Here is a 118,326-nt window from a genome sequence, read left to right as displayed (position 1 = left end):
AGGGTGACCTAGAAAGCCGTGGCCCACTGCCACCTCCCTGACCTCAGCTTCCACCACATTCCCTCTCACCCACTCTGCTCAAGCCTTCCTGGTATCGTTGATGCTGCTCAGAGAAGCCAAGCACGATCTCCTTTAGGATCTTCAGTCTTTTCCTTTGCCTGTGTACGTGGAGAAGGCAGCCAGTCCCCACCTCTTACCATCTTGCTTCCTCACGTCATGTATCTTGGTTCAAACGTCATCTCATCCAAGGTCTTCCTTGATTGCTTATAGAAAAGTATTACCATACTCTGTGCTACCTGTGGTGCTGGAGAAGACTCCTGAGAGTCCCTTGCACAGATCAAACCAGTCAATCCTAATGAAAATCAACCCTGAGTAATCATTGGAAGGACTGATACAAAAACTGAAGCTCCAATCCTTTGTCCACATAATGCAAAGAGACGACTCACTGGAAAAGACTCTGAGGCTGGGAAAGATTGAGGGTAGAAGGAAAAGGGGGTGACAGAGGATGAGATGGTTGGATGGCATCACCGACTCAATGGACATGAGTCTGAGCAAGTTCTGGGAGATAGTGAAGGATGGAGGAGACTGGCGTGCTGCAGTCCATGGGGCTGCAAAGTGTTGGACACAACTTAGTGACTGAATGCCAACCATACTATGATCACCTCATTTATCTCATCACCTTTTTTCCTATAGTACTCATCATGTCATAAAATTTGTCCATTGACTATTCTCACAGGAAAATACATTCCATAAAAGCAAAACTTTTTTTTCCCCTGCTGCAGGCACACACTGTTTATTTGAATGACAGGCAGGAAGTGGTGGCAAGCGGGGGCTGGGCAGGTCAGCACTGCTCCCCACGATCCTGCTTTGATGGCCACCCAAGCTGTTGGTATCTGGGTCAGAAATTCTTTCCCTCCTCTCCCAAATTAAATAAAGAGCATTCTTCTCCCTATGAGACCTGGGGAGACTTGTGTGCTGAGCTGGGTGCCCCATCACAGCCCACAAACCCCCGAGTTTCTCACACTTCAAACTACATGCTCATAGAAGGCACTCAAGTGTCAAGTGCCTGAACAAAGAAAACCTTCATCTTAAAAGAAGACTCTTCCTCAGCCTGTACGCCCTCTGTTATACTATCCTTGGCCTCTTTTAGTTGGTAACTGAACTTCTTGGTACCTCTACACTTTCCCCATCTCCTCAGTTCCACACATTCTGGCTTCTGTCCCTGCCAAAGCCTGGGTGTAGCTAGGGTAATGTTTATATTCCTACCTGCTCAGTCCAGTGGGCAGGGTTGAGCTTTTCACTTGAGTGGATCATTCTTGACTTCTTCAGCTATATTCTTGACGTCTCTTCCCTGGTTACTCTCAGTTCAGTTCAGTTCAGTTGCTCAGTCGTGTCCGATTCTTTGCGACCCCATGAATCGCAGCACGCCAGGCCTCCCTGTCCATCACCAACTCGCAGAATTCACTCAGACTCGTGTCCATCGAGTCAGTGATGCCATCCAGCCATCTCATCCTCGGTCGTCCCCTTCTCCTCCTGCCCCCAGCCCCTCCCAGCATCAGAGTCTTTTCCAATGAGTCAACTCTTCGCATGAGGTGGCCAAAGTACTGGAGCTTCAGCTTTAGCATCATTCCTTCCAAAGAAACCCCAGGGTTGATCTCCTTCAGAATGGACTGGTTGGATCTCCTTGCAGTCCAAGGGACTCTCAAGAGTCTTCTCCAACACCACAGTTCAAAAGCATCAGTTCTTCAGTGCTCAGCCTTCTTCACAGTCCAACTCTCACATCCATACATCACCACTGGAAAAACCATAGCCTTGACTAGACGGACCTTAGTCGGCAAAGTAATGTCTCTGCTTTCAATATGCTATCTAGGTTGGTCATAACTTTTCTTCCAAGGAGTAAGCATCTTTTAATTTCATGGCTGCAATCACCATCTGCAGTGATTTTGGAGACCAAAAAAATGAAGTCTGACACTGTTTCCACTGTTTCTCCATCTATTTCCCATGGAGTGATGGGACCGGATGCCATGATCTTCGTTTTCTGAATGTTGAGCTTTAAGCCAACTTTTTCACTCCCCTCTTTCACTTTCATCAAGAGGCTTTTTATTTCCTCTTCACTTTCTGCCATAAGGGTGGTGTCATTTGCATATCTGAGATTATTGATATTTCTCCCTGCAATCTTGATTCCAGCTTGTGTTTCTTCCAGTCCAGCATTTCTCATGATGTACTCTGCATATAAGTTAAATAAGCAGGGTGACAATATACAGCCTTGACGTACTCCTTTTCCTATTTGGAACCAGTCTGTTGTTCCATGTCCAGTTCTAACTGTTGCTTCCTGGCCTGCATACAGATGCACTGGTCATAGCAAACACCCTCTTCCAACAACACAAAAGACTCTACACATGGACATCACCAGATGGTCAACACCGAAAAATCAGATTGATTATATTCTCTGCAGCAAAAGATGGAGAAGCTCTATACAGTCAACAAAAACAAGACCAGGAGCTGACTGTGGCTCAGATCATGAACTCCTTATTACCAAGTTCAGACTTAAATTGAAGAAAGCAGGGAAAACCACTAGACCATTCAGGTATGACCTAAATCAAATGCCTTATGATTATACAGTGGAAGTAAGAAATAGATTTAAGGGCCTAGATCTGATAGATAGAGTGCCTGATGAACTATGGAATGAGGTTTGTGACACTGTACAGGAAACAGGGATCAAGACTACCCCCATGGAAAAGAAATGCAAAAAAGCAAAATGGCTGTCTGGGGAGGCCTTACAAATAGCTGTGAAAAGAAGAGAAGTGAAAAGCAAAGGAGAAAAGGAAAGATATAAGCATCTGAATGCAGATTTCCAAAGAATAGCAAGAAGAGATAAGAAAACCTTCTTCAGCAATCAATGCAAAGAAATAGAAGAATGGGAAAGACTAGAGATCTCTTCAAGAAAATTAGAGATATCAAGGGAACATTTCATGCAAAGATGGGCTTGATAAAGGACAGAAATGGTATGGACCTAACAGAAGCAGAAGATATTAAGAAGAGATGGCAAGAATACACAGAAGAACTGTACAAAAAGGATCTTCACGACCCGGGTAATCACGATGGTGTGATCACTCATCTAGAGCCAGACATCTTGGAATGTGAAGTCAAGTGGGCCTTAGAAAGGATCATTATGAACAAAGCCAGTAGAGGTGATGGAATTCCAGTTGAGCTATTTCAAATCCTGAAAGATGATGCTGTGAAAGTGCTGCACTCAATATGGCAGCAAATTTGGAAAACTCAGCAGTGGCCACAGGGCTGGAAAAGGTCAGTTTTCATTCCAATCCCAAAGAAAGGCAATGCCAAAGAATGCTCAAACTACCATACAATTGCACTCATCTCACACGCTAGTGAAGTAATGCTCAAAATTCTCCAGCCAGGTTTCAGCAATATGTGAACGGTGAACTTCCAGATGTTCAAGCTGGTTTTAGAAAAGGCAGAGGAATCAGAGATCAAATTGCCAACATCCACTGGATCATGGAAAAAGCGAGAGTTCCAGAAAAACATCTATTTCTGCTTTATTGACTATGCCAAAGCTTTTGACTGTGTGGATCACAATAAACTGTGGAAAAATTCAAGAGATGGGAATACCAGACCACCTAACCTGCCTCTTGAGAAATCTGTATGCAGGCCAGGTTACTCTCTAGTTGACTGGTTTTTCCTGGTCTCCATGAACTCTTTACTAACCTCTAATGGAAATACTGTTCAGGACTTGTCACTGACTTTATTCTTACTTCACACAGTTGTTCCTTTGGTAATCTCGATCACTGTGTTCATTTGCATAAAGTATGTTCCACTCTGGGTTAATTTCTTTAGATGTCCAGAAGAGGCCTAACAGGGCAAAGGATACAAATACTTTAATGGCTTTCTGAAAGGGCTGCCTAATTTAGAAAGCCCCTAAAAATGATCATAGTTGCTAGTTTTTCCTCTCAGGAGTGACAGAATTTGAACAGTCAAAATAGGTTAACCATATAAACGCAAAGGGGCAGAAAGCTCAAGTTCTATTCAGTGGAAAATCCTGAGAGGAAACATCAAGAATGGAAGTGTGAGAAAGGTGGAAACTGACGTAGACTTTGAAAGCTTGGTGAGCAGTGAGCCACACAGGCAGACTGAAGGATTCCAGCGGTTAACGTGCAGGATTGACGGGGAGAGGCTGGAGCCAACCGGACAGATGAATCCAGCACGTACTGGGTAAACTCCACCCATCTCTGGAAGCTACACATGGAGGAGAAAATTGTCAAGCGTGGAAACTTTATGAAACATGTACACTAAGGCTTGCAATCGAGAGACTATGCCTGAGAAGCTACTTGTTAAGTGTGAAACTAAAAACGCCTTGTGGGCCCTCTAGTTGCCCCTAACATAGCACAAGTTTCCTGGGCGGGGGGGGGGTCCCCACTTATCTTCTAAATTTCTCATGAAAGTAGAATCCATGCTGATGAACGGAAGCCCCTCTTCTCTACTGGGTGATGGGTAAGGAATCTTGTTCTCCTAAGTATATCAGACCAGTATTCCTCCTGTCTTCAATGGAGACACCTTCTCTCCGCCTTGTTTTCAGCAGTCCAACCCTCCCCTGAGGGTTGAAACCATCTCTTACCTTTGGTTGGCGGGCCTCGGAATTGGCAGAGCTTAGTGGTGTACAGTGGCTTCTAATCTGGAACAGTAACAGTTAAGGTCTGTGTCTCTAATTGTCCACTGTCTGCTGATGTGAACCATGAGACTCAGGTTGCTGTGTCTTGCAGGAACCGTCTGGGGTGGTGGGGTGGCTTCAGGGAGGAACACAATTCATTAATCTGACCTCTTAGTCTGTGATATGGACAATTCCTATTTTTAAACTTATGTGCTACACAACAGTTGGGCACTTCCCAGATGGTGCTAGTGGTAAAGAACCCACCTGCCAATGCAGGAGACTTCAGAGACAAGGGTTCAATCCCTGGATTGGGAAGATCCCTTGGAGAAGGGAATGGCAACCCACTCCAGTATTCTTGCCTGGAGAATGCCATGGAGAGTCTGGTGGGCTACAGTCCATGGAGTCACAGAGTTGGACACGACTGAAGCGACTTAGCACACACCCAAAACTGAAGTCACCCCACTAAAATCCCACCCCCAAATGATTTACCCAGATATATTTTCTGAAAGTATAATTACTTGGGGGAGGGTAAGATCTTAAGTGTTGACAACTTATCACCAATTAAAAAAAAAAAGGCTGTACTGGTTTACACATACTCACGTCAGCTTTAGATTAGCCATCAAACTCTGTCCTCTTGCCCATGGTGTTACACAGACGCAGTCTGATAGGCAGGCATCTATGGACAGGTCCACTATGGCAGTATACTGTAGTATATGGGACGGTGGTTACGACAGCCCTGGAGCCAGATCCTACAGGCCTGGGACTGTGCCCAACCCCCGCGGTGTTACTGATCACACAGCAACTTACCCCCCAGGCCTGTACGTATCTGTAAAACAGGTGTGACAATGACTTCCCTCTTCACAGACTTGATTAGATGAACAATATATACACACACATTCAGAACAGCTTTACACTTGGAAAACTGCTGTTTTCACTTGCATTTTTCAGTTACTACTAAATAGTTTCAGTTTTTCATTGGTCATTAGCATTTTATCTTTGGTGAACTGTTGATCATATCCTTCCCTTCTTCTACTTGACTGAGGTAAGTCACCATACCTCCTTACATTTCTACTTTTTAACTCATTTGGGATTTACGTTGGTACTAGGTTGGAGGCAATTCCACCCTCCTTACCCAAATAGATACGTGCTAGTAAAACTGACTTATACACTCCTTTGAAATGCTCTCTCTCAATCACATAAACACCTTGGTTATTAGGCATATTATTTGTATAAGAAAAACTCCTGTGTCTCCTTTACTCTCTCACAGTATGACACCAGATGTACAGGTTTTCCACACCAGTGAGACACTGGCCAGAGCTACGATTCTCACACTAACTACGGTCAGCATAGACACCATGGGTTACAGGCTCAGTCCTGCAAGACTGCCTCTCCCTACCTTAGCTCAGAGGCCAATTATAAGTCCAGGTAGTCACCTGTACTTCCGACAAGCTATAAGTCAGGGCTTCTGTGACCCTCTTTGTGGTCCTGCCAATTTGTTAGAACAGCTCACAAAATGCAAGGAAACACTTACATTTTACCAATTTATTATATTAAAAGGATACAATAAAGGATACAGAAGAGACAGATGAGGACTTACATAGGGCAGAGTCTTCTGGATGAGTCCCAAGTGCAAGGAGCTTGTCTCCTGGCTTGTGCGCCAGCTTCCTGGCACATGGATGTGTGTTTACAACCTGGAAGCTCTAAACTCCTTCATATTAGCATTTCTATGGAAGCTTCATGACATGGACAAGATTGATCCTTTAGTCTCTAGCCCCTCCCCTCCCCTCTCCTGGAGGATGAGGTTGGGGCTGAAATTTCCAAACTTCTAAACATGGCTTTGTCTTTCTGATGACTGGCTCCATCTTGAAATTATTTGGGAATCTACCAAGAGTTGCCCCATTAGAACAGAAGGCACTCCCACCACCCAAGAAATGCCAAGGGATTTATAAACTTTGAGTCAGGAACTAGGCCAAAGACCAACTATTAGAACAAAAGATGCTCTCTCTTAGTGCTCTCCTATCACCTGGGAAATAACAAGAGGTCTTAGAAGCTCTGTGCCAGGAACCAGGGAGAGAGACTATTATTGCTGCACGTATTTTCTGTCATTTCACATTATCCTATTTGGTTTGGCTTGCTTTTAAGGCAATACGACACTAATCTGCGTTACCGCTTTCAGATGAGCCCGTCATTCCTCGCTTTGCACTTTGGACCCACTGCTGTAAGTTCTGTCCATCGTGAATTCCAAGTTCTACATACAGTATAGCTGTCAGAAGACTGGCTCCTCCCAAGAGCTGCTATGAGCACCAGTGGTGCGGCCATTCCTCCCCTGTGGTTGGGCTCCGGGGGGAATCTCTCACTGAGTCTTATCCCTCCTACTGCGGTGCTTCTGCCTCTGGGTACTTCAAGTCTGCCACTGATGAGTAATTACATGGGAGTAGAGCTTTTCAGTTCCTACCCTACGTTAAGACAAAACACACGTACACCCATGGTTGATTCATGTCAATGTATGGCAAAAACTACAATATTGTAAAGTAATTAGCCTCCAATTAAATAAATTTATATTAAAAAAATTAGCCTCCAATTAAAATAAATAATTTAAAATAAAAAAAAATGATGAGAAATGCAGATTTCACCATGCCTTTTAAGATGGCCACTAGGCTAGGTGACAGTGTCAGAGCAGCGAGCCTGACGCTTCCATTTAAAGTGTTCTTGAAATGTCAAGAACACTAACTGCAAGCTCTGCACACCAGTGCAGACCCTGGAGTCCGTGTGTGTGAAGGAGAGAGGGGGCTGCTTCCTTCCCTTTGGGCATCTCTTCGCCTACAGTCCCAGCCGCAGCACAATAGCCTGGTGCTCACTCATGGAAAGTGTACAAGACAGCTGCCAAGTGCCGGTAACCACGGCAGGCAGACAGGCGCCCGACTGAAGGAGCTCAGACAGGGTGACGTTTAGCTCCCCAGTGACTCTCATGCAGAGATTTCCATTTCAAAACCAACTCTGAAACCAGCTTTTATAGTAAAGGAAAAGGTCTTCTGAATGAGAACTTATCAGGAAGTGAAGTTTCCATAAAACATTCTTTTTGCTCCTTCTAGCTGAATGCCTACAACCAGCCTAGCCTACTCTGCCACAAAACCATCACATCTGCCCCAAAAATAACCACAGAAAGACCTTAACTTTTGACAAAGTGGGGAGTTCCGTGCAGCATAAAAATGACACCTGCCTGCTACATCAGTAACAAATGGGGCATTTCTAAGTGCTTTTAGCAAAACTAGACCAAAATACTAGCTAGAGACTTAGAAAACATCTCTGATTAGTGACACACTAAACAGAATGCCAGTGCTTAGTAAAAGCAAGGAGTAAGCTTGAGGTCTTCTGAGAGAGACTGCATGTCAGATAACACAGCAGCCTTTCCACTCAGTCTATTCAGACTGCAGAATTCTAGGTCTAGTCAGATCCATGCGAGGTAGCAAATGTGGCAGAACAAAAGATGGAAGACAGATGCAAAGTACTCATGGAAGATGTGCAGTCATCTCTTCTCAAGGAAGATTCTTCACCTGGATGGCTGCTGGGGGCCTCTCCACAGACTGCGAGCCACCCACTGCTGCACACAGGAAGCACCCTCACCTTGACAAGACATTCTGGTTTCCTCCATGCAGCGCTGGAGAACAGGCTGCTGCTAAGTCACTTCAGTCGTGTCCGACTCTGTGCGACCCCACAGATGGCAGCCCACCAGGCTCCCCCATCCCTGGGATTCTCTAGGTAAGAATACTGGAGTGGGCTGCCATTTCCTTCTCCATGACATCAGTAATCTGAATTCTTAAGAATTTGGAAACATGCTTATTAGTGACGGTAAGCAAGAGAAAGTGGGGGGAAAAAAGTGAAAGTCATTGAGTCATGTCTGACTCTTTGCAACCCCATGAACTGTAGCCTGCCATGCTCCTCTGTCCATGGAATTCTTCAAGCAAAAATACTGCAGTGGGTAGCCAATCCCTTCTCCAGGGGATCTTCCCAACCCATGGATCGAACCCAGGTCTCCAGCACTGCAGGCTGATTCTTTACCATCTAAACAACAGAAGATGCAATTATTGCAATTATTGCAATTATTTTAGTCCAAGGAGAAATTTATCCCATAAAGTCCTATATTCTAGGAGTAACATTTTATCGGCTTGTGGAGAAGTAAACAATCCCTGCTCCAACATAATGCCTCTCCCTAAATATGGACTCTCATCGTCACTTATTAAGAAAAATATATCTTAAGGAAATACAATGAACAGTAATAACGAGATGTTAAAAGCATAAAGTTTTGAAAATGATTTGGGATGGGCTAGCTTCCCTCTGCTAACAATCTCTGCAGCCACTACCAACTTGCTACCTAGACAGTAAGATGGTGTGGGCATATACAGGTTTATAACCTGATTCAGTTTTGTTTTTACATATTCAACAGCTGATTTACCTCACTTGTTACATTCTGATTATAAAGCTAACATGGTTGTGTGGTTTGTGTTTTTCCTGGTCAATAACGTCTAGACATCAGAGCAGGAGGTGGGAAATGTGCTCCATCTGAGAATAAACAGCGGTCATCAGGCTAGACCACAGAAGGAAAACAATTCCCTTCTCAGTTCATGCAAGGCCTGACTCCAAGGTCTATTAGCTAATCGACCTGGGCAAGACCCTAATTCCAATCTGTGAACTGGGTATAATGGAGGTAATACCAACCCAATAAGCCCCAAAGTTTGAACCATAAGATGGAAATGTTTATGAAGCATTTCACAAGCTTGAATATGGTGAGGAAAAAAAAAACACAAAACACTACAGTATAAAAGGAATAAGCCATAGACCTCAACCACCAGGAGAGACAAATCAAAATTCATCATAATGGTAAGGAAGTTAACTTACAAAAGTACATTTTCCAGTTTGTATGAAAATGGTTTAATAACAGTGAAACTTTAAAAAGTGGTAATATTCACAAAGTGTATTGGTTAAAGACTATTTTTTCCAACCATGGCAAATAGTATGCAGACACATTTATCAATGCAAAGCTTTTGGTTCCTCTACCATGTACTATGAATCCTACTTACTATTCACTATGAAACACGATACAGTCAGAGGCTTTTTTGGCAGACATATCACATGCATCAATACATCAAATTCACAGCATTTTCTCCCTTAAACTTACCTGACTGAAGGCATCTGATCAAAATGCAAAAATGAACAATTTTAATAAATAGTTCAGCGTATCAATGTCTAGAAGGTAACAAAAGTACAAAGATAAAGCTTTCTGGAAATTAAAACAGAAATAAATTTTACATTTTATTAAATCATCAAATATAATCACTGGGGTATACTTTTATTAGCAAAAAATAATAATACCAATGATAAAGAAAAACGGAAAAAAGAAAATGCGCCTCAGACCAGAATACCATAACAAAAGTTTTGTGGAAGCTGCATTTTATTTGAAAATCCACCCATTTTTGCTAACATACATTTTAATATTGTAAACAAAAATAGAATCTGCAGAGACAATGCAACAAGTATGCTTAAACTCATGTACAGAATTGCTTTCCTACAACAAACTGTCCTTCTTAAGGCCCCTCTCAACCCAAATGTTAAGATGTATTTACACAAAGCACCGATCAACAGTGCAGTTTAATTCTTCGTTAACTAAACTCTTGGCTAGACATTAATTTTAAAGATACTATTTCCCCTTATTTAAAAGGTACATGGTCATAACATGGCATGAGCCAAATAAAAGGTTCAAGGATTTTGTCCCCTCCCCTCCCCCCATAACCCTCCTAGAGTTTTACTGAAAAGAAGGAAAGTCTTGAAGTGAAAGCAATTCCTCACATTCATTTTGGAAAGGCCCTAATGTCGAATGGAAAATAATGACATGCCAAGCACAAAGCAGTAGAGTTCCTTCCCAATGCACTAATGCTGAATTTAAAACGTAGTGCTTTTCCTAGTTCAGTGAACTGTTCCCTTGCAAAATCCTAGGCACAGAATTGACTATAAGGATTAATGCATTTATAATGCTTCCCTAAATCCCATAGAGACTGAGAATTCTTAAGCGATTCAGACCTATGGACTTGCCTTAAAATATTTAGTGCTCTGTATGTCAGCTGAGAAGCATTCTGAATCAGATTCATTCTTATGGATAACAATCACACATACCGTGTACATCCATACTCATTTTCATAAGGAGGTTTGATACAATATTAATGTTACGTAAATTGATAATCATAAATAAATACAAATACTTAAGGAATGTCTACTGCAAACTGAATATATAATTTTTTTTAAAAAAGAAAAGTTAATTTTAGTTACTGTTTCTGTATCTGTGAGGACTGGAGAAAAGAAAGATACTGCATAATGAAGAATTATGATTTGATCCCCCCAAAAGAGTCCTGGTGCATTAGCGTAAAGGACACAGCTCTTCTCTCCAGGCAGCTTTTCCAAATACAAATTTCCCACTTTCCAAATAAGGGCTTTTCTTGGTAGATTACTGATTATGGGTATTAATAGAAGTTGAAAGAACTGAAGGGTTAGTCACCAAAAAGACAGCTCTTAGTCTGAAATCATGGCAATTCTTGGTTTTATAAACTGTATTGATAACGTTCTCCTATAGACTAGTCCCAGTTTCCTTCATGGGCCTTTACTGGGTTACTGTAGCATTCTAATGGAAGAAGAGAGTTTAAGAGACAGCAGTTTGGATTTTGCTGGAAGTAAGTATTTGCCGCTTGAGCACTTGTCTTTTTGGAATAATTCCATTCTCTTCCATCTAGTTACATAAACTGTATCTGGAAAAAAAAAAGAGTGTGCATTAATTCACTGCATTAAGAGATACCTTCTCATAAGTGAAAATGCTTTGTGCCTTTTACCATTCAACTTGCCTGGAAGTGTTCATAGCATGCTTATCACAAACCCTGATTACAAAACAAAGTCAGTGTTATCAGCTTATCATGAACCAGAACTCAGTATTTGAAGCAAAATTATAGGGCCTTCCAAGTTTCTAACTACTAAAAACCAAGGGGTAATGGGAAGAAAGAAGATGAATGAACAGTTTTTCCATGACAAGTTCAGAAAATCTCTCCATGAACACAAATATTTCACATAAAAACCTCATTCAGGCAACAAGCAAAATTTGAAATTTTACTTCTAAATATTATACCAAAATTAGAGATAATTAAGGGAACAGTATGATGTTTGCTAAAAATTTCTTTACTAATATAAATCAAAATCTGAAAGATCTACTTTCTATTCACTCAGGTTCTTCACTCATAATATCCTTTAAACTGCTCAGCCAAAGAAATTCCAGGAATAGATATGCTGGTGAACTGTTCTCAGATCAGAAGAGTACAAACTCGCAAAGATCCACAAGGTGTATCTACACTGGGGGCTCCAGCAGCAAGAAGAAAAATGCCACTGCTTTCCAGGAAAAGAGGTGGCATGGATTAAAAGCAGAATCTTTCTATCAAAAAGGGTATTATGTATTCACTTACCCTTACCTTAGAAAAATAATAATAAGCTGGTTTGGGGGGAGGGGGGAAATATTACCATTTTAAAGTGAATAGGCATATATAAAAAAAATAACCCTTTAAAGAAATTGTTAAAAATGAATTCTTCACAACGAATCCTGGCCATTACATTAAAACTACAGATGCTCCTTATTAAGCTTGAATCCAACGTATAAAACTGCTGTTGTTCTCTATAAATCTTTTAGACTGAATACAAACACCCAGTTTTCATGGGTGGTGTTTGATCTCATCCATCTGCTGTGAGCAGTGGATGCTTATATGTACACATGTGAGACGGTCTTTTGGTTTCACACCTTCGAACAATGTTAAAGACATTTTCCAAAAGCAGTTTGTCCTCTTGCCCTATTTGGATCTATTACTCTTCACCGCAAGAACAGAGGAGGAGGAAGAGGGGGAACCTAGAGTCCTTTAGAAACAAAAGAGAAGAGCCATTCGTGCTTAATGTTTGGTAATTTTTAAGTTATTTCAGTCCCCGTCTCCCCCAACAAGCAGCAATACCTAAAGTGATTTATAAGAAATCCTCCAAAGAGAGCTCTGCAAAAGGGTCCTTTCCTGAAGCTCTGTGAGGACTGTGACTGGAGGGGCTGGAGGCTGCCGACAGCTGGGGGAAAGAGACAGAGAGAGGGAAAGAAAAAAGATCTCAGAACGACAGAACATGAAGGCAGAAAATGTAATGAAAGAGGAGGTGGTTTTTGTTTGTCATCTTTAATAAATATATAATGGCAGCCTGTGCAGAAAGCAGAATCATTAAAACAAAAGTTTCCGTCACATGTCAAGTTAAAGCGTATCCAATGGCATGTGCTTTTCAGAAAACAAATTCTTGTTTCTGAATTCCAAAGGAATAAAGTCTTTTACCCAAAAAGGTCGAAATGAGCTGACCCATGGTTAAGACTTTTATTATATGTGTGAGTGGGAGTGGGGAAGAAGGGAGCCACAGCACAGTTGTGAGCTGCAGATGGCGGCTTCTGGGGTGGAGGCTGTCTGTCAGATGGTGTGGAAGATCTGACCTCTGTCCAGACCCAACACATCTAGCTGCAATACTCTTTCCTTCCTCATCAGAGGTGCAAAGTCCTGTCCTCGCTGTTCACACTTTGGACAAGGAGTTGTCTCCTGCCTGTTTATATGGAGAAGCTGCAGCTGATGCTTTTATACTCCGGAGGGAGAGATGAGCTCAGAGGTTATCTACCATAGTTGAACTACCCATATACTGCCCTGAATACAGGGAATACTTAAGATCCTTGATTCAGCTTCCTGTTAGAATACATTTACTTGATTCTTGGAATTTGCTCTTATTGTTTAAACATACAGTAAGGCAAATAGACTGCTGAAATCAATAAAATATTTTTAGTATTTCCTCAAGTAAAGACAACTCCTCAAGTACCATCCGTATCTCCTTCATCAAGTCTACTTGAAGAGTACTTTAAACCAAATATGAAGCTATTCTTTTCTCTCTTTTTAATCCCTAAGTCATGTCCTACTCTTGTGACCCCATGGACTGTAGTCTGCCAGGCTCCTCTGTCCATGGGATTCTCCAGGCAAGAATATTTTGGAACAAACTTTTAATTTTTTTCCTCCACCTGCATTAGATTGCAGAGGCACACAGCACAGGAATGTTCAACTGAGCATTAAATCAGAGCTAAATAGAAACAGTTTCAATTCATACCTCAACATTCGAATTCATGTAAAGGATTTCAAGGCTCAAAATCTGTCTTTGCTGGCTCAAAGTGATCCCATTTCTGCCTTTTTTTTTTTTTTTAAGCACTACAGAGCATGAATAACCAGTGAATTTTCAACAAATATTAATATTACACCTCAGGCATATGAAATTTGTTGTTTTGGGTGCCAAGATTAACTTACAGGTTTAGAAATCATTCTCAGTTATATTAGTGAAAGAAAGTGAAGTCGCTCAGTCATGTCTGACTCTTTCAGATCCCATGGACTGCAGTCTACCAGGCTTCTCTGTCCAAGGGATTTTCCAGGCAAGAGTACTGGAGTAGGTTGCCATTTCCTTCTCCAGGGGATCTTCCTGACCCAGGGATCGAACCCAGGTCTCCTGCATTGCAGGCAGATGTTTTACCCTCTAAGCCACCAGGGAAGCCCAGTTATATTGGTGATTGAGTCATTTTCTTAATCCAGATCTTGTTCTCAGAAATAAATGTTCAAAGACAATGGGAAGAGACAATGGAAAAGTTGATGGAATTTACACAAGCAGCTATGGACAGCAAGACAGGACAGTAGGTCTGGGTTTGGAGAGTCAAGTATCATCCAAGCAGAGAAGCTTAATTGGAAAGACGCTTCTCCTCCACCTTTCATACCAGCCAGGATGACCATTCAGAAGCAAAATGATTTTAAGTAATCACTGAGTTGGGAGTTAAAGATTAACTGGGTTTTTCTCCAAAACACGTTTTCTTTTTCATCTGATGTTAAAAGTCCCTGCTTACTGCAGAATGCCAATCACCCAAAATCTACAGTCCTGTATGAGAGCCTCTCACTAAAACATCTTCTTGTATTGCATTTTCATAAGGGCAGCAGTCTGAGAGGAAAATGCACTCTGAAGAATATGGGAAAATGGAACACCAGAACTCTTTTTTCCATATGTGAGCACACTGCTAGAGAAAAGTCCTAGAGGCTTAATAATAACGTTGAAGAGCATCAATTTTCCTTGGGGGAGAAACTGCTAGTTTCTAACACTTCTACTATTTGTTAAATTGGCAAAATAAACGCATACATAAGTCTTCAACACCTATTTAAAAAACATGTAGCTACATTAAAACGTGAGAAAATAAGACTCAGTTAGCCCTGCGGTTAAGCTGCATATCAGCAACACCCATCTCAAGCAGACGGAACCTCGGCCCAGACTGGACAGGCTGCCTGCACAGGGTGCCAAGGGCTGAGCTGCGCAGCAGTCCTTCACCGCCTGTCCCTCCCTTCCAGCACCCATACCAAAGGACACGCACATCATGCACTGCTGAGAAAGTAGTCAGTTCAGAGAGCAAGTAAGGCAACTGAAGGAAAGGAAATACGCTGCAAGAGCCCAGTCAGTGCTCAAGGAAAGAAGGAAGAACGGAGTGCACCAAAGGGCAACAGGATCCTGGTGGCTGAGAACCAGCAGGATTTAAGGAGCCTGAGAAAGTCACCCCAAACTAAAAGGGTTAGGTCTCCTTTACTTATCATTCTTGAGAGTATGTTAAAGAATATGTAGGGCTGCTACGTACTGGACAGGGTTCAGGATGGGGAACACATGTACACCCATGGCGGATTCATGTCAATATATGGCAAAACCAATACAATATTGTAAAGTAATTAGCCTCCAAAAAATAAATTTTTTAAAAAAATTAAAAAAAGAGAAAAATCCAATGATCTTCGTTAACTGCAAAATCACTATTTTACAAGGCAGCAATAAGACAAATTGTAACTGACCACTTCAGTCATAATCTACTACAAATATGGCAACCCACACACATCCAAACAAAACAAAGACTTTCACTTATTTATTTCAGTAACATTCTCTATAGCACACAGAACTAAAAAAAATTAGTACAGCCACCAGTTTATTCAAATTAAATTGACCTATCCCGCAACTAAACATGCCATTTAAACAAACGGTCAGTCTCACTAGTCTAAAACAGACGTACTTAAGTTTTTTCTCATTTTATATGAAAATGAAATACTGAGCAATGAAAGAAGAGCTGAATATAAATAAAAACACTAAAATGTACAGGTAATTGATGATGGCAACTCAGCTGACACTCCTTCACCCCCTTTCTCCACCTGAATCAACCTTTATAAAAATGCTGCAATTAAGTAGATTTTTTTTTTCCCTTTTTGGCTGTAGTGTGTGTTTAGCATAGTAAAGACAATAGTATAGAAATCGTAAGGTAACTTCAAGAAAAAGCAAATATTCCAATAAAGGAATTTTTAAAAATAGAGTTCTATCAATATATTAAAGACCGTAAAATAAAAATGGTTACTACTCCTTCATTTTACAACATTCAATACCAAAGAAAGAAAATTTCATGTTAGAACAAGAAAATAGCATCAGTCTCAGAAAGTGAGCCTAGTGCAACTGAAAGCTTCTAGGAGAATAAAGGACTGGGAATTTTAGGACAAACTTCTTGAAATACATACTGGCTGTGTTTAAAATTCTTAGAGAAGGAGCAACTCTGCCACATCTTTACATCTGACTTTGAATCCAAAAGCCTGGATATCAAATAGCAACACTGTAAAGACTCATTTTGTCTTTGCTCAAGAGGCAAGTTAGGAGAAAAATGGGTGTACTTCTTTTGCCAAGAATGAGAGGACAGTTTTATGAAAAGATGGAGATGAATCTAATCCTGGCTCTTTCGTAAAACGGGGTTAAGAAAGACCCAATACCCAGACCTCCCTTAACAGCTGCCTTGAGGACTGAAATATACAAAAAGCACCCAGCTCGTTGAGTGGCATATATTAGTCTCTCAAATATTAGTTCAACCTTCCTTACCCTCTACAATCAAATGCTCATCTAATTTTATATAATAGGATCAGCTTGAATCTCACTGAATCGGCATTGCTCTTTTAAGAGTTTTTATCTTACCATCAACCAGTCACTTGTGCTTCCATATTACACTCACCTTCAGGCTCCTCAAACGTACAGAAACATTAAGAATAAGAAATATATTTTGTCTCTTGTTCAGCAACTAGCAGTGACTTACACACAGTAAACACATTCTATAACATGTTAAGTTAAAAATGCAAAACTTACATTTTAAAGTAAAACTAAGTAAAATTTACACATTCTATAATAACATGCTAAGTTAAAATGATTTTTGGTGATAAAACAAGCTCTGTATAAAAATGATCACCGAAGTGGGATATTAGAAGAAAATATTAGAACTTCCCTTTTTTTACCCTCTTAAAATGTCTATTTCTCCATGTTTTTAATGTACATAACATTGCTATAAGAATAAAGAAGTATAAATACACTGAGGGTACATGCTTAAAGACTACTTTCCTGATACTGCTGTGTAATCAAAACATTTTAGAAACCTCAGCCCTACTTAATATGATTTCACCGAGACATTACCTACAAAACTAAGCCACAGAAAGATATGCTGATTTTGTATGCCACTGAATCCAGATGAATAAGACATAAACATACAGTACTGCACTGCAATATTTTATACTAAAGACAATGCTATTCTCAGCTGCCTCTGAGAAGTATGGCTACAAAGAGAAGACTTTTCTATTGCATAAGGTAAAGGGTCTGTCCTGGAGGTTGAGTCAAATACCTCTGATAACTGTTTCCTGGGTTTATGTTTAACACAACCCCATCATGGGCTTCTGCCCATCAGTAACACCAAAAAGTAATGCCAACATTACTCCTGTCACCTTCAAAGCAGCCCCTTGTTTTTAGGGGCACAAAACAGTGACCTAAGAGGATTTCTCTTTAAATGTATGTTGTTTCTAAACCTCTTTACATAGGAGAAATGTTATTGCATCTGAGATGCATCTGTGATGGCATCTGAGACATCTTAAAATCATGGCAACATAAATTGACAAAAAATTAAAGAAAACCAAACTGCAGAGGGAAATGGATCGCAAGACTTCTTAAACTCATGGAAGGAAATATTAACTGCTAAAGCTAAAAATAAACATTTCCATATATAAGAAGTGTTTCCAGGGTAAGAGAAGTCTGTTTAAAGTTCAATTTGATGGATGGAAATCCTGAAAGCTGGCTCAGCTTATGTGAATAAAATGTTCACGGCGCATTCTATAAGACTTTAACTTCTTATCCCCTGAAAACCAAAGAAAATGAAAAGCTTAGGTTTCTGTTAACTGGTATATAAGGAGACAAAATAGTAATTATACCTAAAATGCACCACTTATTTGCTATTTATTGAAAATATGGCACTTTTCTTCTGTCAAAAAAACTTTCAAACTGTGTTCCATATATAAGCTTGAGGCTATTACCTGATTTATCTACTACCTGATTTATGCTTTTATCTGATTTATCTACTAGGCTTCAATTTAAAATATCTAAGGAGAGAGCTCCTTAGACTTGGACATTTTCACAAAAGGTTTGCTACCCCCACCAAAAAAGGTGGGGAAGGGGGCTTATAAACTATACTAAATTGGACCAAATCAAAATTTTAATATAAAAACAAGTTTGGTAGTTTATGGTAACACTAGTTCCACAAATGCTAAAATACATAAGGTAAAATCATCATTTTATAGATAAAGAAACTGAGGCTCATCAAATTTCCAAGGGCGACTTTCTCTGAAACAGCTGGTTAGTGGGGAGTCAAGCTGACGAATCTGTTGAACTATCCTCCCAAAAGGTATCAGTATGTTGAAGTCCTGACCCCTATGAATGAATCTATGAAAGTGACCTATTTGGAAATAGGGTCTCTGCAGATATAATCAAGTAACAATGGGGTCATTAGGGTAGGTCCTAATCCAATGACTGATTCTTTCTACGAGGGAAATGCCACCTGAAGACAGAGACACAAGGAGAGCGCCATATGCGAGAGGCAGAGGATGACTTGGGCTGCTAAAAGCTGCAAGAGGCAAGGGAGGGTCCTCCTCTAGAGAATTTGGGAGAAGCATGACCTGCTGACACCCTATTACTGGACTGTAAGCCTCCAGGACTGCGAGAGATGAAATTCCTGTTGTTTGAAGCCATCAACTTTGTGGTTCACTTTGTTATGGCAGCCCTAAGACACCAACAACAGACTTGAAGCAGTCCCAGTTCCCAAAGCAGTCTGACTGCTTCCTCTCTAAAAGTTGCTATCTCTATTAATCTCCACTCAGCTAGAATTTATGGCTATATTTAATATACAGGAAAAAGTTTAAGATTAGAAAGATATTTTTAAAAAGGATTTCTCTAGTCTATGTCAGTCAATACACATGGTGCGCCTTCTAAATTCACAGTGCTGTACAGTCACTGATGTTCATCATGAAGACTTTGTAGAACCTCACAGTCACCCAAGATTTTATGACTATGTTCCAGTTTTGTTGAAAACAAGAATTAGATTTCCACCTTTTAGGGAAAAAAAATGTCCTCAGCAAAAATCCAGTGAGAAGGCCTGGTTCTACATATAGTCTTATTAACGATAATGGTCAGCAGACAGGACTCCTCCAATTTTTGTTTTGACTGATTCAGGTAGGCCCAGAAACAGTCTCACCAATTTCCAAAGTAAACCCCAACCATGGGATCTTCTACTAAGCAAGGATCAATGACCACAACACACTGCTGACGAGGCAAAAGGCTCCACAGAAATGCAGCTGGACAGATCAGCTGACAAGAGAGGCACTGCCAACACCCACAATTAACACACCAAGAAAGTTAAAAAAAAAAAAAAACACAAACAAAAAACGTAAAGCCTAAAAGCAAAGAGAGCTATTAGTTCTCACACACAAGAAAGTCATTAAAAAGGCCATTTTTTTTTTTTTGGTGAGACTTAAATTATTCCAATAGCCAAAGCTAACAGTACTCCCAAATTATTCCAATAGCCAAAGCTAACAGTACTCCCATTTAGACCGGTAAAAGGCACTCACAACTAGCCACTGTGTCCTTGCAGACACTCAATTGATGTCATACTTTCTTAGATCTGGCAGATACAGACAAAAACACAGCAGCCATTTTACATCTTATCCATATCCTCTACTAAAAAAACCCTCAAAGCCGCCCAATACCAATCAGGAAAACAATAAAACTTTTAATGTGCTTATTTTAAAAATTAGATCCGCAAATGTAACACTCTATGGTTCTCATATTGCTTTTTGGAAAACAGATTGTTAAGGGAATCAGTATGAGATTCTCATATAAAAAAGTGGTAAGAACATAAACACAACACACCCCTCACCAAATCTTTAACAGCTCAACTGTTTTATGAACATTCATTAAGAGATTGTTACTTCACATCACTAGTCACTAGTGAAGTCACTCAGTCGTGTCCAACTCTTTGCGACCCCATGGACTGTAGCCTACCAAGCTCCTCTGTCCATGGGATTTTCCAGGCAATAGTACTGGAGTGGGTTGCCATTTCCTTCTCCAGGGGATCTTCCTGACCCAGGGATTGAACCTGGGTCTCTTGCATTGTAGACAGATGCTTTACCATCCGAGCCACCAGGGAACTTAAAAAAAAAAGAAGAAAGCAAAACTGGGCTAACTGTCTTCATGTTTAGTAACATAACTGCTACATTACTGCAATGTAGAACCAGTTTACAAACTATTAACTGGTAATGTACATTTCAATTTATATACCAGGATGTACCAGTGTTTATATAAAGCACAAGCAAGAGAGGGCAGTAAGAGTCCCCATTCTCCCCAAGTTAATAAACACACTAGTAACTGGTAACAGGAAATAAAATAGTGTGAGGAAGCATGGAAGAGAAGAAAAAAAAGCATTAGCCATACGGTTCTAGTATTCTCCATACAGTCAAACATACAGAAATATGCACTCAGGTAGAGCATTAAAAAAAAAAAAAAAAAGCTACATTAGTCATGAAACAGAACATCTTTAAGCTGTGTGATAATTTTTTAAAAATACAGAATTAGCACAAAATGTGAACAGAGCAGAGTAAGTGTATAGGTCTATAGGAACATTAGAGTATAGTAAGTAAGAGACCAGGAGCTATAAGCTACATCTTTAGTAAGTAATGGCTCTCAAAAGAAATACTTCAAGAAACAGGAAGACTTCTGACAACAGGAGGAGAACTGGGATTTGATTAAAAGATTCTATTTTGATGGGATTTCGCTTGTATTTATAAACTATTATTTATTTTATACTGTATAGACATCTTTGCCTCAAAGAATTTTTATTGAAACAAAGAAAGCATAGCAATGAGAGAACAACTAAAAGGTTTAAATTAAACATTAAGAAAAATTATTTTGTTTACTGCTACCACTGAACGGCCAAAGTTAATAAAAGAAACTAGCTTTGTTGTTCAGTTGCTCAGTCACGTCCAACTCTTTGCAACCCCATAGACTGCAGCACACCAGGCTTTCCTGTCCTTTACTATCTCCTGGAGCTTGCTCAAACTCACATCCATCGAGTCAGTGATGCCATCCAACCATCTTGTCCTCTGCCATCCCCTTTTCCTCCTGCCTTCTCTCTTTCCCAACATCAAGGTCTTTTCCAATGAGTTGGGCCTTCCCATCAGGGGGCCGAAGTATCGGAGTTTCAACTTCAGCATCAGTCCTTCCAATGACTATTTAGGACTGATTTCCTTTAGGATGGACTGGTTTGATCTCCATGCAGTTCAGGGGACTCTCAAGAGTCTTCTCCAACAACACAGTTCACAAGCATCAATCCTTTAGCACTCAGCTTTATGGTCTAGCTCTCACATCCATACATGACCAGTGGAAAACCCATAGCTTTGACTAGATGAACCTTTGTTGGCAAAGTAATGTCTCTGCTTCTTTAATATGCTGTCTAGGTTGGTCATAGCTTTTCTTTCAAGGAACAAGCGGCTTTTAATTTCATGGCTGCAGTCACCATCCACAGTGATTTTAGAGCCCAAGAAAATAAAAATCTGTCACTGTTTCCATTGTCTCCCCATCTATTTGCTCCGAAGTGATGGGAGCAGAAGAAACTAGCCAAGAATTATTAAAAACTAAAGCTTGAGAAAATCTTTCCTACTCCAAAATAGTTTAATTCTTAAATGATTAAAAACATTCAATCATGAAATTAAAGGCATTTTCATTCCTCAAGTTAGTCACCTAACATTTTAGCTTACAGTCTTTAGCGAAGAATTTAAACCAATTTTGAATACTGCTCTAAATTACTACAATGTTTATAAGTAAGTAAAAAGATATATCAGTGAGAAATAGAGTAAGTGACACAATGGAAAAGTAAGTTTTCAACCAAATTCCCTTGTTTGACAAATAACGTTCAAAACCTGTTATGAGTCAGGCACCATTTTAGGAACCATGAACATAAAAGTTATACAAGCTTGCCTCTGTGAGGGTTACAGTCTAATACAGGCAACTCTCACTAGCTAAAATGGATGGATGGAGCGATGAATGGACAAATGGACGAACTGACAGATGCTAAGTAGTGACAAATTCTATAAAGAAAAAGAATGCAGAATAGGTAAAAGAACTTCAAATCTCAGGAGAATGGAAAAGGGATGAGAGATAACCGAGAAGGAGTAAAGAGCAAATCCACTTTATGACAGACAAAGTTCTTCTAGAAAAGACAAACAGCACAAGAACACTGGATCATTACTGAGAACTGTGAATGCATGGAGCTGGAAGGACATGAATGTTCTACTTACTCATTATTATTTCAAAGAGGGAAATTCTGTGAGGTGGTTTTTAAGACAAAAGAAAAGCTGAGGGTATATCTTACATGTTCAGCTATATTAGATTCATCTCCTTAGATTTTTGAGTCTGGAGATAAGATGCTACAAATACTGCCTACGGAAGTTTACTCCAGTATCTACACATGGATTAAACTAGTAAGGCAAGAAAGGTTCCAATCTGGGTCAAGGATTATAGACTGCAAAAAGAGAAGGGGCTAAGAATAGCAGAGGAATGATCAGTGGGATACTGTCACAAGATATATGGAAAACAAAGCGGGGAAAGGAATCAAAAGCAACATTATAACATTTAAGATTCTGACTTTCACCTGGTTCAAATAACTCTGTAAGGAGAAGTCCAAAGCCTCTTTGAACTACTTCACTGCCACCCAAGCTTCTTTTCCTCATCATCAATTTGCCTTCATTTGCTTTTCTCAACCAGTAATATTTTAAATTACCTACTGACTTCACATTTGATTTTTCAACTAGAAGCTTGTTCCCAAATGTTCTCATTCTCTTCTGGGAGAAAGTAATTAGAAAAGGGCAGTTCTATCACTATTTCATTTATATACTTGGAAATTCTTGCACTGTTTTGGTGTTTTGGTGACAGTTAACATGGATTTCAAAAGGAAACAAGATATAAAATCTGTGTTAAGAACTGATGCCAGGGGGCTAGCAATTTTTTTTAAGGTAGATTCTCTTTTACTAAGATTTGTTTTAAACTATATTAAAAACACACACAACAAAAACCCTCATGGCACAATGTTTCAAGGTTAAAAGTATTATCCAAAACTGCATAGGATGCTCTTGACAACTACAGCAGTTATATCTTAGATACATAAATATAGTTTATAATCCAACAGGAAACCCAGGAATTAGCAGAGTGGTTCACCACGGGCACAGGAAGACAGTAGTGGCACTGTGGCCACACAGGCTGAGGAGCAGCAGTAGAGAGGTAACGTGGCACAAATGAGCACTGGACCGGGAAGGAGCTAAGTAGCATTGCACCACTTGTTTAGTTTAGTTGAAGAACCTTTCCAAATCTCAACTCTTTAAAAATAAAGAATGGTGACACTAGTGATAGGAGGCCCATCTACCTTAAACATAAAGTTTAAGAATGAGGTAATGCATGTGAAAGTGTTTGCAAACTGTCAGGTAGCACCCAAGCTTAGTAACAGTATATTCTGTTTCTGAGATAGGAGCTTGCAAGACAAGACCCACACTAGGTGCAGGGTTTTAGCTATGCATCAGAGAAAATTAGGTGGTTAGTAGTTACCAGTAAATTTACAGCCCCAAAATATAGTTGTTTTTTTTTTCCTCTAAATACATTTAACTTCTTTATCACTTGGTCTTGTAACAGTAAAAACCCAAGGCAATTTTTAAAAATAAACTACGTGTACCTGAAGTTAAAAATGTGGGTAAAAAAGAAAAAACTAAAAAAACAATAGGAAGACATATAAACTAAAGAAAGGATCTACATCAAAAGTTAAGGAAATCATCAACACAATGTTATCAAAATCTATACATTTCTTTAAAGTATTCAGCCAAATTCAGAACTGCTGCTGGTAAAAGATGGAAAAGAAAGAAAATATAAATGCCCATAATCTAATTTATAAAAACAAATGCATAAGAAAGATAACTGCATCAATTACCTCATCTGCCAACTAACTTCATTATAAATACTTAACTGTTTGAGGAGCAGGAAGAAAAGGTCACTTTAACATGGACAAATGGGAATAAAAGAGGCATCTGGGGAAATACATGAAATTCAAAGAACATAGATTTTACCACTCAATCAGAATTAAATTCACTATCCACTCCCAGTCACTGGCACTGCCCAAGACATCAATTTATTAAATGAGTTCAGTACTCAAAAAGGCTGAAAAATGAAATGGTGTCTTCTGCTTCATTGGTCTATGAGATACATATAGACTAACTTAACTGGATCAATACAAACTAATTTTTGCAGTGTAACACTGTATACACTGGCAAGTGTAAAACTATCTGCATTCAAGTGGAGAAGGAATAACAAGTCCATCAACAAACAGGCTCGTGAATGCTTTCAAATAGCATTAAACACATGAAAGAACCAATCGGTTGGCACTGGAAGCCACGAAAGGGGGTGACTTTTACAATCACATGTCAGTACTTCCCAACTGTTAAACAATATGAGCAGGGTCACAGAGAGGGATAAGCCAACCTATCTCTTTATAAAGGTCTCATCCCACAGGATGTCATCAGAGAGGTAAACAACAAAGAAACTTATCTCCTCTCCTAACCATAATGAGAGAAGCGTTTTTCAAAAAAAAAAATCCAGATTTCCCTGATGCTAACAACAGTGAGATGAAAAAGAAAGAGTGAATATCCAGGTGAATTTTCATGAACTGAAGAAGGCCTTAGAAACATCTGAAGAGAAAAGTCCTTCCTGTGAAGAAAGGGTGGCATTTCAAGCTATTTTGCTCTTTTGTGGGGAGAGGGGTATCTGTTTTTAAATATGATCTTCAACAGGAGAAAGTTATCTAATGAAAAAATAGCATTCACAACTTTTGAAGACTTGTCAAGTTTCACAGACATCTCAAAGGCAACACTCCACTGTGGCATTCAAGCCAAGAACTGAGTTCTGAGCTCAAGGTTTCTAAGGCCAACACAGGAAAGAGCACATCAGAATTGTTATCAGAAAGGTTTCTTAACTGGCCGCACCAACTATAAGTTATCAAGACTTTTCCATCTTTACCTATTTGTAATCTGCTTATCCTTTCTTTCCAAATAGTCAACATACCTAAAAGCTCTAACATGAGAAAGATACACGAAGAAAGTATCATCCTCCATGAAGGGAAAAAATGCAACAACTTGTTTTTTTTGAGCTGCATAAAAGGATTTTTTGGTATTATATTTCTTCCACATCAAGCACAGTATAAGTTACGGGCAGCATGTTAATTAGTACCTGTGCTCCTGATACAGGGCCAAAAGGGTTTGGTGGTCTCATGACAGGTTGGCTGTATATTAAGCTTGGTTGTGTCATTACAGGTACACTTCCCATTTGAGGAGGCTAAAAAAACAAAAAACAAAAATTCTCAAGTTAAAGGATGCTGAGTCACATTTTCCTTATTATGAGTAAGTAAACAAGAAGGATGATAATGATGTATTAGTACTAGTACAGCTGAACTAACTCAAAGGGGAAATGTCTATAAATGCAAATAAGACTGATAGCTAAACATTTTAAGAGAATTTTTTTTGTATGGAAAATATTACATGTGCTTATTTTATAAAGTTTACCAAAAAACTCAACTTTTTCTATATGAATTGCAAAATTCAAACTATAATAAACAGACAAAATAATTTAGACCAAGAAAAATTTCCAAATTTGCCATCTTTATAGACATAGGGAAACTTAAAACTATAAAATGGCTAAGACATTTCAAAGTAAATTGCCTTTGTTCATCAAATCCAGTTCTTATACCATAATGCAAGTAAGCACAAGGGAAAATAGTTGATTCTTTGAAGAAGTTTACCTTCAATAGTTCTTTTATTTTATTTTACACATTTTTAGAGAAAACCAAGAAGAGGCTTAAATTACACACACAGATGTTAGCTCATTCTTAAATAATTGAAAATAAATCTCAAACAACCATCTTTTTAAAAATTACCACTCCACATTATAAAATTAACATAAGTGACAGAACAGAGTACACACAGACCATCATATTATTTTGGTTAAAATGCAATGTTCTAAAATCTTATCTTTCTGCAAGTTCTATTTAACTTTTTAAGATGACTCCTATTTTCAGTGATTCACTTTATGAGTTTTCTGTGTAGACACCCTTTTTATGTAATGACTACTAATCCAAAAGCTTTTATGAAACTTTTTCATATGCAGGGAAAGAGCTACTTTCACTAAGACGTAAAGAAAGAAGTAGCAGAAGTAGCCTCAGCAGCAATACTGATGGATGAACACTGCCTCCCACCAGCAGGGTTCCCAGAATATGTGCCGGGCTGAAACTACTACACCATCATCTCTTATTTGAGTCTGTATATTGAGAAAGCTGGGAGAGTAAGAGCAGTTTATAATGTGGGTTGGGGGCAGCTTAAAAGTTTAAACACTGTTTCTGCACTATACCAATCATGTCATAGGAAGATTTCTCTGGCCTTCACTAAACTAAATTGACTCCCTACACAATGCAAGAAATATCAACTCCCCACATCCATTATAGTAGTATTAAGGTTATAAGACCTCACTGGTATTAATATAAGGTCAAAGCAACAGAGACTTGGAGTTAACATTAATGTTTAAATGAGTTCACAATGAAGTATAGATGACTAACAAAACTTATGAGAGGAAAAATAAGCCAAGTAATACAGTAAACATTAATAAATGATATTTGTTGTATAATAACTGTTCTAGAAATACTTATGAAACCTATGCTGTGGCGCAAGGTTCTATGCTAGTTACTAAGGGTATATGTGGCACTAACTCTTTTTTCAGTTAAACTTAGAAATAAATACATGTTAAATGCAGGTCAACCGATTTTCAAAAAGCTGTGTTGGGAAAAATACTTACGATTCCATATCCTATCATGCCTGTTGGTGTAGTAGCAGGATAGGCCATTACAGGGGGGGCCTGACACGGTGAGAGAAAAGACAAACACGCAAGTGTAACTCACATGTGTCAATGGAGTCCAGGTAATTAATAGCTAAAAAGAATTGCTAAGACAGCTGTGATTAAAGGTGATATTTGTGTTCGTTAATAACTGTGTCAAGCTCAATGACAAAAGTTGTCTTAAAATTAGCAGAAAAGCAGATTAGAAAGAAAAAATACCATTTAAACTTAGATGCAACAGTGATCTAAGATTTCAATGTGCTTTTACAGCATTAAAAATATTCAGATTTTTAGAAATACTCAAATCCTGCAACGTAACGTCTGTCTCTCCCATAAAGATGTCTGCCCAGAAAAAGCAGCACAGTGAATGTTCCTAGGTGCTTCACTTCTGCAGCAAAGACAAAGCTTAAAGATTTCAAATCAATGAACAATCTGATCTTCCAAAAGACTAGTTTCTAAGGACCTCATTCACTTCTTTCAAATAAGCCCAAAGATTTCAAGCCACTGTGGAGTATGACTCAAGTCTGTATGTAGAGTGTACATATTAGTATTCCAATTTATTCTGTAAATTATTTAAAATATCTTCTGCAAAGCACCAATTCAGAGTAATACATTTTCAAGTCTGTTTATGCTTAAATGTCTAAAAGAACAATCTACCATAAGATGTTTAAGGTCCTTCCTCTTTCCACTTCAATTCATGCTTTGAAATATACGACCTCAGCAAAAGTCATTTTAGATATATTTGCTGTCTTAACATTCCCTATGTGTTATCTTTTAATAAAAACTTAAGATGAATACAGGTGAAAGACCAATAACACTGCTAAAACATAAAGAATAAATTATATGGCAATTTGAACATACACATGGAGAAGTTCAATGAAGCATAGCTAAAGTGGATAGTTAAAAGTTTAGTATTTGAGTGAGCATGTAGAACTTATTGGTCTCTCCCTACTTAAGAACCAAGAGCTGCAAGAGCAGTAGACAAACTGCCAAGTACAGCAGAAGCCTGTAAGAGTTCATGCAACTGTGATTTCCAACATTACCACAATCACCATTTCCCTTCATTCAGAAGTCATCAAGTGCATAGTGGAAGCACAGATACAAACACAGACGCCCAGCCATCTGGCAGCAAATGGCAGAATATTAAGCAAGAAAAAAAATTTATATTTCCCATGCTACCATCATCAGAATCAATTCTACAACAAACCCATGAAATCAGTAGATGCTAGGAAGAATTTCTGGCACATTGAAAATTTGAATGTGAAAACAAGTAATAGCTGGAAGGTTATGAGATTCTGCTACAGCAGTGGTTAATAGCATGCCAATTTATTGCAAAAAAGGCTAGTTTTTGGTCACTTACGTATTGTGGAAAATGCATGCCATTCTGTTTTTCCCAGGGAGAACAATTACATAATGCAATAACACTGGATTAGAACAAGTACTTACACAACAGAAAATACATAGAGAGCATTTTAGTTCACATGTACATTCATTAACTACCTAGAACTCCTTGTATTTCCAGTATCTAATGGAAGAACATCTATACTAAAACACTATCAAGGTTGACAAGGGAAATTTAGTCTTTGGTATCATCACCTTACTTACGTAAGAGTTTACTGATTACAAGTGTCATTAAAATATAAAACCTATCGGTAGTATGAATAGTGTAAAGTTCAGTGCACACCATAACCAGGGATGCACTGTATAATGAATACCACAGGAAAAGCAGCAAGCAGTTAAAAGAGTTGGTAGTGTGACATCATTATATATTTTAATAAAATATCAATACATTTGTTTTAAATTTTTAAAAGTTTAAAAACCTTGACAGTGTTTAAAGATTAATAAAAAGTTAGAAATGTAAAGAAATGTCATAAGCAGCAGTTTATCTAAGTAGTGAATCACATCACCAGCCCTAAATGTTAGTCATTAAAAAGAACCTCTATAAAATACATACATACAAATATTTTAACAAAGTCCTCAAGAGATGACGCACCTTACCATATACAACACAGCACCATAGATACGGTTTCTTATCAGCACATTCTAGATGGTTAGATGCCTATTACATTCTAACAGTCCATCTAAGGTCAAGTGCTATTTGCAAATTTCTACTATTTCATATAAATACTAATTTGAAATAAGAAACTAGTCATTGTATTTCTGTATCAGCATTCAGATTTATATCATGGTTCATATGTTATATCAATGTATGATTCACACCTAGAGGTGTGTTACAGTAGGAAAAACATTGGATTAAGAGTCAGAAGGGATGGATTTCAATTTAAATCTGCTTCTGAGCTGTTTTCCACTTGAGGGGAAAAAAAAAAACCACTTTACCCCTACAGTTGGGACAACAGCTGCTCCCAAGAGTGCACTAATTATAGTCAGGATAGTTTGTGTGTAAAATGTAAACTATTTAAAATTTAAGGTTTTATTATTGGTGATGGTAGTGACCACTACCAGGAAAAAAGTTGTTGTTTAGTCACTAAGTCATGTCCAACTCTTGAGAGCCCATCAGGTTTCTCTGTCCATGGGATGGATTTCCCAGACATAAGTGGGTTGCCATTTCCTTCTCCAGGGGAATCTTCCTGACCCAGGGATCAAACCCATTCTCTCCTGCATTGGCAGGTAGATTCTTACTGCTGAGCCATCAGGGAAACCCTGCGAAAAAGTACTGTTTTTAAAAGGTGGCTAAATTTTAGTATTATTTTCCACTAATGAAGACTGAGATTAATAAAACTCTCTAGATAATGTCATGGAAAACTTTAATAGCACACTATTTTTAGCTCAGCTCTATATTCAATTTTTACAATTAACCCAAGGAAAACAGCAAAACAGCACAATGCTCTGGAAGAGATTTAATAACAGAAGTGGCTATAACAAGGGTATGAAGGTCTCTAACAACAGGAAGGACATAACATGCAAAATGCTGCTTATTAGCCCAAGTTTGCAAGAAAGCATGTTTCAAATTTTTCTACAAAAAGAAATTGGTTTTCTCTGACTCAAGAAGACATATTGGATTGGTAAAACAGTAGCTGACCAAGGGTAGTGGTACAGCCACAAAACTACTCAGGGACAACCATACCTTATGGTAATTAAAACCATTAGAACTTCTTTAGTATTAGATGCTAACTCACTGGTCCTCCCTGGAGGCTCAGACAGTAAAGAATCTGCCTGCAATGCAGGAGACCCAAGTTCGATCTTTGGGTTGCGAAGATCCCCTGGAGAAGGAAATGGCAACCCTCTCTAGGATTCTTGCCTGGAGAATCTCTTGGACATTAATTATCATGCAACTAATTTTTATTATTCATAGATTCTATATTTGCAAATTTGCTACAAACTAAAATTTGTAATCCCCAAATCAATACTTGTGAAGCTTTTGAAATCTTTCATATACATGTGCAAAGCCATGAAAAATCTGTACCCGATACATCCAGATCTGACAAGAAGATAACCAGAGGATGGAGAACTAGGGAACAATGAGGAATACTTGAAGAAGCTCTGGCTCTGGGGCCAGTTGGGTAGGTCTTGAGTTTCAACTTAGGTACCAATTAGCGGGGTGGTCAACTTAACACCTCTGAAACTCCTTTTCTCTTTTGTAAAATAAAATATCATCTACTAGAATAAATTTATTTAGGATTTAAGATTATAATCTATGTGAGATGTGTGAGTGTGTATACATACACAGCTGAAACTAGCTTTGTTAATACCGTCACCTAATTTTTTTAGCCAATTCTCCTTATTTGCTGCACTTAAGGTTCAAAAGATCCTGATGCTGGGGAAGACTGAAGGGAGGAGAAGAAGGGGACGACAGAGGATGAGATGGTTGGATGGCATCACCGACTCAATGGACATGAGTTTGAGTAAACTCCAGGAGTTGGTGATGGACAGGGAGGCCTGGCATGCTGCAGTCCGTGGGGTCGCAAAGAGTCGGACACAACTGAGTGACTGAACTGAACTGAACTGAAGGTCCTTAAAGTCACCAGAACACTGAATTAGTGAACACTGAGCCATTTTTAGGGGAAACACTGTGTGTGTGAAATTAGCAACTGATTCAGTGTTAGACAAATAAATAACAGATTTGAAACCAGCAATAGAGAATAATGATTAAGAGCATAGCCTCTGAGGTAACGCTGCCTGAGCTCTAAAAACCCACCCCATCTCTTTTATTTGGGCTTATTACTTAATAATCCTATGTTTCCATTTCCTTATCTGTAAAATGGGATAATAATAGTTACTACCATATAAGGTTAATTTGAGGATTATATAAAACAAAACCACATATTATGTTAGAATGATGCCTGGCACAAAATAACTCTTAAGTAAACATTAGCTACAAAAATGTACCTGGCAAATAGTGTCAACCCAGCTTCCTTTAGAAGCTGAATGAAAGAAATAGAAAGTACTTTTATTTCTTAACGACCTTTGCACTTATGCTTTATTGCTGCTTTAAACACATTTTCACGGTACATATTCACCCAAATTATTCATGTTAGTATATCATGAGATTTTCCAACTCACCATTGTTGCAGCATTCCACGCAGTTGTTGGTGCAACCTTTGGTTGCCAGTTAGATCCTCCAGTTAGCTTCTTTTCACCTGGCTGAGTCCAATTTACATCACTTTAAATAAACACAAGTAAGATATAAATGTCTGTAATTAGGAAGTTTTTTTACTAAAATTTAGATTGAACAGAGCATTTAAGATGCAGATGACACTTATACACATACTTTCTTGAGATAAAAGCCAAACCAATCTCTAGATGGCACATGAGGGAAAAAATGCAAATTTAACACTCACTTCTTAGTGGTTCCATTTCCAATGCCAAGATCTAGGACAGGAGAAAAAGAAAGCATTTAAAAACTAGACTCATTTTTATAAAACAACTTATTGTAAAGAAGATTCAAGAATTCAAAAAATACTTACTGCCCACAAGGTTGGCTAAGGATGAATCCAAGTCATCAGATACTAACTTGTTAGGTGGGAGTTTGGCAACGGGAAGACTCTGGTTCTGAGAGGCCACTGTTGGTTTGAGAAGTCCACCTAGTTCATCAAAGCCTTAAAGTTACAAACAGATGAAATAGGATTTTGTAAGGAACTTTACAGAGCTACAGCTTTCTAAAGGAGGTCTCTGCCTTTTCTTCTTGTTTAATGGAAAAATCCTCTAAGAAAATGGGCACTAATAAATGCCCTTAAGTGGAAAAAGGAGAAATCCACCATTTCAAAGTAAATCGATTGAGACGGCTGTATGTACTTTGGCAGAATTCATTTGTCTCACGTCATAACAAAATTACATTAAAGTTAAAGAGAATGAAGAAAGAAGCATTCAAGTAAACTACTCTTATTCCAAAACTGGGATGAGAAGGATGGAATTAATCCTCCCCCTCAGCTGACAAAGTCTTCTGAAGACTCACTCACACTTGAAGAAATATACGTAAAAAATACATCTCTGAAAAAACATTTCTTTTAAGAAACTGTATTTTATAGACTTTTTAATACTCTTCAAAGTGAAGAATGGAAGGTATATGTAAAACAGTATATTAGAACCAAGTGAAAATAAACCACTAGCTTCTCTCTTTTCTTCTGTCTAAGAACAGCCTAAATTAAACCTAAGAAATAGCTAAACTACACTCTAATTGCACAATCATGTAGTAAACTAGGACATTGCTGAAAAATAAAATCCCTTAAGGTTCTCTCCTGAAGGGTAAAAGGTAAAACAAATCCAATCAACCAAGCCACCAAATGACTCAATAGCATAACCTAGGAATACTAGAGAATTTGAAAAAGAAAGTCACCAAAAATGGGGGCTTATAAAATATGAACTGGTTTCTATATCCTTTATCCTTCCTCCCAGTAAGACAAACTCAAGAAGAGAAAGTTAAATACATCAAAAATCATTGTAAACCTACCAGTGCACAGAAAAACATGAATTCCTAGTGCATACATACTCTTTATAAGCTTGCTTCTTACTTTTGTATAAACACTTATGATAACTATTAATAACTGTAATTATGAAATTAAGAGTATCTCAATGTTTAAATGGTCTGAATTTAATTACTACACTTACCACTCTACGATTAAGAACATAATTTAGTGTCAACTTTATAGGAATTCAATTTTTACAAACTTCAAATTAATAAGATACTAAGTGGAAACCTAGCTCTATAGGTCTATAAAGCTGTCTTAAGACAAATGAACAAGCATACTACAAAACGATTAAAAAAAAAAAAAAAAAAAAGGCCCTGCACCCATAGCTCTGGTATTTAATTATTTCAGCCATTCACTACACAGACTATTTCAATACGTCAAGGTACCACAGGTAATACTTTCCTAGTTTTCAAAAAAGCCAATTTTATTTCAGTAAAAGTAAAAATTATACTGAATAAAAAAACAGAGCATTCTACACATGGTCACTAGTAATTGAGAACCCTAATCTAAGGAAAATCTCTTTTTTCTCTCTCTTAACACCTCTGGGAGAAACAGAATCTTCTCAGATTCAAAACTGCCACTAAGAAAAGAATAAAGGCTAATAGTCACTTGAAATTTTCTTCCAGTCACTGGGGGAGGAGGACCCACTTCTTTGGCTATCCTAACTCCATCTACTTACACATGGTAAAAGTATCATTATCTGTCCTTACACAGACTCTAAACTAGAACACTAGAGTAAAGGTAATAAAGTAATTTTTTCTTACCCCCAGAATCTACAGTAATGTTGGTAGATTTATTTCCAAACACAGATTCAAAGTCAACATTAAGGCCAGCTGAAGGATGTGGCTGTGCAACTGGAGAAGGAGTGAACCCTAAGAGAAACCAAAATGGAAGCAGCTCAATCTTTAATAACTCTACATTTACAGATATCTAAGAATGATGAAAACAATGGAAAAAGCCCTGAATTCCCACAACAAAAAACAAAGCCAACCCTTCAAGCAAAATGTTTCCTAGACTACCACATCTCCTTGTAGTGATTACATTTTCTAAAACAAAATCACCCCACTGACTAAGAAAATAAAAAAGTAAGTAAAGTTGAATTACTAGTTTGTTTCATTACAAAATAACATTTTTGCTTATTTTTTACCTTAAATTTTTATGCTAATGATCTTTAAAAAAAAACCCAACACATCTAAAATTCTAGGATCTTGTACGAAACCAAAATTTAAAGGATCATCTGGGAATAAGAATTTTGTGGTGTTTAAAAAAAATAACTTAGTATCCCGAAAAGTCTTTCTCCCTCTACCTACTCACCTTCCATATTTCTCACCTTCCTTCCTTCAATGGTTAATCAAAAGCTATACGGTTTAAGTTCACTTGTGAAGTAACAGGATTCTTAAAAGTTATAACCCACTAATCCTTATGAATCCCTTGTATCCAGATGTTTTTTGAATATTAAAAAAAAAAAAAGGACTATTTTCAACCATCTTCTAAGTTCAACTTAACTACTTCCCAAAGTGGGGCTGCCACATATGTAATCAAATATACTGATTTAACTATCTACGGTGAAACACAAGAACATAAAGGGAAAATTTATTCTCTCCTGTCAATGTTATGCTGATGCTACTGGCATTCAGCCAAGACATCCAGTTTATATAGAAACCAGGTAATGCTGAGGTCAATAGAAGATTTTCAATTGTGTGAAGTTTTATTTTTGTGAAGTGAGGTTCTGAATTTCTATAGGCTAACTAGAAGAATTAAAACCATCTAGACCAATTAGGGCTGTCACATGACTTGAGGAGCTTTCAATCACTGAGTCTATATTCAAGTAGAGAACAGCCTAGCAAGGATCACAAAGAAGGAATTCTTTCACTTGTGGAAGGCTGGAATAAATGGCTATAATAAATTCCTTCCTTGTGGAAGGAATTCTCTTCCATCTCTAAATTTTATAAACTCATAATGTTAAAAAGTTTTAAATATCTGGTATTAGAAGATTAATAACTATATTTGAGAGAAATTAAACTTTTGAGCCCTAAACATAGACCCTTTCTTCCTGTCCCATCTTTCTGCTAAAGGCAATTTCAATCTGTAAGAATCTCACACTGAACTCTTAATGTACATGACCAAGATTTAAGGAAGTATAATAATGCTGTACTAAAAAGACTGATCTTAAAGAAAAAGGTAAAAATTAGGACAAGATTTGGTGAGAAGTTCAAGAAGGTCCTCAAAGTCAGAGAAGCCAGTAAGGACTTTTTATTAACAGTGACTCACACAAGCTGGTATACATCAATGATACTACTGTAAAAGTAGCATTTTACATATGAGTATCAATATTCTGTAGAGGCAAAGATTTTTAAATGTACAAGTTTGATTTTACCCCATAGTCATTTAGCCCTTAAAATACTCTTAACTCAGACACTGACCATACAATGAGAATACAACATCAAAATATAATTACATATACTGATTTAACAGTTCTCTGAAGTATACAAACTGTTTAAGAAATATACCACAGGCTTGCGAGTTCTTCTCAGAGCTCCTTACAAAAGGAACAGATGTATCTACTCAAGAAAGACAAAAATCTATCGTACTTTATAATTACATCCCCATGCTACACCATTACAGTGTAAGAAGCTTACAGTGTTTAAATCCTGGAAACAATATCTGAGCTATGCTATCATTTAATAAGAAAACAAAGGGAAAAATAATTTGTAACTAGGACAGTATATCAAATTTCTATTTTCCTCTGATATCCTGTCTCAAATTCTTTTTAGAATTTTACTGATATCAGAGATGAGCCTATCCTTCATAATAATACAAAAACAACTTCATTACTTTCTGTAAAGAGGGGAGCCGTCTCCTGAGGTCCTGAGGGGCACCAATCTGTGAAATTATGACGTTACTGCCTGGGTAGAACAGCATTTAACACTCTGAACTCCCAATGCAGGGGGCCAGGGTTTGATCCCTGGTCAGGAAACTAAATCCTACATGCTGCAATTAATTTTTTTTAATGAAAATAAAATGCATTTCTTGTAAATAAATAAATAAGAGTTGAAAAGATACAAAGTAATCCAGAGCTAGTACCTCAAATTTTAACAGCTTTGACTAGCAGAGGAAAAAAGTAAAAGGGAAATTCTTAATAAATTATAATAGCTGATTAGACTGTCAACCTTTAATTTTTAAGAGTGACTTAAAGCAAAGTTATAAAATATCACCATTTCAAAAGAGAAGATTTAGGGATTCCCAATAAAAGATGAATAGGCTCGCCAAGTTAAGGTTAACTTAATGAAAACTGAATTTGCCTCTCTCTTTCATTTCACAAAACCCGGTGAAAAGTCTGTCACTGGCCACTTCACAGATTAACACTTATTAATACTGCACTGTAGGAACAATCTCAAGAGGAAAATAATAAGCTAACTGAAAGGTACAAGATAAACAAGTGTTGGTGACAGAAAGGCATTCCAAACACCTCTGAGAAAAATTAGCTGGGTTGTTAAAGATTTTGGTGATAGTTTGGTAATAAATAGGCCTCATACTTTTTTGAGAAAATAACTCTACTATTTATTAAACCAAGTGTTTTTTCTTCTTACCAACTCATTTTAAGGAAAACAACAAAATGAAATACCTCTTGCATGAACAAACTAATAAATTGTAGAGATTATTGTTACCTACCTCCAAATAAACCAGCTACAGTAGAAGGCTCATGGCACATAAAGGTAGTATTACGATAAGCTTGAGTGCCACAAAAAGTATCTGACAAGGCATATGAGGGAGAAAAGAAAGGACAGGAAAAAGAGAGAAAAGTGAGAGAGTGAGGAGGAACAGCCAAGAGTGGAATGGAGTAATTAAAGCAAAAACAGGAACAAAACCAAAAGAGAAAACAGAGGAGTTCAAGCCCTTGGTGTTCTTTAATTTACAACTACTAAAAATAAGCACTTAAGGCTCCATTATGAGTACTATATTTAAAACATATATATAAATAATATTCACAACAAATCTTAAAAAATAACCAACACTGCATATCTTTAGATGAAAAAATATAAACCAACTGGCTTGTTGGCCAATACTAACATGTCTTCTAATGTCTTCTTCTGCAGATGAGGAAGGAGGCCTCGACAAAGTCACAAACCTGGCATGGCTAGGACCACGACCCACTCACCTGACTTTCACATCCCAGTATCCTTAGGGCTGTAATGAGGGCAAGCTACAAACTACACTGAGAACTATATCAAATCAAGGTCCTCCTCTGAAAGATCTGGAAGGTAGCTACATATCTAGCTCTCTGATATTTCCTGGTCATGCTCAACTCTATAGAGCAGGAGTTAGCAAACTACAGCCTGTGGCCTATTTTTATATGGCATGAGAGCTAAAAATGGTTTTTACATGTTGAAAGGGTTTAAAAAAAAAAAAACAAAGAAAAGATGATGACTCAGAGATTTTATGCATCATATAAAAGCCTACAGTATTTATTACCTGGCTCTTTACACTGTTTCCTGATCACTATTCTAGAGCAGCATGATCCAACAGAGCTTCCTAGTAACAGAAATGCTTTATAAATCTGCACACTATGCAGATATGTGCATACAGTACATTATGGTAGCCACTGTGCCACTCAAGAGTGGCACTGTGGCTAGTACAAGTGAGAAAGAAAAATGTGAATTGTTATTTAACACTTAATTTTAATAAATCAAGCCTTAAAGGATGCCATGTGGCCAGTGGCTGCGGTATAAGGAATGACATACCTTGGGTGGTCCTTTCATGCTCTTACTACCGGAATTTTTATTACACAACTGTACTTCTTAGGAACTTTCAACTTCCACTGAAAGACTTACTAGAAGGCCTCTTCTATGACAGACATCAACAAACTATAGCTGCTTGTCTTTGTAAATAAAGTTTTATTGGAACACAGCCAAGCTCATGTGTTTATGTCTCGTCTATAGCTGTTTTCATGCTATGTCAAGGTTCAGTAGCTGTGAAAAAGACTGTGTGGCTCACAAGCCGAAAATATTTACAATCTAACAACCTCTTAAGAGAAAGTTTGCTGACCCCTACTCTAGATTATTGCCTAATTGGTTGATATCAGTGGTTTTTAATTTCCTCTTCTGCACTTTCATTAAAGAAAGTATTTAACAATAAGTTTTAGAAAGAAAGAGTATTTAATATTTATCTACTCTGTAACAATACAAAGATAAAGTGTTTAACAGTAAGTTAAGTCCCCTGTGTCTTCAGGGGACACAGATGTGACATCTTGAAGCCAATGCACTGCTCTGACTTAAAAGATGGAAATATACAGCCCAAATCAAAGTCATATCTGCTTCATATTCTCAAACTAAGGGAACAGACTAAAAAAGATACAGTCATATTTACTAAATACATACCATGCATAGTCAGTAAATATGAAGAAAAGATACAACCTGTAAAAGACTATCAACAGAACACTCCGAAGATAACTCTTGCTACCCCTTATTTCCAAGCAAAAAGGTACACCATCTGACATATTTCTAAGAGTAACAAAATATATAATTTAGTTTCAATTGCTTTTAATCTAATTTTTAAATGTATTACAATATAATAAAGGAATTACAGCCACCAAATATTACACTTTAGAACGATTAGACTAATTATGTAATTAGAGCGCCTGCCTTGAAACTTTCTCAAATCTCCAACTACTGCTTTCCAGTCACTTTCCCTTCTTCTCTCTCAGACATAGCTAACACAATATTCAGAATGTGGCCACCTGCTCTATCTAGGGAACACAGATGACTTTATGCATGATGCTGCAATCAAAGACTTATTTGTGTCACCTTATGCTGGCTGTACCTCTGAATTGAATAAAAGCATGTTCATCATCTTTTAAGGGGTGTTAGCACCATTTTAGCAGGATTCAAAAACATTTATTTCAGTTTAGTATATATTTAAAAACGTATTCTTCCTAGTATAACTTTGGAATGAAATTTTGCTTTCTTCAAAAGATTTTTACATCACAATTAAAGCTATTCAGTCAAGTTGCTTTTCATTTTCTATTTTTCATTTACCTCCAGGCTAACAATGAAGTGAGACCGTTAAGATTAGACAGAGGGTATGTATAGGTTTTAGACAATATAAAATTATACCATTATTTGAAATTAAAAAGGGGAAAAAAGATTAAGCTACTAAGGGTGATAATCACCCTCTCTCTCAAACAGAAAGGGAAAAATATAAGCACACATAAACACGTAAGTAAGTTCAAGAAATGTCACTCTCCAAACAACTCTAATAGCCAACTCTGTGAACTAATGAGCAGGATGTAGCATGTGATGCTGCAATATGACGGAGAGGAAAACCAAACTCAGTTTCAAAGGAAATTTTCCTTCCTAAAAACTTGCATCAAATAAAATCAGGGATACTCGTGTAAAAAAACCTCACTACACTATTGCTAGTTTATTTTAAAGTTTGTTATTAAAATCCAAAGTAATTATTGCAGTGCTTTAAAAATAATGGATACGTTAAAAAAAAATACTTAGGCAGTATAAACATTAATTGGAAAGAAAGGTTAAATGGTACTTTACCAACAAACATTTCATGAGTAGGTGTCCTAGTAGTAAAAGTGGATACATCTGAAGAGATAGGAAGGTGAACATCACCACTACTTTTTGTGAGGAAAGGATTTAAGCTTGGAATGGCATCATCAACAGCATCTACAGTAGCAGAGAAAGGATCTGTGCAGTCCAAGTGCATTACAGCAAAATGAAGAAAGGAAGTAAATTAATTAGTATTGTAATTAGTCAAAAGAGGCAAAGTGAAAAGTAGTAGCTATTATCATTATTAATCCAAATGCAAATGATCAAATCTAATCACCAAGATGGAAGAAATGCATTTAACATATTTTAAAATGAACCCTCAGAAAAAAAATACTTTTGTGTCCGTAACAGCAGCAGCATACTAAGGATGGATCTGCTCTACAACATCAGAAAGACAACAGTCAGGTAGTTTAAAAAGAGAATAGCAACAAAATGTTTCTATAGATGAGCCATCTCACCTGAACTGTGTTCCCCACCCAAGATGGGAGTGTATTGGCTCTGGTGGCATAGCTATGCATACTTAAATAACTGATATGAATATGGAATAAGTAGTATTTCAAAAAGCCAAAAGGGTTAGGAGTTTCTAACATGTCCATATAACTCTTGTACAGCTTCAGATGTAGGAAACAAAATAATAAAGATGAAGCAAATGTCTAATGATGGAAAAAGAAATTTTGGAAAAATTAAGAACAGAGACAGAAGACTGGCCATGTAGCAGACTGGGATTAGCTTTGAAGGCCTGGCTGTAAGTTTTAGAGCCTAAATGATTTGGCAGGAATAACAAATGTACTATTCCCTAGTAGAATGTATCAAATACATACTATCATCAAATCCTACAATTGAAGTTATTTTAGAATCATATTTACTGTATCTATTCCTCATTCAAGATAACTAACATTGTAATGACTGAAAGCCATTCATCATTCCTTAAGTATGGGGAGAAGCAAAAATAAACTCTCATAATTTTCTAGCACAACTAAAAATGAAAGGTACTCCCGTAGTCCAACCAGTAGCCTATTTCTGTGTATTCTAGTCTGTGGTCCTAACTTAAGAATACAGTATTCAGCACTATTAATCTACTCTAAGGTTGTAAGGGAGAACAATAAGGAGGCAATGGCCAAAGAAACAGCTTCTGCATTTCAACACAGGCACATTTTATCCTTAAAGTCAATAAACTGAAAGTTAGTGTTCTGCAAATCCTGCAACTGTAACTTCAAAAAGAAAAACATCAAAATAAAATTGAGGTCACTGTATTAAGTCTTACAAACATACCAAAACTCACTGATACACTATTCTAACTCAAATGATCATGAACATCTTTCCCATCCCTCCAACTCCTCAATAAATGGAAAATGGCGGGAAAGAATCAGAAAAAAATAATTCAGAAACAAAAAGTAGAAAAGAGTCAGAAATAAGATTCACTTTTTGTACTAAAATACAAATGTGATGATGACCACTCTAACTCCACAAAGGAGCTGCATTAAGTTTAGAGTTGATCAGTTCGGTTGAAAGTATTAATACTACTCTGAAATATCTGATAGTGGCATAGAGCTTTTAAAGTACATTATACTTTGTTGGACAAGTAAGTAACACAAAAACTCTCTCCAGTTATCCATGCAGAAGCAACCACGAGAGAAGTCACTCAAAAAGAGTATACACATTGCTACAACAGATTCATTAGGTTTTTGAGAAAAGACATGTTTGGAAAAAGTTACTCATCTGCTACTCTGTTGACTGATACTTTTTACCTAAGCACTTAATATCAATCATTTCCTATTATATGAAACATCCTAAAGAGTATGCAGAAAAATGTAAGTGCATCTGTATATTTAGATCAATCAGACAATAAGAAAAACCAGCTTTTAATCTACCTTGACAAAACATTTCTACTATGGTATAGTGGATATCATCATTTAGATTTAATTATACTATAAAAATGAATTCAAATTCATTAAAGATAAAAAAAATAGTAATAATATTCCAGTTATTCCAACTTAAACTTTATCAGCCTGGCAACTCTAAAATTCTGTATATTTAATTAAATACTTTTTTCTATTACTTTTATCATTATTCACTTGAAAGTTTAATTTTATGTAGAAAAATAATCCAAAAAGTTAAAGATTAAAATAGTACCAGTCATTTTTTTAGTCTTGAGATAAATATCTGATATCTACACATTTGCACACAGAAAATTGAGTGTTTTCATGATGTATTTTTAATGAGTGTTTTCATAATGTGTGTTTTATGCCAGCTGAGAAAGAAATTAAACTTAAGAATGGGTCATTCTTTTCTGAAATCTTGCTTAAAATATACAACAGCGTACTAAGCTGAAAATAATGTGTATCTCTAGATTTGCTGTAACTCAAAGTTTTTAAGGTGGTAAAAACTGAAATCTCAGCTATTAGTATTCAATAGCAATTGCGTGTTCGACTCCAGACCATTTCTTGAAAAATCAAAGGCTCGTTAATAATGGAATGAAAGAAACAAGCAAGCTTGTATTCTCTTCAATGTTCATTTAAAGGTACAATCTTACTTACATACCTCTCATATAAACAGGCAAATCTTACTTCCTCTTAACTGTTTATCACTAACCTAGCTGTGATTGAAAATACACATCATTTCTGTGGTGCTTATGATAAGAACTAAATTAAATACCAATCTGTTGCTGATATTCATTTTCAGCAAATGAGAACAATAAAAGCATTAAATAATATTTTAGAATTATAAAAAAAAAATCCAATCTTTGTTTTGTCACATGCTATAAAAGCATGATACAAAATGCTACATATTTCAAATGTTCAGGTAAATGGTTAACTTCAAAAAGTACGTTCTGGAATTTACTGTTATGATCAAAGCTTTATATAAAAGACTTATTATCTTAGTAACTTATTTTAAAAATAAAGGAAAATATCTTAATCTGAATGTCATGGTTATGAACAATACAATGATTAAGTATTAAGAGTTCTTGGCTTAAAATACTCTTAGGCTATCTCTTTACGCATAAGTCAAAACTTTGCAGTTATTACCAACTCAGAAGCCAAATATAAGGCAAAGTTTCATTTTTCTTAAATTGAGGGGCTTATAGTAAGATTACCATGCTTTCCTATATAACTGTAAGCTTTTGGAAAAACAGTAGTCAATTGCTACTGCCTCTGCTCCCAACTATACCTTATAGTATAAGGTATAGTAATACTTTTTTTTTCAAAACAATTTTTACAGTGCCACATTTAGATAGCAAGCCTAATGTTAAAATATGGGGGAAATTTTGACAAAAACAGTACATAAACCAAAATAACCTAAAATAGAAAAGTACAACATAATTAAATGTACTCCAACATTCTATTCATAAACTGCTATCAGATAATTCTTCTAACAGACTATAAAACAATTTTTACATACTGAAATTACTTAAAATTATTTTCCCACAGTAATAGTCTATCTGCTTTCATATGTGAGCTCAATGATTCCAAACAGAAACTTTGATTTGTCATTGTTACAACTGTATATGGTATCCAGATAAAACTAACACCCAGTTCAGTTTCACTAAAATGTTATATTAGTTCTACTAAGTCTTCTGTAAAAGTTTTCATCTCTTCAGTAATACAACTTTTCAGCCTTAATTTTAGAAAACTATAGTTTCTTTAAAGGTAAGCAAACTAAAACCGCTTGAATGGTCCTGTTAATCCTATTAATAAGCAATTCACAATAAGCAGGAAATAAGCATACAAATTTTGCCAGATTAAAAATCCTAAAATTTTAATTATCATTAGGCTATTAAGAAATTCCTTTCTCTTAACCCTAATATGCTGTCTACAGATCATTTAAAAATTCTGAAAAATTCACTGACTTTGAACTAGCTTACTACTTTTAGAAATTACTCCTAGATCTTAAGATTTAGCTCAGTTTTTAAAATAAAGTGATAGCTCACAAAATCTGTCTAAAAACCTAGTACTTTAGTGTTTTACTATTCCTTTCCCCTGTCCTGTCTTGAACCAGAAATAATCTGCCCCTAAAAGGAAAACATCTACCGACTCAAAGAACATTTACAAAGTACCTGCTATATACCAAGAAATGTTCAATCCATCGGGGATATATCACTCAACAAAATATTTTAGAGCTCCTATTCACATAGTTTATGTTCCATTATATAAACTATTCACAGAGTTTATGTCCCATTATAAAAAATTGGGTCTTAAGAAATAACTATTAAAAAAACCCCAAAAGTTATTAACTCAAATTATTAAAATAAAGGAAAAAAGTCTAATATATCATAAAACCCCACTAGAACAATGAATCCCTGCTCTGAGAGGTAAGCCACTCAAGTTAGATTTTACATGTGAGCCAGCAAGAAGTTTAAGGTAGTCTGCCATTCTCTAACAGTTTTCTAGACAATGTCCTTTCTCAGAATGTCTTCCCCTATCATAAAATTTTTTGAGTGTTTGTAAAATAATATTTATATAAATACAAACAGAAGTACCAAAACCAAAGGAAATGATCTGAAAACATACTAAATGTCTAACTTAAAAACTGACGTGGCTCGCTCTTCAACAATGCTGGGTCATGAACATAATATGTTTACCTTAAGGTCGAAGAACTACTCAAGGGCAGCAAACTTTCCTGTTGGTACTAGGGGAAAATTCTTTGAATACCAAAATCTGAATTAAATGAACATTTTAAATATAAGTAGCAAAAGTTTGTCATGACAAGATAGTGCACTTCCTGAACTTAATTAGAACTTTAATAGATGAGTTTTCCCCTCTGCAAGTAAGTTTTTTTTTTCTATACCAAAAGTAAAATACCCATTATGTATTTCTGGGTAACAGAACAGAAATTCAACATTGAAAGAATAATTTCACACTTAAACATATTTGGTCCTTCTTCATCTGCATTAAATCTCATTTCATAATTTAACTGAACATATATTCCAAAATTGTATTTATTAATAAATGAAAATGTCTTCAAGGGGCAAAACAACTTCACTGTCATATTAATATTTTTCAAGTTCTCACGTGTCAAGTGAAAGCAAGTAAATCCCACAAAATGGGGAAGGGAGATGCCTATACAACATACAATGTAGACTCATTAATGCTTACCTCCCCATGTACTTGCTACCTGAGAAGCAGTTGACATTGAAAGTACAGATGGGTGAAAAGTTGGCTGCTGCAAATCAAGCAGATCATTTGGTAGCTTTGATGTGCTAGAAAGATATTTTGAAAATATGATTTATTTATTAGACTTTGCTGGATTAGTCACTCCTCGCACCCATTCCAGTAAATAAAAACATTTTTTTAAAAATGAGAAAAAAGTCCCAATAATATAAATCTCAAAAGGAAGAACAGTTTTAGCAAGAAAGAGTTGCACGTCCCTTGTATAACAGCATATTTCCAAGGAGACCTAGAAAATGATTCAAGTACCATATCTTAAGTTTAGAGAGGATTCAAGTAATAATAGCCATTTTGGAAAGAATCAAGGTCTTGCTCAGGAAAAAACTAGTCTCTTTATTGAAAAGAACCTAGTACCTAAACAACATTAATTCCAAATTACGAAATACATGACAAATTAGTTTTTCTAAGAAATGTGATTGTTAATATTTAAAACTCCAATTACATTTTTAATACCAAAACTCCCACAAAATAAAATACCTATTAATATTACCTCTATTGTTTCAAATATCAAGCATATCAGTAATACAGGGAAAAAATTAAACATGCATATACGATATAAACTTGTAACAGAGCCACCCCATTACACAATACAACTTACATATATCTTACCATGAGACTTTTACATGATTAAGAAACAAATAAGATTCCAGTTTCTAAGAATTGAGGCATTATTTGTACCTCAGCATAGTTTAACTTACACTTATTCATAGTTTAACTTACACTTATTCAAAAATAAAAAGTTTTGAATATGTATCTTTTAGATGTAAAATATAGTGTTATAAGTAAATAAAAATACAAATGTATTTAGTGCTTTGGGGAAAAATATAGAGTATGCAGTAAGTGTTACGTAATAGGCTGTAAGATTTGTCCTTAATTACTATTAAAAAGGTGAAAATGTTGAATGTATTACGTGAAATAAAAATATTAGATCTTTATCAATTGATTTGTTTTATCCTCAAATATTTAACATTCTTTTCTATTTACCCGCATCCTCTTACCCTGCTTAGACAGGCTTCTTTTTAAGATCCCTAAGACAAAAACTTAACACTTAATGGGTCTGATGCTATTGGGGATTAAGGAGAATATTATACAAAAATCAAAACAAACAAAAAGACAAAACTGAAAGAAAGAAAAACACGTAACTAAATACAACATCTACTAAGACTTTTGGGAGCAGGCAGCAGTTAAGTTACACTGAACTCTGACAGGAGTAGGTAAGTTGAAGGGAAGATCGTTTAAGGATAAGTTAAACAGCAACAACAAAATCAAAGAAAAACAAGCAAGCATCACTCTCCATGTGGCATTTACCATGCAATAAGCACCGTGTCCACAGTATTAAACCAGTCAATCCTAACTAAAGAAAATCAACCCTTAATATTCATTCAAAGGACTGATGCTGAAACTCCCAATACTTTGTCCACCTGATGCGAAGAGCCTAATGTTGGGAAAGACTGAAGGCAGGAAGAGAAGAGGACAACAGAGGATGAGATGGTTGGATGGCATCGCTGACTCAATGGACATGAGTCTGAACAAATTTCAGGTGATAGCAAAGGAAAGGGAAGCCTGGTATACTATAGTACACGTGGTTGCAAAGAGTTGGATATGACTCAGCAAATGAACAAGCAGCACCATGTAAAACCCTGTATTAGTGATCCTACAACCCTGACAGATATGAAAATTCTTGGTCCTTACCCTACAGCTACTGAACCAGAAACTCTAGAGGTGGGGCTCATAAATCTGTGATTTGGATGGTGGCTAAGACTGAGAACCATGATCTGTACATTATCTTGTCTGGAAACTGAGATTTAAAAAATAAAACAAACCAGGATTCTTATACTCTAAGTCACTTTAAGGTAAAACACAGGAGGGATTTTTAAAAAGCCAGTTATTCTAACTTGCTTGGAATTAAAGTATTTGTATTGTTAAGTAGCTTAAACTAGGCAACAGGATTACTGAAGTTGGGTTGATAGGGTTCAATTACCACAGAAATCTGGCAACTAACTCTTACTGTGTTTCAAGTTACCTAAGGGACTAGAAGCGAAAAACTTTATAAGTATCTAATGAAAGGATATTCTGAAATTACATATCATACACACATATCCAAGAGTTGTACACAAGGTCTTGAACCATTAGAAACTTCACAAATGTGTATAACTAACAGTTAATTTTTATATTTTTACAATGAAACATTTGCCCAGAGAAAAACCACCACCCTTTAACTGGTATAAATTTATCATTTAGCCATCTTCCATTTTTTAAATATTCAAAATATAAACTCTTATCACTTTGTATTTAGCTATTATTCACTACCACCGTTTACTACTACCTTCTTTGTGTGAATTCATGATTATGAAAATCTGGTATCAAATTAAACCTGAAAAGCTCTGCACAACTGATGTATCTTTAAACCTAGGCATTCAAAGGTAAGCGCTAACCACTCCACCTACCTGTTAGAAGAACTGGGGGTAGAAAAAATGTCAATGGCTGGTGCAGTCATCACACTCCCTGCTGAGGTGGACACAGGAGAGGCTGCAGTTGTTAAAGAGGTATGAGGTTTCTTTGCAAGTTCTTTTAGGCGCTGTTCCTGTTGAGAAAGGGTACTACCATAAGGAACCTAGAAACCAGATTGATTTGTAAGGCGTTTGAAAGAAAGTGTTTTCTAATTTTGTTTTGATAGCAGAAAGGTATTCTCTGTATTGTCAATTGTTCAATGTCAGGATGAAAAATTAAGACTACTAAATTTCATCTTGTTTGTACAAATATTTATTAAATACTGTTAGTCTGTATGGAGGTCCCAATTACTTTATGAGCACTTATACTTGCTTTTCCAAATAATTTAAGAGAACGCATACACCTACCTTTAAAGCTTTTAAACGAGCCTGTTCTTCCTCTAATGCTGCCTGCTTTTCCCTTTCATCCACTTTGGTAAGAGACAGGCCAGTGCTTGCCAGGGAAGAGACTGCGTTGGAAAGTGTTGTTGCCCTAGGATAATCAGGCGAAAGTAATTAATTCAGTTTTTGGCCAAACGTTTCACATTACATCCTGGTTACAGAATGGTTTAGCAGGGTAGCCATGGATAGATACTATAATTATGAACTAAACCTGTGGAGTCAACATCAGTACTTCAGAAGAAATATTCTACCCACTCATCTAGAGGATTATTAAGAAATTAGCTGATTTACACATACATTCATTTATTATTAATATTTTAAACTAAATGTTAGACTTTGGAAAGGATTTGGAAAGGATTCAAAATAAAGGTGAAGGACATTGCCTCTTCCAAGCCCAAGGGAGGGATCCAATGCAACTGGAAAAAAGTTCACATACTTCAGGGAAAACCCTGACGGGTAAAACATATTGAATTTCTCATTAAGAAGTGACCTGCTAATTTACAACCTGGGTTTTGGCAGTACTACTACAGAACACGAAAATACAAGAACCAGCAATAAATAATGCGTATGTAGATATGCTTCTCTTATAATAACCCCCAAAGATGTCATTCCCAGAAGGCCCATAGGTTCTCCCAATGGAAGACTAATGTCATCCCAGTCACCAGTCCATTTGGCACCTCCTTTCTATCTGCTACCCTTTTGCCAAGCTGGAATTTTCTTTTCACACATACTATATTTGCACATGTATATGTAATTCCTCATTCCTCACTGGTGGATTCACAGCAAGCCATCTCCTTTCCCTTAGATCAAAAACTTACCAAGATCATAAACCCCAACATTTAATTTCCATATGTTAATTCTAGGCAAAATAAACATGTTTGGTAAAGAATTCTCTCCTGAAACTACTCCTCAGGGACTGCTATTAATTTTCCTTTATCACACACCAAACACCATTAATTTCTACTTTAAGTAAACAAATAGAAAAACTATTTAAGTTTTATATAAAAATCAATTTTATAAATGAGCCAATATAAAGATAAAACTCTGAAGACAAAGGAAGAGTAATACTGTTCTAAAGAAATTAGAAAATATTAGAGATTAAAAAAACATATAAGGTACATCAGTATACCTGAAGCTACTTGGCTATGTTTTGCGTTACTTTCTCAAATAATTGGGCCTTACATTTCTAAAAACCTATTAGAAAAATCACATCAAAAAGAAGGAAAGTTCTAAGCATAATTTATACAAAAGCTTTTCTTCTACTAACCAACACAATAACAACATTACAAGGTCAATAAGAGATGATCTATATTATTTTTGATTTGCTAGGTTCATTGGTCTTAGTCTTGGAAATCAGCTAAAAGTCTAACAGAATGATGAAAATACGTCACCGATCACCCCCAAGAACTGGCATTAGAGAAAAGATGATGAAATCTTATGTTGGACATCCTAGTTCTGAGTCCCTGAATTACTACTGCATACTTCACAGGGCTATTTGTGAGGGTGAATCAAATTTGTAAAAAGGAGCCTTATAATTATAATATACCATATGAACCCATGCATTTCATCTTTAAGAGAAATACTAACACTATGAACACCATTCTAAACCACACAGTTACTGTCATCATCTTAACAAATGCTAACATTTACTGAAAAATAGAAACTGCCACAAAAACTTACATGTATTAATCTTTAAGAGCAACTCTCTGAGGTTGATACTATTAATAAACGACTTATAAATGGTGAAATCAAGATAAAGAAAAACTAAATAACTTGGAACTTCAGCTAGACTCATCTACTACTTTCTCAGAAACAGCACTACCTCTCTTTGCCCCACAAAGAATAATGTACCTGCTTGCAGCTGTAGAATCTTTGATTTTCTTTCCTTCCAAGGAAGCTAAATGTTGTTCCAAAGCATCAAGAAGACTACTGGGGGCCTAAAATTGTACAAATATTAAGACTTTCATGATAATCACACCATTACTCAAAATAAATCAAGAATCATCTAATACAAGAAAGAAAAATAAATAGGTATATTCCCCATGAACGAATTAACAGTAGCATTTTAGCTATCTAAGAATGACACTATTATTTTTATTATATAAGCATCATCTGGTAAGAGTATTAACAAACAATCAAAGCTATAAAAACTAAGTCTATGTGAACATAAAACATTAAGATGATCCTGCAATTTTTTAATATTTAACTTATTTAAATTTTAAATAAAAACAATCCTAAAAGCTGGACATAGCGCTGAGTGAGCTCCTGCTGCTGCTGCTGCTAAGTCGCTACAATGCTGGTGGGAATACGCCTACCTTGAAAAAAGACATGGATTTTTTTTTTTTTAAAGAAAGCTAAATATACACCTACCTTAATTACCCAATTCCATTTCTAACTGTTTATTTAAGAGAAGCTTATCTCCACAAGAAAAGACTTGTTGTAAGCACCTTTATTTGGTGGTTTAGTAGCTAAGTTGTGTCTGACTTTTGCGACCCAATGGACTATAGCCTGCCAGGCTCCTATGTCCATGGGATTTCCCAGGCAAGAATACTGGAGTGGGCTGCCATTTTCCTTCTCCAAGGGATCTTCCCAATCCAGAAAACAAACCCAAGTCTCTTGTATCTCCTGTACTGCAGGTGGATTCTTTACTGCTGAGATACCAGGGAAGCCCCAGCTTTATCTACAACAGTTAAAAAACTGTAAATAATCCAAAAATTTCCAAATTTTCTAATTTAGAAAAGAGACAAAATGGTCAATTCACATGATGGAATACTATTCAGCAATTAGAAAGAATTAATTAATGGTATATCTAACATATAGACAGCTCTCAAAACATTATGATGAGCAAAAGAAGCCAGACATAAAAATAGTCACATGATCCCATTTATGTTAAATTCAAAAACTGATAAAAATTACTCTATTAGAATTCAAAATAGTGATTTGTGTGGAGTGGACTAGGGGTGACTGGAGGGGGACAGAGGCTGATGGAAACAATTTGATTATTGTTTATATTATTATTGTTAATATTGATTATATGAGTGCTTACAGTTATCAACCCTCATTCAAACAGATATTTACCTCAGTTTTTTTTTAAAGACTAGCTTGAAACCCTCAGTCTATGTGTCAAATCTCAACTGAATATGAACAGTTAATTACTTATTTTCTAAAGGGAACCTTTTCAGTGAGCTGAAAAGGAACTGTTCACTACTTTTAAGTGAAGCAAATACATCACTGGCAAATATTCTTTAGGATTTGATATAAAGTTTCTGAATTACAGGTATCCAAAAGCAGTTGGAAGAGACAGTACTAGCTAATTTCTCTGTCAACTATGACCTGAACAACTCCCTTCATCTTGTATTTTCTCTATATCAAGGCTGTAGCACAAGACAGACATGGTAGGAAACAAGAACTTCTGTGCTGATCTGAGGACACACGTGCAATCCCTCAACTCCAACAAATCAGCAGCCAACCACCATCTGGGCTACGCCAGAGACGATGAGGAGAGCGTGACAGCCATTAACACTTTAAAAGCTCCTGTAACACAACAGGCACTGTGCAAGCTACCCTGTATGCCATCACCGAATCTGTGAGAAAGACACGACTACCATATCCACTGTACAAGTAAACAACTGGAGACAGAACATGAACTTGGCCCAGATCACATATCTGATACATAGCAGGAGCCAACACAGTGTGTAAGCTATGTCCCGCCTTAAAGCCCAGATACTAACTACCATGCTGCAGAATCTTAAATTAAAACTGAGGTCATTTAAACTATGTATTTTTTTCTGAAACATTTAAGTTGTGCTTACAAATACTTACACTACCTAGGTATGATAATTAATAACTATATCTTAAATCCCTTTTAAATATATCTATTTTTTCAAAGTCAAATCCACATTACAAAAAATGAAGGAAATGTGATGTTTCACATCCTAAAAAGAACAATTTATAACAAACAAACAAAGAGTAAATAATCTCAAATTTCTACTTGTGTATAACTACCATCTTTCCTAAAGTACAATACCATGAATACTAAAGTACAGACACATATGATAGTATGGCCTGAGGCTGATCTTTTTACTTTTAAATCTATTTATTTTAAACTTTTATTTATACTGGCATATAGCCCATTAACAATGCTGTGATAGTTTCAGGTGGACAGCAAAGGGACTCAGCCATATTATATACATGTATCCATTCTCCCCCAAACTCCCTTCCCATGTGAAACTGTCAAATCAGTTTATACTGTTCAAACAATGACTCTTATCACACTTAGCCTATAGCAATAATGTGCTCAATCTTAATCAGGTCAATTATTTCATGTGGGCATATACAAAAATTTTTATTTGCATACAATTCATAACTAGATCTAGTATATACCCTTAGCCTGGAGATCAAAGAGATGAATCAGAACAAGTGAGTACAGAGAAAAACAGTAAGAACCATTAATAAGCCAAGTATTTAAAAGAATACCAGAAGGACTGAAAATAAGGTAAAAGAGATAACTACTGAGGAGAGAGTTGATATAAAAGGATAGTTTATGCCAGGTCCTTTCATTGTTAATACTCAGTAAACAAACACCAGAAGAGGCCAGAAAAAACTGCAGGTTTAAAGTTTCCTTCCTAAAATCTTTTTAAGATAATGGTATTTTTTAGCTAACAGTGCTTAATGTGCTAAATGTTTTTTAGGTATTAACTGTTAATCCCCCCAACTGAGGTGGGTGGGTATTGTAATATCTACATTTTAGAAATAATGAAACTGAAGCACAGAGAGTAACTTCCCCAGACCACAGGGCCAGCTAGTGCCACAGCCAGGACTCAAATTTAAGAGCAATGTTTTGAGGTTTATATTGATGCTTTTGAACTGTGGTGTTGGAGAAGATTCTTGAGAGTCCCTTGGACTGCAAGGAGATCAAACCAGTCCATTCTAAAGGAGATCAGTCCTGGGTGTTCATTGGAAGGACTGATGCTGAAGCTGAAACTCCAATACTTTGGCCACCTCATGTGAAGAGCTGACTCACTGGAAAAGACTCTGATGCTGGGAGGGATTGGAGGCAGGAGGAGAAGGGGACAACAGAGGATGAGATGGCTGGATGGCATCACCGACTCGACAGATATGAGTTTGGGTGAACTCCGGGAGTTGGTGATGGACAAGGAGGCCTGGCGTGCTGCGATTCATGGGGTCGCAAAGAGTCGGACACGACTGAGAGACTGAATTGAACTGAATGTATCTACCTGAGTCAAAGAGCCAAAGTGGAAGGTTTAAAACCAGAAAAACAAATCCTGTGTAAGATAATTCTCTACCAATAGTATAGTGAAGATTTTGTTTTTAAAACACCATTCTCTAAGTTCAGTTCTTTCTTTTTTGCGGGGGTGGGGGGTGGTGTAATGATGATGAGAAACAGAGACTAAAAGGGAATAAACTAAAAGAACAGCAGAGTACCGGCTGGCTCCACCAAGAAGAAATGAGTAGCCTTCTATATGGTTATAATGATAGAACAATCATCAGCAATACATCAAACATTAAAAATCAAGAAAAATTCACTGATCTTGACAGCAAGAGCTGCATATTATTCATCTTTGTACCCTTCAGACCTAGTAGAACACAGCAGACAGAGACTGGCATTACAACAATACTTACCTGTGAAAGATCTGGTATATCACCTCTGTCAATTCCAACTTGCTGTAAGAAGAAGCAGCATCGTATTTAATAGACAAAATTACAATAAGGAGTTTTATAAGTAAAATTTAGAAAATAACATTTGTGACTAGTACTATAAGCAATATTTTAGGAAGAATTCTTTAATCGCCATAGATATCATTCAATACCTCCAAAGACTTAGATATTATCTGATGGTTCTAAAAGTTCTAACAGGAGGGGAAGGAGAGTTAGAAATTCAACCAGGCTATTAAGTTACCGTCTGCACATCCTCAAAACACCTAAAGAAGCTACCTTGTCACAATCTGAAAAATTCATCACTTCTGTGACAAAAACACTACACCAAGAATTAGAAAGGCTGATCATGAACAAGCCTGTTGGAGCATAAGAAGAAGTTAAGGAACAAACCTAACAACAATGACTCACTCTTTCACTATAAAGTACACTTTCCCTGGCAGTCACCACAGATTTCAAACCTACATTCACTCAAGAAGGCCAGGTTTTATACAAATACCAAGTGATATTTAACCAGGATATAACTGTCCCCACAAGGCAATCCCAACACACTTTCATGATGCTCAGGTACTAGGCAAATTCCAGCAAAGAAGATAAAAACCGTTCTTATTTATTCCAACATCCTAATTTAAAAATTCTTTTCCCTCCAGTGACTATATGATTATTCATACTATATGACTATTTCACTTTCTAATCACTCCCTCTTCCTTTTCTCAACCTTTTAAGGGCCAATTCCAGAATGGTATCAGTAGAAAATTTGATAAAATAATTCATACTAAGATCTTCAAAACTAATCACTGAATGATATATTTGTCATCTTCAAACACATTTGAAAAGGTTACTTGAGTCTTCACTCCAAGAACTTAGGTCTCATAATGAAATTGCGAGCCCAAAGACCACTTCATCAAAGAATATTCTTAAGGTAGGAGAGTATTCCTATGGAGTGGATGGTCCAGCAGGGTAAGACCAGCAGATCTGGAGGCGAATAAGGGCTTAAAACTTAAGTCAGTATATACAACTTATCAAATGCAAAGAACAAAAGAAGCCAAAGGGAAAGGTCAACAAAGTAAATGTAAAGAATTTACTAGAATCATCATAAATACTACTTCTTTCTGGTTTTAGCATGTGACTGACCCTAAAGATATTCAGAGATACTTTAAATCCAAATAAATTCCAGTATACTTCATAAAATAGTTTAACACTACAAAGCTATTTTCTTCAAAGGTCTCACAATCTTTTTATATCTTACTCCACCTGCTACAGAATAAAACATCACTACGATAATAGAGGCAGAACCACCAACTTGCTAGTTTCAGATGTACTTTGATACAACTGATCAATAATATAATATATTCATCTTTTAGAATTACCCTAACAAAACACCTCGGTAATAATAGGTAGATGGAAGAGAAAGGGAAAACAAGCAAGATGATGTCTATAAGTGAAGTGAAGTCGCTCAGTCGTGTCCGACTCTTTGCGATCCCATGGACTGCAGCCCACCAGGCTCCTCCGTCCATGGGATTCTCCAGGCAAGAATACTGGAGTGGGCTGCCATTTCAAGATGATGTCTATAAAGCATTACCACAACTACCTTCTGTGACTCTCAGAAACTCATTTTTCAAAAAGAGTTACAAAATTAATTATCCTATAACCTACATTCATAGCCTTCATAAACAATGACAAACAATAAAGGCATTAAGTTCACTTCTGAAGGGAAGAAAACATTCTGAACCATACGGCTCTGGCTGCAAGTCTTACTGAAGGAAGGAGATCTGCACTAACAAGAATGTTCTTTACCATTTTTCATAGAATAAATCTCCTATGACACACAGCCAATTCCAAACATAAAAGTCACTGCCATCTACTTGATTTTACAGAGAAAGAATTTAAAAATTAGACTACTTTTTAGTATTCAATACTAGATTAAATACACAGGGTAATAGTCAATGTTATATCGTATTCATACTACAGCACAGAATGCGATATAGTATAGTGTTATAATTAAATAGATACCTTACTATATTTAAGACACTTCTTTCACTTGGGTAAAGACTGATTTCTTTGAAATGTACACTTAAAGACAAAGAAACCAAGTTAAGAGATACAGTCATTTAAACACAGTTTACCTCTGCAACTTTGAGAAACTCTGAGATTCTAGTCATCCTAGTCAGGAACTTCTTATAGATGTCAAGACCTTCTTTGCACTGGTTCTTTTTCATATCAAAATATTTTTCTGCCAAAAACAGATATAAACATACTTTTATTCACATCAAAATATAATACTCAAAGAGAAAAAGATTTAAAACAGCCCAAGTTATACTATGTCTCAGAAAACACACTCACCAAGTGTTAAATTAGCTTAGGTATTCAAAGCAAGTTAAAATAGAGATGCTGCTATATTAAAAATTAAGAAATTACGATTTTACTCCTATTACCAGTTTCTCCTACAATATTTCTTCCCTAACAATTCCGTAAGTATAATTTGCATGTTAATATAGATCACATTTGACTCCATTTAAAACAGTGCTAAATGTCTATTTCCAAATATTCTAAATAATATTAAGAAAGATGGCAACTTTTCTAAGTCCAGATGACACTTGGAAAACTCATTTAATTTACATAAATAGCAGTAAAGAGCTTAATTTATACCAAGGTGGGAGGCTATACTTTCTAAAACTTTGTAAAAAAACTTTCCATTTTTCACTTGTGGGGAAAAAAAAAAAGGTTTCCCTATCTCCATGGATTAAAGCATCCCTAAATGAGTTTGTATTACCCCTGCCTATGAAAATCAAATTTAAATAAATTCTTTTAAAAAAATTACTGAAAAGGGAGCACAAATATATTGGAGTAAATATATCTGACATCTTGACACTTGATACTTTGACACTCTTTGCAGACTGTTACTTTTCTACTCCATTCAAACTCCATTGAAAAAAATTAGCATCTCTAGGCAAAACTAACTGAATGCCATATATACCTAATACACAACAAAGCACCATATACTCCAAAAATGCCTCAAATGTAAAAAGAAATCCTTTAAAAAAGTATTTATTTTAAAATAATTATCAATCTAAAAATTAAGTTTAGAAAAAAGTACCAATTTTACAGTTAAAAAGTTCATTTTGGAATAAACTGAGGAAATTATTTTCCTGAGACAGAAAATTCCAACTTAATTTTTAAGAAATTTTTCTATTTCTAAAAATAAAACTGATAGAAAAAAATACAGATATATCTAAAAAGTGCATAGTTCATCTGGCTGAACATTCTAATTGTACAATTATTTAATCACTTAGCATTATACTCAGGTATGAAATTCTTTTCTCCAAATTGTTCAATGAATAACTATATCTCAATGAATTTTAAGGCAGCTTTAAGTAATAACTAAGACAATATTATTTATCAATGACACAAGATAAGAGATAAAATGTTATTAAATGATAGAAATATTTACCCAACAGGTTAATAATTCCTTCATTGTATGCTGCAAACAGTCTAATGGCGTCTTTGAACAGGAGCATGAAGGCAGCATTTATAACCCCATTTGTAAGTTCATTGCTATTAACCTGGAAAAAAAAAAATAGAAAGAGTAGCTAATGTTCTGTTCTAAAATGACAATGACTTCCTTCAAAGTAAAATACAATGAATTCAAATACTTAAGTGTAGGATAAAAAAAGACATTTATCTCTAGCAATCAGAGTCACAGCCATACAGTGCAACAATACTGATCGAAGAGTTCAGATTTATTTAAAAGCCACAACACAAACCCTATAACATTGACTTTAGTTCAGAAATAAGTCAGTGAGAACAAAAGTACCCTTCAACTCTTGAAATTCTTAGGCTACATCTCAAAAGTATTTTAAGTTCATTTCAACATTGAATACTTCTAATTACAAAATAAAGCCCATTTCTAAGTTCACTTTCAGTCATGAAGAATTTACTGAATGTTTCTAAATAAAAAAAAATATTTATTAAATGGCTACTATAATCGCCAAAGAACTGAGTTAAGCTAGGTAGAAAATTTTTTTTTTTAAAGAAATAATTTCCCCAATATTACGAACAAACTCACCTTCAAAATGGTTATACTATTTCTACCTCATATGGTTACAGGAGAATTAACTGATATACTCATGTAAAGAGTTTGATGCAGTATTTTACACATAAAGGATCAATATTTATTTTTTCTTAAACTTTTTATTTCGTATTGGGCTATAGCTGATTAACAATGTTGTGTGTGTTTCAAATGAAAAGAGAAGAGACTCACCCATTTATATACATGTATCAATTGATCAATATTATTATTATTAGTGACTCATGTTTTACTTTAAAAAAAGGCAGTTGTCTACCAAGATATATGATACTTGATACTTTGATACTTGATCTTTAGCTTAACAAGAAAATAATCAAAAGGATAAAACAAGTCAATCCTAAGTTCCTTTTTAGGTAACTGTGGTGGTGGTGGTTCAGTTGCTAAGTTGTGTTCAGCTCTTTTGACCCCACAGACTCTAGCCTGTCAGGCTCCTCAGTCCATAGGATTTCCCAGGCAAAAATACTAGACTGGGTTGCCATCTAGATAACTAAGTACATGATAATTAACTTGTTAGGTACAGAAAAATATAAGCTGAATGGTAAACAACAAACTGCTAAATATTTTCAGAATATCTAACAAGATCAATCTGCATTATAGACAGAATTTTATAAGACAATTCACAAAATTAAAAATACATATAGCTAAGAATGTGAAAAGAAGTTCAACTTCACCAATACGCAAATTAAAAGAATCAAATTAAATTACTGAACTATCCTCTCTTGAGTATCAGACTAGTTGTATCAAGAGAGTCAAAACCAAGGTATTATTCTACACCAAAAAGAACAAAGGAAAAAAAAAAAGAACAAAGGAAAACAGGCGCCTACTGACTAGTGGCTGGCTCAACCCTTCTGGAGCATAATTTGGCAATATTTATTTAAAAAATACATTTATGGCTTTTGACCATCTAATTCTTTGTCTAGGGCATTAATTCCATATAAATAGGCTTATAACTGTATAGATACACTATTATCTAATGCACATATGGAGTATCTAGTATCCCTCCCTTCTGTTTTTTTTTTCCCCCTTTTCTGAATTAAAAAACCAAATGCCCTAAACATTTATCAACAAGTAAAGTGTTAGTCGCTCAGCTGTGTCCAACTCTTTGCAACCCCATGGACTGTAGCCTGCCACACTCCTCTGTCCATGGGATTTTCCAGCAAGAATACTGGAGTGGACTGCCATTTCCTTCTCCAGCGGATTTTCCGAGCCCAGGGATTGAAGCCAGGTCTCCTGCATTGCAGGCAGGTTCTTAACCATCTGAGCCATCTGGGAAGCAATAAATTATTACAACAAAGTATAACAGACATTGAAAAGAACATGCAATGTTTTAAAGATACCCACAATAAATTAAGTGGAAAAAAAAAATCATGGTTGGACGTTTTCTCTATAAAAATCAAAATAAAGTTCAGCAGTTACATTAATCCCCTGTCTTCTGGACTAGGAGCCAGCCAACTAGGGACATGACTCAGTATTTCAGACTGTGTAGGCCATATGATCTGTCACAACTACTTGGCCCCATTATTACACCAAAAAAAGCAGCCATGTAACCAATGAGCCTGTTCTAAAAACAGTATTGTGGACACTGAAATATAAATTTCATATACTTTTCACCTGTTAAAAAATTCTTTTATTACTAGCAACCATTCAAAAATGTAAAAATATTCCCTTTTTTAATTATTTGCAACCATTTAAAAATGTTCTCAGTTCACAAGCCACATTAAAAAAACAGTAGCTTGAGAACCTGCTCTAGTCTCTAAAGTACCTACGGGATGCATTTACTCAATGTTTGTTGAACACTATCTATGTGGCACACAGTACTGACAACAGGGACACAGCAGGGAAAAGCAAAGCTGGTCCCTGGCCTCCGGAAGTGAAAGATGACCAAGTGACAACACAGCATTAAAGGAAAATCCATTTCAGCATAAAGCTGTCACAGTTTCGATCACTAACTTACACTTACAAGGTCTCAAAGAAAATATCTTTAAGCTAGATGCACCAAAAAAGAAGACTTGAAAATGCTAACACCCAACATACTACAAACAAATAACAAAGCTGGAACCTCGGTTCAAGTAGCGGTCATTAAAACAAAAATCCCAGGGAACACAGAGTCCTTGGGCAATAGATATACAGTACACTGTTATTAGAACTTCCCTTTATTTCTTAATAACTGTCATGCTTTGAGCTCTGCAAAGTAGACAAAAAGTGAAATCTTAAGACAGCTAGTCCTAAGGAAAATTTTTGTACATTTTTAACATCTAAAAACCATTATCAAAAAAAGCAGATTTTCACATCAATCTCTTCAATTCTCCATCACTTTCTTCAGCTTGTATACCCTATAATACAGCGGGGATTCTGGAAGCACCACCAAAGAAATCAGAGTAAATCTTAAGCAGTTATTCAAATAGAAAGTAATCTGATTTGGGGACACATTTATAGAAAATCCTTAGCCAAATAGGGTAATAATGTGAAAAAATTAGTCTATCACAACTTGAGATTTAAAAATCTAATTAAAATAATGCAATTTTAAAAATATCAAATTACAAAAGCGTTTATGTAATCAACTTACATTAAAATCAAGAAGGGCATCCATTTGATTCTGAATAATTGGTACCGTTTTTAGGAGTTTTTCTGTGTTCATGGTTCTCATAACTCCATCAGCCCTGTTTAAAGAAAAGAACAATTGAGTTTGTTATTAAATTTATGTTTCAAACTCCCATCTGGTTCTCTATTTAAACAGAGAACAAGCTGTTACCAAACATCACACGTTTTTATGTCATTATTGAACCTGAAACCTCAAGTAGAAATCGTAAAGAAAAACAAAACCAGAAAATAGCACATGTCCAATATCAAGGTGCTCATTTCAATCTAAGAAGATGTAAAACATGAGATATAAAAATAAAAGCTTACAATATATAACCAGGTTTATACTATACTTTTCACATGAGGAAATCAACTGATGCTCACACTGCTCATTCGTCTAAAGGGCATTTCTCTCAAATCACTAAACAGGACACGATGGAGTCTGCAGTTGAATACAAGTCTTGGTAAGTACCATTTTATTTAAAGTAGTTTATTTGTGACTCAAATCAAAATTATTTCAGGGATTCTTTGGTGGTCCAGTAGGTAAGAATCCTCCTTGTAATGCAGGGAACGCTGATTGGTACCCTGGTCTGGGAAGATCCCACATGCCACTGGGCAACTAAGCCCCTGTGCCAAAACTGCTGAGTGTATACCCTGGAGCCTGCGCGCTGCAACTACTGAGCCCAAGTGCAACAACTGCTAAGGCCTCAGGGCCTAGAGCCAGTGCTCCTCAACAAGAGAGATCACAGAAAAGAGAAGCCCGTGCCCCACAACACAGAGTAGCCTCTGCTCTCCACAACTAGAGAAACCCGTGCACAGCAACAAAGGCCCAGCATTGCCATAAATAATACTCAAATATACACAATTTAAAAACACTTTATTACAATATAAAGGACAGTTTTACCAAGTCATTCTAATCAGGCCATTAAAATACGTGATGCTTAAGAGAAATTGTTTTCAATAAAATATTCTGTTAAATATTTCCAAAAAGACTTAAGTATTTCTTTAGATATTTCTAAAGAAAGATAAATATCAGCAGTACCAAATAAATTAGAATTTTACAAAACTGACACCAAAAACACTAGATAAGAGGTAATAGAGTTAACACACACAACTAACACCAATATGTTTATTATAGACCAGGCTTCTGTCATATGGGCTTGGTGTATGTTTTTCAAATTCTCCGAAAAATCCTGCAGGTGGTCTTGTCCCATCTTATAGACAATTAAATTCTAGGTTCATTGAGGTTATGAGAGTATCTACGGTCAGAAAATGAATTGACTTTAGGGTCACTGTGTAAACCCAAGTGTGTAAGACTCTAGAGCAGAGCTTTTCATAAACTTCTGGTAGAGGAACAAGGCCCTTTCAAAAAAATGTATAGATGTTCCCTAACTTACAAATGATCCATACTTAGAAATAGCTGTTCTACCCTAAGCTATCCCTTAAAACACAACTCCAGATACCAGAAAAACAAGCTATGAAAAGCAAAAACAGTTCTTTGCAGGACAACAATTTAAAGAACAAACGCTGGCCTGCCTTATGTAGGCAGCTGTTGACCGGTTTTACTCTAACAACCCTCCCAAATAAGACGTGTTAACTCACACATACCCATATCCTCACTGACTGGTACCAGCTTCAGGAGTTTGGGATGAGGACCTCAACCCCTCTTTGCAGCCCTTTCTTTATCCCCACACATATCAAACTCCTGTTTCTTCAGTCACTGCTGGTCCCTTCAGTTCTCCCTCCCTCTCCTTGCTAAGTGATTTTTTGACCTTCTGGTCACTTCCCCTGTATCGCAAAAGACTTCAACCTTGGCTCACTTTTTCTCAGTTAATTTCAACATCTTACATGCACAATCAATCCAACATCTTGAGCTCAAAGTCCCTTAACCACATCCCCTATTCTCACAGTCATATCCTGACCTTACTGCCTGCCAAGAAACCACATTATCCCTAGCCCCAACTACCACACCCTTACCCTCAATGTAAGAAAAGGCCAAGATTCAGGCACCTCATCCTGACAATCACCTTTTAACTTTCTAGCTACCTTGGTCAAGTGTCCCATGACAAAAACTATTTGACTTCATCATAAACTTCAATGTTATCAACCCTACCACTACCCATACTGATCCCTTCTAGTTTTTCCTTCTTTCATCTAGCTCATAATCCCAAAGATAAGTATTATCCTATCATGCGCTTGCAAATACCCTTAACTCTCTTGCACCTATCATTCCCATGCAGTCACCTGGCAAATCCACAATTTTCATTCATTATTCAACTTACTCCGTTTTTACCTCTATGTTGCCTCTCCAGTGGATACTAGTCCAGCATTACCTGACTAGACTTCTCAGCAGCATTCAAACTTTTTCCTCCTCCTTGTAACTCTATTCTCTTAGCATCCCTGATACCGTCACTCCTTGTTTTCTTCCTACCGCATCACTACTTTTTCAGTCTCTTTCCTTGTCTGCTCATCCTCTACTCATTCTCTAACATAAATGCTGTGTATCTCAAGATGTTTCTGGGCCCTCCCCTCTCACTCTACACTTATTCCCTAGGATACTGTCATTCCCTAGGCAGAAATTACCAAACTGCCACTTATACAGCCAGACCAGAACGCTCAAAGGTCCTAGTTAGTACTGTCAAATTGCCTACTTGATAACTTAGAAAAATCAAAGACATCTAAAAACTAATATTTCCAAAATTAATTTCTTAATTTTTAACCACTACCCTATGTTGCTTCCAAAAACCTTCCCAGGAAAAGGTGCCATCTCCCCAGTGGTTTAGGCCAGAAACAATGGGAACATTTTTTATTCTTCTCTCTCTCACTAGCCTCCACATAATTTCTTCCCAGAGAACTTTAAATTTCTCAATTAAGAAAAATCCAAACAGTTATCACATGTTTACGTCAGCAATTGACTTCAAAAAACTCAATTCACAAACCCAAATGCTTAAATATGATTCAAACCAAATGCATGACAATTCATAGTCCATGCAGGACACAAGTATTTATTACTTCTGTAATCAAGTGTAATTAAATTCAGATACTTGCTTCCCAAATATAAGAGCAATGAATTAAAGGCTGATCATCCATACTCTTACTCACAGACAATACCTGGATTATTCTTTCTTTTGCTAGTTACTAACAATGTCTTACCACTTCAAATTGTACCAATTTAGAATTCAAGGTAATTCTACACAGCAAGTTAACACTATCAAAATAAACAAAAAGAAAATGAAGGGACCAATGTTTAACACAACCAACCTAAAAAGATATATCACAGGCAATTTACTGGATCCATTTTTCATAGAACCATTTAATGTACTATTTAGAAACTCATCTAATCATCTTTTCGAAAACTATTAAGCATCTACCATGTTTAGAAACTGTGGAAAGTCCTGAAAATAAGAATCTGAGACTGTAATATCTTCATGGATGAGACAGTGTCATAAAAAATCTAACAGAAAAAAAAGGCTTCCTCAAAAAAATATTTGAGTGAAATCTTGAAGAATGACTAAGAATTTGCCAGAATAACAAAAAAGGGGCTAGATAAAGTAAGTGTATTTAAGTGAAGAGTCATTTAACCAAGTGCATGCTTCAGTACATGCTGAAGCAGTTAAGTCACTTCAGTAGTGTCCAACTCTGGGAACCCTGTGGGTTATGGCACGCCAGGCTCCTCTGTTCACGGGGTACACCAGTCAAGAATACTGGAGTGGACTGCCGTGTCCTTCTCCAGGGGATCTTCCTGAGCCAGGGACTGAACCCACATCTCTTATGTCTCTTGCATTGGCAGGTGGGTTCTTTATCACTAGTGCCACTTGGGAAGCCTATTTAACCATACAGGGTAATGATTCATTTTAATGTTTGAATATCCCATATTTCTATTAAAAATTGTAGTTAATCTCCATCTCATTTTTTTAATATCAAGATATATTCTAAATGAATCTAAGATTTAGATAAAAATACTGAATCCATAAAAATATCCAATGAAAACATAGTTAATTGATCACTTTGGGGTAGAAAGCCCCACTCCAGTTTGCTTAAAAGACAGTAGCCATAAAAATAAAGATAACAATTTTTATCACATAGATTTTTTTTAAAAAGTTTAAAAAATTGCAAAAAGGGGGGGGGCAGTATTTATAACCTGTGACAATTTATTTTCCCAATAAATCCAAAAGCTTGTCAGTTTATCATGTGCTAATAAGCATTATATACAATAACTCATTAAATTCGCACAAAAATCCTAATAGATAAATGCTATTAACATCACCATTCTACAGATGAAACAATATTTACAGAACTTCGCAGTGGCACAGGGGACATGGGTTCAATCCCTGGTCCGGGAAGACCCCACATGCTATGGAGCTACGAAGCCCGCGCGCCACAACTACCGAGCCCACGTGCTGCGACTAACGCAGCCCATGCACCCCAGGGCCTGAGAGCCACATCCACTGAGTACATGTGCTCAACCACCAAAGCCTGCACTCCTAGAGCTGTGCTCCACAGCAAGAGACGCCCCTGCAATGAGAGGCCGTGCACTGCAACAAAGGGTAGCCCCACTCACTGCAAGGAGAGAATGCCACGCACAGCAACGAAGACCCAGTGCAACCAAAAATAAAAATAAATAAATGTTTTAAAAATTCACAGATGAAATAACCTGAAGCTTAAGTCAACGCTCTCTAACTGTGCCACACCATACTGCTATGGTACAGATGGGCTCTACGTATGCTGACACGTTAATCCCAAACCCTTCAGTCTCATGTAGTCCTTTCAATGTAACACACTGTCCTGTAAAAATAGCATTAGTTTGTGTGGCATGATGTGGAAAAAGTTAGCCAATTGATGGATTTGTAATAAAAGATATTTTTTCTTAGGAAATAGGCATTGAAATGTTAAGAGCTATGAACTATAAAAAGGTATGAGGTACATATAATCCATTCTCAAATGGATCAAACAAAAAAGTGAAAAACACACAAAAACAAAGAATAATTAAATGTTAAAAACTGATGAATCTGAGTGAAGTGAGTAGGAGTTATCTGTATTGTTCCTGCAGCATTTCAGGAAGTGAATTATTTCAAATAAAATTATTTTTTAAAAGTTAGCAAGCTGCCTGAAGTATCTTACTAAAATCCCTCATCTAATTGGAGTGAAGCTAGAAATCCAACCTAAATTTATCTGACTAAACTGCCAGTAAGCTTTTAAGACAGAATTTTTAAAGTCCAATGGAGAAATGGGCAAAACATACTAAAAAGCAATTAACAAAGCAAGAGTGGTATTTTCACAGAGAGAAAGAGGCTCAATATCACCATTTAAAAGTTAGTCAATCAACTAACAAAATAAATATCTAATGAGATACATTTTCATGATGATGGAAGAATACAGCAAAAGAGGTATTTATAACTGTATTTAACTCAATAATTTGGTACCACTTTTATGCAGGGCAATTTGGTGTTTTCTATTAAAATGGTACATGTATATATATATTATTTGACTTGTCACTTCTAAGAAGGAAACTTCACTTTCAAATGCAACCATAGGGACCTCCACGATGATTCAGTGGTTAAGACTCTGTGCTTCAACTGTAGGGTGCACAGGTTCAACCTTGGTTGGGGAACTAAGATCCCACATGCCAAGTAGTGTGATCAAAAATAAATTAAAAAAAAAAAAAGAATGCAAGCATATGTAAAAGAATATTCAATGCATTTCTTTTATAAGATTAAAAAAACAAAATAAATCAAAGGTACATCTAGAACATAATTCTAAAGCCATTCAAAAGAACGAGTTGGCTATCTAAAATACCTATTAGGGGAGGGAAGCAGTCTTCAAATAGTGTGATCCAAATATGGGATTTTCTGTGTGTCTTCATACACCTACTTTTATTTCTATTTTCACACAGAAAACAGATTAGATACACCAAAATATTAACAGTTTAAGTCAGATTTCTATGTTGCCTGAATTTTTAAAAAATAGTTTATTACTTTTATAAACCTAAAAACATTCAGAACAGACAAATCCATAGAGATAACAAAGTAGATTTGTGACTGCCAAGGTCCAGAGGAAAAGAAAACATGTTTTAGAATTAGACAGCAGTGATGTTGCACAACTTTGTAAATATACTAAAAACCACTTATTGTATACTTTAAAAGGGTGAATTTTATGTTGTGTGAATTGTCTCAATAAAGCTGTTGGAAAATTTAATAAGAACTTCAAAAATCCTAGTGCAAAAATATCTGATATACTTCTTAAAAAAACATGAAGTTCATCTTTAAGACTGGCTTGAAATTCTGTAATTCATAATCAATAATGCCTATTGTTGTTGTTTAGTCGCTCAGCCATGTCTGACTCTTTGTGACCTCATGGACTGTGGCACGCCAGGCTTCCCTGTCCTTCACCATCTCCTGGAGTTTGCTCAAATAATGCCTACAGTTAACATTTTAAAATATTCAAATTCATTAGATGTCAAAAAGAAAAAGAATGAAAGAAAGAAAGCTTAACTCACCCTCGTTTCACTTTTGTGAAATCAAATGCAACTTGTCTGTATGAAACTGCTTTTTCATTTAGATACCTACTATACCTCCTAATAAATGTAGACATGTCATATCCTGTAAGGAAAAAACATAAAAGGATTTCATAAAATATTAAAAACCCAATTAGCTTAGAAAACCAACTCATTTTACCCATTGGCCACAATGTCTTGATATTACACCTTCAATTTAGTGATATGAATTAAGTGACATTAACATCTATAATAGTTTACGTTTTTAAAGTTAGGTATGTCATATGTGGCTTAGAAAAATCTTCCCCCTTAGAATTTCACTAAAATAATAATTCTGCTTTATTCTGACCAACATTCCTTTTATTTACTGGGAATTGAAAAACTTGCTTTCTTACACTACTTGGTAACCCCATAACTCAAATTTAACATCCTGCAGAACCAAAACCCCTCTCCTCAAAATCATTAATCAATTTAATATTTTTCATACTTTTCCATTTTTAGTTGCATATGATTTAGAACAACTTACGAGTGCCAACCTTATAAGTAGCAGAGAAAATTACTGCATTGTACAATGAAATAAGTGGCAATACGAAAATTTAAGGCCTAACAAAAAAATAATTCTATGACAGTTTTCAATGAAACTTTCTAAGTGAATAGCTAAATCATTCTAAGATTTTGCTTCAACATAATCATGAGATTTGAAGACTTCAGCACCATAAAATCTAATCAATACTATTAAAAACAAACAAATGAACTTGTATTTTAGCTTACTGCCTGACTCAAGGAAGTCTACAAATTTTTGTTCTTTCCCTTGTGGCTCAGTTGGTAAAGAACCTGCCTGCAATGCCAGAGACCTGGGTTCGATCCCTGGGTTGGGAAGATCTCCTGGAGAAGGGAAAGGCTGCTCACTCCAGTATTCTGGCCTGGAGAATCCCATGGACTGTATAGTTCATGGGGTCGCAAAGAGTCGGACACGACTGAGCGACTTTCACTTTCACTGTAAAAGCAGATCCATTCTACTTTAGTTCATCTTCATCTAACAAATCTAATTTTAGTTGATGGTCTCTGCTACTTTAAAAAAATATAACACCAAAACAAGTGCGCACACACACACACAAAGTACAGTGACTGGATTTAACATAATCACCAATTCATTTATTCAGCAAATATTTCTTAGTAGCTACTAACTTGCTACTGGAGAAAAATCAGTGAACAGAAAGAAATCACTGCCCTCAGATATTCTCATAGCTATTAGTGTATTGTATAAGGTGTTACATACTCACATTTTTCAGCTCTTCAGTTAATACTGTTCCCTCTAATACACTCTATTAGATCCTCACTAAGGGGAGAAACATCTCTCATCCTTCAAGGCTCGGTCTCTCAAACTTTCCCTGAACTCTTTGTGTACCCATATTCTTACTTCAAGTACAGCTATTAGATGTACACAGTTATCTCACGCACTGTAAGTTTAATTATAATATATACAACCAGTATAACAGCCAATATATACTGAATAAAATATACCAGACTCCACCCAACAAAATACATCAGCAATCAAAATTACAAAAACATCACTGAATTGTAACTTTTATCATTTCAGTCTAACCTTTATAATATCTTTGCATATAAGCTTTAAATAAAAGGCCTAAAAACTGTTCTCTACATAAAAGGAATGAAAGCCTTAAAACCTTGTCACTAGAAGTGCTTACATTTCCCTCTCAAGAAAGCAGAAAATCAGCAGTTAATGAGACACAAAAAACCCACTTGAAACAATGCACATATTCTGCTCTAGAGTAGTGATCTGCATATTGTTTTCCAGACTCTTCAAGTTCAAATGAACTAAATAAGGCTGAAAGCAGAAATAAAAAGATGAGGTAGTTTTATCCATGTTCCAGAAAACAAAACAGCTCCAGTTTCACCTGTTATATATACAGATAGCTTCTATTGAAGATTTTACTTGAAAAAGGGATTCCATGGCTTCATTTTTTCCCTCTTAATTATTTAAGGCATGATACCTCTCATTAAAGGAAAATCAACCTTGTAACAGCTGGTTCTACGTACAGATCACTGATCTTCCAGAATCTCTGAAAGATTGAGTATTCAATTCTAATTAGTACTTTCAACTGCCAAAAGTAAAGAAGTATTGAACAGTTCATAAACATATACACAGCTACTCACTAAATTCTACTGATTTTCATCTCCACAGAAGCCACAATTCAGGTCCTCATTAACTCTCTACTAGATGATCAAAATAATGACCAGAGCAATCTTAAGGTCCTCAAGATGTTACTCACTCAGATACCTCAAGCTAGCATGGTTTTTTTTAATAATACACATTCCTTCTCTCCTCCTCCCTCAACTCAAAAAACTTTGATGGTTTCTCACTGCATTATAAAATCCCACATGTATCAAAATCCTTTGTGCATGATTTTGGCCCCAAACAGCTTCCCAAGGGTTATCTGCCATTACATATTCTCCAACATCTCATCTTACATTCTATTCATATTCATTTGCCCTATAAAGAAACATCCATGCTCTTTACCATCCACATACATCTGTGTACCTTTGCTTAAGTCAACTCACGTCCTCATCCATCTTTCAAAGCACAGCACAAATATTACCTTTTCTAAAGGTATTTCCCAGCTGAAACTTACTGCTGGGTACTCCTTTAGTATGGTCTCAGTGTGTCCTTTATGAGGCTCCTCCTAGAGTTATTCTATAATGCTAACAGTCTAGCTCTGGCTAAGTGTAACAGATCCCATTAAGACAGTACATACATGGAGGACTACAGTACTAGATTACAGCAATTTCAAGTTATTGAATTAAAGTAAAATAAATAAAATACCTAGTAAGTATTAATAATTCATCTGAAAAACATACTTACCTTTGCTACTAAAATGTATGATATTCTCAACATTTCTTAGAATAAAGTATAAAATAATAACAACAGAACAACAATGAAAGCAGATACAGTAAGAGTTACATTCTACATTTACAGATATGTAAAGTTACGCTCTAACTTTACATTTTTAAAGTCAGGTATGTCATATGTGGCTTAGAAAAATCTTCCCCTTAGAAGCTCACTAAATAATTCTGTTTTATTCGACCAACATTCCTTTTATTTACTGGGAATTAAAAAACTTGTTTTCTTATACTACTTGATAACCCTAAACTCAAATTTAACATCCTATGGAACTAAAATGCCACTCCTCAAATCATTAATCAATTTAATATTTTTCATACTTATCAATCTTTAGTTGTATATGATTTAGAACAACTATAACAGAATGTAATTAGAGTTTCCTATGTGCCAGGCATCACTCTAGGCACCTTACAGGTATAACTAGGTTACACCTCCTGATAATCCTACAGGTGGGTGCTTCTCATTACTCCTGATTTTACAGATGCAGAGAGCTAAAGTAACTTGCTCAAGTTTATGCAGTTGGTGTTAGAGATGGGATTCAATCCAGGCAGTCCACTTTCAGAACCCATGCTCTTAAACTGCTACTTTATACTGCTTCTCAAAGAGCTCTGGGTGGCAAGAAGTGAAGTCAATCAATCTTCTTATGAAAAAATACTTTCTTTTCTACAACCTTCACTAAAACATGAGGCTCCTCCACAGCATATGTTCTAAAGAACAGAGTTCAACTTTACAGTAATCCTCAAATGGGGTCACTCTTGATTTTTCTGTAGTGAATAAGGTGTCTTTACCTTGCAATCCACTTTTATCCAAAAAATTGCTTAAGTTAAACAACGTGTTTCTTGAAGCCAAATACTGAATGAAACGCTGGGGGGAAAAAAGACAACAAATAATTATGTCAAATAGTACTGCCATCTAAGAAACTTTAACTTGAGAATTAGGGGGAAAGTGGTGGTTAACACATTAATCTCATCTAGTTTAAATTTATCATCTTCAGTCCTCCCAAAAACATAAAACATATTTTTCACTAGCATGCAGGAATTGATTAAAGTCTAATGCCCACAGCTATGGTATTAAAGTTAAAAGGAAACAGGCACTTTTAACTAGAAGCGCTTTACTATAGCATATTATGGCTGCAGCTAATCATACTCAGATGGCGCCTTTATTTTAAAACAGGTATCTAGTGATCCAAATTTTTATTATTTCTCTTTAAAAACAGAGTATTAGTAATCATATTGGAGTATAACAGAACAGACATCCTCTTACCCACAGTGCAGATTACATCATCACTTTAGATCCCCTTACAGAATCCAATTACACACTACTAAAGACACACGCCTTCAATACCATTCCCTTCTCTTCATCCCTCTGCAAAGGCAATCACTTTTCTGAAGTAGGTTTTTATCATCCTCATGAATGTTTTTTAATCTTGTACTACATATATAAGGATCTAAAAACAGTATATAATTTTGGTTTCTATTTTAAATTTACAGAAATTCTATACTGTACTCATTCTTTTCCAATGTGTTTTTAATAACTTCTTCCCAAGAACTATCCATTTACTATATGTATATCTAGCTCACTCATCTTCAACCATGTCTGAGTATTTCAGCAAGCCACTGCATCCATTATATACCCATTCTACACAGATATTTAAGTTCTCTCCAGCTTTACGATTATTAACCATGTTTCACTGACGCCTTTGTACTGGTCTCCACCTACAGGCATGCAAAGGTTTCTCATGATATATACTTAGGGTTGAACTGTTGGCTCAGGAGGTGTATAAAAATTCATCTTCCCAAAATGCTGTCAAGCCCCTCTCCAAAATGCTTACCAGAGAACACTGCCTTAATTTCCTTTCACACACAACCTCTAAAACAACTAAAGAAACTCTTTTCAACTTTGTAGGACAAATTTTAAAAGGATTACTTTTGTAAATGTATGCAGAGGATTACTATCAATTTTATGTACATGATCACTTCTCTGACTCAATAGTTCATCAGAGATCACCACAAACAAACCACAATTTTGAAAAGCAACTTGAAAATCAAAGACTCCTGTTTCATCACTTATCCTAAAACAACTTGTTTCAAAATGCATTCGAATATCCTAAGACAACAACAACAAAATCCTAAGACAATGTAACACTCTATGATTTTCATAAGTTTTGATGATTCTTTTTTGTGAGGGGCTGTCCTGTGCACTTGTAAGATGTTCAGCATGCTAGCAGCCTCTACCTACTACATGCCAGTAGCATCCCCTCCAGTTATGCCAATGTGCCTTGAGGGTGAAAATCACTTGCCTGCCTTGCCCTATTTCAGAACTACTGTTCTAGAGAATCTCCATCACCACAGCATAGTGAAACTCTATGCATACTCTCACAGACCAGTAACGCCTGCCAATGCAAAAACGTGAGGATTGTACAAACTAGCACACGAAAAAGAGCAGAGTGCCAAATTTCCCTCCGCTACTGAAGGGCAATAGTTTATCTGAAAACCACTACTGAAATGCTACCTTTCTGTGTCAGTTAGTTTTAAGGAGTGACAGTCAACTTTCTATTTCTTTGCCTTCTAAAAAGGTTTTGCTTCTGGTGTTATCACCGCTGGCGCTTCCCAGGTAGCTCAGTGATGAAGAACTCGCCTGCCAACGCAGGAGGCTCAAGAGACGTGGGTTCAATCCCTGGGCCAGAAAGATCTCCTTGTAGCAGGAAATGGCAACCTACTCTAGTATTCTTTCCTGGAAAATTCCATGGATAGAGGAGACTGGCAAGGCTACAAGTCCATGGGGTCACAAAGTTGCACAAGACTGAGCACTGGGCAAATTATTACCTTATTCACCTCTGAAGGTCACCACTGAATGAACTAGCATTGCAGTTGGTTGTATTTGTGGCTTTTTCTTCCTAAAGAATAAACTACATAGTTTATTCTTTAAGGTAAAAATATATACAAGCCTGAAATTCTTCTGAACAGATGATCATGATCTTGGGTAAACACATTCCTAATAAAAATAGAAACTATTATTCTAGTTAAGATGAAAATGTTTTCGGTTACACTGAAGCTAGTATATTCAAATTTTTCTACTGACTCTGTATACTGCTCAATGATTAGAAAGCAACTGAGTAACATGTCCTAAAAATGGGTCACATGTGTTACCTAAGTAATCATACTTCAGGTAGCACTCCTGAAAATAATTTTTAAAACTTAAAAACTGCAAATATAATCAAAAAAGTTCCTCCTCATCTCAGTAGGAACTATCTCCTAGCAATCAGTGATCTGCATTTTTCTAAGGCACATACCAAGGTCCTAGATTTATCTAATTCCATTCAAACTTTCTTTAAACACAGTTTTAAGTACTCCTTTTGACACAATTTTACAAGCAAGCATACTAGGCTGAGAAAATCAAGAACTCAAAAATTAGCTACTGGGCTATCATGGAAAATACGATGATTCTCTCCAGACCTTAAATTGCAAAGGTTTGCCCACTCCAGTGGTGTTGCCTGGAGAATCCCAGGGACGGCGGAGCCTGGTGGGCTGCCGTCTATGGCGTCGCAGAGTTGGACAAGACTGAAGCGACTTAGCAGCAGCATGCATCTTATTCATTACCCTTTCTGGGTAACGAAGACTTTAGACACAACTCTGCTGAAGAAGGTATTCTTCAATCAGTCCCTCTCAGCAAAATGCCATCTTAGTCCTTAATATCACAACCTTGAACTAGGCAAAGGGCTTCTACATACAACTACATGAAATCAGACAGAAATCTGACTGGGCTGTAATGAAAAACTAAGTGAATAGAGACAAACATATAACCTATACACAAAGGCCTGCAAAAACCAGAGCTGCTTATAGAACCCATCTCCGGGCATTAATCTTTGCTTCTCGATCCCATTACTGAAAGTCCCCTGTGCTCTGACCCACTTTCTGCTTTCTGAGTTAAAAGGCAGAAAAAAAAGTGTAGGGGCTACAATTCTATTTCTGCATAAGCACCTTGCCCTTTTGACCTATATTATTCAGTTGCTATAGGCATTTCTGAGGTGTCAGTGGGAGAAGCAACCTGAACCAGTCAACACCCCAGGACACTTGTTAACCAAAAATACTGCTTACCTCATTTCCATACACCATCAAATGATGAGTTGTAATGAGAGATTTGAAGACCACCACCCAACTACTGTTAGTAGTTCTTTCAAATAAACTGTCTGCTAACTGCGGGATGTTCACATTCATCTCATTTGTGCACTGAATTAAGTCTGCAATTAAAAAAAAAAAAGATTAATTTACTCTGCTTTACTTTTAACGGTAGGTCTGCATACTAATAGAGTAAAGGTTTAACAAGAGTGGAACAAAAATGGATAGTTTGGAAAAGTTGTTAAAAAATCCTCTCAAGAGAACAACTGAGACAGAAATTCTACCTGAGAAGTAAACAGGGCATTGATTAACATCACATAATTAATCAATAATACCAGAAAGTAAATCAAACTTCCTTTACCCTGAAGTGCATTTTATTTATCTCAAAAGGAACTGTTTCAAGGCCTTGAGTTCTCTTACTTCTCATAAAAATTCAGAATTACAATACTAATAATATTCATCCCTACACTTAAGTCATACATATAGAAACAGATGCAAGCTGAACGTCGAACACCTTTATTAAAATCCTCCCTAGAATGCTGTGCTTGTACTAATAGAGCAGATATTTGGTCTGTGAGTGGACAGGACTCTCAGTTTGTTTATATAAAACAATTCTAATTCTTTTCTCCCTTCAGTTCTGAGTTAGCTCAGTTTTCACTTGATAGCAACTAGCTAATATTGACAAAACTGAAAATGGGCTAATAGCTTCTCAGTGCAATGAATTTCCAAAGAACTGATTCAGGAACTCTACACAATTATTACTCTGAAAACAAGTAAAACAATGTAAGTTCTAACTGTATATTTTAAAATATAAATAATTGGAAAACATTACCATAAAATAGCCTAATCTACAGTTGTTCTAGCACCAAAACTAAAGTTGATATACCTCTCAGAATTTCACCTCATATCTGCTTCACAGATATTATTGGCAAATTCAATGAAGAAAATACAAAATATGATCCAATTTAGACATGTAATGAAGATGATCAAGAAATGAGTTGTTTTAAAAGTATGCATAAAACAGAATGTATAACTATCTCAGTTATAAGTACCATTAAAGGGGAAAATAGTAGTTATTTGTGACTCATTAAAAGTTTGTCCACTTTTCACCTTTAGTACTTAATGATTCAATATGAACTCAAGTGATCTAACTTGGCTGTGATTGCTAAGAAGAAACAATGCAACTATGACCATTTATCTGCTTGTAATCTTTCAAAAATGTTTGTTTAATAGGGCCAATTTCTGTACAAAGTAACATTTGATAAACAAATGCATTTTAGATAAGCAGTTACCCTGGCCAACAATGCCTGAAGAACAAAGCACAAAACAGTCAAAGAGAATGCCCAGGGAACACAAGGCTTTCACAATTGAGACTACTTGCAACAAAAATTAAATAGTTCATTTACTTGGCTCAGCTTCTGATATTTTACTTCTACTATTTTAAATTTGATCTCTGCCTTCCTGAATAGTACTTTATATCTGCCCTAAGGCACTGAATATATTGTACTTGCCTTATTCCAAAGATAACCTTTCTGTCTCTCTCAAAATATAATTTACTGGGAGCAAGGCCTATCTATGTTCTGCTCATTTTGAACCCGTTAAAACGTCAAGCACAGTGATCAAGTTTTGATTTTAATTACATGAAGTTATATTCCTAACTTCCTGTTTTCCCATGGATTTAGTCTTACGTATCTGTATTTTTCTTTATCCTTCCAGAAATTATCTTTCTAAGTTATTCATTTCTTTTAACAGTTATTTCTCACAATGATGTCAATAATCATTTTACTCCTCAGAATCTTACTTTCCAAAACTGAACCTGTCACAAAATTTGTTGTCACAATACTTGCCCAAGGGCACTTCTACATGTGTGTACGTGTTCGCACACCCACATGTGTTTGTGAACACTCCCTAGAGCCCATCAAGAACCAAGTCTCTTAAACGTCTAGATATCCCACCTTCTCCTCTCCACCCCACTATCACTGACAGAGCCAGAGTGAAGATCCTGTTTCCCTAACTAGAAGTCAGCCAGTCCTGGGAGTATTTAGAACCAAGTTAGGGGGAGGAATTATCATGCCCTCTGAAGGGCTGTACTGGCATATGAGGACAAAGATGAGGGAGACTGTCACGCAATGCGCAACTGACACTCCGCAATTAAAAGCTGCCCCACCCCGCTCAGTGGGAAAGACTCCACCTGCAGGAGACAAGGGTTCAACCCCTATCAGGAAAACTCCCCACACAGGGCAACAAGGCTCTGTGCGCCACACCTACTGGGCCTGTGCTCTACAGCCCGGAGCCACAACCACCGAGGCCCGCACACCTAGAGCCCGCGCTCCACAGCAAGAGAAGCCAGCGCGGTGAGAAGCTCATGCGCCTCAACTAGAGAGCAGCCCCCACGTCAACAAAGACCTAGCACCGCCAAAAATAAACATTAAAAAAAGAAAAAAAGCCGCTCCACCCAAAACCGTCCCCACTAAGGAAATGCTGGACCTACTGGCCTCTTCACTTCTAATGAGATCTCATTTGGGGTCTCACCCACCCCACATGCCCAAATAAAAACTGGCCATGACACTGACTAACCTCAATGATCTCCCAACTGCACACAGGATTAGCACACATTTCGTCTCTGTCAATATCCTCCTTGTTGAACCTTAACTTCCAAGACGGGTTTCCCTGGTGACTCAGATGGTAAAGAATCTGCCTGCAATGTAGGTGGCCTGAGTTTAATCCTTGGGTCCTGCAGAACCCCTGGAGAAGGGAATGGCTACCCACTCCATTATTCTTCCCCGGAGAATCCAATGGACAGAGGAGTCTAGAGGGCTACAGTCCATAGGGTCACAAAGAGTCGGACACGATTTGACTCTCTCTCTCTCACACACACATACACACATTGCTGCTTCACACCCAAATTCTTCCATTCTTGCTCATTCCTCAAAATGAATAATGTTTTTCCTTTGTGAAATTCTCCTCTCCACAAACTAAGGTACCCACCACACAGACACTAAAGCTGGTACACAATTCTATACTTTTATTATTTACTTCCCCATCACTCTCATCTAGAATCAGAGATTTTAAAAGGAATCTGCAAATACTTTTGTTGGTAATTTTCCATATTCTTCATCAGGGAGGTAAGTAAATCGCTGGATTAGTCAGAGACAGCCTGATTCTAAATGAAGCCAAAAGTGTAGGTTTCAGTTTCAATGAGCATGTTACACATTAGATTATGCATACTGTATCTATGGTATACTCCCTTCGTGATCGCTCTCCTCATCACTTTGCTTCAGTTACACTAATGCCTCCTTTGCAACACCTCCCACGAGCCAAGCACTCTTAACCTCAGGTGTTCAGTATTTTGTTCCTTCTGCCTAGAATATTATTCTCCCAGATATCCACACTTCTCTTACTTTTGTTCAAATGTCACCTATTAGATGAACATCTCTAAATATTTATAAAAAGTAACAAAGCCTTAAGGCAATCCTCTACTTCCAAACCCTCACTACACCCTCTTATTCTGCTTTATTTCTCTCCAAAGCACTTATCACCTAACTCATTTTAACTTGTTTAATGTCTTTCTCTCCCAATTAAAGTATAAGTTCCACGTAGGGAGGGCTCTATTATGTTCTCTGCTGGATTTCCTAAGAATAGTGCAATGCATATGATGGTCACTCACACTTTTTGAATAAATAACATTTACTTGAGTATGCACTTGAGCAGCCCTAACAAGACCATTCAAAATGTATTTTTTACACAAATTACACCAACGATCTACAACTCTTTGCACAACCTGCAATCCCCAAAGGTTAAAAGGTCTGTACCTGAGCCCATCACATGTGAAAATTCTCAACTTCAAAGTTAAAGGGGATCCAACAAGTAATGGTTTATTGTAATGTTATGAAAACTGTATTTCATAGCATTTAGAAATGACCACATAAAAATGGAAGGAAAATTCCAGAAGCTAAAATGTAACACTTCATATATAACAAGAAAAATAGGATAAGAGTTCATGCATAAATTCAGAGTATACCAAATGCAAAAACCAAAGATATACAAACATTTCTGGGAGAAAATATACTGCACAGTTACACAAACTCTGCAGAACACACTTGCCCGTAGTACTTTTAACTCAACCAGTCATTTTCTCCAGGGGTCCTTTTTCCTCTGAACAATATTTCTACTATAGTAGTAACTTGAAAATGCTTCTAAGCTTGAGCCCCAACAACTCAGGAAGGGAAAATGTTTTCCACACCTCTAATCAACCAAAAGCCAATTGTTTCAAACAAATATCAAGCATATCATGGAAACCTTGATAGCTACTGCTTTTCTCATTCTCAATTCAGATTTCATTTCTTAAAAAGCACAAACCTGAAAGTAAACTTCCTTTACCATCAAAAGGCTTCTAAAGTAGAAACTCATATTTTCATTTAGCTGTTTACCTTGAGAATATAAAAAATGTAAAACCTTCTTTAATATTACATTAATAACAAATCCTAAACTCTACACTCAAAAAAAATAACTGTATGGCATATAGGTTCTCTGCTTTAAGTATAGGTGAGAATTCATGAGCATTTCTAGTATTTAAGAGTAGAGGAAAACAGGCCTACTATGGAAATGAAGAGCATTTTTCCACACAGAGACAGCAGAAGGAACCAATCTAAACTTTTAAAACAAAATGCTCGCTTTTATTATTTAATATGCCTCTCCAACAAACAAGGTCTGGGGTAGATAAAATAAATCTTTACTGCATTAACACAGGTAAGGTATTGACCCATAGGTAAGGTCACAGGAGCTCACTAAATACCAGACTTAGTAACAGAATTAAACTTTTTGTAAAAGATAAGGATGGTTGGAAACATATACAAAGCAAATACCCAACTAGCCAATTTAATGCAGGTTTTAAATTTCTAGCTAATTTAAAAATAATAAGAAAAGCAGTGAAATGCAAATATATATATATTTTTGTATTCATTAGGAAATGTTCAGCGAAGTACAAAAATTAAGAAATAGCCAGTTACCAGATAGCCACAGATATGTACTGACTTGTCGAAGGGTAGATTTCCACAAGTCAGGCAACCCAGTCAGTGACATGCACCATTAGCAGAATGTAAAAGCCTCAAGTTCTCATCTAAACAGGCACTCACTAGGCTATATCAAAACTACACTGATACCCAAAGTAGATTTTCTAATAAAAGAGCTTGCCTAAAGCTAATCTTTAAAAAAAGCACAATGCATCACAATCATTCAGCCACATATTACTGTCTCTTTCAAAAGGGTCATCTCCAAAGACAGTCCTTTTGCAACTGCCTTCAGAAATTATTTTAGTAGCATAAGACTGATCTCTTCAATCATCTAGAAAACTGGAGACACACTCAATTTGGAAGGCAAATTAAGTGGTTCATCAAATGTTGCTTCGGTGACCAGATCTTTGAAACTTTTCCTGTGTAGGAGTACAAATAAAAACAAACATTCACCAAGAAACAGCAATGAGAGAATAAAGAAAAGCTTCTGAACTTTTGCTATAAAGTATCAGCAGTTTTTTTCACTTAGGAGAAGTCTGAAAGTATTTAGAAAACATGCAAGCTGAAATTAGACCTCAGCCAAAAGATGTCTGGGAAACAAAATGAACCATCTTACATTGTTCAATTTTTGTGTGTAAAGGGTCACAAAATATGGTCCAAATTAAGATGTAGCTGTTACAATTTTCGTTAAAGTTTCTGGGATCCTCTGTGAGAAATGTGTTAGACTTTCACATAATTCCATTAGAATTAATTCAAAAAATACAACCTTTAGAGACTTATACCCTAAGAAACAAATCTAACCAATATTTTAACTGGATTTAAAATTAAAACTAGGGAAAGACTCACATAATATAGAATACTCAGTACAAGTAATAAGGATTGCTGCTGCTGCTGTTAAGTCGCTTCAGTCGTGTCCGACTCTTGCGACCCCATTGACGGAAGCCCACCAGGCTCCCCCGTCCCTGGGATTCTCCAGGCAAGAACACTGGAGTGGGTTGCCATCTCCTCCAATGCGTGAAAGTGAAGTCGCTCAGTCGTGTCTGACTCTTTGCGACCCCACAGACTGCAGCCTACCGGGCTCCTCCGTCCATGGGATTTTCTAGGCAAGAGTACTGGAATGGGGTGCCATTGCCTTCTCTGAATAAGGATTGAGTTAACTTGAAAGAGGAGAGAAAGAAGCATTCAAAGCACTAAAAAGAAATGACAGTGATATCCAAAAAGTTTTGATAAGAGTACTATGAAGCTAAGGTACCTAAGTCACAATGTGAGTGGACACGTTCAATAATGGAGGAATAGCTCATTAAATGTCTGGTAGTGAAATATTATGAGGCCAACAAATACACAGAAAAGAAAAAAAGCTGAGTGGGGAAAATGCTCACAGTATATTATACCAAAACCATGTTAAAGAATAATGCGGAGTAACAATAAGATCTCAGATATACTCTACTTTCTGATGTATAGCATATTTGCCCAAATATGGGATGATGCAAAAAGAACTGAACACTTTCATAATTACTCAGGAACTTAGTTACATGTAGAACAGCTAGTTAAAATCAGTATGTAAAGGAACTATATCACTATTATTTCCATAATTTCACAAATTTCAGTAAGGACTTCTCATATCACACAGCAAACATGTACTGTAACCAATTCCAGACCCTTTAGAGCATATCATGATCACTGGCAGAAAAGATAGCATTGATTTCTTCCTTTATTTCCTCAAGTATGAGGAAGAGGTGGTATAAGCACAAAAGCTCCACGTATAACAGCTGGAAATCTGGTAGCCCCTGTTGCAGAGGTAGACCAATTCTTTGAATACAAGTTCAGTCTTACACCATTGTAGGTGAGTCTTCAGGAAACTCCAGAACCAACAAAGAAAGTAAGGCAAACTCCCATCTTACTAAAAAAAAAAAAAAACAAGTTGCAGCTGCAGGGAAAAATCAACCTGCTGGCACAACTAGGCATGCTATTTCTGTCTGTGTGTTTTCTACAAAAATGAATGGAGTAAGGATTCACACTGGTGAAAACTAAGATTCATTCTGGTGAAAACTAAAATGTAAAGATAACTTGATAGCTTGATAATTATATATCTGTACATCACCGACTCAGTGGACATGGGTTTGGGTACCTCCGAGAGTTGGTGATGGATAGGGAGGCCTGGTGTGCTGTGGTTCATGAGGTCGCAAAGAGTTGCACGACTGAGCAACTGAACAGAACTGACAGCTATTTTAAGAGCATGATAGTATAGTTATATTTAATCTGGTTATTGAGTAGTAAGCTTTTCTTTCAACTGTTTTTTTTTTTTTTTAATCACGTAAGAGGTTTTGCCCCCCTTAAAAACTATTCAACAGAAAAGCTGCTATAAATCCTCACAAATTCTCGCATCATCTAGCTCTCAATTTTAAACAGAATTTTTGAAGAAGCTAACCTGAAAACACCTTCATGAGTGCAATTTCAGGTGCTTATAGAGACCACCAGAAGAAATCAACTTTTTTAGAAAGGGGAATAAAAAACATAACAAGATTTAGGAAGTGTTGAGCATCTTCCAGTTCAGTTCAGTTCAGTCGCTCAGTCATGTCCGACTCTTTGCGACCCCATGAATCGCAGCACACCAGGCCTCCCTGTCCATCACCAACTCCCGGAGTTCACTCAGACTCAGGTCCATCGAGTTGGTGACGCCATCCAGCCATCTCATCCTCTGCCCCCTTCTCCTCCTGCCCCCAATTCCTCCCAGCATCAGGGTCTTTTCCAATAAGTCAACTCTTGGCATGAGGTGGCCAAACTACTGGAGTTTCAGCTTTAGCATCATTCCTTCCAAAGAAATCCCAGGATTGATCTCCTTTAGAATGGACTGGTTGGATCTCCTTGCAAGAGTTTTCTCCAACACCACAGTTCAAAAGCATCAATTCTTCGGTGCTCAGCTTTCTTCACAGTCCAACTCTCACATCCATACATGACCACTGGGAAAAAACATAGCCTTGACTAGATGCACCTTTGTTGGCAAAGTAATGTCTCTGCTTTTGAATACGTTATCTAGATGGGTCATACCTTTCCTTCCAAGGAGTAAGCATCTTTCAATTTCATGCCTGCAGTCACCATCTGCAGTGATTTTGGAGCCCCCCAAAAAATAATGTCTGACACTGTTTCCCCATCTATTTCCTATGAAGTGATGGGACCAGATGCCATCTTACTTTTCTGAATGTTGAGCTTTAAGCCAACTTTTTCACTCTCCTCTTTCACTTTCATCAAGAGGCTTTTGAGTTCCTCTTCACTTTCTGCCATAAGGGTGTCATCTGTTTATCTGAGGTTCTTGATATTTCTCCCGGAAACCTTGATTCCAGCTTGTGCTTCTTCCAGCCCAGCATTTCTCATGATGTACTCTGCATATAAGTTAAGTAAGCAGGGTGACAATATACAGCCTTGACGTACTCCTTTTGCTATTTGGAACGAGTCTGTTGTTCCATGTCCAGTTCTAACTGTTGCTTCCTGGCCTGCATATAGGTTTCTCAAGAGGCAGGTCAAGTGGTCTGGTATTCCCATCTCTTTCAGAATTTTCCACAGGTTATTGTGATCCACACAGTCAAAGGCTTTGGCATAGTCAATAAAGCAGAAATAGATGTTTTTCTGGAACTCTCTTGCTTTTTCGATGATTCAGCGGATGTTGGCAATTTGATCTCTGGTTCCTCTCCCTTTTCTAAAACCAGCTTGAACATCTGGAATTTCACAGTTCACGTATTGCTGAAGCCTGGCTTGGAGAATTTTGAGCATTACTTTACTAGCGTCTTTAGAACACTTTAAAAGATAACAACAGAAGAAAATTCAAGTCATGAAAGCATTATATAGAAAAACATAACACTCAGAATTCAAAGCTACTACCTTCTTTTTCAAATGAAATAGTCATTTTACCCCTATGAAAATACTTCAGCCTACTATGTAAAGCATTTGTAACATGAAAAAGTCTGAAAACCATGGTGGTGTGGTGTACTCTGCATTCCTACCACTAGATGGCAGACTGTACAGAGAAACAATAGGACTCTGGTAAGAACAAACACTTGGGCTTTTCAGGTGGCACAATCGTCAATAATCCACCTGCCAATGCAGGAGATGCAAGAGATATGTATGGGTTTGATCCCTGGGTCGGGAAGATCCCCTGAAGGAGGAAAAGGCAACCCAGTCCAGTATCCTTGTCTGGAAAATTCCATGGACAAAGGAGCCTGGTGGGCTACGACACAGACAGGGTCGCAAAGAGCTGAACACAAGTAGGTGAGTGAGCACGCACACACACACACACACACAGGAATAGTCATGGGTCCAAGCTTAGCTCTAAACAAACACCTTAATTTTTAGACTGTTTAGGATTTCAGGCGGTTTCCAAACCTAGATAACTTTAGTCCCAACTCAGATTCCAAATAAGATCTCAGAGGTGAGGAGAATTGCATTTTGGTAAGCACTATCTCAGAGGTACTGTACAATGTCTAATTTTCCACACAATGTAAGATAACCATAAGAAGTTACTTAACAGAATAAAAACACATCACTTAATATAAGAATAAAAATTTTTATTTAAGTTGAATAGGAAAACAAAACAAAAGCATTACAGTGTTCCAACATTAAAAAATTACATGTCCATGGTATAAGCACAAGGTGTTCTCCTTCCCTTCCTTGAAGATCTGAAGTTTCAGAATTACAGTACCACCTACAGAAAAGAAAACACTGCGTTATTAAGTATGTACCAAGTAATTTAAGAGTAAATGCTAAAATTACAAACTTTTTTTTTTTACTACATTCTAACAACTTGATAACACTTCATCAATCCAGTTAAGCAGACATACCACGACTCTCAAAAACCATCAAACACTGGATCAGAAACACACAAAACCTGATTTCCTAAGCAAAATAAAAGGTCAGCTAACAACATATTACAAGTTCTGTACTTACCTCTACCAATGCTGTAAATCAGAACAGTCCAGGGCTGCAGAAAATATGGAATTCTTTCATTCCACCGAGACCAGGTAAAAGGAACCAAAGCTTAAGAGACTCTGTGAATGCACATTAGAGCTCACTAAAGGAGGAAACAAATTACACGGAGAAGTTCAAATAACTGGGACTAAGTCTGGAGCAAAGCACGTTACAAGTAGGGGGTGAGCAAGCGTCCTCGTTTTCCTGGAGCAGTCCTGGTTGACACCTGATGTCCCAGTGTTCCATTCAGACCGCATATACTTTCACTCTCCACACTGCCCCAGTTCGGAATATAAATTATATGTCACCCTAGTTATAAGTGACCTAATAAAAGTCTACATGCAGCTAAGGAATTAACACACTATTATCATCTACTCCCAGTGTATTTGCATTTTTCTTTCTCTGAGGGCTAAATTCTGGTTCTTCCCTAGCCTTCCTACACAAACAGGCTTCCACTCTATTTTGTCCTCTCATCCCCAACAAAAACCTCTATGTAAATAATTCTCAGATTTCTTCTCTGGGAAACTGTAAATACTAGAAATTTTCTCCTCTATGTCCAAAAATATTTTATGTTTAAAAAACAGAAACATAATCTCAACTGTTGTAAGACTGTCCCACCATTTTTAAGTGATCAAGATTCATTCTTAGATTTGTTAAATTCAGTAATCTTTTTTTGCTTTTATTGTTCACATGTGTGGCATGCTATTTTGTACATGTGTTGATATGATGGGATAAATACTTGTAGATTTATAGGTGAAACAAAAGTCCGTTTCTCCACTCTAAGATCCAGAGAGGAGGAGAGACGAGGAGGCAAAAAGTCTCCACAGCTAGATTAATGTTACTCAGTAACAGCCAAGCCCACGTCTAGAAAGTAGGAATCCAAAAGAATTTTAATGGCTTCTCTTAAGAATTTAAATCTGTCTAGACAGAGAGAATAATAAATTGTAGTTAGCCTCTGTGCCAGAATCTACCTCATCCAGAAAACACAAGTTTCATGTCTCCAATGCAATTAGAACAACAGAATCTTTATATTCCATCTTCCCACAACTTTGCAAACCTCAGTATGAACAGAAACCCCATTTCTTCTATAATACTCATCGCACGGGGTCGCAAAGAGTTGGACACGGCTGGGCAACTGAACAGCAACAACACTTATTGCATACTATGCCAAATATTTAAGAAATACACAATAGTGGACAAAGTTTCTACCACTATATACTAGTGAGAGAAACAATCAATAAACAAACAAAAGCATGTCAAATGGTGAAAAGTGCAAAAGACTTCTTAGCCCTTAAAAAGAATGGGCCAAGTGTTAGGGGGAGGCGGTTATTTATACATGATAATCAGGAGCCTTGGATAAAGACCACTGAAAATGATAGTAACAATGACAGTGTGTCACCAGGGGCTTGGAGGTCTACGGAACTGACTGCCATGATCAAGTACCATCACCCACATGATACCGAAGCACGGAGGTGTTCCATCACCTGTCTGCTTCACCCTTGCCAAACCTAAGTCTTGATGAACAGCAACCTTGTGGATCCTGCAAAAGCCTCTAGGATTACCCAGATAGTTCAGTAAGAGATAGTGGGAATCTCATTTATTCATACACTTCAAAATTAAAGCAGAGCAGTATGCTCCCCTTCAGTGAGTCAAAGCAGCAACAGTCATCTACTACAGTTCATGAAGCAGGCACCCTTCTTAGAATAAAAGCCACTTCTGAAAAATCTTTTTTCTAACTAATATAAACAGTAATGACAGATACAACCCAAAATAGTAACCACCAAATAACAGCCCATCTACATGCCTTTAAGTTTTGAAATAATGCTCTGTAAGTGAAAAATGTGAGGAAATAATACATTATTAATAAATCACTCTAAACTAAGGCCAAAGTAGGTTTCCTAGTGGTTAATAGGAGCATTTCAGCTAAAAGATCTCCATTTTCATACATTTCATAACCATACAGCTGTTTTTATAAAATTCACTATAAACCTATGTTTGCCCATTTCTCAGCATAAAAAAAAAGAATCTGAAAAGTTCATGACAAATGAATTTCATGCAAAGCATAATATATTCTGAGATTAAAATCTACTTTATAAAACTGCTAAAATTGAAGATACTACTTTTTCAACTTAAAAATCCCATGTAAACTATGCTTCAGTAATACTAAAGAATAAAAAAACCCACCAGTTTAAATATGTTTGTTGATCTGAAAACATTTTTCAGATCTATGCAAGAGAATAGGGAACTTACTCGAAAATAAAGTTATCTGAATCAGTCTATGTTTAAAAGTCATTAACCTAAGTATATTAAAGCAAAAATCAGTGTTTTGAAGATTAGTTCTATTAAAAATTGACATAATCATAACTTATTCTGCACATTGAACAGTTAATTGTGGATTTATTTCCCCGAAATATAGACTTTAAGTATTTCTCAATATAAGACATTTTGATAAACTGACCTCTACTACTGTAGAATTTGGAAACAATGAATTTAACACAACATATACTGTACAGAGCAATTACAGTGGGTTTTTATTTAGTTCTGCTTTTATGTACCAACTTCAATAACACTAATAAAAAAAGAGAATAAAAAGTTTGTTCTTTCATGCAAGTATCTATATTTAGGTACAGATAATATCACAAATAGTTTTCAATACTCACATTCTGTCTTTGAATGGGTATCTGAGGAACTCCTCAAACTTGCAAGAACGTATCTTTCACTTGATTTGTTAAGATGATATAAATCTTAAAATGGTCCAGACAAGCAGCAGGAAAATTTAACCCCCTTTCTCCCTTCATTACACAATGCCAACCCTGCACCAATTTCTCTTTTGCTATAGTGACAAGGGCTCCCCAAATAGCCTTCTACCCAATTAAAACGGTACTACTGTGAAGACTGCTACTTTTAGAGCATAATCCTTGCCTAAATTTGACAAATACCAGAGAACATTAGCTTTGTCTTTCACTGCTATACTGGTTACCTTCCAGAAGGGTTGATTGGCAGGTGGGGAAAAGGGGGTGTCCGGTTTTTGGTTCTTTTTATTCCTTTGAAGTTCGTTTCTCCCTATAAGAGTCCTTCTCTGATGCACACTTATTTGACAGTCTGTCCTAAGATATCTTATCCTATTTGTCTCCAATCTGCTTTGAACAGTAATGATGAGGATGCTAATTCCACCAATCACTAAAATTCTGCTCTAGACTGTCCCTCCAACACTTCCGTGCTTGGTCAAATCCATTTCCATGTGCTAGGACTATACTATAACAGGATGAAGTGACATCAGAATAACTAGAGGCTCTAGAACCAAATCTAGATTCACTATTCTACACCTTTATAACTTCAAGGCATGTTAATTACTCACCCAGTTTCAAGTTCTCTATTTTAAAAATAGGGATGCTGCTGCTGCTAAGTCACTTCAGTCATGTCCAACTCTGTGCGACCCCATAGACAGCAGCCCACCAGGCTCCCCCGTCCCTGGGATTCTCCAGGCAAGAACACTGGAGTGGGTTGCCATTTCCTTCTCCAATGCATGAAAGTGAAAAGTGAAACTGAAGTCACTCAGTCGTGTCCGACTCTTTGCGACCCCATGGACTGCAGCCCCACCAGGCTCCTCCATCCATGGGATTTTTCAGGCAAGAGTAATGGAGTGGGATGCCACTGCCTTCGCCAAAAAATAGGGACAGCAGTCATTAATTTTCACAAGAATATACTGTAATACAATATATTCAGAGTACTTTACAACTTTAAAGCACCATGAAATACTAGATATCACTTATTTTAGTTCAGTTCAGTTCAGTTCAGTCGCTCAGTCGTGTCCGACTCTTTGCGACCCCATGAATCGCAGCACACCAGGCCTCCCTGTCCATCACCAACTCCCGGAGTTCACTCACACTCATGTCCATCGAGTCCGTGATGCCATCCAGCCATCTCATCCTTGGTCGTCCCCTTCTCCTCCTGCCCCCTATCCCTCAAAGCATCAGAGTCTTTTCCAATGAGTCAACTCTTCGCATGAGGTGGCCAAAGTACTGGAGCTTCAGCTTTAGCATCATTCCTTCCAAAGAAATCCCAGGGCTGATCTCCTTCAGAATGGACTGGTTGGATCTCCTTGCAGTCCAAGGCACTCTCAAGAGTCTTCTCCAACACCACAGTTCAAAAGCATCAGTTCTTCGGTGCTCAGCCTTCTTCACAGTCCAACTCTCACATCCATACATGACCACAGGAAAAACCATAGCCTTGACTAGGCGGACCTTAGTCGGCAAAGTAATGTCCCTGCTTTTGAATATACTATCTAGGTTGGTCATAACTTTTCTTCCAAGGAGTAAGCGGCTTTTAATTTCATGGCTGCAGTCACTATCTGCAGTGATTTGGGAGCCCCAAAAAATAAAGTCTGACACTGTTTCTACTATTTCCCATCTACTTCCCATGAAGTGATAGGACAAGATGCCATGATCTTCGTTTTCTGAATGTTGAGCTTTAAGCCAACTTTTTCGCTCTCCTCTTTCACTTTCATCAAGAGGCTTTTTAGCTCCTCTTCACTTTCTGCCATAAGGGTGGTGTCATCTGCATATCTGAGGTGATTGATATTTCTCCTGGCAATCTTGATTCCAGCTTGTGTTTCTTCCAGTCCAGCGTTTCTCATGATGTACTCTGCATATAAGTTAAATAAGCAGGGTGACAATATACAGCCTTGACGTACTCCTTTTCCTATTTGGAACCAGTCTGTTGTTCCATGTCCAGTTCTAACTGTTGCTTCCTGACCTGCATACAGATTTCTCAAGAGGCAGGTCAGGTGGTCTGGTATTCCCATCTCTCTTAGAATTTTCCACAGTTTATTGTGATCCACATAGTCAAAGGCTTTGGCATAGTCAATAAAGCAGAAATAGATGTTTTTCTGGAACTCTCTTGCTTTCTCCATGATTCAGCGGATGTTGGCAATTTGATCTCTGGTTCCTCTGCCTTTTCTAAAAACAGCTTGAACGTCAGGGAGTTCACAGTTCATGTATTGCTGAAGCCTGGCTTGGAGAATTTTGAGCATTACTTTACTAGCATATGAGATAAGTGCAATTGTGCGGTAGTTTGAGCATTCTTTGGCATTGCCTTTCTTTGGAATTGGAATGAAAACTGACCTTTTCCAGTCCTGTGGCCACTGCTGAGTTTTCCAAACTTGCTGGCATATAGAGTGCAGCACTTTCACAGCATCATCTTTCAGGATTTGAAACAGCTCAACTGGAATTCCATCACCTCCACTAGCTTTGTTCATAGTGATGCTTTCTAAGGCCCACTTGACTTCACATTCCAAGATGTCTGGTTCTAGATTAGTGATCACATCATCATAACTATCTGGGTCGTGAAGATCTTTATTTAGTATCATATTTTATTCGTCAACTTTAGTAGACTATTCCTCCATCACTTTTCCAATATAGTACTATGAAACCACCTCAAACACAAAAGGTGTCTTACAAAACCTTCAGAAAATTTATAAAGCCCAACCTCTTCCGACTGAGAAATGTTAACCAGATACTTGCACTCAATCTTAAGAGTGGCAAAATCTTTGTATGTGGGGATTTCTTCATATTGGGTTTGCCAAGAAGTTCTTTCACATTCTCAGTCTTTTAATTCTGTATTACTGGTGCCTTTGACAAGGGCTTCCCTGGTAGCTCAGAGGTGAAAGCATCTGCCTGCAATGCGGGAGACGTGGGTTCGATCCCTGGGTCGGGAAGATCCCCTGGAGAAGGAAACGGCAATCCACTCCAGTATTCTTGCCTGGAGAAACCCATGGACGGAGAAGCCTAGTAGGTTACAGTCCACGGGGTCCCAAAGAGTCGGACACAACTAAGCGACTTCACCTCACCTCAACAAGGCAAAGAGCTTCCCCTGGTGGCTCAGACAGTAAAGAATCTGCCTGCAGTGCAGGAGACCTAGGTTCAATCCTTGAGTCTGGAATATCCGCAGGAGAAAGGAACGGCTACTCACTTCAGTATTCTTGCTGGAGAATTCCATGGACAGAGGAGCCTGGTAGGCTACAGTCCACAGGGTGGCAGAGTCCAACACGACAGAACTACTAACACTTTGACAAGGGATGCTGTTATCTCCATTGAAGAGATTTAAATACTTGCCTACCTTAAGTTAACACAAACCAGTAGCTGATTATTTAAAACAGTAATCTTTCCACTAGAGGACAGATGAAGACATATATGTATTTTCTCTGCATTCTCTTTCTGTTCACTCTACATCATTCAAGTCTTGTCATCACCTACTCTAATTATTCTAAAATTCACACATTTCTCTTTAGTCCTCACAAACCTAGTTTCTAGTACAGACAGTAACCACTTATCTGGTATGTATATTCTGAGCATTGGCATCTTCATTTTCATTCTGATTGCAATAAACTGAAGTTGACAGAGTATACTGAAGGAATCATAATATTCAACCCAAGTTCACAAGAAACAGGTTTCAAGATTTTTGGTATTCCCATCTCAAATGCCTTAATTTATATGCAAGGTTAAAAAGCCAAGAAGGTTTCGGCCCCAGAAATGTAATCATTACTAATTTTAAGTAATAGGAGAGCAGGTAAACTATGTTTATAAAAGGCCTCAAAAGCTACACCACCTTCTTGGTTGGTCACTGGCTAAGTTAGGAAAACCTAACTGATGAGGAAAATAAAAGAAAAAGCATTTTTAGGTTAAGTCTACAAGCACAAACGTAAGAAGCAGCTTAAGCTTCCCTTAAAAACGTTTCCACCTCATGATAGGAAGAAGCAGTTTTCTTTCTGCAATCAGTCAAGGAGTGTCTCAGCCTCCTGAGCTGCTTTATAAATACCTTTCTAACTTAGCTGCCAGTTGCAAGTCTATAATTAATTTCTTTTTCTATAACTAACTTTTAAGTCAGTACTTATCCTTCTTGTTTACTGCCACTCAGCTATGTTTATGCAGTGTTTCTGGGATGTGCTACTGAAGTCACCTGAAAATAATGCCTTTGTCCACTCCAGGTCACCAATTCGAAACAACCTTTTACAAGAGTATGAAAAACAAAAATAAAGGAGGGTTTATCCTATACCAAGTCTAAAATCTCATACTAAACTAACACCTAACACTAATTCCAAACCTGCTAACTAGTATACAACTATATAGTTCTGTGAAGAAAAGTTATAAAAGTTAATGTTGAGAAAAGAAAAATAAAAAAGGAAATACTGCCTGTTAAACCTTAACTTCTCAGTGATTATTAAAGAGCTGGTTTTACTTCTAAAAACAAATGTACAAATGGGAATAAGGATAATGTGATTGTTATCTCCCAGATTTGAAAACAGAAGACAATGTTTTCCATGTAAAGAATAAGCCAGATCGTCAAAAGATCAAATGCAGCTATCCTGTAACCCTCTTGGATATTCAGTTCTTAAAAACAAATTCATGTAGAGCAATCCATTCAATTTTTTATTTATCTTCACAGTGGCCTTATAAGTCAAAACTAGACCAACTTCTCCGTATCTCACCTGAAACAAAACTAGGAGCTACAATTAGTGAGATGTTTTGTTTTCTACTCTCCTGATAAAAATGGTACACACTTCCAAAATCTTGCCCCTCCCTTTTCAAAACTGCTATGTGAAGATAGGCCAGCTGCACTTAAAAAGGTACAATAAACACCACTGTTGTTGTTGTTGTTCAGTCACCCAGTCATATCCAACTCTTTGCGACCCCATGGACAGCAGCACAATAAATATCACAAGTTTCCTAATATAATTTAGATTGTATACAACTAAGGATTATTCTAAATGATACCAGTAAGTTGCTTAAAGTCACAAAAGGTAAAAATATTGCCAAAAATAAAGATAGCTCATGCTGTATTTGAAAAGTTAGCTCAAGACTAACTATACATACATGTACCTGCAAATAAAAGCAAACTGTGTGTTTTTTTTTTTTTTTTTTTTGGCTGATCCCTGACCAGGGATTGAACCTGGGTCCTCAGCAATTAGAGTGCAGAGTCCTAACCTCACAGCCAGGAAACTCCCCGACCTTCTCTTAGCGGTGATCCCAAGTACACAGATGGTTGCAGACTGAAAAAGAGTAAGCAGCTACAGTCCCAAAAGTGGACGCAGCGTCGGCCTATCACAAGCTCCGGGAGGCAGTCTCCATCCACAATGTGCATTTACAGCACACGCACACTCCAAGAGACAGTCTCTCCATCAAACAAAGAATCTTTGAAACAAAAACAATGCTTAGATTTCTAGAGTTCTATGAAATCAAAATAAGGGATAACAGTAAGGTTTAAGGCATTAATTTACAAATTCATCACTTAACCAAATAATTTTAAATTACTGTGCAAATGAACACATGGTGATAGATTAGTGATGCATCATTATAAACCATCAACTGATCTCCCATTATACCCAACAGCAGCAAGATAAACAGCCAGTGTAGACCATCTAGTCTGTAGTTAAGGGACCACACCATTACCCCTTTTCAGATACCCCTTTTCAGTCCAACAACTTCACATTTAAAACATAAAACAAAAAAACTGATGACTAGATAGTTCATTCACCAGCCCAGCATAGTAAGTTCATTATCTTCATCAAAGATTTATGAAATATTTACTAAGCTACTATTTGGAGAAGGCAATGGCAACCCACTCATGTTCTTGCCTGGAGAATCCCGGGGACGGCAGAGCCTGGTGGGCTGCCATCTCTGGGGTCACAGAGAGTCGGACATGACTGAAGCGACTTAGCAGCAGCAGCAGCAAATATTCTGGGTATTGGGGATACCAAGATGAACAATGCAAGAATCCCTGTTTTCAGAAAAAATAAACAGGCACAAGATGCTATGAAAATTTAAAATAAAAAGAAGACGAAAAAAGAAAAATGCCTCTGCAGATGGACAGAGGAGCAATTTGATTACAATTGCTACTTGCACCCAAAGGGAACAAACATGAAAGGATGAAACATCTTGTGGTCAACCTGACTGAAAATTCCGAAAAGCAGGCATTTGAAACACGGGTGGGAAGGCTTATAGGAAGTCTTTCATTATCAAGTATTTTAACATTTTACACAAGTCACATATTTTTAATAAAAGAAAATTCACATTTTTCTTGGCCATGACTTTTCACCTAAAACAAAGTCACAGAAAACAAAGCTATGCCCCCACTCCCATTGACAGTAAAATATGCAAGTTAAAATTGTTTTTCAAATAAAAGATAATATATATCAGTAGGTGAGATACTATAATGGAGAATGAAGCAAAGCTCATAGAGAAACTCCTTAATCGTAGTTCCCAAAGCACCAAGCCAAGAACAAAAAAGCTAAAGGGGCCCAAATACAGCATCACAGAGTAGCAGAGCAGGGAGGTAATTTAGAAATCAGTAATTTAATGAGAAAGGTATTTTCCTAAGGTCATATGGAGCTGGGGCCAAGATAACACATTCCAGTTCAGGGCTTGTTCGTTTTAAAAGTTTAAGAAGTTGCTGTTTCCAAATATAATCTTACATATTTACAGAAATTATGTTTCTCAAGGAAAGGCTTTCTCCTTAACTATTTCTCATTCCCTATAACTTCTCTGTGAGCTATAGATTCCCCAGATTGCCTCACTTCCACCCAAGGCTCTTCATTGCCATTTAAGTGTTAATTTTATTCTCTATTTCCTTCTATTACAGTAATGTTTCTCATTATGTATCTGTACAGTAGAGCTAAGACTACCTACTCAACAGGCTTTTTTTTTAAGTCAACTGTGTTAATGCATGTCAACTGCTTAAGAAAGGATTCTTTAAATCCGAGCTACTATTTCCATCATGCAGGCTATATCCTAAAAAATAAATGATCTGATCAGATTTTGTGTAATAATGAAGACTGAAAAGGTTCCAGTTTATTGACTGTTAAGCGTCAATAAAATATCTTCAGGTCAAAATTAGGAATGTATTATTACTGGTTAGAAGATTACTTCAATAATTCATTCCTGAGCAATCTACAGACTCAGAAATCCTCCAAACCTTAGATACCGCCACTATGATGCCATTTTTAATAATCAAGTTAACATGAAATGCTAAAGGCAGTAAAATCTCATTCTCAGCTTATAGATCAGCAAAACTTGCCTTCCCTATTTTAACACTGGCAGCAGAAAATATAGTATAGCTTTGAAAATCAGCTTTAACTAGGGTCCAACTTTACCTACAGTAGCCAAAAGTGAAAGAAACAAAGTGAAGTCGCTCAGTCATGTCCGACTCTTTGCGATCCCATGGACTGTAGCCCGCCAGGCTCCTCTGTCCATGGCATCCTCCAGGCAAGAATATTGGAGTGGGTTGCCATGCGTTCCTCCAGAGGATCTTCCCCACCCAGAGGATCGAACCGGGGTCTCCTGCATTGCAGGCAGGCACTTTATCCTCTGAGCCACCAGGGAAGCCAGGAAATGAGATATATCTAAAGGTCACAGGATTAAAATCCATATTCCCTCCACAATCTCATCCCAGACAGTTGTTCTAACTATACTTCCCCTCAGGCCTGACCTGTCATTCCTCTGACCTCAAAGCACCCCACCTATCATCTACAGGTAAGGTAGATTCCTTTGTTTACCATCTAGATTCCTTTATTTCCCAAACACTGTTCCAGCTTTGCTACCTACAAAGTTTGCTCTTGCTCTTTCCTCCACCTGAAATGCCTACCCCTCCTAATTACCATTTAAGGTCCATTTCTCCTCCTTTATCAAAAGCAGTTCTCTCTCTCCCCTCTAATTTTCAATGATATCCATTCTGAGCTTATCTTACACTGCTGCCCCCTAATATAACTATCTGTATATGTCATCTTTCTTACTAGACTGAGGACATGATCAAACAAATAATTTCACCTTTAGATTTCTCAATAATCTCAACACAGTAGCTTGTTTATACTAGCAGACAACATGTAATTGCTAATGAGTATATTAATTTCCATTAGACTAATAAAGTCTTGTTTGGTAGAAATTGAGCTTTAAAAAGCTAAAGAAACTAATAATTAATGTATCCTATGTAACAAATTGCTATCGATTGTTAAACCACATAAATCAAACATGCCCCCAAGAATCTTAGCAAACTTTTCCTATTCACACTGACTGTCATCAGATGATAAGATAGTCTGTGTTTAAGTTCATTCACAAAGTTGAAACAAAAACACTTCTACCTGCAGACAGGCCCACAGAAGTCACTCAATCAGTGTACCTGATTCCATTCATTCAGTGACCCAAACGACCACATGTAACAACATTCAGCACTTCTGCCATTCTGTAACACTGGCGTGGAAAACTAGGAGAGCAGCTAACAGGTGGCAAGGGAGTCTAAAATGCAGATCTGGGCAGAAGAGACCAGAGTTTACCAAGGTAACTCCTGTCCATTTCAAGACACTTAAGGGCTCTCTCTCCAACCTCATCGCCCCCCATTCTCATTAACAGTTTACATTCCACCATATGGCACTCACTACTTACAGTCTTCGCCAAACACACCAAAATGCTCTTTCTTGCCTTTGTGTCACTGCATGTGCTAATCTATTTAGAAGGAATTTCTCTGTCTGGCAAATCTCTGTTCATCCTTAAAATTCCTGTTAACTCCTCTATGAAGCTGTCACTAACTCCTTCAAAATTAATTACTCCACCCCATATTCTGATACTTTATGTAAATAATATTGCGCATTTATCTCAATATGTTAGTTATTTGTTTACACATTTTCACCATTAGCTCTCAGGTTCCTTTTAGGGTAATGACCAGTGTCATTCATTTTTCCAATATTTCCTAGACTTCAATCACTTTTCCTTAGCACTCCACTTAATGCTTCTTTCTAACCAGGGTTTTTGCTGGCACTGTGCAACTCAACAGAACTCAATCTCAGAACTTTCACCCCATAGTCTTGCTCATAGAACAAGTGAAAGATCGTAATATAGTTTACTAGATAATTTTACTTAAATAATATGAAATTAAAAAGAAAAATTTGCTCTTATAATTCTTTTTCCATTCAAGGCCTTCTCCAAGAAACGTAACGTTAAACAAAATGTTCAGTTCTTGAGTCTGTGGGTACACAAATGAATTAAGATTTATCTACATTACACTTTCCAAAAAATTAATTTGTATTTCAAGAAGTCAGTCAAGGTCAACATCCAGTTCATTCATTATACAGCCTATTAAAGTCACATATTTCATTTCTAACTATCTTCCTTTGCACTTTACATGTTCTGCCAATGTCTTATAACAAAACACACAAGCAGGTAGCAAGTAAAGCATTTATAGCATTCTGCAGTCAAGTGAACTACTGCAGATAACACAAAGTCTGAAGTCAAAGACTGCCAGGAATACACTTACAACAATCATACATTAGCAAATAAAATTCATAACAGGGAAAAAAAGGCATAAGAAACATCTGAAGTCAAATATACCAATATTAAGTAGGTCCTGGAATAAATAATATTTTAAGTGTGTCAAACTACCCTAATTTTATATAATCTAACTCCAGAAGTCTACTTCTGAACGTCCGTAATTCCTCAGGTTTTCAAACCATAAAGAATAAAAAGTAGCTTCATTATAGGAACGGAAAAAAGGTTAAAGAAACAACTACTACTCATAGTGAAGACATTACCCCTACAACAATCTTCCTCTTCCTTCATGGAAAAAAACCTAAAACATTGTTTGGTAACAGATTAGCAATCCCTCAAGAAAATGTTATCCCTCCTTCATTCTTTAAGCATCTTTTCATTACAAACTTGCTATATGCTCTATTTAGCACAGTAAAGAAGACATGCAGTTATAAACACATAATTATAGAAGCTATAGAGTTACATCACATGAAAAGTGTCACTATGGGGAAGTGTAAGATATTATGGAATTATACACACCATTCTGTGTCGACAAAAATACCTGCTTACTGATCCTCATGCAGCTATGTGTTATCTCTTCACACATTTAAACTACCCTGAGAATGTTAAAAAAAAAAAAGTTCATTGGATTAGATTAAGTGGTTTACCCAATTAAAAATGTTTGACTTGAATTTTCCACAGTCAATGAATTATACCAGTACTGGAGAATGACATTAAAGAAAATTTTTTGTCTCTCACTAGTCTCTACTTCTTTGTCACACAGCAGAGGCAGAGCTGTACCCCATGTCAACCTCAAAAGGGGAAAACTCAAATATCCCCCATTTTCCTTACTATCACCTTGCCACCACACACCATATATGAAAATTAACTCAAAACTGATCAAACCTAAAAGAGCTAAAAAACATAAAACTCTCAGGAGTAGTTAAGGCCTAAATCTGCATAACCTTGGACTAGCCAATGGTTTCTTAAGATAAAATAGCAAAAGCACAAATAACAGAAAATACAAAAAACTGAACTTCAAAATTAAAAAGGTTTGCACATCATTTATAAAAATATTATGAATCACTATGCTGCATATCTGAAACTAATAAAACACTGTAAATCAACTATACTTCAATTTTTAAAAGGGCAGGGTGTAGAGGGGTTACTATCAACAAAGTAGAAACGTAAAATGCAGGATGGGAAAAATAGTCATATAAGTCACATAAGGACCTACTATCTAGAATACCAAAGAACTCTTCTAGGCTTCCAAATAGTCAAATTTCAAATGGGCTAAGGATCTGAAGAGACATATTTTCAAAAATATACAAATGGACAGTAAGCTCAACATCATTAAAAAGATGTTTAACATCACTAGTCATTTGGAAAATGTCGAGCAAAATCATTACCAGCTTCCCTAATAGCTCAGTTGGTAAAGAATCCGCCTTCCATGCAGGAGACCCGGGTCTGATTCCTGGGTCGGGAAGATTCGCTGGAGAAGGGATAGATTACCCACTCCAGTATTCTCGGGCTTCCCTTGTGACTCAGCTGGTAAAGAATTGCCTCCAATGCGGGAAACCTGGGTTCAATCCCTGGGTTGGGAAGATCCCCTGGAGAACGGAAAGGCTACCCACTCCAGTATTCTGGCCTGGAGAATTCCAAGGACTGTATAGTCCACGGGATCGCAGAGTCGGACATGACTGAGCAACTTTCACTTCACGCAAAACCATTATACACACACACACACACACGTATGTATGTATTTAACTAGGATGACTGCAATGAAAAAAATTTAATTAAAATTTAAATACCCTGAAAATAATAAGTGTTATAAAGTATACAGAGAAACTGAAACCTTTATACATTGCTCTTGGGAATACAAAATGGTACAACTGCTGTGGAAAACAACCCGGTAAACCCTCAAAAAGTTAAACATTTAACTACCAGAAATTCTTCTCTTTGGTACATACCCAAGAGAACTGAAAACACATGTTAACACAAACATTTTTATACAGATGTTCATAGCAATACTATCCTTGGTGGATTTAAAGGGGTAAACAACCCAAAAGTCCATCAATGGACGAAAGAACAAAATGTGGTCTATCCATAAAGGGAATATTATTAGGGGTTATAGAAAGAATGAAATACTGTTACATGCTACAACATCCACAAACCTGGAAAGTTTTATGCTAAGCAAAAGAAACCAGACATGAAAGGCCAAGAATTGTATGATTCTGCTTATATGAAATGTCCAGATTAGGAAAATCCATAGATAGAAAGCAGATTACTGGTTGCCAGTGAAAGAGGGTGGCCAGATTGGGGAGTTGACTGCGAACAGATAGCTATTTTCTTTTTGGGGTGGTAGAAAATGTTCTGGAATTAGATAGTGGTAAAGGTCACACACAACACTGTGAACATATTTGATGTTTTGTGAACTACATCTCAATTTATAACTTGCATACAAGAGACGTCCCTGGCAGTCTAGTGGTTAAGACTCCCAACTTCCACTGCAGGGGGAGCAGGTTCAACCGCTGGTTGGAAAACTAAAATACCACATGCCGTGAAGTGCAGCACTCCCCAAAAATTTTGCAGAGAAGAATCACTTTGCCTCACAATCCCCCTTTCCACAATAGCTCTGTATGACTTAAATGACAAAATCTCACATTGTTCAATACCATGCATGGAATCAAATTTCTGTAAATAACTGTTTCAAATATAACAAAAAGGTCTGCAAACCCTTTCCAGAGTGAATATCACTGTAATTACTTTTGGTATATATGTGAATTAAAGTAAGATTTTTGCATACTAGATATATTTAAAATGTTACTTCTGTATTTCTCAAGCTTCCACAAGATAATAAACTCTATTCAGTTCAGTTTAGCTCAGTCGTGTCTGACTCTTTGCAACCCCATGAATAACAGGATGCCAGGCCTCCCTGTCCATCACCATCTCCCAGAGTTTACCCGAACTCATGTCCATCGAGTCAGTGATGCCACCCAGCCATCTCATTCTCTGCAGTCCCCTTCTCCTCCTGCCCCCAATCCCTCCCAGCATCAGTCTTTTCCAATGAGTCAACTCTTCGCATGAGGTGGCCAAAGTATTGGAGTTTCAGCTTCAGCATCAGTCCTTCCAATGAACACCCAGGACTGATCTCCTTTAGGATGGACTGGTTGGATCTCCTTGCAGACCAAGGGACTCTCAAAAGTCTTCCCCAACACCACAGTTCAAAAGAATCAATTCTTTGGCGCTCAGCTTTCTTCACAGTCCAACTCTATTACCAGCACATAAAAATCGTAATACACACACACACACACACCATGACGCTTTTTTTTAGAGCTTATAAATCACATGAGGAGACCTATAAAGACCTATAATTAGCAGAGAAATGTATTGGGTAGGCTGAACTTGCTGGATGAACCAATACATTAAAATGGGGCTTCCCATTAAAATGGTGGCTCAGTGGTAAAGAATCCTCCTACCAATGCAGGAGATTCAGGTTCAATCCCTGGGCTGGAAAGATGCTTTGGAGAAGGGAATGGCAGCCCACTCTAGTATTCTTGCCTGGAAAATCCCACAGACAGAGAAGCCTGGTGGGCTACAGTCCATGGGGTTACGAAAGAGCGGCAGAGGACTGAATGACTAAACCACCACCATACGTTAAAATACAGCAACTAAGTAGACCCTATGACATCACTCATAAAGTACACCTGCTCTCTTTAAGTGAGGATAGAAGTTTGGAAAGCACGTCTAAGTTTCTCCATCCACTACTTGGAAAAAATTTCCCTTGAGTAAATCAGGGCCCCTAGCAAGCTTTCAAGTACCAAGTTTATGACTATAAATACTAGCACCATTTCAGAAATCACTCCGGGAATTCCAAGCATGCAGAGAAGACTTTCAGCAATTCGTACCAGCCCCTGGAATCAGCTGATTGATGATCTAGATTTAGTGGTCTTACTATCACGGCCATCACTATTATCACTCCAACCTCCACTCTAAAACAGTCATCTCTTTTGCATTCTGACATTATCTACACCAAGTATGTACTGCAAACTTTCCTATGTCTAAAGTGAAGCTGTTATACGGTTATATACAGGAAGCAGCCTCCACACAGATTATAATGTGATCAGCACCTCCTGGAGCTGTACAAGGAAGCAACTCTGATACATATTTCAAATATAATTCTTAAAATTAATTTCTTCTTTTAAGACCACATCCTCAAAAGCATGCATTTTAAAATAGCTTTCAAACTGAGTAGCTGTAACCACGAAATTTTTTTCTTTGCTATAACACCACTTTGGGAAAATCACAAAATATTGAAACAAAACTAAACCTCAATTCCTCATGGGTCCCATGAAATACAGCAATTTGATATGTTTTTTATCAATGCTACTGAATGACTTTATATATAATTTTGTAACCAAGTGATTATCATTCACTGGAACTAAGATAATGCCCATAAAAACATTATTAAAATATCTACTGGGATAGACCTCAATGCTATGTCCATAAGTTGTTCATTCAATAGCCTGAGCTGTGACAGGAAATTACGTGCATTCAGCGTGCATTCAGTATTAATGAGTACCCAAAGCACCACTGATTAGGTAGTGTGAGAAGAGAGACACAACAGTACAAAAAAGAACAGTTTCTATTCATAATTAAAACACGCACAAACCCAAAATATACAGAGAATCAGAATAACCAGGGGGAGTTGTTCAGTAGTGTCCTTATGAAAGAGGTGATTTTAAACATCAACTTTAAGTTTAAAGAAGGTTAAAGAGGAGGATGGATCTGTTTTGACACAGAGAACAAAGATATTTTGTGTCCTAGGAATGGTATCTGCAAAGGATGGCTAACAGTTTGGGAGTCAAGAACTTACTTTGGCACAACTGGTACCCAACCTGCTTAGCTGAAAAAGAAACAGCCTAGCTATATTTAAAACAAAAAACAACAAAACCAGAAAGTGAGGAAAAAGAGGATCGAGAGTGTCAACTAAAGATGGACTTTATCAAGGCCTTTTAGGAAAAATTACATTATTACTGTTAGAAACTCTTTGCCCCAGTGCAGTCTCCTTTGAAAGTCACACATCACATTCTTTCCACTCTACTCAACAGTATGACATAATCGAAGGATTATGTCACATCTCTTGCTCAGTCTTACAATGACTGGGTCACTGTTACCCATCAAATCAAATGCAAAATTACTCTGAGAACTGCAAGGACCACTTAAATCTAGTTTCTCAGTTTCTTTTCCTCCCATCTTAACAGACACTCTTCCTTCCAGTTGCATTTTTTTTTCCCAGTCTCAGAAAATTTATAATCTTAAAAATTAAGGACTCCAAAGAGCTTTTATGTGATTTTTCTCTGATATTTACTGTGAGGGTTGGAAATTAAAACTCAAATTTTTAAAGATTAATTCATTTTAAAACAATAAAACTCATCATGTTAATATTTTTCATAAAAAATAACTATTTTCCAAAACCAAAATTTAGAACAGTGGCATTGTTTCATATTTTTTCCAAAACTCTTTACTATCTGGCTTAATAAAAAAGAGATTCTTCTATCTGCTACTACATTCAACTTGTTGCAATATCACATAGCCTCTGGAACACTCCACTGTACAATAGTGGAAGAATGAAAATGGGAAAGCTAAACAATGTCTCAGCATATGAATACAGTTTTGACCTCACAAATATGCTGAAAAGGTCTTGGGTACTCCCAGGAGGCAGAGGACCACACTTCAAAAAACATTGCAAGAGACTTCCCTGGCAGTCCAGTGGTTAAGACTCTGTGATTCCACATTAGGGGACGTGGGTTTGATCCCTGGTTGGGAAACTTAAGATCCCACATGCATAGCCAGAAAAAGAAAAACACTGCCTTGAGTAAATAAATATGGCTTATTCATTTCCTGGAATAGAAAAGCATTACATAAAAAGTCACACTAAGGTGAAACCCAGACCTGATGCCAGACCACCTGAGTTCAAATCCCAGTTCTATGCAACCTTGGGCAAATTACTAAACTCAATGCCTTAGTTCCCTCTTCAGCGAAATGGTAATAATAATAAAAATCTCTCTTACAAAGTTGTTGAAAGGAATAAACAAGTTAATAAATACAAAGTGTTCAATAATGTGAGTGCCCAGCACAAAGTAAGCACAAATAAACATTTGTTAAATAAATATAAACACAATCCAGGCATTAGCACAAAGCACATGCCTAGCTATGAGTACTGCTACTACATTCTAACGTAACTTCAAAAATCCTTGGTATTCTTATAATCTGGCAAACTACAATTCTGAAAGTAATTTTTAACACAAAGGTGTAGGGTCATCAAAATACCCTTTTCAAGGAATATCATTAGTAAAGTCTCAGTGCCCACAAACAATTCTCCATGAAAATAACTATATATACATATATATACAATGAATATACAAAATTCTAAAAGGTCAAATCCAAAACTTCAATTCTCTAGAGAAATATATAAAGCCATTTAATAGGGAACATACTGAGAACACAAAGTAATGGAAATGCCACTTCAGCCACCAAAAGAACAGGAAGAGCAAATAGTAAGCTGTTACTTTGAAAATCTAACCCTACTTCTCCTTGCTAGGGCTGTAACCTCTGGCCAAGAAATCTTTAAGTTTATTTTTCTTACTTCTTTGATTTTAAGGAAGAAATCAGGGAACTAGGCACTTTGAAACTGAAAAAAAAAAGAAAAAAAAGAACAAAAGAGATTTCCATGTATTACGACGGTGAACTTTCACATTAAGTATTCTAAATGATAATCAGAGTCAAAATAAACTATTTTATTTAAAGCAATTCTGACTATTTCAAATAAATTATATTAAACAATTAATGTATTTTTAAAACATCTAAGGAATTCTCTGCCTATCCAGTGGTTAGGACTCCACACTTCCACTGTAGGAGGTACAGGTTCAATCCATGGTTGAGAAACTAAGATCTCACAAGCCTTCAGCACAGCCAAAAACTAAAGGATTAAGTAGAAGAGCTTTCAAAAGCTAAAAAAAAAATAAAACATATAATACAAGTACTCTACAAATCAAAGGAGAGGAAATCAAATGAGTCAAAATTAAATTCTAAGACATCTTAAAAATTATTCAGATATACAAAATATACAAACATAAAAAGCACTGGTACACGAATAAAAATTAGATGACTAAAATCTAAACATTATTTCTTAAAATAACAAGTCCACCAGTGATGCCTAATTATTTTACAAAGATATTTTATAATTAATTTGCTAATTACACGTAAGGCAGGTATTGAAATGGCTAGAGGTCAGATTCTTTTCTGGGTTTCTCTTTTAAAATACATACTATCCAGAAATATAACTAAATATATCAAGGAGGAAAAAACTTATATTTGTAGAGTTCTACTGTAGGCCTCCTGCATTTGACAGAAGTAGTCAAATCTTACTATTACCACTTTGATGACTCAATCACCATTTTTTGTTATTTCAGAACTATTACAGGAGTAAGGGACAGAATAAGTCAAATAATGAAAATGAAAATATAAACCACAATTCTTATGGTAATTCTTATGGGAAAGAACAGTAAGCCCAAACATTACAAAATAACTGTCCATTTGGAAAGCCTCAGCTTCCTTATTTCTTCTAAACAAGAGCCATCAAGGGCAGATCTTCCACTTACTACCTTCTTCACATGTACTTGCTTGCAGATCAGATTCCAGTTACCAGACATCATCTTGATAATACAAAAACTAAGTACCCATTGAATATCATTAAGACATTAAAAATCAATAATTTGCTTTAAAAGACCATTATTTCAGCTGCATGTCAATATTTTATATGTATTTTCAATGTTATAAAAACCACTAACCCAAATACAAATTACACCTTCTATAAATTCAAAGTATTCACAAATTCTTACTTTAAAAACATGCACAAATTTCACAATTAAAATTAGGATGAGTCTAAATCCAGTACACAAGACACAAATACCCACACTGTATCTACCTTAGAGATTTGCTTACAATGAATACTTAATAAGAACGTGATTTTGATTTTGCTGTGCAGAATGGAAGGCAGATGGTGGCTAGGATGAAATGCCTTTTGAAATTAACCGGGAAAAACATGGATATAAAAGTGAAGACATTAGATCTGTTAACATAGTATTTCATTTCAGTGAAACATGTCATAAAATAAATGCCCAAGGAAAGAAAACTAGTATAAAAAAAGAAAAGTGTTCTTGTCAAAAGCAGAGGGAAGGCTGTGAAATTAGTTAAGAATGGTTTTAAGAAATTATAAATTATAAAACTGTTCTGTGTACTTCAATCATCAGTGTTTTCAGCATTCTACATCCATCTCATTAAATGGAGTTAAAAGACAACCTTCTATGCATATGACTTGCCTATCCCATAGCTATGAGAGAGGATTAAATTAGATAATGGTTAATAAGTGCCTGGCAAACAGAAGTCCTTCAGGTACAAAGGCTGCTATCCTCCTACCTTGATTATGGACATTAGAGGCCTAGAATTAAATGCAAATCATGTTTATTTTTAAAAATGTGTTTCAGAGGTTTGACAACTCTTTTCCCACTGTGGACACTAGTTAACATTATTATCTATTGACCCCTATAAGCAAAGCAAAAGCTCTTTCTTAAACATATATACAATGCAGTATGAATTAAGCCATAATTCATGGATTACAATAATCATTTCCTAATATGGACAGACCTTGGCAAGGTGCACAGAAACCACCTCCACACTCTAAAGGCTTAGAGGAAAAAAAAAAAAAGTCCTAAGCATATTTTTATTAACTACTAACATTTACAAAATGAAACCATTTTCATTAGGCTCAACTAATTAGGCAACAGTTTCTCAGGATATTAAAAGGTGCAACAACAGAACTAAGCCTTCACTAGAAAAATTTCTTAAAGAGGAAAAATTATATCTGCAGTAACACCCTAAAAGTCCATGGTGTCATATGGCTCAGTCCCTTCACTGTTCACCTGAAACTACCATAATTTTAAATTATATATGTTAATCGGCTATACTCCAATACGAAATAAAAAGTTTAAAGTTTGGGGGGGAAAAAAAGTCCATGATGTCAAAACCCAAAACTATTTGTGAAAGCCTTTTGAATTTTCTCTAACTATGTTAAAGTGTGTAAGGCAAGAGGGTGTTTAGAAAAGCCACTCATTGGTCAGACTTTAGTTAAGTGTATTTTATTAATGGAACCGGTTATATAGGTGTTTTAAGCAATATAGGGAAGACAATATTAGTGTATTTTTAAAACTTCATTTGAAAAAAGAGTAGTGGCACCTTATCTACATAGATTTAAAAAAAATCAAACATTATCAGCAATATTCAAGTTCTAAACAAGTAGGAATGTATAAACACAGCGGTGGTAAAGAAAAAGAACTACAAACGTGAGATTACCCATACCAAACATAATCCCAGTTCGATTCTGCAGTAGCTTCCATTATAAGAGAAAACGCTAACATTTAACATTCATAAAACCACAAGCAAGTCTCACTCTCCCTAAACTTACCTAGCCTGTTTTCTGACCTTTTCCACAATGTGTTAGAACTGCAACATTTGAAATAAGACAAAAATCTTTAAAAGGACTTTTAAAACTGCTATCTATTCTTGTCATTTTGAAGTGAGAGACGAGGGTAACAGTTCACAAAGTCACAAGTAGTTTCTTTAACACTGAAAACAAGAAACAGAAACCAACCTCACAAAAGAATTGTTAGGGCAACCATAGATTAAAGAGAAGTAAACAGTAAAAATGTCTATTCCAAATATCAGATAATCAAAAAAGCACTTACGGCTTCATAATGCATTTTAAAGAATTTTCCGTTTATGAAAGTGTCACCATTCAAATAACATTCTGAATTCCTTAAAACAGTCTAGGATTGATGGTTTAACAAGCAACCTGCAAGAACCGCACATCAGAAAGAACCACCGAGCAGTAATAATTGTTTTTTTAAACTTTTCCACAAGGAAGGAACAAGTCACAATGAACAATGGGTTTGTCTGTAGCAATAACTTGTTCTAACAGTACTTCATGAGCAAAGCCTCTTGAAAGAATTCACATTTTGTGCATTTTTTTTATAAAAGCGCAAACCTTAGGGCCGAAGTCCAAGCGAGAAATCAAAACAGGACTCCAGTCAGTGAATTCTCTTTCAGGACATGCTCACTCTTGCTTCAAACAGTAAAGCAAAGTAACTTTCATGGAGGATAAAAGTCAGTCAGGCTTCTGTGTCCAACAGCCATTAAAAAAAAAAAAAGGAACTTATTTCTTAACTATGCCTTTTCGCCCATGTTTCCCTTAAAGTTTCAGGTCAAAGCACCACCGTATCAAAGATTTGAGTAATCCACTGATCTTTGTACCCTGAGGTAAAGGAGTGGAATAAAAAAGGATATTACAGGTGGCTTCCAGGTTTGGAAGAAGTTGGGAGGAGTTATCTGGAGTAACTGTATTTGTCAGTGAATGGTGTAATGTTATGCCGTGTAAGAAAAGCTAGTCTCCCAAAAGACAACCAGCATAAAATAGAATGGAGTCCAAACTCAAGCATCACCAAATACTTTTCACCAGTATTTAAAAGACGTATGTTATTTGAGGGTTTGATTACTAATCCACTTTGAATTCCAATAGTCTACGGTTCACTAAAGCGTCTAAACTGAAATCGCCAGGTTTAACAGCTCTACTAGAACTGACACCAAAATCAGCAAACATTTTTCCGTATCCCCATCAGACAAAAAAAAAAAAAAAAAGGAGGTGGGGGTGCGCCTGACATTCACAACTTATTCCAGTCCGAAGCAAGAAAACACAATGGCTAAATTCCACCAGGGGTGATTAAAAAGCCCGAATTTCCCACAAATCTGTCCCCACATCAAGGGAATCCCTTTACTTTCACGATCCTAAAAAGAAAAATAAAAAATAGTCCAGGGGAAGGGGGAAAAAAAAAAGTCGGGGACTGAATTATAATATTTACAATGAGACGAAGGGAACTTAAAGCTACGGAGGCGAAGAAAGGTAACCGAGAGGAGGAAAGGTGGATGAGAAAGCGGGGGGGGGAGGGAAGGGACGGGAGAGGCTGGCGGAGCAGAGAGTGGGGACTGTCCCCTCGGGGGGAGGCAGCCCTCGGGGGCTGCGGAGAAACAGAAGGGGGGGCGGTCCGGGCGCTCACGGAAACCCCGAGGAGGCTGCTACGGGAAACAATGGGGCGCTGAGGCCGGGAGCCGGCGGCGGGGAGACGCCGGGGAGCGGGCGGCTGGGTGCGGAGAGAGGACAGAGCACAGAGGGCTGCGCCAGGACCGGAGGCGGCCGGGGGGCGAGGGGCGAGGTGGGGGGCGGCCGGCCGGCCGGCTGCGGCGGGGGCCCCGGGGACCCGGGCGGCGACGGGCTCGTCAGGGACGGTCCAGACCGGGAACGGAAGCCGTGAAGGCAGGTGTGGAGGCGAGAGACACAGAGAACACGGCTCCGGGAGGGGAACCCAGGACCCGCCGGGCCCCCAGGAGACCGCAGCTGAGGGGAGAGGCAGCGGGAGACGCGCGGGGGCCGTCACTCACAGTCCAGGTGCTTCTTCTTGGGCCCCATGATCTCGTGGGTCGTGGCCTTGCATACTGTCTTGGACACGGCGGAGCCGGTGACACTGTGCTGGGCGGCGGTGATCCGGTCCGTCAGGCTCTGGCCGGACATCTCTGCGGCTCCTCCGCCAGCCCTCCCGCTCGGCAGCCGGCGGGGAACTGGCACCCCCAAGCGCCGGAGGGCCCCCCCGCCGCCCCCCGCCCCCGCCGCACCCCCTTAACCCCGCACCGGCCCCCCTCCTTCTCCGCCTGCCGGCCCGGGGCGGGGCTCAGGGCCGCGCGCCGCCACCCGGACCGGAAAGAGCCGGCTCCGGTCCGCCGCGGGGTCAGGCGCGGCGTCGGCTACTCCGCCGGCCCCCGCCTCAGTTTCAGCCCAGCCCTCCCCTGGTCAGCTGGAGCCCGGCAGGGCGAGAGGCACAGGCGGCTGCAGGAAAATGGCGGCGCCAGGCTCCTCCTCGGAGCTTTCCGGGCTGCCCCGGGTCACGTGACGCGGGCGCCGCCCCTCCTCCTCCTCGTCGTCGTCCTCCTCCTCCCGCCCCCTTTCTCCCTTCTCCGTCCCCTTCGGCACCCGCCCTCCCTCGCTCGGCGAGGGCAGAGCGGGGCGGCGCCCGCGCGTTACGTGGTGGAACCCGCCCGGCGGGCGCAACAGGAGGCCCGCCCGCGGGGGAGGGGGGAAGGGGGAGTGCGCGGCCCGCCGCGTCACGTGACGCTCCCTGCCAACAGGTCGCCAGAGGCCGGGCTCGCGGGGGGAGGGGCGGGGTCACAGAGAGGGGCGGGGTCACAGAGGGGGCGGGCTCACGGGAAGCGGGCGGGGCTTGCGGCTGCGCCCCTCACTCGCCTCCGGGGTGTCCCAGCGTTTGGTCGGAAGCGACGGTGTGACAAAGAGGAGGTGCGGCCGCCTCTTCAGCCCCTCCCTGAGGAAGCGGGTGTCGGAGCTCCCGGGGCTTTTTTTAGTTGTAGAATCAAGAACGGGGTGTTCAATGATGCCCCCCCGCCGCCCCTCCGAAGCCATCCTCCTGGCTTTAAGGGCAAGGCTTCCGTCGACCCATTCTCAGGCCTCTCCCTCCAATGGGCATTGAAACTCTCCCTGCTTCCTGACCCAGGAGGGTTGGGTTTTTTGGTTTTGTTTTTTTTCTTTTCCCCACCCTTTTTCTAGAGAGGCTTGAAATTACCACCTGTTTTTGTTTATCGTTTCTCTGAAAACGCGACGCGTTGATGCCAGTCTATATTTGAATACTAATAGACCAGGGTTCTCTTGGGGCGTCAAATACGACAGGAAACACATAGCTTCACTGGAATTTCAAAAGGGAAGTAGTAGGATGATGTCACCAGAGATTAGCTTGACCCTACAAGGGCTGACTGCTGTGGTGATTAAAGGTCCAGACCATAGAAGGAAGTGAGAGGGTGGTAAATGGAGACGTCCCATTCAGAGAACCCAGACATCACCACCTGGCATCTGCCCCTGGTTTAGTCTTTGTTCTCTTTGGCCTCTTTTCTCTTGCATAAACCAGATTTTCAGGGAAAGAAGACACTGAAACCTTCCTGTGGGCATTTAGAAAAGTTACTATATCCTGTGAATCTGTTACAGGAGATCCAGATCTCTTAAAGTGTTAAAATGTTATTAGGGCCCCACTTGCAACACTAAGTTTAAGGATAAATTTTTAAACCTCTATGAACGTTAATTTACCATGTAGTCCTTTGTAGTCTTGCTAGTTTCATATGAAATGCCAACATACTCAGAGTCTGTGTACACCATCTGCCAGCCAATTCCGGAATACTGTGCTTCAGTCTGGTGACTCTCAGAAGATGCAAAGCTAATAGATAGTTAACATTTTGTGTGTCATCATGAATTTTGTGGTCTCTTTTCGTTCCCTTTCCCCTCTTTTTTTATTTCACGATGGCTGGTGAAATTCTGCAGCACTATGCTTTTGCCAAGAACATAAAGTGCTTAAACCAGCAGCCTTCATCTTTCTCCAGCCAGCCCAAATTTCTCAAAACTGTAATGACTTCCTTCAGTACATCTGCAACCCGCCTGTCGTTTGGTGCCCAGTTTGCTGCCCTGGGTCCATTGGGCTGTGGAGTTACCCAATTTTCAAGACATCCTTGCTATTCTCTGGGTTCTATTTAATAAGTTACTGGGTGGTCTCTGTGCTGGTACACCCACAGTGAGGTCAACAGGAGCTAAATCAGTAGATAAATATTTCTTCTTTAGAGGAAATCTAAAAGTTATACCTAAACACACAGTTCAGTCGCTCAGTTGTGTCCAACTCTTTGTGACCCCATGAATCACAGCACGCCAGGCCTCCCTGTCCATCACCATCTCCCGGAGTTCACTCAGACTCATGTCCATCGAGTCAGTGATGCCATTCAGCCATCTCATCCTCGGTCGTCCCCTTCTCCTCCTGCCCACAATCCCTCCCAGCATCAGAGTCTTTTCCAATGAGTCAACTCTTTGCATGAGGTGGCCAAAGTATTGGAGTTTCAGCTTTAGCATCATTCCTTCCAAAGAAATCCCAGGGCTGATCTCCTTCAGAATGGACTGATTGGATCTCCTTGCAGTCCAAGGGACTCTCAAGAGTCTTCTCCAACACCACAGTTCAAAAGCATCAATTCTTCGGCGCTCAGCCTTCTTCACAGTCCAAGTCTCACTTCTGTCTCCTACACCACTTCTATTGCCTTAGTTCCAGGCTATGATCTCTTTCCCATGTAGACTGTTCTAGCTGATTTCTCTCTCTCATACCTCGACTCTCCAATCCAGATCATTCTGAACCTAAAATCTAATTATCTTTTCTTTGCATGAAAAGCCTTCTCTATAATCCTTGTTGCTGTTGCTGCTGCTGCTAAGTCGCTTCAGTCGTGTCTGACTCTGTGCGACCCCATAGACAGCAGCCCACCAGGCTCCCCTGTGCCTGGGATTCTCCAGGCAAGAACACTGGAGTGGGTTGCCATTTCCTTCTCCAATGCATGAAAGTGAAAAGTGAAAGTGAAGTTTCTCAGTCATGTCCGACTCTTAGCTACTCTAGAGGATAAAAATTCAGGACTTTCAGCCTGCCATACAGGCCCTTCATGATCAATAGCCCCTGTGCTGCGATTCATGGGGTCGCAAAGAGTCAGACATGACCGAGCGACTGAACTGAACCGAACTGAACTGATGCTCGTTGAGCCTCATGTCTTCCCCGGCCTCCACATGCACTCCAGCCGGTATCACACTACTAGTCATACTTGATTATGCCACCCAGTCAGCAGTTTCCTTTTGTTGCTCGTGTAGTATTCTGTACATCCTTCTGCTATCAAATTATTTTAATTTTTATTGCACTAGCCACTGAGCAACTGAGCACTGATTGTACTAGCATGGGGTGCTGGCAGAGATGCCTTCTTGGTAGCATTGTGGCTGATGCATAGTAGGTTTGTTTTTAGGTTTGTCTTAGTCACTCAGTCATGTCTGACTCTTGTTGCAACACCATGAACTGTATGTATGTAGCTCACCTGGCTCCTCTGTTCACGGGATTTTCTAGGCAAGAATACTAGTGTGAATTGCCATTTCCTACTCCAGGGGATCTTCCTAACCCAGGGGGATCGAACCCACATTTCTTGTGTCTCCTGCACTGGCAGCCCAATTCTTTACCACTGAGCCAACTGGGAAGCCCAACACATAGTGAAAGTGAAAGTGAAGTCGCTCAGTCGTGTCCGGCTCTTTGCGACCCCATGGACTGTAGCCCACCAGGCTCCTCTGTCCATGGGATTTTCCAGGCAAGAGTACTGGAGTGGATTGCCATTTCCTTCTCCAGGGGCTCTCCCCACCCCAGGGATTGAACCCGGGTCTCCCACTTTGTAGACAGACGCTTTACCGTTTGAGCCACCAGGGAAGCCCTTAGACAGAGTCAAATGCTGGTCGAATGAACGAATGAAAACATTCTGAAGTCGCCGATTGGGAACACCACTCCAAACCTCTCATTTAATAAAAACCTGCCCATGTTTTCACACTAAGAGCATCATTGTCAGGTTATGGACAGTAATTATGTATTATGGGCGGCAGGTAAACATAGTTATGTCCGTCCTACCATTATCCGTATGGAGCATTGTCCATATTTCAGTACTGTATTAATTCATTCACTCTTTCAAAAACCACGTATTGAACAGCTGTTGTGTGTAAGGCACTGTTCTGGGTGCTGAACACTGTTCTAACAGAGAACCCATTAATTCTTTGGGAACTAATAACTCTCAACTTTGATCATCAACTTGAAAGTCTTCGTGCTTTCATTATAAATGAACAGAACCCAAAACAGAAGAAAGGAAGAATTTGAATAGCACATGATATTTCCTAAGGCTCCCTAAATTGTGAAGTATCTTGTAGAGAGGTATGAGGCACAGAGGAGGGAGAAACAGTTTTTTGAATGTTTTGTGTGTACTAGGAACACTACATGAATTTTTTCATTTAATTCTCATTACTGTAACTCTGGGTTTCCCTGGTGACTCAGTGGTAAAGAATCTGCCTGCCAATTCAGGATACTCAAGTTCAATCCCTGGTCCAGGAAGATCCCCAAAGGAAGAAAATGGCTCCCCACTCCACTGTTCTTGCCTGGAAAACCCAATGGACAGAGGAGCCTGGCAGGCTACCCAGTCCATGGGGTCACAAAGAGTTGGACACAACTGAGCGAATAAACAACAACTATAACTCTAAAAAGTTTTGTGCCACTTAATACAAGGAGAGAAAAAGTTTAAATGTTTATGCAATTTTACTCTATTGCTTAAAAAGAATCTTAGAAGTCTCAGAATACCACAAATACTCAAGGGGTAGAAGCAAGATTTAAAAACTCATTGTCTTATATACGCACTACTATGTATAAAATAGAATACTAATGAGAGCCTAATGTATAGCACAGGGAATTCTGCTCAGTGCTCTGTGATGACCTAAATGGGAAGGAAATCTAAAAAAGATTGGATATATGTATCCGTATAGCTGATTCACTTTGCTGCATAGTAGAAACTCACACAACATTGTAAAGCAACTATATTCCAACAACAAACCTCATTGTCTTTCCGTTCCTTTATCTAGATCCTTACACAAAGACTTAAGTTACTACCATATAGATTAAGTTCATTCAACAAATACTAGCTGGCCTACTCTGTGCTAGGCATTGCTAGATGCTAAGATAAAATAATCTATGAGGCAAACGTGGTCTCCATTCTCAGGATTCTTACACTATTTTAGATAACAACAGAGGAGAAAAATAAGTGGGGAGAAGAAAATATGCTGTACCTAAAGAATCTTTAAGAGGTCTGTAACTTTAAGAAAGTGAAGGAGAAAAAGAATATGGAAGAGAGGATTAACCAGAATTTTTACCCTTTATTATTTTAGTTAAGCCCGTGCCCCATTTCAAAGAATCTACCAGTTCCCTGTTCCCACTCTTCTTAGACATTAACGGTAAACTAAGTTATAATCTTTTGACATTCTGTTAGCTAAGCTGACATGAACACCTTGGCAACCTCTTCACCCCTTGCCTTTTTATGTTTATGCTTCCTGATGCTGCTGAATCAGTTAAAGATTATAATCTTATATAACCTTACACAAAAGTAAGTACTTTTCTTTGAATGTGGCTGAGTTCTCTGGCTAGAACCTCCAAACAAGGACTTCACTTCCAACCTGACTTCCTTATTCAGGCTCTCAGCCTACATCCTTGTGATAATAACAATTACATGCTACTGTGTTGATTCCTTAGCCTGTGCTAAACACATTGCATTTTTTTTCTCCTTGAAACCCTGCAACAACTTCATGATGGAAGGTAGCAGAGACATCTTTGAATTCCCCTAAAGTCTGTTTCCTTTTCTCCTGCGCACACATACTATGATTCCCAGCCTCCTTTGTGATTAGTTGGGGTCATGTGACTGACCTGATACACAGTGGATTGTGGACAGAAACAATGAAAGCCATATATGGTTCGGCCCACAAAACCTCTAAAACTTCCTGCAAGTGCATCATACTCTCTTTTTTTACCTACCAGCAGAATGAAGATTTCAAAGAATCTGGAGGACGTCAAAATGGAAAAATAGAAGCCTGAGGCCCTGAGTTAGTCTTTAGAGGAATCCTGCCCCAGAGAACTGCATGAGCAGGAACACCTGTGTTGGATTTTACTTGCTTTATTAAATTACGCCTCTAAAATTTTGATGCTGTCCCTTAGATAGCAAGGAGATCAAACCAGTCAGTCTTAAGGGAGATCATCCCTGAATATTCACTGAAAGGACTGATGCTAAAGCTAAAGCTCCAGTGTTCTGGTCATCTGATGTGAACAGACGACTCATTGGAAAAATCCCTGATGCTGGGAAAGATTGAGGGCAGAAGGAGAAAGGGCATCAGGGGATGAGATGGTTGGATGGCATCACTGATGCAGTGCGAACATGAACTTGGGCAAAATCCAGGAGAGGTGAGGGACAGGGAAGCCTGGCGTGCTGCAGTCCATGAGATCGCAAAGAGTCGGACACAACTGAACAACAACAACAACAAAATTACAGTAGTAATTAACTACCCTACCAAATACTCTTCTTTTCTCTCCATTTTACTGATAAAGAGATTGATGCTTAGGGAAAGTTAAGCACCCTTGTAGTTCAGCTGGTGAAGAATCTGCCTGCAATGTAGGAGACCTGGGTTCAATCCCTGAATTGGGAAGATCCCCTGGAGAAGAGAAAGACTACCCACTCCAGTATTCTGGCCTGGAGAACTCCATGGACTGTATAGTCCAAGGGGTTGCTAAGAGTCGGACAGGACTGAGCACCTTTCACTTTCTCACTTATATTAGGTGGGAGAGCAAGGGTTAAATATCAGGTCTGTCTTACTTTAGAGCCTGGCGTCTCACTGCTTGAGCTTCTCATGATACTATTTTATGTACTCCTAAAGTTTTATTAAAATTTTAGTACACACTGCTTCGCATAGCATGCAGAAAAGATGGTAATAAGGGTGACCATCAGGTTCCTCTCCATATCTGGGGGTCTTTTACTATGTCTTTAACTCACTCCTGCCACATTCTCCTTTCTTCCAGGTATGTTAATTATATAATCTCAATATGAATTACAGTGTACTGGGACCTTTTATACCTCTTGAAAATGACATGTGGACTAGCTATTAAATATAATCCTTCAGTTAAAAGCAAAGACTAACCAAACCTTTACCCTGAATCATCATCGAAAACTCTAATCGTGAAGCAGAATAAAAATAAGATACTTGAGCTGTTAAGGTACCTGGGGTCCATTCTTCTGTGTAATCTGAAGAGGCTGAATAAAGTAAAAATGTATTACAGCATGCAACACTGATCATGTTGCATGCTGTAGATGCAAAAATAGATCAGAATTTCAATGTTAATAATAAAATTAGTATATTAAATTTTGACTAGTAAGTATCAATAAAATTAAGGAGATTTATTCATTCATTTGAGGCAATGGTAGAAATATCAGATTTGGAGTCAGACACACTTAAGTTCAAAACTTGGGCAAGTTACTCAGCTTCCTCACATATAAAACAGGAATCATAGCAGATATCTTACAGATTTCTTGTCAGGATTAAAATAATGTACAGTGGTAGCCTTTTTTAGATTCGACATATAAGTGATATCATATTTGTCTTTCTCTATTTGACTTACTTCACTCAGTATGACAATCTCTAAGTCCATCCATGTTGCCATAAATGGCATTATTTCATCCTTTTTTATGGCAGAGTAATATTCCATTGCATGTATGTACAAATGAACTTATCTACAAAACAGAAATAGAGTTATACATGTAGAAAATAAATTTGTGGTTACCAGTGGGTAAGGGATAGGGAGCGATGAATTGGAAGATTGGAATTGACGTGTACACACTACTATATATAAAACAGATAACTATTAAGGACATGCTGTATAGCACAGGGAACTCTACTCAATACTGTGTAACAGCCTATACAGGAAAAGAATCTTTAAAAAGAGTGGATATGTGTTTATGTATAAGAGATGCACTTTGCTGTACACCTGAAACTAACACAACATTGTAAATAAACTATACACCAATAAAGATTTTAAAAATTAAATGAAATAATGTACATAAAAAACTAGTACAATGCTTGACACACAGTTGTTACTCAGAGAATAAACTCATTCAATAAACATTTACTCAGAATTTGCTGTGGCAAAGCCCTCAATTAGAGTCTCAGGATACAGACATAGATTAGACAAAATGTTAGTGTAATGTACAATTGACCTTTGAACAACATGGATTTCAACTTCACAAGGCCACTTATACCTAGATTTTTTTCAATCAATACACCTACAGCACTACACAATCTTTGGTGGGATGAATCTACAGTGCAGAGGTTTGACTGGAAAGTTGCACTTGGATTTTCAGCTTGGCAGTGGGGTGGAAGGCAGAGGGTAACTCTTGCCTTCTTCAAGAGTCAACTAACTGTATTAAGTAGTATGATAGAAGTATGCCTACAGTACTATAAGAACACAGAAAGATGACACCTAGTTCTTCCTAGTGGGATCAATAAAGGTTTATCAGAGTCAGTGACATGTAAACAGTCTTGAAGGTGATTAGAAATTGTGAGGGAATAAAGGAAAAGTTATTCCAGGCAGAGGAATACCACAAATGCAAAAGAACGAGCCATTTGAGGATTACAAATTGTTATATATGGCTGAAACATTAAGTGTATGTGAGGTTTTTATTTATTCACTCAATCAGCAAGTAGTTACTAAGCACATAGATATGCTGAATAGTGTTCTAGGCCCTGAAAACACATCAGTGAACAAAGTGGAAAAGTGTTCTTTCTGCCTTCTTGACTGTGTGTACATTCAAGTGGAACATATAACGAACAAATAAATATAAAACAGATACAGGGAGAGAAGAATGCTATGAGGAAAAATTAAGCAAGATAAATGAACCAAGGACAGGGGAAGACGACCTTAAGCTGGATGACAAGGGAAAGTCTTTCTAAGATGGTGACACCTGACTTGTGTGAATTGTGGGATCAGCGGTGCAAATATTGGGCAGATCATTTTGTGTGCAGGGAGCGGTGAAAACAATGGCCCTCAGACAGGAACAAGATTAACTTGTTTGTGGAACAGTAAGGCCAGTGTGGCCACTGAAGAAAGAGTGAAGAAGAGAAAAAAGATTTAGGAAATGATCTCAGAGATATGACTAGACTATGAAGGGCTTCATAAGGTATGCTGAGGAGTCTAGGTAACATCTAGAGGTAGCTATCCCATGAAAGACAACCCTAGATCCTTGGAACAACCTGATAACTGCATGAAGTTGGCTGTTTCCAGCCAAGACAACTGGAACAAGACCCCTTGGGTCACTATATTATTCTTTGTGCATGTATCCCCTTGGCTTTGCATGTTTATCTTGTCAGCTATTTTCTCCCCCAACTTCTAGATTAAGGTACTAGACAGTTAATGGACATCTGTGGCCTTGACTCCTGGTATTCCTAAGACATTCCTAATATACTGGTAAGGTTGAATAAACCCTACCCATATTAAAGGAAAAAAGAAACTTGATTATGTAAGGAAGATCCAAATAGATCTTCCTTCCTTATGTAAGGAAGCCAAATAGATTGGCTTCCCAGGTGGCGTTAGTGGTAAAGAACCTGCCTGCCAATGTAGGAGACATAAGAGACGCAGATTCGATCCCTGGGTCGGGAAGATCCCCTGGAGGAGGGCGTGGCAACCCACTTCAGTATTATTGCCTGGAGAATCCCATGGACAGAGGAGCCTGGGGGGTACAGTCCATCGGGTCACAAAGTTAGACACTACTGAAGCGACTTAGCACACATCCAAATAGACTGTCACATCAAAATCTAAGGCTATGGATTTGAAACGCCTTTCAAACTCTAACAATCTTTGTCTTAGTGTCTATCTGCATTGCAGTTACCAGATATATGATCTTCAGTGTCTTAAATACTACTGCACAGTCATTGCTGCACTAGGCTTTACATTGATCATTTACAAATGATCAACCAGCAAAAAGAACAAAAAACTCTGATGCTTGTAGAGGTCGATATGACTGGTGAAAAATTCAATACATAATTGCAACTTATAAAATAGCAATGCAGGTCTGCGTTGATCCCATCCCCAGAAAAATAAAAGGCTTTCTCCCAGTTTAAGGTGAAAACTGATCATAAAAAGGAGGACTGAGAAATGAGGCAAGAATGATCATTATGTGCAAAGTGAAATGAAGTGCAAACTGAAATGATCTACTGTACCATTCCATGATATGTAACAAAAACTATTTAAGCTCTTACTGTTTAACACCAGCTTGTTTAGGCTATTGTTACAATATAAGACCACATATGAACTGGTTTGACTGTAACTCTGCACAGATTCATAGATTCTAGTAATTCAGTTAGCTTACAAATTCTAACCAATTCCTGCCCAGGCCACTAATATCCACCACCAAGACACCCTATGATTAATACAGGCCCCCTTCCCAATTCTGTAAATATCTTTCCCTTATCACCCCCTTTGAGATGTTATTGGGACTCTATTACTGTGGTGCTCCCCACTAACAACAATCTTAACAAATCCAGATTTTATTGATGAACGGTTTTTCTCATGGTTTCTGTATAGAATGTGGCAGACTAAGCCATACTCCCTCCCCTGACAAAGATGTCTAGTCCTCATTCCCAGAACCTGTGGATTTGTTATCTTAGGTGGTAAAAAGGACTTAGCAGCTATGAATAAATTAAGGATGGGGCCCAAGGTAATCACAGCGCCCTTAGAGAGGGAAGCAGGAAGTCAGAAGGAGATGAAGGCTCTGTGACAACACAAACAGAATTGGGAGTGATGTGATCACAAGCCAAGGAATGCCAGTTACCTCTAGAAGCTGGAAGAAAGGAGGAATGGGTTCTCTCTAGCACGTCTGTGAGGAACCACCCCTATTGACAGCTTGAAGTGAATTCTGGAAGTTACAGGTCTAAAACAAGACAACAGGGAATTCCCTGGTGGTTCAGTGGCTAGGATTCTGTGCTTCCAC

The 118,326-nt window shown here is 37.6% G+C and overlaps 1 protein-coding gene across 24 annotated transcripts; it reads right to left on the bottom strand.

Annotated features, from left to right (window-relative positions):
- Positions 1–9,947: 9,947 nt before the first annotated feature.
- Positions 9,948–107,780, bottom strand: PICALM (phosphatidylinositol binding clathrin assembly protein). 24 transcript variants are annotated; one of them, XM_040255513.1, is made up of 23 exons: positions 107,314–107,780; positions 73,479–73,621; positions 70,170–70,245; positions 66,462–66,564; positions 59,952–60,045; positions 56,750–56,861; positions 55,425–55,531; positions 53,266–53,307; positions 49,474–49,559; positions 47,590–47,713; positions 47,179–47,315; positions 44,660–44,763; positions 39,555–39,704; positions 36,679–36,759; positions 33,771–33,878; positions 32,005–32,136; positions 31,879–31,909; positions 31,601–31,700; positions 28,440–28,463; positions 27,041–27,100; positions 25,427–25,531; positions 12,697–12,799; positions 9,948–11,460 (listed from the first exon to the last, which is right to left on the bottom strand). In XM_040255513.1, exons 1-22 carry the CDS (start codon positions 107,441–107,443, stop codon positions 12,707–12,709), a joined length of 2,142 nt encoding a protein of 713 aa, XP_040111447.1. In that variant the 5' UTR covers positions 107,444–107,780; the 3' UTR covers positions 9,948–11,460; positions 12,697–12,706. The 24 variants fall into 24 exon arrangements, with proteins under 24 accessions (XP_040111447.1, XP_040111448.1, XP_040111452.1 ...); XM_040255514.1 differs by having other exon boundaries at positions 32,005–32,121; XM_040255518.1 differs by lacking the exon at positions 12,697–12,799.
- Positions 107,781–118,326: the final 10,546 nt, after the last annotated feature.

Source organism: Oryx dammah, unplaced genomic scaffold (genome assembly GCF_014754425.2).
Source record: "Oryx dammah isolate SB20612 unplaced genomic scaffold, SCBI_Odam_1.1 HiC_scaffold_15, whole genome shotgun sequence".
In the NCBI taxonomy this organism is placed as follows: Eukaryota; Metazoa; Chordata; class Mammalia; order Artiodactyla; family Bovidae; genus Oryx; species Oryx dammah.
The sequence above is the reverse complement of the archived record's forward strand: the minus strand, read 5'-3'. Positions and strand labels throughout refer to the sequence as shown.

Coding starts and splice junctions, on each gene's coding strand:
- PICALM (XM_040255513.1), bottom strand. CDS start 107,443: ATGTCCGGCCAGAGCCTGACGGACCGGATCACCGCCGCCCAGCACAGT. Junction 73,622..107,313: donor CAAGAAGAAGCACCTGGACT/GTGAGTGACGGC, acceptor TTTTAATTGCAG/ACTTAATTCAGTGCACAAAT. Junction 36,760..39,554: donor TACTCATGAAATGTTTGTTG/GTAAAGTACCAT, acceptor ATGCCTTGTCAG/ATACTTTTTGTGGCACTCAA.